The 140,820-nt window shown below is 39.2% G+C and overlaps 15 protein-coding genes, 6 long non-coding RNA genes and 1 pseudogene across 35 annotated transcripts; 8 read left to right on the forward strand and 14 right to left on the reverse strand.

The window, feature by feature from the left end:
- Window positions 1–4,028: 4,028 nt before the first annotated feature.
- On the reverse strand, window positions 4,029–17,106 carry LOC103441429 (UDP-glycosyltransferase 71A16-like). 3 transcript variants are annotated; one of them, XR_003776106.2, is made up of 6 exons: window positions 16,860–17,106; window positions 16,671–16,777; window positions 16,076–16,139; window positions 15,245–15,315; window positions 14,571–14,639; window positions 4,029–4,613 (listed from the first exon to the last, which is right to left on the reverse strand). XR_003776106.2 is itself a non-coding variant. In XM_029108135.2 (6 exons), exon 6 carries the CDS (start codon window positions 7,090–7,092, stop codon window positions 5,677–5,679), a length of 1,416 nt encoding a protein of 471 aa, XP_028963968.1. In that variant the 5' UTR covers window positions 7,093–7,199; window positions 14,571–14,639; window positions 15,245–15,315; window positions 16,076–16,139; window positions 16,671–16,777; window positions 16,860–17,106; the 3' UTR covers window positions 5,565–5,676. The 3 variants fall into 3 exon arrangements, 1 of the variants encoding a protein (XP_028963968.1); XM_029108135.2 differs by lacking the exon at window positions 4,029–4,613 and adding an exon at window positions 5,565–7,199; XR_003776107.2 differs by lacking the exon at window positions 4,029–4,613 and adding an exon at window positions 11,842–12,187.
- Window positions 17,107–20,347: 3,241 nt separating this feature from the next.
- On the reverse strand, window positions 20,348–21,763 carry LOC103441425 (UDP-glycosyltransferase 71A15). The gene is given in 1 exon segment (NM_001328974.1): window positions 20,348–21,763. A coding segment is annotated over 1 exon segment (1,416 nt).
- A 4,372-nt stretch (window positions 21,764–26,135) lies between these two features.
- Window positions 26,136–28,196, reverse strand: LOC103441426 (uncharacterized). 2 transcript variants are annotated; one of them, XR_003776108.2, is made up of 4 exons: window positions 27,911–28,196; window positions 27,546–27,682; window positions 26,942–27,038; window positions 26,136–26,384 (listed from the first exon to the last, which is right to left on the reverse strand). It is a non-coding gene; the product is annotated as an uncharacterized lncRNA (long non-coding RNA). The 2 variants fall into 2 exon arrangements; XR_011584086.1 differs by having other exon boundaries at window positions 27,546–27,668; window positions 27,911–28,151.
- Window positions 28,197–29,051: 855 nt separating this feature from the next.
- Window positions 29,052–30,900, reverse strand: LOC114826972 (uncharacterized). The gene is made up of 4 exons (XR_003776109.2): window positions 30,761–30,900; window positions 30,591–30,659; window positions 29,984–30,044; window positions 29,052–29,190 (listed from the first exon to the last, which is right to left on the reverse strand). It is a non-coding gene; the product is annotated as an uncharacterized lncRNA (long non-coding RNA).
- Window positions 30,901–33,921: 3,021 nt separating this feature from the next.
- LOC103456020 (pentatricopeptide repeat-containing protein At3g22150, chloroplastic) lies at window positions 33,922–36,666 on the reverse strand (the record flags this gene model as incomplete). The annotated part of the gene is given in 4 exon segments (XM_070804349.1): window positions 33,922–34,486; window positions 34,743–35,579; window positions 35,582–36,393; window positions 36,395–36,666. Coding segments are annotated over 4 exon segments (1,953 nt in total), but the record flags the coding sequence as incomplete, so codon positions are not given.
- A 648-nt stretch (window positions 36,667–37,314) lies between these two features.
- On the reverse strand, window positions 37,315–39,032 carry LOC114819107 (UDP-glycosyltransferase 71A15-like). The gene has a single exon (XM_029108136.2). The coding sequence runs from the start codon at window positions 38,840–38,842 to the stop codon at window positions 37,427–37,429; it is 1,416 nt and encodes a 471-aa protein (XP_028963969.2). The 5' UTR covers window positions 38,843–39,032; the 3' UTR covers window positions 37,315–37,426.
- A 1,228-nt stretch (window positions 39,033–40,260) lies between these two features.
- Window positions 40,261–42,150, reverse strand: LOC139198535 (uncharacterized). The gene is made up of 4 exons (XR_011584087.1): window positions 42,013–42,150; window positions 41,757–41,877; window positions 41,277–41,343; window positions 40,261–40,459 (listed from the first exon to the last, which is right to left on the reverse strand). It is a non-coding gene; the product is annotated as an uncharacterized lncRNA (long non-coding RNA).
- Window positions 42,151–44,679: 2,529 nt separating this feature from the next.
- Window positions 44,680–46,561, reverse strand: LOC103456022 (putative UDP-glucose flavonoid 3-O-glucosyltransferase 3). Its single transcript, XM_008395645.4, has one exon. The coding sequence runs from the start codon at window positions 46,360–46,362 to the stop codon at window positions 44,911–44,913; it is 1,452 nt and encodes a 483-aa protein (XP_008393867.2). The 5' UTR covers window positions 46,363–46,561; the 3' UTR covers window positions 44,680–44,910.
- Window positions 46,562–46,741: 180 nt separating this feature from the next.
- On the reverse strand, window positions 46,742–47,572 carry LOC139198536 (uncharacterized). Its single transcript, XR_011584088.1, has 2 exons — window positions 47,254–47,572; window positions 46,742–47,174 (listed from the first exon to the last, which is right to left on the reverse strand). It is a non-coding gene; the product is annotated as an uncharacterized lncRNA (long non-coding RNA).
- A 2,492-nt stretch (window positions 47,573–50,064) lies between these two features.
- On the reverse strand, window positions 50,065–56,706 carry LOC114826974 (UDP-glycosyltransferase 71A16-like). Its single transcript, XM_070827412.1, has 4 exons — window positions 53,923–56,706; window positions 53,522–53,705; window positions 52,140–52,295; window positions 50,065–51,751 (listed from the first exon to the last, which is right to left on the reverse strand). Exon 4 carries the CDS (start codon window positions 51,590–51,592, stop codon window positions 50,135–50,137), a length of 1,458 nt encoding a protein of 485 aa, XP_070683513.1. The 5' UTR covers window positions 51,593–51,751; window positions 52,140–52,295; window positions 53,522–53,705; window positions 53,923–56,706; the 3' UTR covers window positions 50,065–50,134.
- On the reverse strand, window positions 54,098–56,289 carry LOC114826973 (pentatricopeptide repeat-containing protein At3g22150, chloroplastic-like). Its single transcript, XM_070804350.1, has 4 exons — window positions 56,166–56,289; window positions 55,981–56,044; window positions 54,563–55,837; window positions 54,098–54,458 (listed from the first exon to the last, which is right to left on the reverse strand). The coding sequence occupies exons 1-4, from the start codon at window positions 56,287–56,289 to the stop codon at window positions 54,098–54,100; spliced, it is 1,824 nt and encodes a 607-aa protein (XP_070660451.1).
- Window positions 56,707–57,564: 858 nt separating the features above from the next.
- Window positions 57,565–59,297, reverse strand: LOC103456021 (UDP-glycosyltransferase 71A15-like). Its single transcript, XM_008395644.4, has one exon. It carries the CDS (start codon window positions 59,091–59,093, stop codon window positions 57,678–57,680), a length of 1,416 nt encoding a protein of 471 aa, XP_008393866.3. The 5' UTR covers window positions 59,094–59,297; the 3' UTR covers window positions 57,565–57,677.
- Window positions 59,298–64,917: 5,620 nt separating this feature from the next.
- LOC103431317 (putative UDP-glucose flavonoid 3-O-glucosyltransferase 3) lies at window positions 64,918–66,759 on the reverse strand. The gene has a single exon (XM_008369462.4). The coding sequence runs from the start codon at window positions 66,437–66,439 to the stop codon at window positions 64,988–64,990; it is 1,452 nt and encodes a 483-aa protein (XP_008367684.3). The 5' UTR covers window positions 66,440–66,759; the 3' UTR covers window positions 64,918–64,987.
- Window positions 66,760–68,339: 1,580 nt separating this feature from the next.
- On the reverse strand, window positions 68,340–83,638 carry LOC103424711 (UDP-glycosyltransferase 71A16-like). 4 transcript variants are annotated; one of them, XM_070827301.1, is made up of 5 exons: window positions 80,584–83,379; window positions 80,183–80,366; window positions 70,634–70,789; window positions 70,142–70,245; window positions 68,340–69,917 (listed from the first exon to the last, which is right to left on the reverse strand). In XM_070827301.1, the coding sequence occupies exons 4-5, from the start codon at window positions 70,193–70,195 to the stop codon at window positions 68,505–68,507; spliced, it is 1,467 nt and encodes a 488-aa protein (XP_070683402.1). In that variant the 5' UTR covers window positions 70,196–70,245; window positions 70,634–70,789; window positions 80,183–80,366; window positions 80,584–83,379; the 3' UTR covers window positions 68,340–68,504. The 4 variants fall into 4 exon arrangements, 2 of the variants coding, with proteins under 2 accessions (XP_070683402.1, XP_070683403.1); XM_070827302.1 differs by having other exon boundaries at window positions 80,183–80,295; window positions 80,584–83,285; XR_011584027.1 differs by lacking the exon at window positions 68,340–69,917 and having other exon boundaries at window positions 80,584–83,638.
- Window positions 83,639–87,176: 3,538 nt separating this feature from the next.
- Window positions 87,177–89,113, forward strand: LOC103428842 (UDP-glycosyltransferase 71K3-like). 2 transcript variants are annotated; one of them, XM_008366965.4, is made up of 2 exons: window positions 87,177–88,254; window positions 88,502–89,113. In XM_008366965.4, the coding sequence occupies exons 1-2, from the start codon at window positions 87,291–87,293 to the stop codon at window positions 89,002–89,004; spliced, it is 1,467 nt and encodes a 488-aa protein (XP_008365187.2). In that variant the 5' UTR covers window positions 87,177–87,290; the 3' UTR covers window positions 89,005–89,113. The 2 variants fall into 2 exon arrangements, with proteins under 2 accessions (XP_008365187.2, XP_008365188.2); XM_008366966.4 differs by having other exon boundaries at window positions 88,523–89,113.
- A 2,914-nt stretch (window positions 89,114–92,027) lies between these two features.
- On the forward strand, window positions 92,028–93,737 carry LOC108172671 (uncharacterized). Of its 3 annotated transcripts, none has more exons than XR_003775788.2 (4): window positions 92,028–92,168; window positions 92,597–93,183; window positions 93,294–93,325; window positions 93,454–93,737. It is a non-coding gene; the product is annotated as an uncharacterized lncRNA (long non-coding RNA). The 3 variants fall into 3 exon arrangements; XR_011571601.1 differs by having other exon boundaries at window positions 93,042–93,183; XR_011571602.1 differs by lacking the exon at window positions 93,294–93,325 and having other exon boundaries at window positions 92,030–92,168; window positions 93,042–93,183.
- Window positions 93,738–96,231: 2,494 nt separating this feature from the next.
- LOC139198501 (uncharacterized) lies at window positions 96,232–96,862 on the forward strand. Its single transcript, XR_011584029.1, has 3 exons — window positions 96,232–96,377; window positions 96,461–96,527; window positions 96,648–96,862. It is a non-coding gene; the product is annotated as an uncharacterized lncRNA (long non-coding RNA).
- Window positions 96,863–97,641: 779 nt separating this feature from the next.
- On the forward strand, window positions 97,642–99,238 carry LOC103441422 (WD repeat-containing protein LWD1-like). The gene has a single exon (XM_008380101.4). It carries the CDS (start codon window positions 97,642–97,644, stop codon window positions 98,704–98,706), a length of 1,065 nt encoding a protein of 354 aa, XP_008378323.1. The 3' UTR covers window positions 98,707–99,238.
- A 679-nt stretch (window positions 99,239–99,917) lies between these two features.
- LOC103441423 (7-deoxyloganetin glucosyltransferase-like) lies at window positions 99,918–101,718 on the forward strand. Its single transcript, XM_070827303.1, has 2 exons — window positions 99,918–100,449; window positions 100,703–101,718. Exons 1-2 carry the CDS (start codon window positions 99,918–99,920, stop codon window positions 101,635–101,637), a joined length of 1,467 nt encoding a protein of 488 aa, XP_070683404.1. The 3' UTR covers window positions 101,638–101,718.
- Window positions 101,719–102,232: 514 nt separating this feature from the next.
- Window positions 102,233–109,302, forward strand: LOC108173825 (uncharacterized). 6 transcript variants are annotated; one of them, XM_070827304.1, is made up of 8 exons: window positions 102,237–102,475; window positions 102,609–102,696; window positions 104,319–104,458; window positions 104,926–104,996; window positions 105,220–105,317; window positions 107,162–107,207; window positions 108,191–108,240; window positions 108,960–109,302. In XM_070827304.1, the coding sequence occupies exons 3-8, from the start codon at window positions 104,416–104,418 to the stop codon at window positions 108,988–108,990; spliced, it is 339 nt and encodes a 112-aa protein (XP_070683405.1). In that variant the 5' UTR covers window positions 102,237–102,475; window positions 102,609–102,696; window positions 104,319–104,415; the 3' UTR covers window positions 108,991–109,302. The 6 variants fall into 6 exon arrangements, 1 of the variants encoding a protein (XP_070683405.1); XR_011584031.1 differs by lacking the exon at window positions 104,319–104,458 and having other exon boundaries at window positions 102,234–102,475; XR_001790641.3 differs by lacking the exon at window positions 104,926–104,996 and having other exon boundaries at window positions 102,240–102,475.
- Window positions 109,303–110,975: 1,673 nt separating this feature from the next.
- LOC103441424 (7-deoxyloganetin glucosyltransferase-like) lies at window positions 110,976–112,859 on the forward strand. The gene is made up of 2 exons (XM_070827305.1): window positions 110,976–111,563; window positions 111,661–112,859. The coding sequence occupies exons 1-2, from the start codon at window positions 111,035–111,037 to the stop codon at window positions 112,593–112,595; spliced, it is 1,464 nt and encodes a 487-aa protein (XP_070683406.1). The 5' UTR covers window positions 110,976–111,034; the 3' UTR covers window positions 112,596–112,859.
- Window positions 112,860–116,000: 3,141 nt separating this feature from the next.
- On the forward strand, window positions 116,001–132,132 carry LOC103441453 (7-deoxyloganetin glucosyltransferase-like; annotated as a pseudogene).
- The last annotated feature ends 8,688 nt before the right edge of the window (window positions 132,133–140,820 follow it).

Below are 140,820 nucleotides of genomic sequence, written 5' to 3' on the forward strand. Positions count from 1 at the left end.
ATTATCCACCCAGTATCTCTTTTGGTGGACGATATTAAAACAATACCGATTTTACCTAAGCCTTCCGAGTTTTAATTCATTGAAATCTGATTGATGAGAAACAGTAATGGACCGGTTTCATCACCCTTAAATGATGTCTCCAAGGCTTGCCTCGCTGACTGGGCTTCTGCCGTGACAAGGTGGGACAAACTGGGCCCAGGCTAGCCTGCTCCAACAGCTACAATACCCCTGCTGCTATCAAGTTTGTCTTGTTGAACTTTGGGCCCAACTTGGCCTCCTCCACTCTGTGTCGTCCCTGCTGCAACCCGTGCTTGTTCTGAGGCATGTTTATTCCTTGCTTTTAATTCCTTTTTCCTTTCCCAGTACCATTCTGGGTAACCATGACTTTCAAAACAGGTTTCCTCAGTTGTCGGGTTCCATTACAGTGATTGCAATGGAGTTTATCTTTATCAATATCCTCCTCGATCGCCGAAATTTTCCCTGTTAGATACCTTAGCTTATCAAGCCTTGGGTTGGACACGGTGTGCACGGGACTCAATTCTGCCTTCTGTTATCCACCCATCGCAACAAGTCTCGTGGATAGGTTTGATTAAGTTTCTCATAGCTTTGATGTTTACAAAGGCTGCAATTCGATTTTGTTGTTTCTAACACAGACTAGAGCTCAAACTGTGAGAGAGTTTACTGGGAGTTTGTTGGCTGTCGAAGGCAGGCCTAAACTGGTCTTGATACTAAGTAGAATTTTTCAGGTCGACTGGCCGAGGGCCCACCCCCAACAACACCGATATTGTCCCCTCTTTACCACATGCACAATCCTCAGGTGTGGGGTTTTATCACAAAATGTCTCAATGTTAGTTAGAGTGAGGTAATTCCATATAAATGGGTTCTCTTCTTCCCTCCTGGCCAATGTGGGACAATTAAAGGTTCCAACACTCCCCCCACACGTGAGACCCCATTTATGGGTCACACGTGAAATAAGTCATGCGTGTGTACGCAAGTGGAATTCCTCTAATTATATCAAAGCCAGTTTCAACCTCTTTTCACTATACGAAGAATATTAAACTTTCTACAATCGGAAAAAAAATAGACAAAAAACAAACTCAAAGCCAATTGAATGACGAAAAACAAACTGATCAAAGCCAATTGACCATGACGAAAAACAAACTTGCTCCAATTCAAATGTGAGGTATCTTACTCATGTTAGAATGCCAATACCAAACTCAAAATCAATTGACAATGAAGAGTAAAATCACCACTCTTTTTTTATGTTCTACTGCCTCATTGCATTTTCAATGTACCATTTGCATATTTAGATAGGTGTTCAAAAACAAGTATTGAGTGCATGGTAATATTATACTAAGGGCTAGTTTGGCATTGCTGAAATTATTTTAAAAGTAGCTTTTTAAAAAAAAATAGGGCTAAAATTTGTGTTTGGTAAATGAAAAAAAAATTTGTCAAAATCATGGGGTTCAAAACAACTATACCCTTGCTTCTGAAAACAACGTGTTTTTTTTTTTTTTTCACAGCATAGCAACTACAAACTAGCCCTAAAAATATTAAACTTGCTCAAATAATAGACGAAAAACAAACTTGGAACTTACTGCATCCAGTCATAAAATGATCTTGAGCTTTGATGGATCAAAGTTAGATCTGGTCAATAAAACGCCCCCAATAATGAAGTGTAAGAGTAACCACCATCCAACACGACTCACAGTGTCACCCAATGCATTCGGAGATGGTCTAGTTAACGCATACTTCAAGGGATGTCACCCAATAGCGTAGGCTCAGTTATAACGGACAATTATTTTAAACACATGGAATGAAAAAAACCAAAAAAAATAAGAGTAGCATCATCGTCAATGATTCACTCATATGATCGTGATATCACATTTGCTCTAGTGCCTTCGCAACCTTAGATTTCTCACCATAGAACTCAATACTAACATCCATTGCCAAGCTCAAAGGCATTACTGTACTGGTTGGTTGGACCGAGTGAACAACGTGGACAGGATGAAGTGGAGAATGTATAGTCATGACCCAATTGGAATTGAGAGGACATGTTTACTATTCATTAATATTTGGGTAAGCATGAGTGAAATGAATGAGGATCGGATTCTTTTTGTGATTATTCTAGGGATCTTCAAATTATGTTCATTTATCATATATCGTGCAATCAAAAATTATTTTATTTAAAATTAAATATGAATAGTACATAATGAAAACTGATCGCACGATATACGATGAACAGACATAATTTGAGAACTCCTAGAATCCTCACAAAGAGGATCCTCATTCGAATGAATTAACGCTAGAAATTGAGATAAGCGAGAATTAGAGTCGTGAATTCTTATTAAATTGTTTGATGATTGCCATGAAACAAAAGAAAATAAGTGTATTTCCATCACAACTGTTTACGATTGTCAAAAATCAAAACCAAAACCATTTTGATTGCCAAAAGGCTCTTGGACAAATTTTCATTTTTGTTCAACTACTTCCGTCAAACTTGAATGTGAATAGCTTATCTGAACCTACTAATTATGCCATGCCTCATACTCGCCCGAAGCGACACAATACAAAACTTCAAACAAAACTAACTTATCCAAGACGGGAACCACCAATCAATTCGACTCCACGATGCCGACTACACCGATTCTAGAGATATTCATATCATCCACAAGAGGAGTGGCCACAGACCTGGCCAATTTATGGCTCAGGCACGGGTCGGCTGAGGAGAGCAAATGCCTGGGTCTAGAACGAACACTACCTATGCTGGCTTCTTCATTTGGACTTAGAGTGGAGGAGTATTTTATTAAAACGCAAATTCAGCTGAAAATCATCTTTATATATAATACTACGTAGATTGCATTTTAGTGCACTATGTTTGAATAACAGTGGGATCTATTTGTATTAGTGAGTTTTCTAATCTACTAATTCCTTGATAAATCATAGATTATTCTTGGCTACTCAAAGATGAGGAGGAAATCCTCCTACTTTGTGCTAATGATCGAACTGTTAAAGATGTAAATCATTATGTAAAGATCATCTTTACAAAAAAAAAAATTAAATTAAAACAAATGTTGTTAAGTCAATCAACAATTCAATTGCAGCAAGTAGATAAACGGTTCGTAATATTTTGATGACATAACAATCTCATACTTTTCTTTTTATTTTTTGTAAAATGTGAAATTTAATCTTTACACAATGACATATAATATGATTGATTCTGATCATAAACACAAAATTATATGAATTTCTAACAACACATTTTTAAAAGGATTTGGATTCTCTGCCCTCCCATTTCGGTACTCTCCCCGTGCCCTCCTGTTTTGTGTGGTCACAGTTAATCCATGCTAACATTTTATATTGTTTTTTATAAAAATAATAAGATAAAAAAAATAGTAATATAAAATATTAACGTGGCTTAACCGTGACCACACAAACAAGAGGGCACGGAAGAGCACAGAATTGAGAGGGCAGAGAATCCAAGTCCTTTTTAAGAAGATATCCTCTCATCGTTTCAGTAGTCCAGTATTATTTTAAGTCATATATATCATGTGCATGACCGGTGGTTGGCGGTGGGTTTTAATTCTTGGAAATTTTCAGATAGAGGTGATGATGTCATGTCTTTGCTGTCCTTTGCTAATTTTTTTGGTCAATCATCGTCTGACCCTTTTTTATAGATTCCGTGATCGTAATCTTTATCACATTGTATAGTAAAGAATTATTTTAAAATTTAAAATTTAAAATTAAATACAAATAATACCTAACGAAAACTGACCGTACAATATATGATGAACGGTCACGATCACGGGATCTCTAGGATCCTAGGGAAGGATCCGCCAGCTAGTACATGTAGGGTACGTTTGTTGTACAGGACTATCTCGGACTGGACTAGCTTCAGGGACTAAGCTGGATTGGCTTAGATTAGACTAATCTGGACTAACTTAGTGAAACGTTTGGTGCAGTCTCGGACTAAAAAGCATGATAACGAAAAACCATCACATTCATCACCCAAATGACCAACAAAGCAATTGAGAACAAAAATCATAAATTTTTTATTATATAAAATTATAAAATTTTCATTTAATAAATAATGATGTTAGGAGCTACACATGATATGGAGTCAGCGAATGAAGTACAATGTTGTGTATACAAAATGTATATATACGTTCTATATGATTTCTATTCGGCATACAAACTCAACTCAGGATCTTCTCCCTTCTTCCAGTAACTGGTGGAATGGTGCACTCGAGTCTGGACTCTCAATATCTGTTCTTCGCATATCAAATACGAAGAGAGCTTAACCTCGTGGCTGAAGATAAGGACACGCCAACATTCCTCTATGCACCCAACATGTGGAAATGCACTTGAGGTGCCCACCCATCCAGCTGGTTTAGGAGAGGTAAGGACTGCTAGTAACAAATTGAAGCTGTGACAATTCCTACAAGACCTCCGCCAAAGACGTCCTTCCAATGATTCAGTAATCATCACACGAGAGATTCCCACGACAGCAGCACATAGTGATGGAAGAAATACAATACAAAGCTTTGCATAATAGCCTCTGTGATCAAACACTTTGATCTTCCCAGACAAATACTATGCAAGAAAACCAAGAACTGCAAATAAAACTGAAGTATTTCAACACAAGGAATCAAACAACAACAATTTTCTGCATTTATTTACATAAGTGAGATTAAATGAACAATTGTAAAAAGCAATTGAAATAGAATCGAAGGGATATGAACGGGAAAGTACAATAGACCAAAACAAATAACTAAACCCAGTGCACCAGGATACTGCCATGGCAGCCATTGCAAAGTCATTGCAAAGTAGATACATAGACAAACAATTAATGAATTTGGCTCCAAGTTTTCGAATTTTATTTATTAATAATTTACCAAAAACAACACCCAAACTCCAAAGCTTTGCATCTGCATCCCAATTCTTTGTCCTTAATACTAGTTTTCTAATCAAAAGCCTTGCATCTACATCCAAAGCCTTGCATATACATCAAATTGTGGACGTGATAGGAATAGACAAGAGCACCACATGCTGAGGCACACAATTCTTTGTCCTTAATACTAATTTTCTAATCAAAATTTACACCATAATTATCATTTTACTTTCCTCATATAACACCTAATTACTGATATTAATATGAACAAATGTGCATCCCCGTGCACCAGGCTACTGCTATTGCAAAGTATTATAGTCATTGCAAAGTACAACAAACACCATGTACAACTGAAGAATGTAAATTTATCTGCTCAAATAAATTGATTGAGACACTTTTAAAGCGTCACAGTGATCGTTTCACAGTGTTAGCACATGTCTATTAGTAGTTGGCAATGCTCAACACTTTTTTCTTTGGTAATGAGGAGTTGGTCATCTCAGGCTTCCATTATTGGTAAAAACAAAGTCTACGTGAAAATGATGTCAAGGTGAATTTTTAGGCATGCATGTTATATGAGTTTTGGCAGTGTTAGGCGCACATACCAGCTGATCACAGATATTTGTTGACAAATATGTAAGCAAGTCAGATTTTCAAAGAACAAAAAAAGTCACCATTAGATCTTAAGATTTAATACGTAAATTATGTTAATAGAAAATTTACAATACAAACGTTGCAAATTACAATATGAAAAATAAACGAGTAAAATATAAAACCCACCCACTAAATTAAATTTGATTAATAAAACGTTCCAATGAAGAGTAAGAAGAGCCACCTTCCACCAAGGTTTTCTTGCTCTTTTCACTCATCTCCTTCACTCTTTTCCGTACATCACCGTCGCGCTCCATCGCTTGCCTTATCCCTCTTTCTATATCTTCTGCACTCACCAACACGTCACTGTCCTTCCTATAATCCAACTTAATCTCCACTGCCAATCCCAATTCCTTAACCAGTTGAAAGGCATTCAGGTTTTGCTCCGCGTACATTGGCCACGTGGCAATCGGCACCCCGTTCCATAAACTTTCCAACGTGGAATTCCACCCGCAATGTGATACAAACCCTCCGATCGCCGGATGGGCCAGGATGGCCGCTTGCGGGGCCCAACCTATCACCTTCCCAATCGGAGCTGTCCGATTAAGAAACCCTTCGGGCAAGACTGCGTTTAGATCCGCATAGTCGCTTGGCATAGCTATCTTGCCTTTAGGTGGGGGCCGGCGTAGGGACCACAAAAACCGCTGCCCGCTATGCTCCAGCGCACAAGCTATCTCTTTCACCTGGGCCTCACTGAAACTTCCCATGCTCCCAAAACATAGGAACACCACCGACAAAGAGGGCTGATCATCGAGCCACCTGAAGATATCCGAGCCCTTATTTTCATCACATCTTTTGAGGTTCAATAAGGGCCCCACTGGATACACGGGTGGGATTTTATCATCAAAATCAAGATAATGAAGAGCATGCAAATCCAGCTCCAAGAATGTATTTACCAAAATACCCTTGATTTGTCTACACCTGCTGGTATAGTTGAGGATTGATTCGGTGATCTCTTTGTCCGCAAACGTACCGGGCAAGACTGCGGCAGGGCAAGGGTTGATGAAACTCGGGACGGCCAACTCAGCGCTCGAGCGCGTAAACTCAGTTATATCTATGCCGCCCTCGTCGCGAAGCAATTGAAAATGGAACAAAAGTGCGAGCAGCGAAGCGTTGGAGGTGAAGAACGCGTAGGAGGGAACCATGAATTCGTCAGCCACGTCAACTAGGGTTGCGCATAAAAAGTCGAGCACGAAGCCGGCAAGCCGAGGCCTCGACATCGACTCAGACTGATCTGACTCAGAAAGTAAGTTGACAACGGCGTCTCTGATGTGAGTTTTGTGATTTTCGACGAGGATTCTGATCAAGGACCCGTGTTTGGGGATGGCTTCTTGTTTGTCCGGTTGGGCTTCGGGGAGGTTAACGAAGTTGATGCGGTGAGAGATTGAAGAGTCAGCGATGGTGAATGGTTGGTCGTAGGGAAGCTTCATGACGAGGACTGTGATAAACAGTTGGTCGTCCCGAGCAACGAGTTGCTCTGCAATCTCGATCGCTGATACGATGTGGCCGATAACCGGGCCGGGAACGACAACTAGTTGTGCTGGTCTCTTCATCTTTTCGGAAATGGCAATGAAAAGCTCAGCTGTTTTATTTAGAAAAAATGTTTCATATTATAGTAGAGTGGTGTGATGTCATGCCTTCGCTCACAGTTTCTGAATTACTGGACAAGTCAAGATCTTAATTAGTTTAATATTGGAATGACGGAAATCAAGCCAGAGGATAAAACAAAAGGTTATCAGATTTGATTTTGGTCGCACTACTAGTCGTAGGCCAGTGCAACTGTTTTGCCATTATTACAAGTCGGTCAAAGAGTAGGAATTGAAAAGATATATTATGGATTAGCACAACCAATAAAGTTTCACTATGATATTCACAAACATCATTTTACTTTTTTCATATTCTTTTAATTTTTTGTAATCGGATTGGATGAATTGAAAAAGATCAAATGATAGAAATTAACAAGAGATGTAGGAGAAGTAAAAAATGATGTGTGGATAACACACCCCTCACTTTTTTACTTGGTCTATGTTTTATATTGTCTTCAGTAGAAAGTTTTGTTGAGAGTTATATATTAGTTAAAGTGTAAATAGTAGTTCATTGTTTCACATTGGTGAAGTACATATGTAATACCAATTGTAACTCCTATATATACTCCACTTTGGAGATTAATGAATGTATAAGAAATTCCCAAATATTGTCATATATATTTTTGGTATTTACCATGTTTAGTTTAATATTAGTATTTACCATGTTTAGTTCAATATGGCATCAAAGCAGTTCGCTCTTGGTGACCTATGTGCTTTAATTTTGTGCCCACATTTTTCGTAATTTCCTTCGTAAAAAAAATTTTAAAAAAAAAAAAAACAAAGTGAATAGTGGCGCTACAGTACAGTGCGTGAACAGTTGTCTGCTTTGTGAACAGTGGTCCTCTACAGTGCCGTAAAACAGTGATTACTACAGTCGTGAATAGTGCTCTGCTACAGTGTCATAAACAGTGCTCTGCTATAGTATCTGGTAAATTGTTTTCATTCCGCTGCATATCTTTTGTGCCTTTATTGTTCGCGATTTTTGTTCAATAGCTCAATATAATCATAGTGTTATTATGCATCTTGGTGGAACAAATAAATGGATAATAGATACTGGGGACACTGATCATGTGCCTAGTGACCCTAGAGTGTTTGATGAGTTATGTGATTATGTTCGTGATTCGTATGTTACTAGTGCAAATGGAGCACATTTCCTTGTGAAGGGTGAAGGCACTATCTTTCTAACTCCTACCTTATCATTGGTCCGTGCTTTACTTGTTCTTGATCTTAAGTGCAATCTTTTGTCGGTAGGAAAACTTCTTGATACCTTATATTGTTCTGCTCACTTCTACCCTACGTATTGCTATTTTCAAGATATTCAAACTCAGAAGATAATTGATCATGGTAAAAGAATAGGGGGTTTGTACATCTTGACTATGGAGGATACTGTTGTTTCTGGTTTAAATAATCATCAAGTTTTAAGTGCTAAAGTGGATGACAGACATCAAATTTGGTTGTGGCATCGACAATTGGGACATCCATCATTCAGTTATATGAAACATCTATTTCCTTCTTTGTTTCGCACTTGTAGTGATTCAGAGTTCAAGTGTGAAACATGTGTTATGGCTAAGAGTCATCGTGCTTCATTTCCTGTAAGTGATTCTAAAGCTACTTTGCCATTTGATTTGATACATTCTGATGTATGGGGTCCAGCGAAAGTTACTTCTAATGGATTCCGTTAGTTTGTTACTTTTATTGATGATTGTACTAAGTTAACTTGGGTGTTCTTGATGAAGAATAAGAGTGATGTTCCGTTACTTCTTCAAGAATTTTGTACAATGGTGTCTACTCAGTTTCAGACCAAAGTTAAGGTCTTCAGGTCTGATAACGGGGGAGAATATGTGAATCACACTTTGGCATGTTTTTTTCGTGATCATGATATTATTCACCAGGCGACTACTCCGTTTACACCCCAACAAAATGGTGTGTCTGAATGAAAGAATAGTCAAATAATGGAAGTTGCTCGCTCATTGATGTTGGATAAATGTGTTCCTAATCATTTGTGGGATCATGCTGTTTTGGCTGCTGTGTATTTGATCAATCGTGTTCCAAGTAGGGTTCTTGATTTTCAGACACGGTTTGATGTGCTACAACAACATGTTTCTCTTGTTTCTGTATCAAATATTCATCCGAAAGTGTTTGGGTGTATTGCGTATGCGCATGTCTACTCTCATCAGCGGAGTAAACTTGATGCACGTGCTCTCATGTGTGTATTTATTGGGTATGCTAACAATCAGAAAGGCTATAAGTGTTATCATCATCCGACTTAAAAAACTTATATTACTATGGATGTCACCTTCCATGAGGAAGTTTCGTATTTTATGAAGCCCTCTTTCGACTCTCCACTTCAGGAGGAGATGGGGAGTGAAGTGCAGATTCGAAAAGATGATATGGATGATGTGTTACAGGCAGAGTTGGGAACATAACCTATTATGTTGCGTGATACTAATCAGTCGACTACAAATAGTGATCGGTCACCTATTATTCCCTGAACTATTTCTACTGACGATATATCAGATGTGCCCAGCGAGTTGCCTGTTAGTATGTCTGACGAATTACCTTCTAATGATCGGTTGCCTGCTGCTGATATGTCTAACGAGTTGCCTGATAATGGTTCGTCCAATGATGATTCTTCTAACAGTTTGGTACAAGATGGTGGCATACATGAGGTAAATTCTGACGATTCTTCTACTTATCAGTTGCCTCCACGAGCTAATCGTGGAAAACCTAAAGTACAATATGAGCCTGATATGCATGCCAAAGCCAAATATCCTATCAACAATTATGTGTCTACTCATCGTTTATCCAAACCATATGCATCTTACATATGTCAGCTATCTAGTGTATCAATTCCAACAAAATTGCAAGATGCCTTGTCTGACCCTAAGTGGGTTAATGCCATGCAAGTTGAGATGAAAGCTTTGGAAAAGAATTCTACCTGTGATTTGGTTCCTTTACCAAACGGAAAAAAAAAGCCGTTGGATGTAGATGGGTGTTTACTATTAAGCACAAAGCAGATGGTTTTATTGACCGGTATAAAGCTAGATTAGTTGCTAAGGGTTATACTCAAACCTATGGGGTGGACTATCAGGAGACATTTGCTCATGTTGCCAAACTTAATATTGTGCATGTTCTTCTGTCCTTAGCAGCAAACCAGGATTGGCCTCTGTTGCAACTTGATGTTAAGAATGTTTTCCTTCATGGTGATCTTAAGGAGGAAGTGTATATGGATCTCCCACCTGGTATTGGAACATCTCCTGGAAAAGGTGTTGTATGTAGGTTATGAAAGGCTTTGTATGGTTTGAAACAATCTCCTAGAGCGTAGTTTGGGAGGTTTACAAGTTCAATGAAGAAGTTTGGGTATATCCAGAGTCATTCAGATCATACTTTGTTTCTAAAGCGACAAAATGGTAAGCTAACTGCATTGATTATTTATGTTGATGACATGATAGTGACTGGTGATGATCAGAATGAGATACAACGTCTTCAAAAGTACCTAGCTATTGAGTTTGAGATGAAAGAATTGGATGAATTGAAGTATTTTCTTGGAATCGAGGTTGCACGATCCAAGCATGGTATTTTTCTGTCTCAACGGAAATATGTTCTTGATTTGTTAGCTGAAACAGGTATGTTAGATTGCAAACCTGTTGATACTCCGATTGAGCAGAATCATCGTCTGGGCTTATTTCCAGATCAAGTTCCTACTCATAAGGAACGGTATCAGAGGCTTGTGGGGAGATTAATTTATTTGTCTCAAACTCGCCCTGACATTGCTTATGCAGTTAGTGTGGTAAGTCAGTTTATGCACTCACCTAGTGAAGCTCATATGGATGCAGTAACCCGTATTTTGAGGTACTTAAAGATGGCTCCTAGCATAGGCCTGTTTTTCTCCAAGAATGGTCATTTAAATGTCGAAGGGTATACAGATGCAGAATGGGCAAGTACTATCACTGATCGGCGATCTACATCCTGATACTTTACGTTTGTGGGTGGTAATTTAGTTACTTGGAGAAGCAAGAAACAAAAAGTGGTGGCTAGGTCAAGTGCAGAAGCTGAGTTTCGTGGTATGTCGCATAGTGTATGTGAGTTGTTGTGGTTAAAAAAATTGTTGAGAGATCTTGGGTTTAACCCCAAAGGTGCTTTGAAACTTCATTGTGATAACAAGGCTGCTATTGAGATTGCTCATAATCCAGTGCAACATGATCGAACAAAACATGTGGAGATTGATCGACATTTCATTAAGGAAAAATTGGATGCTGAAATTATTATGTTTCCGTTTGTGAGATCTGAAGATCAACTTGCTGATGCTCTTACTAAGGCTGTGTCTAATAGTGTGTTTTCCAACTCGCTTGACAAGTTGGGCATGCGTGACATCTTTGCACCAACTTGAGGGGGAGTGTTGCGAGTTATATATTAGTTAGAGTGTAAATAGTAGTTTATTGTCCCACATTGGTGAAGTACATATGTAATATCAATTGTAACTCCTATATATACTCCACTTTGGAGATTAATGAATATATAAGAAATTCCCAAATATTGTCATATATATTTTTGGTATTTACCATGTTTAATTTAATATTAGTATTTATCATGTTTAGTTCAATAAGTTGAAGAACTGAAAATCGACATGATGCACACTAAGTCAAGATTTCAGTTACTAAGCACATCAATGTTGTGCTAGTTTAAATCGATACAGAATCCGACGTGTATTGTTCATTTGAAGATATTCGATAATATTTGAACGATAAGAGGGGAAGAGGAGGAGAATTTCACAAGTCCAAACTTCTGTACCCAAAACTATACGTAGCGTCTTTGTGCTCTATCTATTTGAGTGACAAGTGTTTTTTTACTTAAATTCATCCAACACCATTTAAAAAACAAAAACAAAAAACTAAATAGTAAAGAAGAATAAACACAAGATCCCCCTAATCCCACCCACCCCAACGCTACCTTGCCAGCAGACTCCCTCTCCTCCTCACCTGTCATTGTCGGCGAGCATGTCTGATAAGTTTCCCAAACCTTTATGATGACATTGATGACGCTTCTTACATAGAACCCAGAACTATTTCCGCCCCAATTGCAAAAACGCACAACCCAAAATTAGAAAAATTGACATAGTATTGAATTTTGAGAGGATTTTTAATGAATAAACCATGCCCTCTCTCTTTCTTGTCTCTCTCTAACCCACAACTATTTCCACTTGTTAATGTTCAAAATTGTAAGGTTAACAAATTTAAATAAATGATATTAGATGGACTGATGAGATGGGTTGAGATTAAATGGACTCAATGAAGTAAGTGGTTTATCCCTAAAAAAAATGGGCTACATCTACTGTGTTGCTCTCAATATGATGATTTCAATGCCATATAGTGCACAATTAATACATTCATTCTATTATCTCTTATTTGTCTAACCCCCATTATAGAGGTATTCACCCCTTTATATAAGCCTTGTCCCTTTGAGGCCTCTCAAACAGACATTTAAAGTACCAACCACTTATACTAGCATACTAACAGTTTTTCACATAATCGAACTGGCCTTTGTCGACGAAATGATGTATTGGCAATCGGATAACACACCTTTTAAAGACTAAATGGCCCACGCTTCTCGCTCGAACCTCGGTTGCTCTGGCTTGCCTTTGTGTCCCATCGTAGACCTCTGATGTTTTCTACACTTTGTTGAAAAGTCCAAGTAGCACTTAATTAAGTAATCTTATTCTTGGAGACTTGTGCTATAAGATGTCAGCATGCCCATGTGTTCTTCTCAGTCAGCAGCCTCTCTCTCGTCTTGGTCAGACTAAGCATGCGGGCTAGTTCTCTGAGGATTCCTTGGGCCTCGGGTTTCCTAGCATTTCCTTGTGCCTATGTGTTGCCCCTAAAAACTACCAAGCCTACGTGGTACACATGCCAAGTAATTAAAAAGCTAACTACGTCATTCGGTTGTGTAAGGTGTGCCAACTCAACGGTCGACCTTGGTCGGTGAGTAAAATAAGTTGATGTTGCATTAGGCGCACTGCTGACTTCTGATTCTCGCGACTGCGGCCGAGAAAGGAACACGTCTCGGCCTTCGGGTTCTAGAGCCTGAAGACAAGGCTACTAATTCTGCGAAGTTCAATATCAAATTCAACTCTCAGGGTGTCGAATGTAGTAACCTGGTAACACCTCACTTTACAAAAAAGGCTGATGAGATGACCTCTGCCAATAAGGACTCGAAAATTCTTTTTGACCAAGATTTGAATAGGTAACCAGTTGGTCTCGGAGCAGTGCTATTTATCCAAACTGAAGATGTTCACAGGTTGCCTTCACAATGATGTTTATCCAAACTGAATATGTGTTGACGAAAAAGGAAAATAAAAATCTCAAGGTTGTTGAGAGGTTTCGCATAGAGCAAAAGTTTGTGCAGGGCAGTTTATGTGTTGAATTGGAGAGGCCTTTTTAGTCGTCTGCCGCTCGGTATTAATAGAATCAAAACTCTTAGACGTGTTGTAGAATCCAACCAGTGAACATCCAACTATCTTTGATGATAAATCACAACCATCCTTTATCCCAATCTCAATTGCCGCAACATCAAGTAAAATCACAACTGGACAAAATGGCATATGCCATCTTTTATCCCATATTTCCACGTGCATGGGTTCATAAAATCAATAGCACCTTTATTGGCTAATTATCTAAGCAAGTTACCCCGTGCTGGATAAGTAACCCAATCTCCTCCACCTCATTAACCAACCAACGATGGTCATCAGATCATCTTTATCTAAACCAACTAACTTTGATCAAATTCCAATGATAATACGATCCCATATTTATCTCCATTGTATTTGTATAAATGCATGGAAGATAGTCTGCCATACTCTAACTCCATTCATGATAGTCATGCTATCTATCCATGAGATTGCAGCAGTATTAATTCACACGATATCGTATCAAATCACCACGACTTTATCACCTAGTTGTGCTCTAGATAATTCAATATATTATTACGAGATAATTATTATGATAAAATTCACAAAATTATTCCTTAACAATAACTAAAATTATTCTGACTCGGTCACCTAATGGCTTAGAACTTCGTTCACTCAATAGCCTCGATCGTTCAGGCCGATTGTGTAATTTTGGGTCCAAACACTATGTCCATGGGTGGGCCCAAAATTCCCCTAACTCCTTCGTCAAGGGGTTACTTGTTCACAAATACGTACCCTCTAGCAAATCTAATTTTCAACCAAAATAATATGACACACCCCAAACCCGATATCCCCACATACTAGGGTAAGCATGTGTTGGCCGACACCTGAGGGTGACGAAGCCATTTTTAACATGCATACCAATAAAATATGAAATTAAAACAAATTAAACCAAAGCAGAATCGTGTTCAAAGCATACAACTACTTAAGAATAATGTGAAAGAATTATAATAGAAGGTACGAATAAAGGAATGAGTCATACACTGAGAAAACTCGAAGATGCCTAAGCGAAAGTGCCTGATGCCGGGATCATGTGCCTCGATCCTAACTCCTGAAGGGCGCAAAAACAGAAAAGATGAGTGGACCATAATTTATATTAATACTAATAGTAAGAAAATTGTTTTATTTATGAACGTAATAACCTCCTGTTTTGAAAACACATATATAATACTACATATATATTTTATGGAAAAACCCTAGCATGCCATGTAGAACATTCGTAAAACATGTATGTAAAACCAGTGCTAAAAAATGGTAATCACGCCCGAAGGCAATTCTGTAAATCATCTGTAAATCTCGTCAGTGAAGTACTCAACTAGGGGTATCATAGTCACCCCAAGGCAGTACATGTCCATCACCCGAAGGTGAAGCTGAATAACATGTCCATCACCCGAAAGTGAAGCTATATAACCTGTCCATCATGACACGCCCCGACCCTGATATTCCCCGAATACCAGAATAGACACGTGCTGGCCGACACCCGAGGGTGACGAAAGCCATTAATTGATACAAAAGCTAAGAATAAGAAATAAATAAGGGTTATGAATTTAAAATACCAAGAATTTATAATTTAGGAACGTGCTCAGAGCATACAATTAAACCTAATCACTAAAAGGAATTAAGATAAAATTTAATGAATAAAGGAGTGAGTCCTACATTCGAGAGGATCCGAATATGCTGCTGCAGAAGTGTTTTGACGCCGGGATTAGGTGCCTTGATTCTAAGTCCTGAATGGGGGCGCAAAACAAAGGTGAGTGGACCAAGTTTATATATATATATAATAATAATAAAACAATTATCAAGATACTAACCCCCAAAGTTTATATAAATGAAAACTACTAGCATAATAAGTGATGAATTTAATAAAAATCCTAGCATGCCAAAGTATCTCAAAAAGCCATATCGCGGAAAATCAAAACAGTAAACGTCTCGTAAATCGTCTCGTAAACGCGGTGTGCTGCTAGAAAGATCACTGAATAAATATAACTCCCGGCCCAATGCCTGCACCTCAGTCTCTGTGCCCGTAGCCAGAGATAACTCCCTCCCGGCCCAATGCCTGTCTCCGTGTCCCTCAGCCTTTCGCTAGGGATTATTTCTCCCGGCCTACATGCCAACACCAGATCCTCGCCCCAGGCGGCATAGTGTCCACTAGGTACGCACAAATAGTTACGTCTCTCTTAAATAACCACTTCATAGCATAGGTTACCGAATATCGTCTACGCTATAAAGAGGGGTTCAAAAACATGTTCTAGCATCCTATCGTCATCTGTCAGATAGTCTACCAGTTCATGATTTTTATAGAAAATACGATATATAAAAATATAGCTCAAAATAGGCTAACAATTAATTCCTCACCAAAACACGAGACGATAATCAATATATTAAAACAACAGGCTCCACATAAATCAGATCATAAATTCGTAGGCATGCTAATCAATTATGCAATTAAACTATGAAATCATGTAATTTTAGAAGGGGTCCACTCACAAATATTCCTTAGCAGAAGAGTCGCGCGAATAAGGATTTAGAATTTCTCCACTAGCAATTTTACCTAAGAACAAGAATGTATAATTAATAAAATGATTTTTCTAAAAGATTGGTTTTGAATTAATTTAAATAAGGGATTTGGGATTGGATGGGTTTAGGGTTTTTAATGGGTTTTGGGAACCTAGGGCTCTAGAATTAAAAGGGGATGGAAAGGGGTTTGGGCATTAAGCCCAAACATATAAACTTAGCCACACACGCACACGGGCACAAGGCCCTCAGGCCTCACTACAGAAAACAGGGCTTTAAGCCCTTGATTAAAAACCGGCCCAAGGCCAAAACAAAAGCTAGGGCCCGAGCCCTTTGGGCTTTAAAAAATTTAAATAATTAAAAATAAAAATGGAATGGGTTAGGGTACTGGGCTAAGGCAAAACGGGCTGGAGGCCCATGGGAAAGGAAATGGGAAAGGCCGGTTGGCCTGTGGCTTGCCGAGAGAGAAGGCCGGAGCTGCTACAGCTCCGGTCACCTGAAAACTGGAGCTTCAAGCTCCGATCTAGGTACGAACGTGAAGCACAAGGAGAGAGGAAGAGATTTATACCTTCCAAATGTCGTAACTCGGTCGGAGGTGACCGGGAAAGTCCTCGGGGTGCACGGGTTCACCGGAAAAGTGGGTGTGCTCACCCACGACCGTTCCGAAGCAAAAACCTACGTAAAAAGGTAAGGTTCAAGCTTCTAAATCACAACCAAACCAAGAACTAGGTACGAGAGTAAGAGATTTGAGACCTACCCGACGGAAAAATGGGGAAAACTCGCCGGAGCTTTGCTCCGTGCCGTTGAGCCGCAGTGCAGGGATCCCTGGTTCGTTGCGAGCCTCTCTTCGATGGTGACTCGGTCCTAGTGAGTCCAGGGGAAGAGAGAGATGCGAGAGGTTGAGGGAGAGAGGTACGGGATAGCTGAGAGGGAGAGAGCTAAGGGAGAGTTACGGGGGAGAGAGACGAAGAAGGAAGAGAGAGACCGGGGGAAAACAAAAAAAATTATAAGGTGGGCCCTACGGGCTCACCAATTAAGACCTTAAAACAATTTTTAAATAAAATGGGGTTGGGGTGTTTCACATCACCCGAAGGTAAAGCTATATAAAATAGCATACATCCACACTGACACTAGCCGTGGCTAGTGAAGTTATCCAACACTGTTTATGGCAGTGAAAATGGAGGTATATAATATATCATATCTCACTCCTCCATTATCTGTGTCCTATGGCCAAAGACATATATACACGTGGTGTGCAAATGTACCGTATGATAACCCACTAGGTTAGTACCAAAAACATATCTTAAAATCTCATATCAAAACCAGAGCTCATCAAAACTCAAAGCGTCATCTCATGAATCCATAATATAAATCATGATCAAAAGCCACATAATTTGTATATGTAAATCCATAATTCATCACCTTTAGTGAAATGTAGGTTTGATAAATAATAACCTTCGTAAAAATAATTCAAATAATTCAAATAATTCTTAATTTCTCTTAAACCATAAATATAGAAATCTATAAAGGCATAATATAAATCCATAATATAAATCACATTCAAATCGTGAAATAGATCGTGCATGCTAGGCTAATATTTATAAAACATATAGTTTAAGAAGGGGTCCACTCACAAATTTTATTGCCTGAGAACCGCTCGAACTAGTGAGGATGACGTCGTTTCCTGCCAACGCGCATAAACACAATTAGGGACCTTTTAGTAAAACTATACCTAAACGATAGAATTTGGGAATGGACGGTGGATTTGGATTCAGCACGTCGGAAAACCTAAGGAGGGACCTCTGGTTTTTCCCCCACGTGCTGCCGCACGTGGCAGCCGGCCACCCCGACTCGTCGGAAAATCGAACAACTCCAAAAATTTTCAAATTTTACAAGAATGAAGATCTCAATGAGAAGAATAACTTTTGTACCTGGGCCGAGTCCAATTCGGCCAAGAAACACCCCCAATCACCCTCGAATCGTCGGAAACCCTAAAATAGGTGAACCCCGATTCGTCGAATTCGTAGCTCCACCGCCCCCAAACTTGTTTGGGCTTTGATCCAGACCTCGAAGGGAGTTGAACAAGGGTAGTGGTCGATGGCGGTGCTTGCAAAAACGATAGATTTTTGCCGATCTTCCCATGGTGCCGCCGGTGGTACCCTCACGAAACCAAGGTTAAAAATAATTAGATTTAGGGTGGAACTTGAAGAAGAAGGTCGTGGAGTTGGTTCTAGGTGGTTAAGTGAAGTGATTTGCTGAAAAAACAAACGAAAAACCGTCGGATTCCATAGTTACCGTTCGGGTCGAGTTGAAAAATGAGAAACGGGTCGTGGATCCTGTGGTTCTCATCTCCCTCATTTCCCCTTCCTTCTTTCTTCTCCCATTGGTCATCATCCATCCCCTCTACCCTGGATTGGTCCTCATCCCCTTCTTTCACTCATATTTCTTTCCATCTCAACCGTATTTCTCCCTCATTTCTCTTCTTTCTTTTCCATCACAGCCACACATGTGGCATCAGATTGGTGTTCCAACAAAATTTGGAGCCTTCCAAATATATCGTCAAATGACCATTTTGCCCTCAACTTTGTTCGTTCATAACTTATTCGTTATAACTCCAAAATACGTTCGTGTTCGTAGCGACAAATACTACGAGTATACACCAAGAAAATGGATCTTACGTGACATGATAAGGCGGTCAACAAAAGTTAACGTATTAGCCTCGAATGGCATTTTCGTAAATTTCGTAAATTTTCATAAATTTACATTTTAAAATGAAGGTTTCCACTTTCCAAGAGGTCAAAGGCAGTAATAGGACCGGACTCCACCTTGGATTATGTGAGAAACATGGGGTGGTGGGTTACATAGAGTAATTAATTGGTTTTCAACCACCCACCGCTGAGTTGTCTATTTTTTATTTACTTATCTACTTAAAATAATGTTTTATGAGGATATATAAATAATGTTTTGTTGTCTTCTATTTTAAATTACCATATTATCTACTTAAAATACTCACATATATATGTATGTTCTTCTTTTAAAAAAAAACATAATACTCAATAATTATATATTAAATTTAATTAACCTACTTTAAAAGAATGATAAATTACCATATTATCTACTTATCCCCTTAATTAACCTTAATAATTATATATTAAATTTAATTATCCTATCTACATTACTATATTTCCTTATTTTCCTCCTATTTTGCATTTTATATGGTTTTAAATTGTCAACTTATTGTACATGTGTCATCCGACAATACTCCTCACTATGGTTATATGACAGACATGCTTAATTTGTTTATAAAATTTGGACTTGTTGGATACTCTTTTTGCATTTTATCATTCTTTTATTATCTTATCCATGGATTTCATACAAGTATAATTTTTTGTAAGTATCAATATGCACTTATTTACAAGATATACAAGAAATTTACTTAAATCCTCCTAGGCCGCCTAGGCGCTAGGCGCCAACCCGCCGTTCGACTAGCGCCTAATGTTTTTTAGAACCTTGGTAAAAGAGTAACAGAGACCAAAAAAAACCACACATAAAATGAATGCAGAGGATTTAATCACATACGTAGACAAAGAGTGGGGCTAGCTGTGACTATTTGTTTTGGTAGTGTATAGTGTGTATAGCAGCTGATGAAATAGACAGCTCATATTAGTGAACTTAAGTCCCTCATGATTCCTTGAATATCACGCAACTGCGAACACAAGACTTATCTGCATTTATTGAGGTCAGAAATGGGGAAGTGTATATATATTCTCCCGCATAGGATCGATGGATTACAAGTTTACAAAAAACACCATGTAGAGCACAAGAATGTAAATTTATCTGCCCAAAATAAATTGATCGAGTGTTAAAACACGTCTATTAAGTTATTAGTTGGCAATGCTCACAGTTTGTAATGAAGAGTTGGTCATCTGGAGCTTCCATTATCAGTTAAAAAAAACTCTATGTTGAAAATGATGATCCAAATTAATTTTTAGGCATGCATTAGGCACACATGCCAGCTGAATTGATCAGTACAGGGCCATTTTCTGAAAATCTCGACATCAAGGTTACTTGTTCACACATACGTAAGGAAGTAAGATTTTTAGAGAAGAAAAAATGTTACCACAAGATTTTGAGATTTGATATGTTGAACTACGTATTACAACGAAAAACTTATAATACAAACGTTGCAAATTACGTAACGTAAAAATAAGCGAGGAGAATATAAAAGCCCCCCCCCCAACCCAATTAAATTTTATCAATAAAACGCCCTAATGAAGAGTAAGAAGAACCACCATCCACCAAGGCTTTCTTGCTCTTTTCACTCATCTCCTTCACTCTTTTCCTTACATCACTGTCAAGCTCCATCACTCGCCTTATCCCTCTTTCTATGTCTTCTGCGCTCACCACCACGTCGCTGTCCCTCCGATAATCCATCTTAATCTCCACTGCCAATCCCAACTCCACCACCAATTGAAAGGCATTCAGGTTTTGCTCCGCGTACAATGGCCATGCGGCAATCGGCACGCCATTCCATAAACTTTCCAACGTAGAATTCCACCCGCAATGTGATACAAACCCTCCGGTTGCCGGATGGCCTAGGATGGCCGCTTGCGGGGCCCAACCAATCACCTTCCCAACCGTAGCCGTCCGATCAAGAAACCCTTCGGGCAAGACTGTCTTTAGATCCTCGTAGTCGCTTGGCATAGCTCTCTTGCCTTGAGGTGGGGGCCGGCGAAGGGACCACAAAAACCGATGTCCGCTGTGCTCTAGCGCGCACGCTATCCCTTTCACCTGGGCCTCACCGAAACTTCCCATGCTTCCAAAACACAGGAACACGACCGAGAAAGGAGGCTGATCATCAAGCCACCTCAAGATATCCGAGGCCTTATCTTCATCACTACTTTTGAGGTTCAATAAGGGTCCCACTGGATACACGGGTGGGATTTTATCACCAGAATCAAGATAATGAAGAGCATGCGATTCTAGCTCCATGAATGTATTTACCAAAATGCCCTTGGTTTGTTTATACTTGCTGACGTGGTTGAGGGTTGATTTGGTGCTCTCCATGTCCAGAAGCGAACCAGGCAAGACTGCGGCAGGGTAAGGGTTGATGAAACTCGGGACGGCCAACTCAGCGGTTGAGCTCGTCAACTCAGTTATATCTATGCCCCCCTCGTCACGAAGCGATTGAAAATGGGACATAAGTGCAAGAGCCGAAGCGTTGGAGGTGAAGAACAGGTAGGAGGGAACCTTAAATTCGTTGGCCACGTCAATTAGGCTTGCGGAAAACATGTCGAGCACGAACCCGGCAAGCCGAGGCTTCGACGTCGACTCAGACTGATCTGACTCGGGGAGTACGTTGATAACGGCGTCTCTGACGTGAGATTTGTGATTTTCGACGAACATTCTGAAGAAGGACCCGGGATTGGGGACAATGTCTTGTTTGTCCGGTTGGGCTTCGGGGAGGTTGACGAAGTTGATGCGGTGAGAGATTGAAGAATCAGTGTTGGTGAATGGTTGGGCGTAGGGAAGCTTCATGACGAGGACTGTGATAAACAGTTGGTCGTCCCGAGCAGCGAGTTGCTTTGCCATCTCGACCGTTGATACGATGTGGCCGATGCCTGGGGCGGGAACGAACACTAGTTGTGCTGGTCTCTTCATCTTTTGAGAAATGGCAATGAAAATCTGAGCTGTTTTATTTAGAAAAACTCTTTCATTTTTATACGGTGATACGGTGTGATGTCATGCCTTCGCTCATAGTTTCTGAATTTCAAGTCAAGATCTTAATTACTTTCAGTACTGGAAGGACTTGGGCATCAAGCTTGTCTGCTTGAGGATAAAACTAAAGGTTATCAAATTTGATTTGTCAACTACTGGTGTAACATGTGTGACACGATTGTTTCGGAAATATAAAACAAAAGGATATTTTAAAATACATTTAACCAACTGCTGAAATCAAATAGAATCAAATTTAATGGTAAAAAAAAAATCTCACGGTCCAAATTTAAATTTAACAGCTAAAATAATTTAAAAAATAGGCATTTTGATTCAAGTCCAAAATATTCAGCTATTTTCAAATCTAGTCCAGTTTTATTTAATTTGTTATTATACCTGTTTTGCCCCTTAGAGTAAAAATAAAAATAGATTTAAATTTCTTAAATTTTAAATTTTAAATGCCTTTATCTACCCACTTTCTAATTGAAACATTTTAAAAATTCATATACAACAAATATGATAAGTTTATTAAAAATTAAAAATTTGGAGAGGTAAGAAACCTGTGAAATCAATATAATTAATCTATAATATAGGTATATTATAAAGAAGAAAAACATGTGAGGTAGATTATGAACAAAAACCTATGATATAGGTCTACAAAAGTATTGTCTACCTCAATATATACCTATTATATAGGAAGACATATACTTTATACCTAGAAAGCAGATATACTCTACAAACTATGAGCAAAAACCTATGGTAAAAGTTGATAAACATTTAATTTGAGATAAGTTATAAAAAATATAAAAAAACATGTGATATATATTGTGAAATCCCGTTTCTGGATATCATTGTTATAATCCACATATTCGTATTATTGAGACTTTATATTATTTTACAAGAAATTATATTAATTTATTTGAATTTAGATTTTAAATTAAACTAGTTACGAAGTTGAAGTTTGGAAATTAATTATCTAAAATTCGTAGACCTTTCTAGGTCACAATTTATATTTTTGGATAGATCTCGAAACCACGAACGCATAGGCGAAAGCCGTTTGCGAGTCCGGATTATAATGGTAAAGTTGCGGACATCTAAAGTTGTGTTTCTAGACTATAGATTTTAATTTTCTTTAAAACTCCCCGTGGAAATGGTGACCAAGGAAAAAAAGGGAGGACCAACCCAATTCATGGGGGAGTTTAAGGGAATCAATCAGGAAAAAGAAAAGAAAAAAAAAAAGAGGGGAGTTGCGGGAGAGACGGGAAAAAAAAAAGGGGGGAGAGACCAACTGGAGGAGGGGAGAGGAAAGGGAAGAAAATGAGTGACCAATGGGGGAAGCAGAAGGAGGGAAAGGAAAGAGGGGAGGAAACACACAACCCGGACCCCCTTCCCCTTGACCCGACTTTCCTCGACCTGACCCGCACTACAACAAATTCAGACGGGTTTCCCGTCCATTTTTCCGGCGATTGACAACCTTCCACCCCTACCAAACAACTCCCCAGCCCTCCCTCTTCCATTTCCACCCGAAATTAGAAGGAATTTGGTTTTGTTTTGGTGGAAAACAACGCGACGAGATTTATGGGTGTTGGCGGCAATTCCACCGTTTTTGTAGATATCGCCGATGACCACCACCCTTGTCCAACTCCTCTTGAGGCCTGGATAAAAGCCCAAACCAGTTTGGGGGCGGCGGAGCTACGATTTTGACAAATTGGAGAACACCCAATTCTAGGGCTCCGACGGGTTTATGGCAATTGGAGGCTTTTTCCGGCCAAAATGGACTTGGCCACAAGTATAAAACTTGCTTTACTCATTGAGAGCTTCATTTCTGTAAAATTTGGTAATTTTTAAAAATAGTTGAATTTTTCCGACAAGTCGGGGCTGCGGGTGTAGTGGCGGCCTGGCCAATGGGTCGAAGACGTCCTTTTAAGTTCAAATAAATGCCTTGGTTTCATAATTAATATTTGTATGACGTAATTTGATTGTTTGGACTTAGTTCATTACGATACCTTACTTGGTCAAAATATAAATCAACGATCCGACCATTGGATCGTCACCAAACCTTAATGCGTGATAGAACATAATATTTGTGCATCATAGAAACTTACGGATCGGGAATCCGACGTATGAATCTTCCCTAATTGGATTTCTAAGTTGGTAAAATAAATTGTTGACCGCCACTTAATTCTAGTAATTGGTGGAGATCCGATCGTCGGATCGCGATGGGAATTTAGTATGTTGTTCTAGAAGCATAATGTGGACTTTGGGAAGTTATGGATCAGAAATCCGATGTGTGGATCTTTAGGATCAAATTACGTAGAGTTGTGGACCCTATCGTTGACCAAGAGTTGATTTGTGGTCAACACGTCTCGAAACGTTTTAAATAACAAAATTAGTACTTCGGAACTAATTCAAGTCTAGTGGGCCTATATTGGTGAGATAGTGACTTGAATGCATGAGATATAATTATTATCTTAATTTCTTATATTAGTATCATTTGTGAATATGAATTGGTCTTATAAATATGATTTCTATTGAAATGTGAACTTTATATATTTAGCCATAGACCTATGCTAATTAAATATGTTTTGGCTTGTGTATTGATGATGTTTGTGGTATCTATGTGTTTAATTAACTTTTTAATAATGGGAATGACAATTATGGGATCTAAATATTGTTTGATAATTAATTGGGTATGATTGCCAAATGAATACCTATTCGAACTTGGCATTATTACCTAGCATGAGATGGAGATGAAATTCAGGAAATGAGTTAGGTACTTTATTAGATTTTTAGTAGAAATAGTAATTGAGGGAATTCCCTGTGTTGTGCTCCATATGACTAGATGATGGTTGATATGTGGAATCGATAGCATGTATGTGTATAACTATGTATAACTTTTATGCTTGTATGATAAGATAGTTAGTGGTCATGAGAAGTTGATAGTGCAAGTGATTCCGTTGAGTGATGGTTCGGAATCATATCCTTGTTTGGATTCCGTTGAGTGGTCCAAAGTCGCATCACTTTACTTGTTGGTTTCTTAGATTTGATATCAGCTACAGAGATGTAAGCTTGGCTTAACTGTGTCACTCTAGCCTTAGTTTTAGTATATTTGTGAGCAATGGTTTTGAGAATCTTGTGGATTGAATTAGAAAAGCTGTTGAACGTTTGGGTGACTCCTTCAAGATTTTCTATGATTTCTTAAAGTATGAATTTAGAAGATATGGTTATAGTTGTTATTATTCTGGTCAAATTAGTTAATTAGTATGGATAGAGAATTGTATTGTGCTTCGTCGGTTCTTTGATATGATATATGTTGTGAATTGCGGTATCATGTTGCGACATAATGACTTATATAGAAGATGGAAGGGAAATCATGATTTTCAGGTGGGTTTGTTATGTAACCCTGAGTCTAGTAATTTCATGGTTGTCAAGTTATATTGATTGATTGAGAAATGTTATGCCTTTCGGCTTAAACGGACTGTGTTATATGTCAATTGTAGTGCACGATGAACTACGAATGGCTTGATCCCTAGGTAGGGTACGTAGGCAGTCTAACGAGAAGCTTACATGCAGCCATAAAGTGCACAAATTTTACTACGCAATTCGAGGCATGTGCTTGCTATATATCTCGGAGACGAGTATGTTAGATATATGGTTATTTGATGACGTCACGTGTCAATCATGGACGTACGTCAGGATCGGGACGTGACATATATAGTTAGATAAAATACTATTAATCTATAATACTATTAATATATGTACAGGGTAGATTGATAAAATAAAAAATTCAAGTAGATAAACACCAACGAAACCAAATGTGGTATCTGGATGACTTTCCCACATCATACCTTGCATATGAGCCACAATGTTTAGTTCACTTTGGTACCGTTTGGTACGCAGACGGGACAGGACAAGACGGAATGAAACAAAGGTTCCATGTTATGTTTGGTACGCGCAGGATGGAACGAGAAGATTGTTCCGTTCTGCGTTTGGTACTCGTTGGACGGAACGGAACCAAAAGATTAAATGACTAACTTACCCTTGTTCCATATGTTGTTTGGTACAATGTTTATGCGTGGGACGGGACGGGACAATTTTATTTTATTTTATTTTTGAACTTGTTCATATTTGAACACATATATGCTCATCTATGATACATTTTTTACACTAGCACATGGCTAAAGATATATTATGCCATGACCACCGGTCTGCAAGCATCTCTGGTCCTCGCTGACATTGCGAATTCAAAAATAAGCAAAGAATAAACATTGTATAACTGGAGCAGACATTCGGTAGGGATTCAGATAAACTTGATCCATATTAAAGACGTCTTAGTTGCATTCAAATTATTTGCCCAATAGCAGAACAGTTTTACACGTTCTCCTTAATCTAAATATATAAGCACATAACAAATTTAAACAGTAGGGCATTGACAAAGATCGACTCCATGCTGTGGAACTTAAATCCACTAGGATAAATCATGAACAAAATTAACACGACCATAGGTCAAACAATACATCAGTCGTGCAGTGTTCCCAGTATATCCTCATCTCGATATAGATGGTACCTAAAACAGCAAAAAATAAATAAAAAATAATGAGCATCTAATCGGACAAAGGAAGTGAATGTCGAAAGAAATAATACAGAAGTAAATGTTCTCAAAACTGCATCTATTTCTCAATCCTGACTAGTTTCACAAGTTCTTGTAACATACGTAACATAGTATGCATTCTCAAATGTTGTTCAGTGTCACACACAGAAATCCAAAAACACATGCTAACTAAAGCACACCTCTGCTTTACTGCAAAGATGCCTACTTGAGTCAATTCGCCAAATTGTAATCCTAGTAATAATACACATACAATGGATAAAAGCACACCTGTTTACAGAGAGCGATAAAAATAAGACACATACATACAAACCCCATGGACAGTCATTCGTGTAAGAGAAACAAGTAACATTTCACTATGTATTGTATCCATATGTTGGTTTATCTGAATGTCGCAAATTTGCAAGATCCATGTGTTGTATCTCACTGGACAAAATAGATAACATTTCACTATGTATTATCCAAGTACTACAAGGTGACAAAATAGAAGCTGAGAATCACTTGAATGAACTTACTAATGTGATCAGTTGTCCTTTCTTCTTGTCTGTCTGCCTTTGAGCTTTTATTCAGTTGATAAGATTCTTCAACAAAGTAGAGGGTATGCACCAAAACCTAACAAAGTTAGACCTTAATTATTAGATACATACGAACAAGCATCAACTGTATACTCAACCTATAAAAGAAAGGGCAATCGAAATAAAGAAAACACTAGAGCAGAAAATTCCACCTTCCACAATTGCTAAATTAATGTATGAGTAATTACAGCAATATTGGCTTCTAATCAATGTGACATAAACCTCAAAACTAGCTAGAAGACTGAATCGCATTCATAATTCCACCAATATACGACATTCAGATCAACCAGCACATGGATATGGCATAAATTTACTTGACCAAAACCCTACAGAATGAGATTACTTTACACTGGTGAGGGTAGCATCTGGAAGTGAAAATGATAACCAAACTGTTGCAAATCTGCAAGAGCACATATTTTCTATTTCTACAGAAAATTTATCAACATTATTAGTTCTTTTCACCATTTAATTTCCATAACTTTCGTGCTACTAAACACAAAATAAACATGACAGAAAAAACATACAGATTAAGAAGCAAACTTACTCGAATTGATAGGCATAATCGACGAGGTCGATGTTGGGAATAACAACAGGGCCTCTCGAAGGACATGCACGAAACGATTTTCTCAGAGGAAGACGATTGTTCTCTGCAGGATCAAACATTCTCCTAAAACAATATGACTGATTTGTGGATCAAATTAAAACCCAGAAATCCCAGAAATAAATCAGAATGCAGAAATCCCAGAAGTAAATCAAAACCCATAATCGATTAAACCCAGAAATCGATAAAAACCAGAAAACGTTCAAAACCCACTAATAATTTCACAAATCTTCAAAACAAAATCGAAGAAAATGAAGAAGAGGAAGTGGAAGAGGAAGCCCTGAGAGCTACAAAAAAACAGATTGAACCTGGAACGGAGATGCAGATCTGAAGATGCTACACGGAAGAGGATGAGGAGGAAGGTTCGCAGAGCTGCTACACGGAAGAGTTGCGAAGGGGAAATGCAGAGCTGCTACACGGAAGAGGATGAGGAGAAAGGTTGCGAAGGGGAGATGCAAGGGTGAAGAGGCTACACGGAAGAAGATGAGGAGTAAGGTTACGAAGGGGAGATGCAGAGGTGAAGAGGGTCAGCGGCTGAGAAGAAGAAAAGATAGTTTTTAGGGTTTGTTGTATGATTTTGATGATGTAAATTTTGAAAAAGACAAGGAGCATTTTTGTCTTAAAATGTTAAAATTTTCTGTCCCGCGGACGTGGAACAACTCGTTCAGAGGGGAGGTGGAACATAAAATCATTCAAAACTTGTCCTGTGAAACAGCCCGTTTCACTCGTTTTAGGTGCACCAAACGTGGAACGGAACGCATCGTCCCGTTCCGTTCCGTCCCGTCCCACGTACCAAACGCGACCTTTAAGCATGATTAAAACGGACACGAGAATTAAATGCAAAAAGTGTCATGCATCATTCAAAACAACACCCAAGTAGAAGAATCATCATCCTGTTGTTGTAGAGCAACAAGTACCATGATAGTATGTTTGAGTTTCTCTCAGAAAAGTTGTAGCGCAACCACCTTCAACTCATGGTGGAGCAACAATGCAGTCTTCCATGTTGCAACAACTTTAGCATAAAGGGGGAGGATACTCCACCTGATGCCCAACAGCAGACGCAATAGACATCCCCTTCTCATCCCTCATATATAATCACCCCAAAATCACCCAACCAATAATTCTTACGAGAAAGTTTAAGTTATTAACAGATTAGTTCAAATCCTATAATTAAGGAATATGTTCAATTACTAATCCTAAAACTAAAGGATTAGGTGCATTTACATATTTATAATAATTTATAATCTTAGGGGTATATTGGTGTGAAAAAAGTAAATATGTTGATGTGAAATCCTAGTCATCAAACCTATTTCACATGACACGCTCCGACCCTGATATTCCCCGAATACCAGGATAGACACATGTTGGCCGACACCCGAGGGTGACGAAAGCCATTAATTGATACAAAAGCTAAGAATAAGAAATAAATTAAAAATTTAGGAACGTGCTCAGAACATACAACTAACTAAAGTTCTAAAAGAATTAATATAAAATTTAATAAATAACGGATGTGGTCCTACACCGAGAGGACTCGAATATGCCAAAGTGAAGACGTTGACGTCGTGATCGTATGCCTCGATTCTAAATCCTGAAAGGGGGCGCAAAACAAGGGTGAGTGGACCAAGTTCATATATATATATATATATATATATATATATATATAATCCGAAAACAGTTATGAACATACTAACCCCCAAGTTTATATATAATGAAAACTACTAGCATAATAAGTGATGGATTTAAATAAAAATCCTAGCATGCCAAAAGTATCTCAAAAATCATATTACGGAATAACATCGCGGAAATCAAAACAGTAAACATCTCATAGATCATCTCGTAAGCCCGGTGTGCTGCTAGAAAAATCACTGAATAAATATAACTCCCGGCCCAATGCCTGTTTTGTGGTCTCTGCGCCCGTAGCCAGAGATTACCAACTCCCAGCCCAATGCCTGCTTCGTGTCCCTCAGCCCGTAGCTAGGGATTATTTCTCCCGGCCTATCTGCCAACACTAGATCCTCGCCCCAGGCGGCATAGTGTCTACTAGGTACGCACAAATAGTTACGCCTCTCATAAATAACCATTTCATAGCATAAAGTCATCCATCGTCTATACTATAAAGAGAGGTTTCTAAAACATGTCCTAGCATCCTATCGTCATCCATCGGATAGTCTACCAGTTCATGGTTTTTATAGAAAATACGATATATTAAAATATAGCTCAATATAGGCCAACAATTTATTCCTCACCAAAAACACGAGACGAAAATCAACATATTCAATAAACATGCTTAACATAAAATCAGAACATAAACTCGTAAGGCATGCTATTCATTTATGCAATTGAACTATAAAATCATGTAATTTTAGAAGGGGTCCACTCACAGTACTTCGCCGTCGAAAAGTCACGCAACTAGCAAAGACAGAAATGCCACTATAATTGCCCCTAAGCACATAAAGAGTCTAATAAATAAAACTATATAATAGCAATTGAATTTGGGAAAACGGACATTGGAAACGGATTCAGAACATCGAATTACCATATAAGAAGGGTCCTGGTTAAAAAAAAGACTCGAAGGCCTTAAGCCTAAGGATTTTGGGTTTCTAGATAAAAAGGATTGGGTTAAAAAAGGTTAGGACCTATTAAGTTTTGGGTTTGGATATGTTAGGTACAAAAGGGGTGGTTTGGGCTTAAGCCCAAATCCACACACACACGGCACACAACATACACACACACACACACATACTACACAAACACACACACACACACACACTCACAGCCCAAAGGCCTCACAACCAAAAGGGTTGGGCTCGGCAGGGAAGGCCCAAAGGCCTTGGGTTTCGTGGGTCGCCGGACCCAATGGGAGAGAAAGCCAGAAATCGGCCTGAAACTGCACAACCTTTAAACGGCCATAACTTTGTCACAACTCAACGAAATCAAGTGAAACAAGAACGAAAGTTGTAGTTATCGAAGAGATGAAGAGAATGGTACCTCGCACGACGTCTAACTCGCCGTGGTTTGGCCGGAAAACGCCTCGAAAGCTGTCGGACTCGCCGGAAACTGGGTAAGATTCAAATGAGTATAACTTCTTCAATACTCAACGAAATTGGGTGAAACAAAAATGAAAGTTGTAGTACTCAGGGAGATGAAGAGATTGATACCTTAAATGCCGGCCAACTCACCGCGGTTTGGCAGGAAATGGCCTCGAAAGGGACAGTGCTCGCCGGAGGCTCCTGGGATTTCGTCGTCCTTTCTACAACGAGAGAGAAAACTGCAGAGGTTTTGATGGTGACGTCCTCAGCAGATGGTGTGGTTGAGTGTTGCTTAGGGAAAAGGAGTTGCAGGATTTCGTCGTCCTTTCTACAACGAGAGAGAGAAAACCTGCAGAGGTTTTGATGGTGATGTCCTCAGCAGATGGCGTGGCTGAGTGTTGCTCGGGGAAAAGGAGTTGCAGCGAGGGAGAGAGATGAGGTTCGAGAGAGAGACACGGGAGAGTTGGAGAAGAGAAGAGAGAGAGAGACCAGGGGAAAACAAAAAAAATCATAAGGTGGGCCCCACGTGGCTCACCATTTAAGAACTAAAACTATTTTTAAAATATAAAAGGGGGTTGGGGTGTTTCATCACATAAATGACTATTTTTAATTCTGGCTCACAAAATAGGATCTATATCAATTTTCCCCTAAAAAAAATTATTTAACTCAAAATTCACCAAAAAAATAATCTATAAATACCTATGTATTTGTTCCAATATCCATATAAAACTCAATTTTCTCCTACAATTCTTCCAATTTATCTTTCTACCATTTCTTTCCATTTCCAAATTGTTCAACATGGCAAGAGAGCATATTAGAGGTTGTAATTGGACCTATGAGGAAGTTGAAGGCTTGCTTTGTGGAAAGATTTAGTGATTTTTGAACATTTATTAGAATTTAAATATTTTTAGATCAAAATGTTCATATAATTAATTTACGATAGTCTACATAATTTTTTGGGTAAAGTACAAAAAACTACCTCAACTATTGGTATCACGACACTTTCATACCTCATCTTTAGAATTTAGTCCAATGTTATACCTTCCGTTACTTGGCCGTTTACTTTTCAGTTAAATGCTGACGTTACTTGATCCGGAACCCACTTTTTATTAAAAAATTAATAAAATATTATTAAAAACTAAAAAAATCATTTAATAATTTTTAAATATTAAAATAATAAAGAAAAGTTTAAAAAAAAATTAAAAATCTTCTGTTCGTGCCCTTTCCCCTACCATTTTCTCTCTCTTCTCCCCCATCTTCATCTTCTTCCCCCTTCCAGCTCCCTTCCTGCAACCCAGAAAAAAAAAAGTTAAAAAAAAAAAATCCCAAGTTCGTCCCCTTCCCCAGTTCCCCCCTCTTTCTTCTCCCCCATCTTTATCTTCTTCCCTCTTCCTGTGACCCAGAAAAAAGAAGGTAAAAAAAATAAAAATAAAACAAATTTGTCTTCCCCCTCACCCACCCTCAGTTTGTTCCCCCCCCCCCCCCCGGAAGAAGAAGAAAGAGAGAGAGGGGAAAAAAACAAAAAAAAAAGGAAACCCAGTTGAAGGGTTTGTCCGTCCTTCCCCCCCTCCCCCCTTTCGTCCCTTCCCCCTTCATCTTCTTCCCCTACCTGCTTAATCTTCAACAAAAAAAAATAAAAACCCATCAACCCCGAAACCCCATTCCTGAAACCCCCCCCCCCACCCAGATCCCTCCCACACCTGCAACCCAAATCCACCACCCCTCCAATCTGCAAAAGAAGAAGAAGAAGAAGGAAAGAAAAAATAAATAAAAATGCCAGTTCGTCTGTCCATCCCCCTCACCCTACCCAACTTGCAGAAGAAGAAGAAGAAGAAGAAGAAGAGAGAAGAAGGAAAAAAAAAAAAAAAAAGGAAACCCAAAACCTAGTTCGTTCGTTCCTCCCCCCACCCCCACCCCCATCGCACCCAACTTGCAGAAGAAGAAGAAGAAGAAGAGAGAGAAGAAGAAAAAAATAAAGGAAACCCAAAACCCAGTTTGTCTGCCCCCCAACCCAAAACCCAGTTCGTCCGCCCCCCCCCCCCCAACCCACCCAACTTGCAGAAGAAGAAGAGAGAAAAGAAAAGAAAAAAAATAGGTAGGGGAAGAAGATGGGTTTTCAAATTTGGGCCGGGGGGGTTTGACGGGATCTGGGGGGTGTGATGGGATTTGGGCGGGGGGGGTTCAGGTATGGGGTTTCGAGGGGGTTGATGGGTTTTCAAATTTTATTTTATTTTTTTTTTTTTGTTCAAGATTAAGCAGGTAGGGGAAGAAGATGAATGGGGAGAAGAGAGAGAGGGGGGAATGGACGAAAGGGTTTTTTTTTATAATTTTTTTTTACTTTTTTTATTATTTTAATATTTAAAAAATATTAAATTTTTTTTTTAGTTTTTAATAATATTTTATTATTTTTTTTAATAAAAAGTGGGTTTCGGATCAAACCATGTCAGCATTTAACTAAGAAATTCACGCCAAGCTAACGGAATGTATAACATTGACACAAATTCGTAAGATGAGGTATGACATTGTCAATTTTAAAAGATGAGGTATGAAAGTGTCGTGACACCAATAGTTGAGGTAGTTTTTTGTACTTTACCCTAATTTTTTTTTTAAATTTAATTTAAAAAAAAAATTAGCCTAAGTTCATTATTTAATAATCTCGGGCTAAAATTTTAGGCCAGAAGGGTATGAGCAGAAAAACTTAAACAAAAATGCTCCCAAAACAAAAAAATTCAAAAACAACCCAAAATAATGCTGGGGTACTTTCATCATTTTAATAGTATTTTTTTAAATAATAATTCTTTTTGTACAATTTTTTTTTAAATTAATATCTCACAATAGGTTAGCAATAATATAATTCAATCAGTTGTTCATTAAATATTATTTTCTCTATTTTTAAACACTTTCAAAACATCTTAAAAGGTGTGTAATACCGGTTAAAAAAAAAGTCTTTCACACGCACATAATAATGTGATTAAATTAGTTGTTAAATGATTTTTTTTAACAAACAATATTATATATACTAAGGGGGAGGAGGTGGGCTTAGCCTCACAATGAACTAGCAATAATGTGATTTAATCAGTTGTTTATCAAATATTATTTTCTCTATTCTTAATGTAAATTCAATAGAATGTAGATGGAAATTGAAATGCCGAATTTATTATGTGAATTTAACTGCTTTGATTGGTTTGTGAGGGATTTTTTCTAGCATGATCTAAGATTATTCATTTAATTCAAATATTTGATTTTCCTTTTGTCAATTCACGCATATTATTACGTTTACAATTTGTCAATTCACGCATATAAATATGTTTACAATGTGAAGAAGGCAGTTATAATAGCCTTCACGGGAAGACACAACACAAAACATTAAGATTTTCAAGAGTTCTAAGTAGATCAACCAATATAATACGACAATACGAGTCACCCACGAGTAAGCCAAATGGAAGAAAATAAACTACTCGTGCAGGATATTCCATGAAACGGTGTGATATCCACACACCCTTTTTTACTTCTCCCACACCTTTTTGGTTTTCGACCGTTGGATCGGATAAATTGAATAAGATCAACGGACAGAAATTAACAAGGGGTGTGTGAGAAGTAAAAAGGGGTGTGTGGATAGCACATCCCTTCCATGAAATCAAAGTATCATTTAACTAAGTATGGCCATGCGCAACACTATAATATACAGAAATCATGCTTTTTTAAGTGACCCGAATATATGTATGAGGCGTCTTTGAGATGGCAGCTTATTAACTTGCTATGGCTCAACCGCTAGTGTCCAAAGTTCACTACCAAAGACCATGTGGACAGATTTAAGCGCCATCTAAAAAGAATATAACTTAGACAACTGCTGACCTGCACCAAAAGCTAAATTAGCAAGAAAGTAAATTCCAGCTGCAGATACAAACATCACGATACATCACATAAACCTAAGATGAAGCTAAACTCAATAAAAAGACATGCCCACTGACTTGCCAGAAACCAGCCAGTTTAGTTTTAGGAGAATTCACACTTTTAATCCAGTCCTTAACTATGTATTTTTAAGAATCCTGAGAAAATGCATATCATAGACGATTAAAGTTGGATTGACAATCACAAACGATAAACTTACATGAAGGGCAGTTTTCCATGGATAGATAGTTCTTGTTATGATCCTGCAAAGGAGATGCGAAACAGTTCAAAAAACCGCTAATATCAATCCAACTACATCCAGTCTCCTTCCTCAAACCCTTTTCCCTCATTTGTTTCCTCACAGTATCCACGTTTTCCCACTTGCCTTCCTCGGCATACATATTTGAGAGCAAAACATGGTAGCCCGTTTTGCCATTTGCTGCCTCTAGTTCAAGCAATTTCCCAGCAACAATCTTTCCCAATTCAAAATGTTTATGAATTCTGCACGCCCCAAGAAGTGAGCCCCAAATTTCCATCGCATCACCCTCTTCGCCCAACCCTTTGACAAACTCGTAGGCTTCAACCACTCTCCCAACCCTCCCTAACATGTCAGCTATATAGCAATAGTGTGCCGTTAGTGGTTTAATATTGTATTCCCCTTTCATTGAATCGTATATCGAAAGACCTTCGTTAACCAAACCAGCATAACTGCAGGCAGACAAGACCGCAACAAAGATTATGGCATCAGGTGCAGTGCCAGATTTCTGCATTGAGTGAAACAAAGAGAGAGCTCTCTCACCCATTCCATTCTGACCGTAGCCCAGCATCATTGTGGTATATGTGACAGTGTTCTTCTCATGGGATCCAGCGAAAACATTTTCAGCATAAGTGACTGCACCACATTTGGAATACATGTCAATTAGAGCAGATCCCACGAAGACGTTTTGGTCAAGGTAGTGGCGGATAGAGAACCCATGGATTTGCTTAACCATATCTATGTTTCCCACAGGATTACAAGCTGGTAGAACTGATGCTAAGGTCACATCATTTGGTATTATTGCTCAAGCATCTGCCTAAAGACAAAGAAAGCTTCTTCAGAAATCATAGTATTCCATGAAACAACATCCCTCTCAGGCATCTTATGAAAAATTTTGAATGACATGTCAACAGAATTGCACCTTGAATACATTACGATAGTCGCATTGAGTAAAATAACGGGCATCAATCTCAAATGCTTGATGATAAAAGCATGCAGCTGTCCAGCTAATTCCAACTGTTGCATCTGTGAACATGCAGTTAAAACTGATAGGAAGGTCACCTCAGCAAGAATAGCCAGTTCTGAGTTTACAGCTTGAAAGAAGAGGTCGATCGCTTCAATAGGACTGTTATTTTGAACATATGCACCGATCGTAGTGTTCCAAATCTCTGTATTTCTCTCCGAACAATGGTCAAAAGTCTTCCTAGCATATTCAAGGCAACCAAACTCGGCATACATAAATATTGCCGAGCTCACAACAAACAAGTCAGTCACATATTCCCCACCCAACCTAAGAAGCTTACCGTATAAAACACTCGCGTTCTTATAGTCTCCCATAGCGGAAAGTGCAGGGAAAACATTGACAAAACTGACAGCACTCGGTCTTATTCTCATTCCCATCATCATCCTAAACTGCTTCACTGCTTCTGCATATCTTTCCGTCTTAACATACCACGAAACCAGCGTATTCCAAGCAACCACATTCCTCTTGCGCATTGTATCAAACACTCTACGCACTAAATCATACTGTGAATAATCAAAGTCATAATAACAAGCAGAGTACATATTCAAAAGCAAATTACACACAATCCTACTGGGTTCGGATGACACCGAAGAACATGGCAATGCAGGGCTTACCCATCTTGAAATTGCGCGTGTCGGTGCAGGCTTTGAGGGTAGAAGAGTAAGTGTAAGGGTCGGCCTTGGTGCCGGGAGAGGCAGATTTCATCTGGGAGTAGAACAAGAGGGCTTCATTGGCCATGTTGTTGCAGATGAATCCAATGATGATGGTGTTCCAGAGCACGGTGGAGGGGCGAGGCAAAGTATCGAACAGTTGGCGGGCAAGGTGAGGAGGAGGGATTCCTCCTGAAAATGTTTTGCGGACGATTCATAAAATTTCGTGCTAATGATCGAAACCATTAATGATATAAATCATTATGGAAAGATCATCTTTATAAAAAAAAATTAAAGTAATGGTTATTAAGTCAAATAACTGCAACAAATAGATAAAACAGCTCATAATACTATTAACAATTCTTACTATATATTTTTACACATTTTGATGACATAACGATTTCAAGTGGTGATCTTTACGCAACGACATATAATATGAACAATTCTAACGATAAACACAAAATTTTGAGAGTCCGTTACAACACATTTTTAGGAAGATATCCTTCTCATCGTTTCAGTTGTAAAGTATTATTCTAAGCATGTATATCAATTGCATGGCTTGTGGGATGGGGGTGGTGTTTTAATTCTTGGATTTTTTTTCATGTGGAGGTGATGATGTCATGCCTTTGCTGTCATTTGCTAATTTTTTTTCATGTGGTCTACTAATACGTTAGTGGTTGGCAATGCTCACAGCATGTAATGAAGAGTTGGTCATCTGAAGCTTTCATTATTATTAGTAAAAAAACCTCTATATTGAAAATGATGTCAAAATCAGTTTTTAGGCATGCATTAGGTGCACATACCAGCTGAATTGATCAGTACAAGTTAGATTTTCAAAGAAGAGAAAATGTCACCACAAGACTTTAAGATTCGATACGTTGAACTATGTATTAACGGAAAACTTACAATACAAACGTTGCAAATTACATGACGTAAAAATAAACGAGGAGAATATAAAAGCCCCCCCAACCCAATTAAATTTGATCAATAAAACGCCCTAATGAAGAGTACGAAGAACCACCATCCACCAAGGCTTTCTTGCTCTTTTCACTCATCTCCTTCACTCTTTTCCTTACATCACTGTCAAGCTCCATCACTTGCCTTATCCCTCTTTCTATGTCTTCTGCACTCACCACCACGTCGCTGTCCTTCCTATAATCCATCTTAATCTCCACTGCCAATCCCAACTCCACCACCAACTGAAAGGCATTCAGGTTTTGCTCCGCGTACATTGGCCATGCGGCAATCGGCACGCCATTCCATAAACTTTCCAACGTAGAATTCCACCCGCAATGTGATACAAACCCTCCGGTTGCCGGATGGCCTAGGATTGCCGCTTGCGGGGCCCAACCAATCACCTTCCCAACCGTAGCCGTCCGATCAAGAAACCCTTCGGGCAAGACTGCCTTTAGATCCTCGTAGTCTCTTGGCATAGCTCTCTGGCCATTAGGTGGGGGCCGGCGTAGGGACCACAAAAACCGATGTCCGCTGTGCTCTAGCGCGCACGCTATCTCTTTCACCTGGGCCTCACCGAAACTTCCCATGCTTCCAAAACACAGGAACACCACCGAGAAAGGAGGCTGATCATCAAGCCACCTCAAGATATCCGAGCCCTTATCTTCATCACTACTTTTGAGATTCAATAAGGGTCCCACTGGATACACGGGTGGGATTTTATCACCAGAATCAAGATAATGAAGAGCATGCGATTCTAGCTCCATGAACGTATTTACCAAAATACCCTTGGTTTGTTTCAACATGCTGGCGGAGTTGAGGATTGATTTGGTGCCCTCCTTGTCCAGAAACGAACCAGGCAAGACGGCGGCAGGGTAAGGGTTGATGAAACTCGGGACGGCCAACTCAGCGGTTGAGCTCGTCAACTCAGTTATATCTATTCCCCCCTCGTCACGAAGCGATTGAAAATGGAAAAAAAGTGCGAGAGTCGAAGCGTTGGAGGTGAAGAACAGGTAGGAGGGAACCTTAAATTCGTTGGCCACGTCCATTAGGCTTACGCAAAATATGTCGAGCACGAACCCGGCAAGCCGAGGCTTCGACGTCGACTCAGACTGATCTGACTCTGGGAGTAAGTTGATAACGGCGTCTCTGACGTGAGATTTGTGATTTTCGACGAGCATTCTGAAGAAGGACCCGGGATTGGGGACAGTGTCTTGTTTGTCCGGTTGGGCTTCGGGGAGGTTGACGAAGTTGATGCGGTGAGAGATTGAAGAATCAGTGTTGGTGAATGGTTGGGCGTGGGGAAGCTTCATGACGAGGACTGTGATAAACAGTTGGTCGTCCCGAGCAACGAGTTGCTTTGCCATCTCGACCGTTGATACGATGTGGCCAATGATTGGGGCGGGAACGAACACTAGATGTGCTGGTCTCTTCATCTTTTGAGAAATGGCAATGAAAAGCTGAGCTGTTTTATTTAGAAAAACTCTTTCATTTTATAGTAGAATGGTATGATGTCATGCCTTCGCTCATAGTTTCTGGATTCCCTACACGTCAAGATCTTAATTAATTTTCATACTGGAAAGACTTGGACATCAATAGCAAGAAGATAAAACAAAAGGTTGTCAAATTTTATTTTGGTTCCTCCACTAGCCGTAGTCTATGGATAAGTACCACCAATTAAGTTTCACTTTTTATTTTGGTACTTACGTTTCATATTGCCTTGAGTAGAATGTTGAAGAATTGAAAACCGACATGGTTCACACGCGGTCAAGATTTCAGTTACCATTACTAAGCACACCATGTTCTATACAGTGGTTATCTTTTCTTCTTCTTTTCTCAAAAGCAACGAAATATTCATCGTCGAATTAGAATCTTGTTCACAATTAGAATGCTGGGGTTGGGGTTTGTTCACAATTGGAGCAGTAGTATAGGTCCCGGAATGGAGATACCCTTACCTTTATCATTCTTCTTTTGACCCTCATTCTTGTCCTCATCATCCTCACTGTCAGGAAGATTATCAGAGTCCTCCATCCTAACCAAAATCTCGAAATACTCATGATAATCAGCGCAGGGAAGTGCATTGGCAAAGGTACGCCACTTCTTCTTAGATCCCAACTTGAAACGTCGAAGCATCTCTCCCTGATTACCAGCTATATCAGGGTCATAACGAGACAAATCAGTAAACCTTCTATAATATTCATGTGCCGACATATTTCTCTGTTTCAACCTGGTGAATTCCTGTTTCTTACGATCAATATACTCAGGAGGGACGAATCTCTTCATAAAATTCTCTTTGAACACTTTCCAGTCGGCTGCCGTCTCAGGTGACATGTACCTAGTCTGATTCATCCACCATGCTGCTGGTTCATGACCCAAAAACCAAGTGGTGGTCTCCACCCACCTATTAGCAGGGAGATTCCCCTGACTCTGCATCACCTGGAAAGTCTTCTCAATATGATCTAGCCGTTTCTCTGCCCCCTCATGACTTTCATTACCCATAAACCGATCTAACTTCAAGTTGTACATGGTCTCCAGAGGTGTCCTCGGAGGAGGGGGAGGACGAATCACATTCTGTAAAGCCTGGGCCATCGCTTCCCCTAGCTGAGTAATATCCGGGAAATTAGGTTCAGAAGTACGGCGGGACTCCCTACGCTCCCTACGAGGCGGCATGATTCTGACAGAAAACATCAAAAGATCGTTAAGACATTAACAAATTTACAGGACTGCAACCTAAGCTCTGATACCAAACTGACACACCCCGATCCGGAGGATCCAGGTGTGCTGGCCGTCACGTGGGCGTGACGTAACCATCGGCGCGACACGGAAGCAAAATAACAATATAACTCAGCAGAAATTCAAACCAAACTCAAACATAACCACCTACGAACATAACCGGACGAGTTATCAGGTAAACACATAAGTTCAGAGCATAGGTTAACTGCAGTCAAGTAGGTCTAAAATAAAATACATCACCCTCAGGTGAGTCCTACATGTCGAAGGTCTGTCAGAAAGCCGGAAAAGACCTCGAGAGCCACCAACCGCTAATTTAGAACCTGGAGGGGCGCAAAACAAAATGAGTGGGTCAGTAAAACCAAAGATTTTCCAAAACATTTCAATTAAAACATTTCTAACCCCTCACCGTAAAACCTGTATACATTCTCCAGAAAAAGTAGATATATATAAAACCATATGAAGTCTCAAAACTTAAATCCCAAATCTTTAACATTTTTCAAGGAAACATGCCATGCAATAAATCAAAATATAAATCAGGTGAAATAAGGAATCAATCGGAGACCCTGCAGTTGGTCCTATACGATTAATTCAACAGCTCAATATCCCACTAAGCCGGAGCCACCACAGTGACCTGTACGGCCCTACTCTGCACATCACTCGGAACTACGTGAGGTAGTCTATACGATGAAAGGTGTAAAAATACGCTCTAGTGCTTCTCTCATCATATCATCAGCGCGCATATCTAAGGTCACCCACCAGTCAGAACCCCTCTAATGGTCTGTGCGACTGGCATGTCGGAACCCTCACATGGTCTGTACGACATCCACCTACTTGGATCCAAGGCGAGCGTGCGGTGTGGTGAATAAAATAAGCACTAACACCTAGGGTGCAGGTTATGAGCTTGAAACATCTTATCAACAATCAATTAAATGAATAATGAACTCACCTGACTTACCTGTGCCTCCACAGCACCATGCAACATGTATGCATCATATATCAATCATATAACTCATATGAAATTCACATTTTCCAAATAATTCTATGCATGGCATTTTCAAAACATAATTTCGTATAAATTCATCTTCTGGGAAAAATTAATAGTATAACGGTAATACGAAAACAAAACTGCCCACTCACTGATAAGTCGACGGGTCGTAACCCCCGTGGCGTCCCTGGATGCGGTCGTCCTCGGGATACGTCTCACCTATATGCGAAATAAATATAAAAACGTTAATTTTAAACACATCACCAATATTTCGAAATAATTTCTCATACGATGCTCAATTTGGGTATATGAATATACCACATCGACCTACTCGACGTCACGAGCGTCGAGAAATTTTTAGAAACTGATTTGGACTCCCCACGCGCCCTCACGCGCCGGCTAGAGCTCGGCTCTACGCGCAGGCCACGCGCAGCCACGCGCGGCACGTGTCATCGTCTTCCCCAGGGTTCGCCGGACTGGTTTTTCCGGCGACCCAATTCCGGCCAAACTTTAAACCTCTTGTTCTCCTTCGTTTTTCACCCATTTTCTTCGTATTTTATACCAAATTGAAGCCCTAAGAGTGTACTATCACGTTGGACTAGTTTTAGGGTCTAAAAATCAAGAAATCTCACCGAGCAAAATCCAAGAATTCGGCCAACTTTGAAACCCACGATCCCGACGTCCAAATCCTTCAAACGAACGTCCCCGAGCTTCCTTAGGACCTCACTAAGCTTGCTATAAGCTTGAATTCCCCTGAAACACAACATTTTACGTTCGCATGAACAGTACCCAAAAATGGAGGTTTCGGATTCCACGTGAAATCGAAGGTCTCACTTCCTAAAACTAGCACCAATGAACTCAGGACGTCAAAAGGATGAAGATACATACCTTATTTGCCTCGATCCGTCAAGTTTTGAAGGGTTTTGGTGGTGGTCCGTACGTGGAGGGTGAGGGAAAGAGAGAGATCGTGAGGGAGAGAGACAGAGAGTGCTACGGGAGGGAGAGAAGACAGGGAGTGCGTGTGTGTGTGATTGTGTGGTCCAACACAATCCTCACCATCCATCCAAATCCCTAACCAAAAAAATTCCAATTCCAATAGTTTAATCCCAAAACTTACAAAATTAATTCAGATAATGTCACACACACACGTACCCAAATGGCCGTCAAGGGTAATTACGTCAATTCACGCCCCCGATATAGAAATCCCGGGACGGGCTGTGACAAAAGTCTTTATCATTAATATATTAATGAATTACATGTAAGTTACATAATTTTTATAATAAAAATTAGTAATTGATTTAGAGTTTTAATACTCACACCCTTATTAAAATCCTAATTAATTTTCAATTCAAACATTTTCAAAATATAAAAAATAAAATTAGAATAAGTTTGTACCCATTACATTTTTACATAAAAAAAAATTGATATGTACCAATTTGTTATATGAAAAATGTACCCTTTTTTTTAATACACAATATGTACTAATTTGTTATATGAAAAATGTACCTTTTTTTAATACACAATGTACCCATTTTTTTATATAAAATTCATTCAATATTTTCTCTAATCCATTTTAAAACTTATATGGGTACATTCTATTTCGTTGATTTGAAAATGTATTATGTCAAGTTTAATAGAAGAAATTTAATAATGTTATTAAGCCTAATATATTCTTCTTTTTTTGTCTTTTTGAAAAATGTACCCATGTTTTGGTACAATAATTTTTTGGTTAGTATTTTTTATGAACGTATTCATGTATATATATATATATATATGGATACACACAATATATTGGAGAGTATAATTTATTTTTAATATTTTTAATCCCATAGATTATGGGTTTTATTTTAAATCTCATTAATATAAATAACTACAAATTTTATTTTTAAGTTAAAAATATAATAACTTATATAGAAATACATTATTACATTACTGTCAGGGACTTCGATAAAAAACTAAAAATCACAAAGGTTTCAATCAAAGAACATTGATAGTTAGGGACCGTATCCAAAGTGTCTATTTAAAATATGTAGACCTTTTAGGGTCACCCTTAATGTTTTTTAATAGAGTTCGATTCCACGGGTGCATAGGCAAAAATGGTTTGTGAAGTGGACCATAACTAAGAAATTACAAGCAACATAAGTCGGGTTCAAATAGTAATTTTAGACTTGCTATAAATAGCAAGTCAAAATATGTGGAAAAGGAAGTGGACAGTTGACCCGGACGTGACCCGTTTACCCTAGAGCGAACCGACTTCAAACCCGTTTCCTGCAGCCTTTTTCGACGCCTACTCGAGAGTTTTTCCAGCGAATCGAAGCCACCCACCACTAGAAAACAACTCAGCGTCACCCCAACTTTCATTTCCACCCGAATGAACGTCGTCGTCTTCCCTGAGCTCAAGACGGCAATCTCGCCGTTCCTGCACTTTCTGACACCATCCACCACCACCACCTGACTCACCTCGACCCTAGAAACAAAACCCTAACTTTCATTTGGGCGTTGGTGCAGCGAGCTTCCCACCAAACGAGGCTTTTCACGGCAATTTCACTGTTCTCAATCCAGTTTCAGGCCCCCGACACGGGTATAATATTGGGAAATACTTGGAAATCAAGCCACATAATTAAAAAGGTATCAAATTTGATTTTGGTTCCACTAGTATTCGTAGTCCACTATGCAATTGCTTTGCCATTATGTATAAGTAGGTCAAAGAGTAGGAATTGAAAACATATATCTATGGATTAGCACTACCAATTAAGTTTCACTTTTTTTATTTTGGTACTCAGCACTTACCATATGTTTCATATTGTCTTGAGTAGAAAGTTGAACAATTGAAAACCGACCCGATGCACGCACATTCAGTCAAGATTTCAATTACTTAGCACACCAATGTTGTTCTAGTTTAATCAACATAAAATCTGACATGTATTGTTCATTTGAGGATATCCGATCATGTTTGGACGATAGGATGGGGAGGGGAGGAGGAGTCTGGCATGTGTTGTTCTTACCATAGGAGGCCTCTGTGTATTAGGAGTGAATTTACTTAATATAAGTTGTAAATTATGATCTATCAAGTTTACTCTAAGATTACATCCTTTAAAACCATCTTTAGTGGACCATAAGTGCAACCAATTCGACATTGATAACCTTTTCGTTTTGTAAAGCAATGAAAGATTCATCATCGAATCGGAATCTTGTTCACAATGAAATGTTGGGGTCAGGGTTTGTTCACAATTGAAACGGTAATAAGGTCATGTCGGGTCAAGGGAAACCCGCAGTGATACCAACACAGCAGAGTCAAGTAAGCGGCCAACTACTAATTACAAATAAAACTTTCTCAACTTAATTACATGCACAGTCCAACATATGTTGAATTCTATCCAAAAAAATTATGATGCAAAAAGTGAAGTCATTCAATACACGTAATTTAACTGCTTTGATTGGCTAGCAATAATATGATTCAATCAGTTGTTCATTAAATATTATTTTCTCTATTCTAAATGTAAATTCAACTGCTTTGATTGGTTTGTGAGGGTTTTTTTCTAGCAAGATCTAAGATTATTTATTTACTTCAAATATTTGACTTTCCGTTTGTCAATTCACGCATATAAATACGTTTACAATATGTAAATCACTCGAAATACGCCGTGATTCAAAAAATATCTTCTGCACGCTCGTGAGCGTGTGCATGAAGGCTAGTAAAAATAAAAGACAACATATTTTCCAAGAAAAATTTAACCCTTTGAATTTTCAAATTTCTCCTTGAGAATGATCATAATCTTTGACAAATCATAGGGAAATTTGATCAAGAAAACGTCCCAATGAATTGTAAGAGGAGCCACCAACCATCAGGGCTTTCTTGCTCTTCTCACTCATGTCCTTCACCCTCTTCCTCACATCACTATCCTTCTCCATCAACTCCTTTATCCCTCGCTCTAGTTCATGTGCCTTCACAACATTTGGGTACTCACCGTACAAGTCCCTCCTATACTCCATATTAACTTCCACCGCCAATCCTAATTCCCTCACCAACTCAAATGCATTTAGTTGTTGCTCCGCGTACACCGGCCAAGCTGCGACCGGCACGCCAAACCATAGGCTCTCCAACGTGGAATTCCACCCGCAATGGGACACGAACCCTCCGACGGCCGGGTGGGCTAGGATCGCCACTTGCGGAGCCCAACCTATGACCTTCCCAATCCCAGCTGTCCGATCGAGGAATCCTTCAGGTAGGACTGCCTTAGGATCCGAATAGTCACTAGGGGAAGCGATAATCCCCTTTGGTGGGGGCTGGCGCAGCGACCACAAGAAGCGATGCCCGCTCTGCTCCAGCCCCGATGCTATCTCCCTCACCTGGTCCTCACCAAAGCTTCCCATGCTCCCAAAGCACAGGAACACCACAGATGAATCGGGCTGCTCATCTAGCCACTCCAATATATCCGACTTCTGCTGAGCCTGCTTCGAACCCACCTCGGTTTCACTGATCTTTAGGTTCAGAATAGGTCCCACAGGGTACACAGGTGGGGTCTTACCATCAGAAAGTGAATCAAGGGCGTGTGATTCCAACTCAACGAACGTATTTATCAGAATACCCTTGAGTTCTCTAAACCTGTTGGCATAGCCAAGGAAAGCTTTCGCACCATCCTTGTCCAAAAGGACGCTTGGCAAAACTCCAGCCGGAACCGAGTCGACAAAAGTTGGCAGTGTCAACTCAGCATCCGAGCCCTTGAACTCGCTTACGTGCTTGCCATACACGTCGCGAATCGTTTGGATATTAAGTACCAGCCCGAGAAACCCGGCCGGCGAAGTGAAGAACATGTACGTAGGAACTCCGAAATCATTGGCCACGTCGACCATTGTCGTGCAAACCATGTCGATGACAAACCCGGCAACCCGAGTCGACTCGGACTCTGACTCGGCGAGTTTGGAGACAGCATCTTTGACGTAGGGTTTGTGGCTCTCGACGAATTTGCTGCGGAAGGCGTTGGGACTTTTGCGCGTGTCGATGTCGGAGGCGGCCTGTGGGAGGGTGATGAAGTTGACACGTGACAACACGGGAGAGGATTCGAGGGAGGATATGTAGGCCTCTGTACCCTTGGATTCGAAGGGGAGCTTCATGATGAGGACTGTGATGAAGAGTTTCTCGTCTCGAGAGACAAGGAGCTTTGCCATCTCCACGGCGGAGATGAGGTGGCCGGTGCCGGCATAGGGGATGAAGACGAGTTTCATTGGTTGCTTCATTTGGAAATTTATTAGGAGTTTGATAGCTTTGGAGGAAATGAAAATTTAATTAGCTGATTGATGTACAAGCTTCTTTTCTTTTAGATGTGTGTCTGTGTATGTATATACTATATATATACACAGATAAATATATACTCACTCTCACACACACACACACATTATGGATGTAAATGATGGAGGTGATGATCTCATGCCTTTGCTGGCATTGGTTAAATTGTTTAGTTAATTCGCAGGATATTTATAACAAAGACTTGGAAACCAAGAAAAGGACCTTTGGGGTTCAGAGAAAGTTTCATGCATGCCTCTTGGCCACAAATTACGGAAGAGAAATTGGAGTAGTGATCACGGGAATAGATAAGTTGTGTGAATATTCGAGAAAAAATATTCATAAAATAATACGATAAATTCTGTAAATGTTGGATAGAACCAAGGAACAAAATGCCGCCGATATTATCGGTTTTTCACAATACCAATATTTTAATAGGTATCCAACGGGTTTTCGTCAAAATATCGCGATATTATTGATAATATCGATAATATCGCGATATTTCCGAAACTATCGCGATATTTTGGAACTGTGCTACTCGGAGAAGAACTGGAGAAGAACGCCGGAGCTTCTACAGCTTCGGCCGACTGTAAAAGAGCACCCTAGACACCGATCTAGGTATCAAAATGAAATAGAAGACGAGATGAATGTTTTTATAAATTCTGTTTGCCGTGAAACAGTCGGAGGTGTTTAGAAAGTTCGTCGACACCCACGACCTCGCCGGAGATGGGTGTGCCTATTCCCGAGCCAATTTCGTCCCAAAAACCTTGCAAAAACACAATTTTGAACTTAAATTTCACATATAAGCTTCAACTAGAACAGAAAGAGGCAAACCCGAAGCTTACCTAACCGGAGAAATTCAAGAACCTCGCCGAAGTTCCTACGTTCGCCGAGTTGCAGAGACGAGAAGGAGAGGGAGAAAGACAAGGTTGCTAATGATGATGGGTGTCTTCCTGAAGCAGGTGCGATGGTGTGCGTGTGTGTATGTGGGTCTCGGACCCTCGGTGCAGAGACAAAAGAGAGAGACAGTGCCGACGAGGGAGGAGCAGAAGGCGATGTGGGAGAAGGATCGAGAGACCTTGGGTCTTTGTGCATGTGTGTGGGAGAAGGATCGAGAGACCTTGGGTCTCTGTGCATGTGTGTAGGAAATCTGTGTGTGTGTGTGGGAGAATGGAGAAGGGAGATCAGAGAAGAGAGAAGGATGGAGAGAGAGAGACTGTGTGCATGTGTTGTGTTGTGTTGTGTGCGTGTGTTGTGTTATGTGCGTGTGTGGTGGCGTGTCGGTGTGTGTGTGTGGTTGGGTCATCTGACTCACACTCACCTGACAACTTTTACAATCACTTTTTACAATTTCAGACCATGGACAAAAATAATAGTGCTTTCATAATGAAACCGTGTGCCATTGTGAGTTTGTGATATTCTTTCACATTCAAAACCGTGTGCCACTGTGAGTCTGTGATATTCTTTCACATTCTCAGAGGTGGAGTATCAGAGCCATTCAGAGCATTTTCGTTTCTTCTTCTTCCCTTACCCCTTTCAAAGTCATTCCAGATCCATTCCAGAGCTTGAACACAAAGGTTCCATATTTAAAGTAAGTTTACAAACTTATATTTATATTATTGTAATTTATACAACAACAAAAAAATTTGTATGGACTCGTATGTTAATTTTTTTAAGTAATTAAGTAATGTTGTATAATTATTCCCTAGGATAATTTTAATATGTTTAATGTTATTTATTATTTTATTAATATTAGGTTTGATTATCAAATTGGATTATTATTCATTAATATTAGGTTTTTTAGTTATCAAATTGGATTATTATTCATTAAATTGGATTATTATCAATCTTCAAATGATTTTGCTTATGGACAAGGTCAACCAATCTCGGATCCATATGGGTGACATGTTAACAATTACATGCAAAACTATTTTGGGGATTTATCATTTGATAACTACTATTCACAATACACTCACTCTACACATAGAGATGATGAAGATAGTGAAAAATTTGAACCTCATAGGAACTCTATGTGGTACTAAGTCACTCATGTATCTTACCATGCAATGTATAAAGTATAAAATATTGTACTAATTAATTATATATAAATGATTATGGTGTGTTTAAACTTCTTTCATTAATTACTACATATTTTCTACACTCACAATGTTTGCCAGCTCGCTATATAATCAACTTGATAATGTTAAATTCATCATGCAATGCATTTCCTTCCAATTTTTTTTGATAAACTAATAGATAATTGACTAAATAAACATCCTGCAAAGTTTCAATAAAAATTTCCAAGTTTTTCTTACAATTTCCGTGGTTTCCATATTATTTTTATCGATATCGATATTATCCCGATATTTCCATCGATATTTCTGTGTTTTCGGACTACCGATATTTCCGATATCATCGATATTTAATACCTTGGATAGAACGGGAGAGTTCTTTGTTTTGAAATCCAACTACATAATATATATTTTAAGACTATCCAAATTAAAAATAAAAACTCAAAAATAAATCGGATAGAACGGGAGAGTTCTTTGTTTTGAAATCCAACTACATAATATATATTTTAAGACTATCCAAATTAAAAATAAAAACTCAAAAATAAATCGACGACTTGTAGTAGGACTTATATAATAGAGGTGTACCCTAATAATTACTTTTATTTATTTTTTTATGAACCAACGTTATTATCTACATTAAAGGGGAGAGAGAGTGGGCTTAAAGTTCACAATAGACTATCAATATTATAGTTCAAATTTATCTTTAGCAAGAATCGAATCTAAAAACTATCACTTATAAATAAAAAAGAATATCACTAAACCGTAGTACGAAGTGATTAATAATCATTTTTTAATAGTTACAGAAAACATAATATTTCTAACATTACTCGTCAATCAAACGGACTTAAGTTGAATTCATTTTTAGGCAACTTTTTTCTTTTTAATATGCTTTATTTCTCCATCCTCACTTCCACGAGCTTATTCTTCTTCGTTCAATATTTTTCTTATATACATTTCCAATATTTTAAATGGAATTAATAAAGAAAGACGCAATGACCTGAGCTGTAAAAGAACAAATTTGCTTTTTGACCTGGGGGAGTCGTAGCCGACAAGAATACTGCAGTCTGAAGAAAAAGACAGATTCCGAAAGCTGACCCGGCATGCACCTTCCACCTCGTAATCTATTTCTTTGTCTTCTTTCTTTATTTAAATTATTACGATTTAATCACGTCAATATTTAATATTATTTTTTTATAAATATAATAAGATAAAAAATAATATTACGTCAATATTTAATATTATTTTTTTTATAAATATAATAAAACAAAAAATAATATGTGTGAGAAGAAGAAGAAAAAAGATAAGAATAGAAGGAAAGAGAATCCTACTATGTAATAATTATATAGACATATTGAGGAAACAACGGACGTGCATATTTATGACTCCCTTGCCACGTGGTATCTTACTATGTTAGTGATTTCCGCACTACCTGTTTTTTAAATTTACACTCTTTCGTTTGGATTTTTCTTTTATTTCCTACAGAAGGAGGTCTGAAAGAGGTGTGGAAATTGCTCCCGATAATGTGCACGTCGATTAAAATGGAAATTAAAAACTGCTCATTGGACTTTGCATACTAAGAAATCATTGGACCAAGAAATCATTGGACTTTTGATTTGTTATTATGCTACCAAGATAATTAAGCTGCACTAATTAGTCACAGGAAGATCTGATCAATGAAACGGTCCAATGATGAGTGTGAGGAACCACCATCCATCAACGCTCTCCTGCTCTTCTCACTCATCTCCTTCACCTTCTTCCTCTGCTCACTCTCAACCTCCATCACCTCCCTTATCCCTCTCTCTATCTCCTCCGCCCTCACCACCACCTCCCCTTCCCTCCTGTAATCCATCTTAATCTCCACCGCCAGTCCCAACTCCCTCACCAGCTCAAACGCATTCAACTGCTGCTCCACGTACATTGGCCAAGCCGCAACTGGCACCCCGTACCAGAGACTCTCTAGGGTTGAATTCCACCCGCAATGGGACACGAACCCACCCACCGATGGATGGCCCAAGACCGCAACTTGCGGGGCCCATCCTATGACCTTCCCTGTCCCGGCCGTGCGGTCGAGGAACCCTTGGGGCAGGACTCCGCTGGGATCAGCATAATCACTGGCGAATGGAAGCTCCCCCTTTGGCGGGGGCTGGCGTAGGGACCACAAGAATCGGAGGCCGCTGTGCTCAAGCGCGGCGGCTATCTCCTTCACTTGGTCCCCACCAAAGCATCCCATGCTCCCAAAGCACAGGAACACCACCGACAAAGGAGGTTGATCATCAAGCCACTCCAAAATTTCCTTCTTTTTGGCCAGCTCCGAGCCTTCAGGGTCACTCTTCAAGTTCAGTATGGGCCCTACAGGGTACAGCGACGGGGTTTTGCAGTCGGTAAGAGCTCCGCGGCCGTGGGATTCTAGCTCCATGAAGGTGTTTACCAAAATCCCCTTGGTTTCTCTGAACCTTCTGGCATGGTTGATGAACTCTGTGGCGCTATCCTTGTCCAGATACATGCCAGGCAAGACTCTAGCAGGCATTGGGTTGACAAGACACGGCAAAACCAAATCAGGATCCGATTCCTTCAGCTCAGTGCAGTCCTTGTTCTGCTCGTCATGAAGGGTTTGGAGGTGGAGCACAAGCCCGAGAAAGCCTGCGCCGGACGTGAAGAAGACGTAGGTAGGAACCCCAAACTCATTGGCCACGTCTATCATGGTGGTGCAGAACATGTCGATGACAAACCCGACTAGACTGGGCTTGCAATCAGACTGAAGGGCCTCACTAGTGAGCTTCGCGACTGCATCTCTGACGTGTTGTTTGTGATTTTCAACGAATAGCTTCAGGAAGAGGCTGGTCTTAATACCCTTCGTCTCTACGGCTTCCTCCGGGAGGTTGATGAACCTGATACGTTCGGCGTCGTCAGCACCCTTGAGCTTCAACTTGGACTCCAAGGGCAGCTTCATGGTGAGCACTGTGATGAAAAGCCGGTCGTCTCGAACAACTAAGAGCTTTGCGATCTCGAACGAGGACGCAAGATGGCCAATACCTATGGCAGGAATGAACACTAGCTCTCTCTCTCTCTCTCTATATATATATATTACACGTAAGTATGTATGTGTATACATATCGAAGCATGCACATGGATTGTGGTGTTTTATATAACAAATATAAACCACTCACAATTCTTGGAGCTTTCCCTTGGCCCAACCACGAAAGGACGTACAAAGCTTTCATGTTATCTTTTTAGTAACGACAGTGCTGGTGACCTTTTGAGGTGATAAATCCTGCATTGCCACACACATAACGATGTTTATATGTATATGGTGTACGTAATGAAATCGGTTTCTTCCGTAAGGGAAAAAGGAGAAGCACCAAAGTATATTTAAGTAGAAAGTTGGAAAGGAAAATCTCCATACGGCTCAACAAAGTTAAAATAAGCAAAAGCATTTTTTTAAGTCTTGGCAGCAACGAAAACTTAGTAGAAGATACTACAATCCGATTATTGTATATAAATGAACCTTTTGTCTGACAAGAATATGGATCGTAATAAAAAGTTAAAAAGAAAGATAGGATCATAAAATAATCATGAAAATTAGAGCTTTTACGTGTTGTATCAGGGAACCCAACGAGATTCGGAAAAGAAAGTGGAACAGAATAAACAGAGAAGAATACCTAGTGAAAGGACTTCCTCCCATTTCTGCACAGAGGAAAATGTCCGTCTGCAGCTACAGCACTAGAACTTCCCTTCAATGGGCAGGGCACAACGGAGCTGTCTGTTTTAGTTTTTGATGGAGATTTCCGCGGCCAGATGCGGTTTCCTCATGTGCCCTGTAACATGACCAAATTACAGATTTTCTTTCACAGAATTATAACCAATTTAACCTTCAAAAGAACGAAAAGTTTAATATTTTCCTCATTCATGACTGTGTGTGACTCAGTAACGTGAGAGCGTATATACGTAGTTCACTTTAACAATATACATATCAGGAAAGTATAAGACTGCAAGGTAACATATGATATACTGGCCTTATGACTCTCTATCTTATCCACTGCAGAGAACACATTACTGAACTACATAGCAAACATTTATGATGGCCTTGATGGGAAATATATCCCATGCTGCAAATTCACATTTATATACTTACTACCAGTTTAGCAAGCATCCTTCCTAAATTATTATTGCCCAACCAATTCTAAAAATTATTATTGCCTGCTTCACAACTTCCATATAGAATCCAGATGGCATATTCCATATTTGGGTTGTTGTACAAAAGCGACAGATATGAGATCAATACATAAGCAAGGCAAAGTTTGATAAATACTGAAATCCAAATAACCCAAAGATTTATACTATAGTTGAGAATAAGCCTACGTTTAGTTTGGAGACGGCAAGGAAATTCCAGTAATAAGAAAGGGGATTACAAAAGTGTTTTACATCTCACAAACCCAAATCCCACATGCACCCAAGCTTACATAATGTGGACCCAAAAGTAAAGGAACTATGTCCTACATCATTACATATTCATCAGTGTTTTGCCTCTGCCAATACAAAGCTTCCATACACTGATGAACAACACAAGTTACTTTGGGTGTAGTACCAATAAGTAGACTCTTATTCAACCACTTCTTAGCTGCTCTCGGTGCACAATTAAATGCATATAAACTAGTGTGTTAGAGAAGTCAAATAAAACAAAATCAGTGTACCTTAGGAAGTCATATTGAATGGGCAGATAGTAGATACCAGCCTTACAAACATAGGTGACGTGAGTGATTTAAAGCTAAGTAACAAATTCAACCATAGCCAATTAGTCAGCAAAGCCACATAAATATTGCTTATAATAGCCTTCATGGGGAGACACAGCACAAAACATTAAGATTTTCAAGAGTTCTAAGTAGATCAACCAATATAATACGACAATACGAGTCACCCACGAGTAAGCCAAATGGAAGAAAATAAACTACTCGTGCAGGGTATTCCATGAAGATCAAAGTATCATTAACTAAGCATGGCCATGCGCAACACTATATACAGAAATCATGCTTTTTTAACTGACCTGAATATATGTATGAGGCGTCTTTGAGATGGCAGCTTATTAACTTGCTATGGCTCAACCGCTAGTGTCCAAAGTTCACTCTCAAAGACCATGGGGACAGATTTAAGCGCCATCTAAAAAGAATATAACTTAGACAACTGCTGACCCGCACCAAAAGCTAAATTAGCAAGAAAGTAGATTCCAGCTGCAGATACAAACATCACGATACATCACATAAACCTAAGATGAAGCTAAACTCAATAAAAAGACATGCCCACTGACTTGCCAGAAACCAGCCAGTCTAGTTTTAGGAAAATTCCCCCTTTTAATCCAGTCCTTAACTATGTATTTTTAGGAATCTTGAGAAAATGCATATCTTAGACGATTAAAGTTGGATCGACAATCACAAACGATAAACTTACATGAAGGGCAGTTTTCCATGGATAGATAGTTCTTGTTATGATCCTGCAAAGGAGTTGCGGATGCTGCAATGCGAGCATCGAATGGTGGATAATTTGCATGCAGACTTGTCAAAATAGTTTACCACATTGAATGACACCACAAGCTGGGAAAAGATCTTCTTTCAAGAATTCTTCATCAGTCATAAGGTTCCAAGATTGCATCTAAGGAAGAATTGAGAGAAGGCCTATAACCAGTATCTTTCATCTTCACAGTCAATTCCTCCAATATATCATATATCTCATCACCCTGAGGATGGTTTTGGTTCCTAGATACGAAACAGTTCAAAAAACCGCTAATATCAATCCAACTACATCCAGTCTCCTTCCTCAAACCTTTTTCCCTCATTTGTTTCCTCACATTATCCACGTTTTCCCACTTGCCTTCCTCGGCATACATATTTGAGAGTAAAACATGGTAGCCCCTTTTGCCATTTGCTGCCTCTAGTTCAAGCAATTTCCCAGCAACAATCTTTCCCAATTCAAAATGTTTATGAATTCTGCACGCCCCAAGAAGTGAGCCCCAAATTTCCATCGCATCACCCTCTTCGCCCAACCCTTTGACAAACTCGTAGGCTCAACCATTCTCCCAACCCTCCCTAACATGTCTGCTATACAGCAATAGTGTGCCGTTAGTGGTTTAATATTGTATTCCCTTTTCATTGAATCATATATCAAAAGACCTTCGTTAACCAAACCAGCATAACTGCAGGCAGACAAGACTGCAACTAAGGTTATGGCATCAGGTGCAATGCCAGATTTCTGCATTGAGTGAAACAAAGAGAGAGCTCTCTCACCCATTCCATGCTGACCGTAGCCCAGTATCATTGTGGTATATGTGACAGAGTTCTTCTCATGGGATCCAGCGAAAACATTTTCAGCATAAGTGACTGCACCACATTTGGAATACATGTCAATTAGAGCAGATCCCACGAAGACGTTTTGGGCAAGGTAGTGGCGGATAGAGAACCCATGGAGTTGCTTACCCATATCTATGTTTCCCACTATATTACAAGCTGGGAGAACCGATGCTAAGGTCACAGCATTTGGGATTAGATTTTGCTCAAGCATCTGCCTAAAGACAAAGAAAGCTTCTTCAGATAGCCCATTCTGTGTGTACCCAGCAATCATAGAATTCCAAGTAGCCTGATCTCTATCACGGCTGTAGTCTTTTTTGAAAACCCGTTCTGCGATCCTTACTGAGCCAGATTTAGCATACATATCGATGAGATAACTGTCCATCCCCTCAAATTGTATGTCATGCCTAATAAGATAAGCATGAGTCTGCTTTCCAATATCTGGATTTCTAAGATTTGATGAAGCCGAAAGTAGAGCAGTTACAGTTACCGAATCAATCATGAACCTTTGCTTTTGCATCTCATAAACAAGCATCAAAGCTTCATCATCTAAACCATTTTGCACGAATGCAGAAATCATCGTATTCCATGAAACAACATCCCTCTCAGGCATCTTATGAAAAATTTTGAATGACATGTCAACAGAATTGCACCTTGAATACATTACGATAGTCGCATTGAGTAAAATAACGGGCATCAATCTCAAATGCTTGATGATAAAAGCATGCAGCTGTCCGGCTAATTCCAACTGTTGCATCTGTGAACATGCAGTTAAAACTGATAGGAAAGTCACCTCATCAAGAATAGCCACTTCTGAGTTTACAGCTTGAAAGAAGAGGTCGATCGCTTCAATAGGACTGTTGTTTTGAACATATGCACCGATCATAGTGTTCCAAATCTCTGTATTTCTCTCCGAACAATGGTCAAAAATCTTCCTAGCATATTCAAGGCAACCAAGCTCGGCATACATAAATATTGCCGAGCTCACAACAAACAAGTCAGTCACGTATTCCCCACCCAACCTAAGAAGCATACTGTATAGTCTCCCATAGCGGAAAGTGCAGGGAAAACATTGACAAAACTGACAGCACTCGGTGTTATTCTCATTCCCATCATCATCCTAAACTGCTTCACTGCTTCTGCATATCTTTCCGTCTTAACATACCACGAAACCAGCGTATTCCAAGCAACCACATTCCTCTTGCGCATTGTATCAAACACTCTACGCACTAAATCATACTGTGAATAATCAAAGTCATAATAACAAGCAGAGTACATATTCAAAAGCAAATTGCACACAATCCTACTGGGTTCGGATGACACCGAAGAACATGGCAATGCAGGGCTTACCCATCTTGAAATTGCGCGTGTCGGTGCAGGCTTTGAGGGTAGAAGAGTAAGTGTAAGGGTCGGCCTTGGTGCCGGGAGAGGCGGATTTCATCTGGGAGTAGAACAAGAGGGCTTCATTGGCCATGTTGTTGCAGATGAATCCAATGATGATGGTGTTCCAGAGCACGGTGGAGGGGCGAGGCAAAGTATCGAACAGTTGGCGGGCAAGGTGAGGAGGAGGGATTCCTCCTCAAAATGTTTTGCGGACGATTCATAAAATTTCGTGCTAATGATCGAAACCATTAATGATATAAATCATTATGGAAAGATCATCTTTATAAAAAAAATTAAAGTAATGGTTGTTAAGTCAAATAACTGCAACAAATAGATAAAACAGCTCATAATACTATTAACAATTCTTACTATATATTTTTACACATTTTGATGATATAACGATTTCAAGTGGTGATCTTTACGTAACGACATATAATATGAACAATTCTAACGACAAACACAAAATTTTGAGAGTCCGTTACAACACATTTTTAGGAGGATATCCTTCTCATCGTTTCAGTTGTAAAGTATTATTCTAAGCATATATATCAATTGCATGGCCTGTGGGATGGGGGTGGTGTTTTAATTCTTGGATTTTTTTTCATGTGGAGGTGATGATGTCATGCCTTTGCTGTCATTTGCTAATTTCTAAAACCCTAGCTAGTACATGATGTTGTCTGCAGTTAAGATTCCGGAGTTTATAACCAATACCAATGAAGAAGAAAAGTCACCATAATTTATTACAAGTCGTAAGTAGAAGACTATATAGAGACCACAAAAAAACCACACATAAGATGAACGCAGAGGATTTAATCACATGCGTAGAGAAAGAGTGGGGCTAGCTGTGACTATTTGTTTTGGTAGTGTATAGTGTGTAATGGCTAATGAAATAGACAGCTCGTATCGGTGAACTTAGGTCCCTTGTGATTGAATATCACACAACTACGAACACAAGACTTATCTGTATATATATGAGGTCCAGAAATGGGGAAGTGTATATATATTCTCGCGCATAGGATCGATGGATTACAAGTTTACAACAAACGCCACATAGAGCAGAAGAATGTAGATTTATCTGCCCAAAATAAATTGATTGAGTGTTAGTACATGTCTATGAATAAGTTAGTGGTTGGCAATGCTCACAGCATGTAATGAAGAGTTGGTCATCTGGAGCTTTCATTATTATTAGTAAAAACTCTATATTGAAAATGATGTCAAAATAAATTTTTAGGCATGCATTAGGTGCACATACCAGCTGAATTGATTAGTACAGGGCCATTTTCTAAAAATCTCGACATCAAGATTACTTGTTCACACATTCGTAAGCAAGCTAGATTTTCAAAGAAGAGAAAATGTCACCACAAGATTTTAAGATCCGATACGTTGAACTATTGTATTAACGAAGAACTTACAATACAAACGTTGCAAATTACGTACGGTAAAAATAAGCGAGGATAATATAAAAGCCCCCCAACCCAATTAAATTTGATCAATAAAACGCCCTAATGAAGAGTAAGAAGAACCACCATCCACCAAGGCTTTCTTGCTCTTTTCACTCATTTCCTTCACTCTTTTCCTTACATCACTGTCAAGCTCCATCACTTGCCTTATCCCTCTTTCTATGTCTTCTGCGCTCACCACCACGTCGTTGTCCCTCCGATAATCCATCTTAATCTCCACTGCCAATCCCAACTCCACCACCAATTGAAAGGCATTCAGGTTTTGCTCCGCGTACATTGGCCATGCGGCAATCGGCACGCCATTCCATAAACTTTCCAACGTAGAATTCCACCCGCAATGTGATACAAACCCTCCGGTTGCCGGATGGCCTAGGATGGCCGCTTGCGGGGCCCAACCAATCACCTTCCCAACCGTAGCAGTCCGATCAAGAAACCCTTCGGGCAAGACTGTCTTTAGATCCTCGTAGTCGCTTGGCATAGCTCTCTTGCCTTTAGGTGGGGGCCGGCGAAGGGACCACAAAAACCGATGTCCGCTGTGCTCTAGCGCGCACGCTATCTCTTTCACCTGGGCCTCACCGAAACTTCCCATGCTTCCAAAACACAGGAACACCACCGAGAAAGGAGGCTGATCATCAAGCCACCTCAAGACATCCGAGACCTTATCTTCATCACTACTTTTGAGGTTCAATAAGGGTCCCACCGGATACACGGGTGGGATTTTATCACCAGAATCAAGATAATGAAGAGCATGCGATTCTAGCTCCATGAATGTATTAACCAAAATACCCTTGGTTTGTTTAAACCTGTTGATGGAGTTGAGGATTGTTTTGGTGCTCTCCTTGTCCAGAAACGAACCAGGCAAGACAGAGGCAGGGTAAGGGTTGGTGAAACTCGGGACGGCCAATTCAGCGGTTGAGCTCGTCAACTCAGTTATATCTATTCCCCCCTCGTCACAAAGCGATTGAAAATGGAACTTAAGTGCGAGAGTCGAAGCGTTGGAGGTGAAGAACAGGTAGGAGGGAACCTTAAATTCGTTGGCCACGTCCATTAGGCTTGCGCAAAACATGTCGAGCACGAACCCGGCAAGCCGAGGGTTCGACGTCGACTCAGACTGATCTGACTCGAGGAGTAAGTTGATAACGGCGTCTCTGACGTGAGATGTGTGATTTTCGACGAGCATTCTTAAGAAGGACCCGGGATTGGGGACAGTGTCTTGTTTGTCCGGTTGGGCTTCGGGGAGGTTGACGAAGTTGATACGGTGAGAGATTGAAGAATCAGTGTTGGTGAATGGTTGGGCGTGGGGAAGCTTCATGACGAGGACTGTGATAAACAGTTGGTCGTCCCGAGCAACGAGTTGCTTTGCCATCTCGACCGTTGATACGATGTGGCCAATGATTGGGGCGGGAACGAACACTAGTTGTGCTGGTCTCTTCATCTTTTGAGAAATGGCAATGAAAAGCTGAGCTGTTTTATTTAGAAAAACTCTTTCATTTTATAGTAGAATGGTATGATGTCATGCCTTCGCTCATAGTTTCTGGATTCCCTACACGTCAAGATCTTAATTAATTTTCATACTGGAAAGACTTGGACATCAATAGCAAGAAGATAAAACAAAAGGTTGTCAAATTTTATTTTGGTTCCTCCACTAGCCGTAGTCCATGGATAAGTACCACCAATTAAGTTTCACTTTGTATTTTGGTACTTACGTTTCATATTGCCTTGAGTAGAATGTTGAAGAATTGAAAACCGACATGGTTCACACGCGGTCAAGATTTCAGTTACTATTACTAAGCACACCATGTTCTATACAGTGGTTATCTTTTCTTCTTCTTTTCTCAAAAGCAACGAAAGATTCATCATCGAATTAGAATCTTGTTCACAATTAGAATGCTGGGGGTTGGGTTTTGTTCACAATTGGAGCAGTAGTATAGTCCGATATCAAGACGTCAGAGCGGGGTAAGCAGCCATTATACTAATCACAAAACGAAACTTTCTCAACTTAGTTACATGCACAATCAGCCATGTGTTAAATTTCATCACAAAATATTTTGTTGCAAGAAATGAAGTCATTCAATACACGTAATTTAATATGTAGAGTTTCTGATGTGGAATTACATTCTTCAACAAGATTTCATTCATGGGAAGCCAATCAAATCAGCCCAATTGTGAGTGTAAAATAATAGGCACGAGTAAACCATGTCTAGTGTTGAAACTCACAATTGTAACCCAAAAAGCAAATAATAGTTCATTAATGAAAGAAGTAAACTGTGAAATTGGCAAATCATTTTCATTAGTTGTTAAGTAACGGTTCACGTAAAAGAATTCGTTAACTAAATCTGCAAAGCAGACTAATTACGTGGAAGAGTTGACGAAGTCATTAACTAAACAAGAAGTCATTTTGCAATCCATCTTTCACGCTTGTACCATCTCAATTAGAAAAGTGGTTGGGATTTGTCAAACTACTGGTGTAAGATGCAGCGTGACATAATTGTTTCAGAATTATATGAACCGACCAAATGTATATGGCAACACAGTATTTTAATGCGCGTAGTAGACTAATAGTGACATGTAAACAACACAAATAACAAATTTTCCTAGAAAATTTTCTTAAACTTTTTGAATTTTCAAAGTTCTCCTTAAGAATGATCAATAATCTTTACAAATCAAAGGGGAAATTTGATCAACAAAACGTCCGAAAGAATTGTAAGAGGAACAATCAACCATCAAGGCTTTCTTGCTCCTCACCATGTCCTTCAACCTCTTCCTCACGTCACTATCCTTCTCCATCATCTCCTTTATCCTACGCTCCTGTTCATGTGCCTTAACATTCGGACTCTCACCGTAAAAGTCCTTCCTGTACTAGATATTAATTTCCTCGGCCAATCCCAATTCCCTGTCCAACTCAAATGCATTGTTAGAGCATCTCCAAAGGAGATATCAAAATGTCCACTTAAGTTATAACAGTAAAAAAAGACCAAGTGGTCTCCAATCGAAATGTCAAAACCTACATGACGATGACATAGATTGGCAGCAAGAGAGTTATTGTCAAATTTAACAGGAGCTTCAAAATTAATTATTAATGCTTTTAATTAATTTGTTATTGATTTAATCATCATTCCAATTAATGTTGTTGTTGACCCCTCTGTTCTTTTTAATCCCGCCTGATTAATATATAAGGGAAACGGTACCATTTTGCAATTAATGTCGCAATTAAGTTTTTATTAATTTAATCGTTTATTTTATAATATAATAAAATAATAATTTAATTTGACTTATTGGGTGGACAATAAAAACTTTAAAAGATGTCAAAATGCCATATGGGCTGTCAAATTTTAATTTTATGTTCAAAATTTGACATCTCCTTTAAAGATGCTCTTAGCCTCTTACAATGGCCACATCGCGACCGGCACGCCAAACCATAGGCTTTCCAACTTGGAGTGTGAAATCTGATTCCCAGATGTCACTAATTAATCTTAGGTATACACAAAATTACTTTATTTTCGTTAATTTTAGAGTTTTAGTTACTTAGTTATAAATTTTGAATTTTCGTAAATAGTTATTTAAAATAGGAAAAATTAGTGTCCAGTCCCTAGTTTCTAATATTCATTGATTAAGACTTTATTAGTTTTTAGATTTTGATTAAAGTCTTTATCATTAATATATTAATGAATTACATGTAAGTTACATAATTTTTATAATAAAAATTAGTAATTGATTTAGAGTTTTAATACTCACACCCTTATTAAAATCCTAATTAATTTTCAATTCAAACATTTTCAAAATATAAAAAATAAAATTAGAATAAGTTTGTACCCATTACATTTTTACATTAAAAAAAAATTGATATGTACCAATTTGTTATATGAAAAATGTACCCTTTTTTTTAATACACAATATGTACTAATTTGTTATATGAAAAGTGTACCCTTTTTTTAATACACAATGTACCCATTTTTTTATATAAAATTCATTCAATATTTTCTCTAATCCATTTTAAAACTTATATGGGTACATTCTATTTCGTTGATTTGAAAATGTATTATGTCAAGTTTAATAGAAGAAATTTAATAATGTTATTAAGCCTAATATCTTCTTCTTTTTTTGTCTTTTTGAAAAATGTACCCATGTTTTGGTACAATAATTTTTTGGTTAGTATTTTTTATGAACGTACTCATGTATAATATATATATATATATATATATATATATGGATACACACAATATATTGGAGAGTATAATTTATTTTTAATATTTTTAATCCCATAGATTATGGGTTTTATTTTAAATCTCATTAATATAAATAACTACAAATTTTATTTTTAAGTTAAAAATATAATATTAATAACTTATATAGAAATACATTATTACATTACTGTCAAGGACTTCGATCAAAAACTAAAAATCACAAAGGTTTCAATCAAAGAACATTGATAGTTAGGGACCGCATCCAAAATGTCCATTTAAAATATATAGACCTTTTAGGGTCATCCTTAATGTTTTTTAATAGAGTTCGATTCCACGGGTGCATAGGCAAAAATTGTTTGTGAAGTGGACCATAACTAAGAAATTACAAGCAACATAAGTCGGGTTCAAATAGTAATTTTAGACAAATAGTAATTTTAGACTTGCTATAAATAGCAAGTCAAAATATGTGGAAAAGGAAGTGGACAGCTGACCCGGACGTGACCCGTTTACCCTGGCGCGAACCGACTTCAAACCCGTTTCCTGCAGCCTTTTTCGACGCCTATTCGAGAGTTTTTTCTAGCGAATCGAAGCCACCCACCACTAGAAAACAACTAAGCGTCACCCCAACTTTCATTTCGACCCGAATGAACGTCGTCGTCTTCCCTGAGCTCAAGACGGCGATCTCGCCGTTCCTGCACGTTCTGACACCATCCACCACCACCACCTGACTCACCTCGACCCCAGAAACAAAACCCTAACTTTCATTTGGGCGTTAGTGCAGCGAGCTTCCCACCAAACGAGGCTTTTCACGGCAATTTCACTGTTCTCAATCCAGTTTCAGGCCCCGACACGGGTATAATATTGGGAAATACTTGGAAATCAAGCCAGATAATTAAAAAGGTATCAAATTTGATTTTGGTTCCACTAGTATTCGTAGTCCACTATGCAATTGCTTTGCCATTATGTATAAAGTAGGTCAAAGAGTAGGAATTGAAAACATATATCTATGGATTAGCACTACCAACTAAGTTTCACTTTTTTTATTTTGGTACTCAGCACTTACCATATGTTTCATATTGTCTTGAGTAGAAAGTTGAACAATTGAAAACCGACCCGATGCACGCACATTCAGTCAAGATTTCAATTACTTAGCACACCAATGTTGTTCTAGTTTAATCAACATAAAATCTGACATGTATTGTTCATTTGAGGATATCCGATCATGTTTGGACGATAGGATGGGGAGGGGAGGAGGAGTCTGGCATGTGTTGTTCTTACCATAGGAGGCCTCTGTGTATTAAGAGTGAATTTACTTAATATGAGTTGTAAATTATGATCTATCAAGTTTTTACTCTAAGATTACATCATTTAAAACCATCTTTAGTGGACCATAAGTGCAACCAATTCGACATTGATAAACTTTTCGTTTTGTAAAGCAATGAAAGATTCATCATCGAATCAGAATCTTGTTCACAATGAAATGTTGCGGTCAAGGTTTGTTCACAATTGAAACGGCAATAAGGTCATGTCGGGTCAAGGGAAACCCGCAATGTTACCAATACATCAAAGTCAGGCAAGCGGCCAACTACTAATTACAAATAAAACTTTCTCAACTTAATTACATGCATGGTCCAACATATGTTGAATTCTATCCAAAAAAATTATGATGCAAAAAGTGAAGTCATTCAATACACGTAATTTAATACATAGAGTTTCCAATATGGAATGATTATTCAACAAGATTTCATTCACAGAAAGCCAATAAAATTGAAAGTTTTAACGACCCTCTTGATATTATTCACTTTTAACGAAAAACCACATTAACTAGGTCTAGCTTTGAAACCTCGGCAAATCAATTTAATTAATTGGAAGAATTTGAAGAAGTCATTAACCACACAAGAAGTAATTTTGCAATATTTTCAGGCTTGTACCATTTCAATTAGAAAAGTGGTTATGATTTGTCAACTGCTGGTGTAACATGTGTGACACGATTGTTTCGAAAATATACGAACCGACCGAATGTATATGACAATATGTTCAAGGGCGTCAGAGATATTGAAGCAATAATAATGAAAAAGGATTGTCTGCCCTTTCACTTCTGATGCTCTTTCATGCCTTCCTGTTTTGTGTGATCACGGTTAAACCACGTCAACATTTTATATTGTTTTTTTTATAGAGATAATAAAACAAAAATAAATAGTAATATAAAATGTTAACGTGGCTTAACCGTAACCACACAAACAGGAGGGCACGGGAGGGCACCGAAAGTGGGAGGGCAGACAATCCTTGTCCAATAAAGAGTACATGTAACAATACAAAAAATATCTTAATGCGCATAATACAATAGCAAAATGTAAAAAATCTTTATATATCTTTATATATAAAGCCAACAACTTTTTTTGGAATCACAAGTTTCACAAAAAAAAATTTAGACAAAAATGCTACGAAAACAAAAAAAAAAATCAAAAGCAACCCAAAATAATGCAGGAGTATTTTCATCATTTTAATAGTATTTTTTTAAATAATTAATTCTTTTTGTACAACTTTTTTTTTTAAAAAAAATTAGTACCTCACAATAGGTTAGCAATAATAATTCAATCAATTGTTCATTAAATATTGTTTTCTCTATTTTTAAACACGTTCAAAACATCTTAAGATGCGTGTAATGCTTGTTATAAAAAAAGCATTTCGCACGCGCATAATAATGTGATGAAATTAGTTGTCAAATGATTTTTTTTTCTTGAACAAACGATATTATCTTCATTAAAGGGGAAGGGGTGGGCTTAGCCTCACAATGAGCTAGTAATAATGTGATTCAATCAGTTGTTTATTAAATATTATTTTCTCTATTCTAAATGTAAATTCAATTGTTTTGATTGGTCTGTGAGGGGTTTTTTTCTACCAAGATCTAAGATTATTCATTTATTTCAAATATTTGACTTTCCGTTTGTCAATTCACGCATATAAATACGTTTACAATGTGTAAATCACGCGAAATACGCCGTGATTCAAAAAATATCTTCTGCACGCTCGTGACAGTGTGCATGAAGGCTAGTAAAAATAAATGACAACATATTTTCCAAGAAAAATTTAACCCTTTGAATTTCCAAATTTCTCCTTGAGAATGATCATAATCTTTGACAAATCATAGGGAAATTTGATCAAGAAAACGTCCCAATGAATTGTAAGAGGAGCCACCAACCATCAGGGCTTTCTTGCTCTTCTCACTCATGTCCTTCACCCTCTTCCTCACATCACTATCCTTCTCCATCAACTCCTTTATCCCTCGCTCTAGTTCATGTGCCTTCACAACATTTGGGTACTCACCGTACAAGTCCCTCCTATACTCCATATTAACTTCCACGGCCAATCCTAATTCCCTCACCAACTCAAATGCATTTAGTTGTTGCTCCGCGTACACCGGCCAAGCGGCGACCGGCACGCCAAACCATAGGCTCTCCAACGTGGAATTCCACCCGCAATGGGACACGAACCCTCCGACGGCCGGGTGGGCTAGGATCGCCGTTTGCGGAGCCCAACCTATGACCTTCCCAATCCCAGCTGTCCGTTCGAGGAATCCTTCAGGTAGGACTGCCTTAGGATCCGAATAGTCACTAGGGGAAGCGATAATCCCCTTTGGTGGGGGCTGGCGCAGCGACCACAAGAAGCGATGCCCGCTCTGCTCCAGCCCCGATGCTATCTCCCTCACCTGGTCCTCACCAAAGCTTCCCATGCTCCCAAAGCACAGGAACACCACAGATGAATCGGGCTGGTCATCTAGCCACTCCAATATATCCGACTTCTGCTGAGCCTGCTTCGAACCCACTTCGGTTTCACTGCTCTTTAGGTTCAGAATAGGTCCCACAGGGTACACAGGTGGGGTCTTACCATCAGAAAGTGAATCAAGGGCGTGTGATTCCAACTCAACGAACGTATTTATCAGAATACCCTTGAGTTCTCTAAACCTGTTGGCATAGCCAAGGAAAGCTTTCGCACCATCCTTGTCCAAAAGGACGCTTGGCAAAACTCCAGCCGGAACCGAGTCGACAAAAGTTGGCAGTGTCAACTCAGCATCCGAGCCCTTGAACTCGCTTACGTGCTTGCCATACACGTCGCGAATCGTTTGGATATTAAGTACCAGCCCGAGAAACCCGGCCGGCGAAGTGAAGAACATGTACGTAGGAACTCCGAAATCATTGGCCACGTCGATCATTGTCGTGCAAAACATGTCGATGACAAACCCGGCAACCCGAGTCGACTCGGACTCTGACTCGGCGAGTTTGGAGACAGCATCTTTGACGTAGGGTTTGTGGCTCTCGATGAATTGGCTGCGGAAGGCGTTGGGACTTTTGCGCGTGTCGATGTCGGAGGCGGCCTGTGGGAGGGTGATGAAGTTGACACGTGACAACACGGGAGAGGATTGGAGGGAGGATATGTAGGCCTCTGTACCCTTGGATTCGAAGGGGAGCTTCATGATGAGGACTGTGATGAAGAGTTTCTCGTCTCGAGAGACAAGGAGCTTTGCCATCTCCACAGCGGAGATGAGGTGGCCGGTGCCGGCAGAGGGGATGAAGACGAGTTTCGTTGGTTGCTTCATTTGGAAATTTATTAGGAGTTTGATAGCTTTGGAGGAAATGAAAATTTAATTAGCTGATTGATGTACAAGCTTCTTTTCTTTAGATGTGTGTCTGTGTATGTCATATACTATATATATATACACACAGATAAATATATACTCACACACACACATTATAGATGTAAATGATGGAGGTGATGATCTCATGCCTTTGCTGGCATTGGTTAAATTGTTTAGTTAATTCGCAGGATATTTATAACAAAGACTTGAAAACCAAGAAAAGGACCTTTGGGGGTCAGAGAAAGTTTCATCATGCATGCCTCTTGGCCACAAATTTAGGCAGTCATAATACGAAGAGAAATTGGAGTAGTGATCACGGGAATAGATAAGTTGTGTGAATACTCGAGAAAAATTATTAATAAAATAATACGATAAATTCTGTAAATGTTGGATAGAACGGGAGAGTTCTTTCGTTTTGAAATCCAACTACATAATATATATTTTAAGACTATCCAAATTATAAATAAAAACTCGAAAATAAATCGACGACCTGTAGTAGGACTTATATAATAGAGGTGTACCCTAATAATTACTTTTTTTTTATTTTTTTATGAACCAACGTTATTATCTACATTAAAGGGGAGAAAGAATGGGCTTAAAGTTCACAATAGACTATCAATATTATAGTTCAAATTTATCTTCAGCGATAATCGTATATAAAAACTATCACTTATAAATAAAGAATAATATCATTAAATCGTAGTACGAAGTGACTAATAATCATTTTTTTAATAGTTACATAAAACATAATGTTTCTAACATTACTCGTCAATCAAACGGACTTAAGTTGAATTCAATTTTAGGCAACTTTTTTCTTTTTAATATGCTTTATTTCTCCACCCTCACTTCCACGAGCTTATTCTTCTTCGTTCAATATTTTTCTTATATACATTTCCAATATTTTAAATGGAATTAATAAAGAAAGACACAATCACCTGAGCTGTGAAAGAACAAATTTGCTTTTTGACCTGGGGGAGTCGTAGCCGACAAGAATACTGCAGGCTGCGGCTGAAGAAAAAGACAGATTCCGAAAGCTGACCTCGCATGCACCTTTCACCTCATAATCTATATTCCTTTTCCTCTACAGGAGGATTACGATTTAATTATGTTAACATTTAATATTGATTTTTTTATAAATATAATAAAATAAAAAATAATATGTAAGAGGAGAAGACAAAAAAGATGAGAATAGGAGAAGAGAAAATTCAATATTGATTTTTTTATAATTATAATAAGACAAAAAATAATATATAAAAGGAGAAGAGGAAAAAGATGACTCTTTTGTAGTTATAACTTATATACACATCAGCAGGTTTGAGGAAACAACGGAGCATGCATATTTATGACTCCCTTGCCACGTGGTATCTTACTATGTTAGTGATTTCCGCACTCTGATTTTTAAACTTACACTCTTTCGTTTAGATTTTTCTTTTATTTCCTACAGAAGGAGGTCTGAAAGGGGTGTGGAAATTGCTCCCGATAATGTGCACGTCGATTGACATGGAAATTAAAAACTGCTCATCATGTATGCGTGACTAAAACAATAGAAGTACATATAAGTTGAGAGTTCCGATGTTTGATTAGCTTCGTTTTTGTTCTTTGTATTAGCCACATGGAAAAATATCAAGAGAATTATCTTAAACATAAAGACTTTGTAATCTCTTTGACATCTCGTATTTTTTACATAATACCCCATAATGTTATGAAAATTAACTTAAACTGTGAGGTACGTAGCAAGTTCCTAAAAGATCCTATTTTTTAGAGAGTTTCCTTGACATTTCTCTTGATCATATGTGTAACATGAAAGTACAAAGATGAAAGATGATGAATTGGAGATTAGCAAAAGCCAATCGCTATCAAATTAATAAAAAAGGGGAACTTTATTAGAAGTGTGACTGGTGAGTCTTTTTTTACACCTTCAAGCAACAAAAGATCCATAGAGGCTCATACGTACATTGCAACTAAGAAATCATTGGACTTTTGATTTGTTATTATGCTAACAAGATAATTAAGCTGCACTAATTAATCACAGGAAGATCTGATCAATGAGACGGCCCAATGATGAGTGTGAGGAACCACCATCCATCAACGCTCTCCTGCTCTTCTCACTCATCCCCTGCACCTTCTTCCTCTGCTCACTCTCAACCTCCATCACCTCCCTTATCCCTCTCTCTATCTCCTCCGCCCTCACCACCACCTCCCCTTCCCTCCTGTAATCCATCTTAATCTCCACCGCCAGTACCAACTCCCTCACCAGCTCAAAAGCATTCAAATGCTGCTCCGCGTACATTGGCCAAGCCGCAACTGGCACCCCGTACCAGAGACTCTCTAGGGTTGAATTCCACCCGCAATGGGACACGAACCCACCCACCGATGGATGGCCCAAGACCGCAACTTGCGGGGCCCATCCTATGACCTTCCCTGTCCCGGCCGTGCGGTCGAGGAACCCTTGGGGCAGGACTCCGCTGGGATCAGCATAATCACTGGCGAATGGAAGCTCCCCCTTTGGCGGGGGCTGGCGTAGGGACCACAAGAATCGGAGGCCGCAGTGCTCAAGCGCGGCGGCTATCTCCTTCACTTGGTCCCCACCAAAGCATCCCATGCTCCCAAAGCACAGGAACACCACCGACAAAGGAGGTTGATCATCAAGCCACTCCAAAATTTCCTTCTTTTTGGCCAGCTCCGAGCCTTCAGGGTCACTCTTCAAGTTCAGTATGGGCCCTACAGGGTACAGCGGCGGGGTTTTGCAGTCGGTAAGAGCTCCGAGGCCGTGGGATTCTAGCTCCATGAAGGTGTTTACCAAAATCCCCTTGGTTTCTCTGAACCTTCTGGCATGGTTGATGAACTCTGTGGCGCTATCCTTGTCCAGATACATGCCAGGCAAGACTCTAGCAGGCATTGGGTTGACAAGACATGGCAAAACCAAATCAGGATCCGATTCCTTCAGCTCAGTGCAGTCCTTGTTCTGCTCGTCATGAAGGGTTTGGAGGTGGAGCACAAGCCCGAGAAAGCCTGCGCCGGACGTGAAGAAGACGTAGGTAGGAACCCCAAACTCATTGGCCACGTCTATCATGGTGGTGCAGAACATGTCGATGACAAACCCGACTAGCCTGGGCTTGCAATCAGACTGAAGGGCCTCACTAGTGAGCTTCGCGACTGCATCTCTGACGTGTTGTTTGTGATTTTCAACGAATAGCTTCAGGAAGAGGCTGGTCTTAATACCCTTCGTCTCTACGGCTTCCTCCGGGAGGTTGATGAATCTGATACGTTCGGCGTCGTCAGCACCCTTGAGCTTCAAGTTGTACTCCAAGGGCAGCTTCATGGTGAGTACTGTGATGAAAAGCCGGTCGTCTCGAGCAACTAAGAGCTTTGCGATCTCGAACGAGGACGCAAGATGGCCAATACCTATCGCAGGAATGAACACTAGCTCTGCAGCTTGCTTCATTTTGGAGACGAAAAATAAGTGAGATGGAGATAACTACAGATTATCGGTGCTAAGTTTAAGTGTTCACTGGTGAATGATGAGATAGGATCAAAACTCTCTCTCTCTCTCTCTCTCTCTCTATATATATATATATATATTACACTAAGTATGTATGTGTATACATATCGAAGCATGCACATGGATTGTGGTGTTTTATATAACAAATATAAACCACTCACAATTCTTGGAGCTTTCCCTTGGCCCAACCACGAAAGGACGTACAAAGCTTTCATGTTATCTTTTTAGTAACGACAGTGCTAATGACCTTTTGAGGTGATAAATCCTGCATTGCCACACACATAACGATGTTTATATGTATATGGTGTACGTAAGGAAATCGGTTTCTTCCGTAAGGGAAAAAGGAGAAGCACCAAAGTATATTTAAGTAGAAAGTTGGAAAAGAAAATCTCCATACGGCTCAACAAAGTTAAAATAAGCAAAAGCATTTTTTTAAGTCTTGGCAGCAACGAAAACTTAGTAGAAGATACTACAATCCGATTATTGTATATAAATGAACCTTTTGTCTGACAAGAATATGGATCGTAATAAAAAGTTAAAAAGAAAGATAGGATCATAAAATAATCATGAAAATTAGAGCTTTTACGTGTTGTATCAGAGAACCCAACGAGATTCGGAAAAGAAAGTGGAACAGAATAAACAGAGAAGAATACCTAGTGAAAGGACTTCCTCCCATTTCTGCACAGAGGAAAATGTCCGTCTGCAGCTACACCACTAGAACTTCCCTTCAATGGGCAGGGCACAACGGAGCTGTCTGTTTTAGTTTTTGATGGAGATTTCCGCGGCCAGATGCGGTTTCCTCATGTGCCCTGTAACATGACCAAATTACAGATTTTCTTTCACAGAATTATAACCAATTTAACCTTCAAAAGAACGAAAAGTTTAATATTTTCCTCATTCATGACTGTATGTGACTCAGTAACGTGAGAGCGTATATACGTAGTTCACTTTAACAATATACATATCAGGAAAGTATAAGACTGCAAGGTAACATATGATATACTGGCCTTATGACTCTCTATCTTATCCACTGCAGAGAACACATTACTGAACTCCATAGCAAACATATGATGGCCTTGATGGGAAATATATCCCATGCTGCCAATTCACATTTATATACTTACTACCAGTTTAGCAAGCATCCTTCCTAAATTATTATTGCCCAACCAATTCTAAAAATTATTATTGCCTGCTTCACAACTTCCATATAGAATCCAGATGGCATATTCCATATTTGGGTTGTTGTACGAAAGCGACAGATATGAGATCAATACATAAGCAAGGCAAAGTTTGATAAATACTGAAATCCAAATAACCCAAGGATTTATACTGTAGTTGAGAATAAACCTACGTTTAGTTTGGAGACGGCAAGGAAATTCCAGTAATAAGAAAGGGGATTACAAAAGTGTTTTACATCTCACAAACCCAAATCCCACATGCACCCAAGCTTACATAATGTGGAACCAAAAGTAAAGGAACTATGTCCTACATCATTACATATTCATCAGTGTTTCGCCTCTGCCAATACAAAGCTTCCATACACTGATGAACAACACAAGTTACTTTGGGTGTAGTACCAAGAAATAGACTCTTATTCAACCACTTCTTAGCGGCTCTCGGTGCACAATTAAATGCATATAAACAAGTGTGTTAGAGAAGTCAACAACAACAACAACAACAACAACAACAACAAAGCCTTTTCCCACTAAGTGGGGTCGGCTATATGAATCCTAGAACGCCATTGCGCTCGGTTTTGTGTCATGTCCTCCGTTAGATCCAAGTACTCTAAGCCTTTTCTTAGAGTCTCTTCCAAAGTTTTCCTAGGTCTTCCTCTACCCCTTCGGCCCTGAACCTCTGTCCCGTAGTCACATCTTCGAACCGGAGCGTCAGTCGGCCTTCTTTGCACATGTCCAAATCACCGGAACCGATTTTCTCTCATCTTTCCTTCAATTTCGGCTACTCCTACTTTACCTCGGATATCCTCATTCTCAATCTTATCCTTTCTCGTGTGCCCACACATCCCACGAAGCATCCTCATCTCTGCTACACCCATTTTGTGTACGTGTTGATGTTTCACCGCCCAACATTCTGTGCCATACAACATCGCTGGCCTTATTGCCGTCTTATAAAATTTTCCCTTGAGCTTCAGTGGCCTACGACGGTCACACAACAATGCTGGATGCACTCTTACACTTCATCCATCCAGCTCGTATTCTATGGTTGAGATCTCCATCTAATTCTCCGTTCTCTTGTAAGATAGATCCTAGGTAGCGAAAACGGTCGCTTTTTGTGATCTTCGCTAAATTGCTCCGGTCATTAGTGTGGATAAGTATATAAATGGATAGAGATAGGAAAGCAAACACAAGATGTACGTGGTTCACCCAGATTGGCTACGTCCACGGAATAGAAGAGTTCTCATTAATTGTGAAGGGTTTACACAAGTACATAGGTTCAAGCTCTCCTTTAGTGAGTACAAGTGAATGATTTAGTACAAATGACATTAGAGTACAAATGACATTAGGAAATATTGTGGGAGAATGATCTCGTAATCACGAAACTTCTAAGTATCGGAGTGTGGTATCATCTTGACTTGCCTTATCTGTCTCATAGGTAGATGTGGCAACTTCTCTGGAAGTACTCTTCCTCCATCCAGGGGTGGTATCTTTAACTGGTGGAGATGCACAAGGTAATGTATCAATTTCACTTGAAGCTTACTTGTAGTTTCAGGCTTGGTCAAGCGCGATACAAACCATGTAGTAGGAGTCCCCCAAGTCGCCGAGCTAGGGGATTTGCTGAAAGAGGTGACAGACAAGGTAAGCAATCAGAGCTCCGGCTGATTGTTCACCTTCTCCCCATCTTGCAGCAGCATGAAGGATAAAGAGAAGAAAAATGAGAAGAGATGATATGGGATACTTTTGCTTTTGAAGAAGTAACTTTCCACAGGCTTATTCTTGAACTGAGCTGGAGGGTTTTCTGGTTTCCTCCAGAGTATAAGGCCGACTGAAGAATTTGAGGGTCAAAACAAGTCCATCAAATCTAGAGTACGTTCGACCCTGCTGATATGGGATACTTTTGCTTTTGACAGAGTAATGGATGGATCGGCACGTGTGCTGTTACGCTTGTCTCCACATGCTTCCTTGTATCCTTCGCACTTGCCCTATCTGTTCCTCAAGCAGATGCGGTATCTTCCCTGGCAACATAAGATGTTGAAGATGAGTACTCGAGAGCAATGCCAGGTAAGTAATCAGATAAGGGGTTCCAGGCTGTCAGTTCCTGGCTGGGAGCTTGATTTCCAGTGCTGACTGATTGCTCTCTTTCTCCTTGTCTTGCAGGTAAAAACAAGGCCAAAGGAAAAGACAGGGAAAAAGCATGATATGGGATACTCTTGCTTTTAACCCTGATGATATGAGATATTCTTGCTCTAGTATAGCTTGTTTGCAAAGGTATTATCGGGGGGAAAGAAAGCTGAATATTTCGAAAGGCTTCGTTGGGAGTGCCCTCTCAGATACGAGGAAGGGTTGAGCATTTTTGCAGGTCTGCCTGTCCGTTGGGGATGGAGGTCGACATATATAGGAGTCTCCCTAACAACAAGTAGTAATGCTATTCCTTTACCCTGCTTGGTCATAGCACGGTAGTGGGAGCTGCCAGCTTCACATGTTTTAACTCTGTCAGAGCACTTTGAAAAAGTGGTATGTGTTATCTGGCTCTCGAGATTCGGAGAACGATGCTTCTTCGATTTTTGAGAAAGCAATCATGGTGGGGGTCTGGCTCTCGAGATTCGGGGAGCAGTGTCTCTTCGATTTTTGAGAAAGTAATCATGTTGGGAGTCTGGCTCTCGAGATTCGGAAGGCGGTGCCTCTTCGATTTTGGAGTAAGCAATCTTGTTGGGAGTGTTTTCTCGGATGTGAGTAAATGTTGGGCATGTTTGCTAGTCTACCTTGCCACGAAGCACGGAGGTTGACACACAGGGACTTTCCAATTATCCAGCAGTGGTACTGTTCCTTTACCCTTGTGGGTAATAATATGGTAGCTAGACCTTCAAAATTTATGTGTCTAAACTTTGTTAGTGCTGTTTCTTTGCTATTCTTTTACCTTTCTTGGTCAGAGCGATGTAGTGGGAGCTGCAAGCTTCACGTGCTCAACTTTGGCAGAGACTTTGACAAAGTTATCTGTGGTACCCATGAGCTATTGTTGCGTGTGGGAAGTGGGTGATTGAACAGTAAGATTCATGTGCTTTCTACTTCACCAGAAGTCTTCGACAGAATGCCCATAATTTCCGCAAAGCTAAGTGTGCGTGTGACAGGTGCTGACAAGGCTAGAAAAGAAGGTGCCTCTTCGATTTCTGAGATCGGCCCTCGTGGTCTCTGAGCAGCCCAGCTTTTGAGAAAGCGAGCGCCTCTTCGATTGATTCGGATAACGATGCCTCTTCGATTTTTGAGAAAGCGATCATGCTGGGGGTCTGGCTCTCGAGATTCGGGGAGCAGTGTCTCTTCGATTTTTGAGAAAGTAATCATGTTGGGAGTCTGGCTCTCGAGATTCGGAGGGCGGTGCCTCTTCGATTTTGGAGCAAGCAATCTTGTTGGGAGTTTTCTCGAATGTGAGTAAAGGTTGGGCATGTTTGCTAATCTACCTTGCCACGAAGCACAGAGGTTGACACACAGGGACTTTCCAATTATCCAGCAATGGTACTGTTCCTTTACCCTCTCTTCGATTTTTGAGAAAGTAGTTATGTTGGGAGTCTGGCTCTCGAGATTCGGAGGACGGTGCCTCTTCGATTTTGGAGCAAGCAATCTTATTGGGAGTGTTTTCTCGAATGTGAGTAAAGGTTGGGCATGTTTGCTAGTCTACCTTGCCACGAGGCACAGAGGTTGACACACAGGGACTTTCCAATTATCCAACAGTGGTACTGTTCCTTTACCCTTGTGGGTAATAATATGGTAGCTAGACCTTCAAAATTTATGGGTCTAAACTTTGTTAGTGCTGTTTCTTTGCTATTCTTTTACCCTTCTTGGTCAGAGCGATGTAGTGGGAGCTGCAAGCTTCACGTGCTCAACTTTGGCAGAGAACTTTGGCAAAGTTATCTGTGGTACCCATGAGCTATTGCTGCGTGTGGGAAGTGGGTGATTGGACAGTAAGATTCATGTGTTTTCTACTTCCCCAGAAGTCTTCGACAGAATACCCATAATTTCCGTAAAGCTGAGTGTGCGTGTGACAGGTGCTGACAAGGCTGGAAAAGTAGGTGCCTCTTCGATTTCTGAGATCGGCCCTCGTGGTCTCTGAGGAGCCCAGCTTTTGAGGAAGGGAGCGCCTCTTCGATTTCTGAGATCGGCTTTCGTGGTCTTTGAGCAGCCCAACTTTTGAGAAAGCAAACACCTCTTCGATTTATGAGATCAACCCTCGTGGTCTCTAAGCAGCCCAGCTTTTGAGAAAGCAAACGCCTCTTCGATTTCTGAGCAAGCGCCTCTTCGATGTCTGAAGCTCCGTTGAGTGCAGCTTTTTATAGGGGCTGGCATTAAGTTCCAAAGCACACTTGAATCTCCACCAGTAGAAGCTCCATTCTTGCACTTCTAAGATCTTGATTTGTCCGACCTCTTCTCTCTTCAATACCTTTGAAAATGTCTGGCCCCTCCGACCGTCGTTTTGACTTGAACCTTGTTGAAGAGGCAGCCCCGCCTTCTCCAGACAACATATGGCGCCCATCCTTCGTCTCCCCTACTGGTCCTCTTACCGTTGGGGATTCCGTGATGAAGAATGATATGACCGCTGCGGTGGTGGCCAGGAACCTTCTCACTCCCAAAGATAACAGACTACTTTCCAAACGGTCTGATGAGTTAGCTGTTAAGGATTCACTGGCTCTCAGTGTTCAGTGTGCAGGTTCTGTGTCTAATATGGCCCAACGCCTATTTGCTCGAACCCGCCAAGTTGAATCATTGGCGGCTGAAGTGATGAGTCTCAAACAGGAGATTAGAGGGCTCAAGCATGAGAATAAACAGTTGCACCGGCTCGCACATGACTATGCTACAAACATGAAGAGGAAACTTGACCAGATGAAGGAAACTGATGGTCAGGTTTTACTTGATCATCAGAGATTTGTGGGTTTGTTCCAAAGGCATTTATTGCCTTCGTCTTCTGGGGCTGTACCGCGTAATGAAGCTCCAAATGATCAACCTCTGATGCCTCCTCCTTCTAGGGTTCTGTCCAGTACTGAGGCTCCGAATGATCCCCCTCCGATGCCTTCTCTTTCTGGGGCTCTACTGACTGCTGAGACTTCTCCTAAGCAACCTTTGTGAAGGCTCCATCTTGTTTGTTTATTTTGACTCATGTATATGTATATATTTGTAGCTTATCGGGGATATCAATAAATAAGTTTTCCTTCATTTCAACGTATTGTGTTAAATACACCAAAGCCTTCTTCGCTAAGTTCTTTGAATTTTCTTTTGTTGAAGCTTGTATGTTGAAGCTTTCTGAGTGGAGCATGTAGGTTGGGGTAGTGTTCCCTTAATTTTTCGAGTGAGGAAAACTTCTCGGTTGGAGACTTGGAAAATCCAAGTCACTGAGTGGGATCGGCTATATGAATCTTAGAACGCCATTGTGCTCGGTCCTGTGTCATGTCCTTCGTTAGATCCAAGTACTCTAAGTCTTTTCTTAGAGTCTCTTCCAAAGTTTTCCTAGGTCTTCCTCTACCCCTTCGGCCCTGAACCTCTGTCCCATAGTCGCATCTTCTAATCGGAGCGTCAGTAGGCCTTCTTTGCACATGTCCAAACCACCGTAACCGATTTTCTCTCATCTTTCCTTCAATTTCGGCTACTCCTACTTTACCCCGGATATCCTCATTCCTAATCTTATCCTTTCTCGTGTGCCCACACATCCAACGAAGCATCCTCATCTCCGCTACACCCATTTTGTGTACGTGTTGATGCTTCACCGCCCAACATTCTGTGCCATATAGCATCGCCGGCCTTATTGCCGTCCTATAAAATTTTCCCTTGAGCTTCAGTGGCATACGGCGATCACACAACACGCCAGCTGCACTCTTCCACTTCATCCATCCAGCTTGTATTCTATGGTTGAGATCTCCATCTAATTCTCCGTTCTTTTGCAAGATAGATCCTAGGTAACGAAAACGGTCGCTCTTTGGTATTTCTTGATCTCCGATCCTCACCCCTAACTCGTTTTGGCCTCCATCTGCACTGAACTTGCACTCCATATATTCTGTCTTTGATCGGCTTAGGCGAAGACCTTTAGATTCCAACACTTCTCTCCAAAGGTTAAGCTTTGCATTTACCCCTTCCTGAGTTTCATCTATCAACACTATATCGTCTGCGAAAAGCATACACCAAGGAATATCATCTTGAATATGTCCTGTTAACTCATCCATTACCAACGCAAAAAGGTAAGGACTTAAGGATGAGCCTTGATGTAATCCTACAGTTATGGGAAAGCTTTCGGTTTGTCCTTCATGAGTTCTTACGGCAGTCTTTGCTCCTTCATACATATCCTTTATAGCTTGGATATATGCTACTCGTACTCCTTTCTTCTCTAAGATCCTCCAAAGAATGTCTCTTGGGACCCTATCATACGCTTTTTCCAAATCTATAAAGACCATGTGTAAATCCTTTTTCCCATCTCTATATCTTTCCATCAATCTTCGTAAGAGATAGATTGCCTCCATGGTTGAGCGCCCTGGCATGAACCCGAATTGGTTGTCCGAAACCCGTGTCTCTTGCCTCAATCTATGCTCAATGCTCTCTCCCAGAGCTTCATTGTATGACTCATTAACTTAATACCCCTATAGTTCATGCAATTTTGTACGTCGCCCTTATTCTTGTAGATAGGCACCAAAGTGCTCGTTCGCCACTCATTTGGCATCTTCTTCGTTTTCAAAATCCTATTGAAAAGGTCAGTGAGCCATGTTATACCTGTCTCTCCCAAAACTTTCCACACTTCGATTGGTATATCGTCTGGGCCTATTGCTTTTCTATGCTTCATCTTCTTCAAAGCTACCACCACTTCTTCCTTCCGGATTCGACGATAAAAAGAGTAGTTTCTACACTCTTCTGAGTTACTCAACTCCCCTAAAGAAGCACTCCTTTCATGTCCTTCATTGAAAAGATTATGAAAATAACCTCTCCATCTGTCTTTAACCGCGTTCTCTGTAGCAAGAACCTTTCCATCCTCATCCTTGATGCACCTCACTTGGTTTAGGTCCCTTGTCTTCTTTTCCCTTGCTCTAGCTAGTTTATAGATATCCAACTCTCCTTCTTTGGTATCTAGTCGTTTATACATATCGTCGTAAGCCGCTAACTTAGCTTCTCTGACCGCTTTCTTCGCCTCTTGCTTCGCTTTTCTATACCTTTCACCATTTTCATCGGTCCTCTCCTTGTATAAGGCTTTACAACATTCCTTCTTAGCCTTCACCTTTGTTTGTACCTCCTCATTCCACCACCAAGATTCCTTTTGGTGTGGGGCAAAGCCCTTGGACTCTCCTAATACCTCTTTTGCTACTTTTCGGATACAACTAGCCATGGAATCCCACATTTGGCTAGCTTCCCCCTCTCTATCCCACACACATTGGGTGATTACCTTCTCTTTGAAAATGGCTTGTTTTTCTTCTTTTAGATTCCACCATCTAGTCCTTGGGCACTTCCAAGTCTTGTTCTTTTGTCTCCCTCTTTTGATATGTACATCCATCACCAACAAGCGATGTTGATTAGCCACGCTCTCTCCTGGTATAACTTTGCAATCCTTACAAGTTATACGATCCCCTTTCCTCATTAGAAGAAAATCTATTTGTGTTTTTGACGACCCACTCTTGTAGGTGATCACATGTTCTTCTCTCTTCTTAAAGAAGGTGTTGGCTAAGAAGAGATCATATGCCATTGCAAAATCCAAGATAGCTTCCCCATCCTCGTTTCTCTCTCCAAAACCATGGCCACCATGAAAACCTCCATAGTTGCCTGTCTCCCTGCCCACGTGTCCATTTAGATCTCCTCCTATAAATAACTTCTCCGTCTGAGCAATTCCTTGCACCAAGTCTCCAAGGTCTTCCCAAAATTTCTCCTTCGAACTCGTATCCAACCCTACTTGAGGTGCGTACGCACTAATCACATTGATAAGTTCTTGTCCTATTACAATCTTGATTGCCATGATTCTATCTCCTACCCTCTTGACATCTACAACATCTTGTGTCAAGGTCTTGTCCACGATGATGCCAACACCGTTTCTCGTTTTATTTGTGCCCGAATACCAAAGTTTAAACCCTGAGTTTTCTAGATCCTTTGCCTTACTACCAACCCACTTAGTTTCTTGTAGGCACATAATATTTATCCTTCTCCTCACCATAACTTCCACTACTTCCATAGATTTTCCCGTTAAGGTTCCTATATTCCACGTTCCTAAACGCATTTTGCTCTCTTGAACTCTACCCTTCTGTCCTAGCTTCTTCACCCTCCCCCGTCTAATAGGATCAAAGTACTTCTTTTGTGTGTCCCGTGTAAAGTTGATAGGAGCATATGCTCCCAAACAACTTTGAGTGGAGTCGTTCGAAAAGAAGTTTCTACGGCCCCCTTGCTCATTTAACACTGCATCCGGGTGCCGATGGAGATACAGCGACCCTTGCTCACTTATCACTGTGCTCGGGCCACACAGCGCGCCACTTACGGGTGACGCCCTAGCTTTAGCGCGATTTTGTTCTGGATTCATTTTCATAAGGATTCGACGTGATCATGGAGTGCCGGCTGTCGACTACCTGACGCCCTCCCCCTCCTCCTTTATCCGGGCTTGGGACCGGCAATGTAAAATTACATAGGCGGAGATGTGTTAGAGAAGTCAAATAAAAGAAAATCAGTGTACCTTAGGAAGTCATATTGAATGGGCAGATAGTAGATACCAGCCTTACAAACATAGGTGACGTGAGTGATCTAAAGCTAAGTAACAAATTCAACCATAGCCAATTAGTCAGCAAAGCCACATAAATATTGCTTATAATAGCCTTCATGGGGAGACACAGCACAAAACATTAAGATTTTCAAGAGTTCTAAGTGGATCAACCATTATAATACGACAATACGAGTCACCCACGAGTAAGCCAAATGGAAGAAAATAAACTACTCGTGCAGGGTATTCCATGAAGATCAAAGTATCATTAACTAAGCATGGCCATGCGCAACACTATATACAGAAATCATGCTTTTTTAACTGACCTGAATATATGTATGAGGCGTCTTTGAGATGGCAGCTTATTAACTTGCTATGGCTCAACCGCTAGTGTCCAAAGTTCACTCTCAAAGACCATGGGGACAGATTTAAGCGCCATCTAAAAAGAATATAACTTAGACAACTGCTGACCCGCACCAAAAGCTAAATTAGCAAGAAAGTAGATTCCAGCTGCAGATACAAACATCACGATACATCACATAAACCTAAGATGAAGCTAAACTCAATAAAAAGACATGCCCACTGACTTGCCAGAAACCAGCCAGTCTAGTTTTAGGAAAATTCACCCTTTTAATCCAGTCCTTAACTATGTATTTTTAGGAATCTTGAGAAAATGCATATCATAGACGATTAAAGTTGGATCGACAATCACAAACGATAAACTTACATGAAGGGCAGTTTTCCATGGATAGATAGTTCTTGTTATGATCCTGCAAAGGAGTTGTGGATGCTGCAATGCGAGCATCGAATGGTGGATAATTTGCATGCAGACTTGTCAAAATAGTTTACCACATTGAATGACACCACAAGCTGGGAAAAGATCTTTTTTCAAGAATTCTTCATCAGTCATAAGGTTCCAAGATTGCATCTAAGGAAGAATTGAGAGAAGGCCTATAACCAGTATCTTTCATCTTCACAGTCAATTCCTCCAATATATCATATATCTCATCACCCTGAGGATGGTTTTGGTCCCTAGATGTGAAACAGTTCAAAAAACCGCTAATATCAATCCAACTACATCCAGTCTCCTTCCTCAAACCCTTTTCCCTCATTTGTTTCCTCACATTATCCACGTTTTCCCACTTGCCTTCCTCGGCATACATATTTGAGAGTAAAACATGGTAGCCCGTTTTGCCATTTGCTGCCTCTAGTTCAAGCAATTTCCCAGCAACAATCTTTCCCAATTCAAAATGTTTATGAATTCTGCACGCCCCAAGAAGTGAGCCCCAAATTTCCATCGCATCACCCTCTTCGCCCAACCCTTTGACAAACTCGTAGGCTTCAACCATTCTCCCAACCCTCCCTAACATGTCTGCTATACAGCAATAGTGTGCCGTTAGTGGTTCAATATTGTATTCCCTTTTCATTGAATCATATATCGAAAGACCTTCGTTAACCAAACCAGCATAACTGCAGGCAGACAAGACTGCAACAAAGGTTATGGCATCCGGTGCAATGCCAGATTTCTGCATTGAGTGAAACAAAGAGAGAGCTCTCTCACCCATTCCATGCTGACCGTAGCCCAGTATCATTGTGGTATATGTGACAGAGTTCTTCTCATGGGATCCAGCGAAAACATTTTCAGCATAAGTGACTGCACCACATTTGGAATACATGTCAATTAGAGCAGATCCCACGAAGACGTTTTGGTCAAGGTAGTGGCGGATAGAGAACCCATGGAGTTGCTTACCCATATCTATGTTTCCCACTATATTACAAGCTGGGAGAACCGATGCTAAGGTCACAGCATTTGGGATTAGATTTTGCTCAAGCATCTGCCTAAAGACAAAGAAAGCTTCTTCAGATAGCCCATTCTGTGTGTACCCAGCAATCATAGAATTCCAAGTAGCCTGATCTCTATCACGGCTGTAGTCTTTTTTGAAAACCCGTTCTGCGATCCTTACTGAGCCAGATTTAGCATACATATCGATGAGATAACTGTCCATCCCCTCAAATTGTATGTCATGCCTAATAAGATAAGCATGAGTCTGCTTTCCAATATCTGGATTTCTAAGATTTGATGAAGCCGAAAGTAGAGCAGTTACAGTTACCGAATCAATCATGAACCTTTGCTTTTGCATCTCATAAACAAGCATCAAAGCTTCATCATCTAAACCATTTTGCACGAATGCAGAAATCATCGTATTCCATGAAACAACATCCCTCTCAGGCATCTTATGAAAAATTTTGAATGACATGTCAACAGAATTGCACCTTGAATACATTACGATAGTCGCATTGAGTAAAATAACGGGCATCAATCTCAAATGCTTGATGATAAAAGCATGCAGCTGTCCGGCTAATTCCAACTGTTGCATCTGTGAACATGCAGTTAAAACTGATAGGAAAGTCACCTCATCAAGAATAGCCACTTCTGAGTTTACAGCTTGAAAGAAGAGGTCGATCGCTTCAATAGGACGGTTGTTTTGAACATATGCACCGATCATAGTGTTCCAAATCTCTGTATTTCTCTCCGAACAATGGTAAAAAATCTTCCTAGCATATTCAAGGCAACCAAGCTCGGCATACATAAATATTGCCGAGCTCACAACAAACAAGTCAGTCACGTATTCCCCACCCAACCTAAGAAGCATACCGTGTAGAACATTCGCGTTCTTATAGTCTCCCATAGCGGAAAGCGCAGGGAAAACATTGACAAAACTGACAGCACTCGGTGTTATTCTCATTCCCATCATCATCCTAAACTGCTTCACTGCTTCTGCATATCTTTCGGTTTTAACATACCAAGAAACCAGCGTATTCCAAGCAACCACATTCCTCTTGCGCATCGTATCAAACACCCTACGCACTAAATCGTACTGTGAATAATGAAAGTCATTATAACAAGCAGAGTACATATTCAAAAGCGAATTGCACACAATCCTACTGGGATTCGGAAGACACCGAATAACATGGCAATGCAGGGCTTTACCCATCTTGAAATTGCGCGTGTCCGCGCAGGCTTTGAGGGTAGAAGAGTAAGTGTAAGGGTCGGCCTTGGTGCCGGGAGAGGCGGATTTCATCTGGGAGTAGAACAAGAGGGCTTCATTGGGCATGTTGTTGCAGATGAATCCAATGATGATGGTGTTCCAGAGCACGGTGGAGGGGCGAGGCAAAGTGTCGAACAGTTGGCGGGCAAGGTGGGGTTGGCCTTCCTGGCAGAGTTTGCTGAGGCGGGAGCGGATGGTGGGGGTTTTGAGCTTTGGGAGGAGGAGGATTGGGGAGGAGAGGTGGTCCGGGGCGGTGGGTGTGGTGGTTTGAGCGGTGGGGGAGGGTGTGGAGAGAGGAAGAGGAAGAGCAGAGGAGGCCATGGCTATGGTGTGTGTGAGTTGCTCTGTTATTTTCCCTCCTAAATTGTGGATTGGGATTATCCTTTTTTTGGTTGGTTGGTAGTCTGCTAGGCTTCCGTTTCCATGAACTTTTAACTTTCATTTTCCAACCTCTTTGCCCTCTTCACCAAAGTAAAAAAAAGTGCACGATATGTACCGGATGAATAAATGTGCCTTTAAAAATTAAATATCTATATAGTATAAATGAGTATCAAAATTATTTTAAATTTTAACTTACATGCGTTTGCTAAAATATGGGTATCACATCAGAATTATTCTAACATGAGACAATTAAATATGAACAATTTATCTTCTTCAACTAAAGTCAATCAAATATAATTTTCCTCTTCAACTAAAATCAAATCACTTGCCAAAGGTTACCAAAGGCAAAAGGTATTGATCTTAATCATAATATTAAAAATATGTTTTAACTTCAAACAAAATACCCCTAATCAAGTTTAGTACATGTTTGAACTTTTTTTTAACCAAATAGGGACTGATTAGATGAGATTAACTCTTTGATCGTCAACAATAAAGAAATGACCGTTGCACCTGAACCCCTCCCCATGTCCCCCTCTACTAGTTTTTATTAATAAAAATGAAGAAAAAGAGAACAAACAAGGACTAGGCAAATACCCGCAAAAGAAATATATGTGTAGAATAAAACCCACTTGACGAAGAGGCCATAAGCAATTATTCCAATCAACCAACAATTTACCAACAATAGTTAGAGCCTTAGATAAGAAGTGAAGAACCATAGTGGGATCTGTTTCTATCCAAAGGTGCTTCTATTCACGAACCCAAAAACTACTCGAACCACCTCAATAAGCTAAAATTTCTGCAACAATTGGACTCACAAAACTTGTAGTAAAAGAACCAAGAACCTAACCTTCACTTGTACGGAAGACCCTCCAAAACCAGCTCGTCCATTGTTACAAGAACCATCAATATTTACTTCAACGCAGCCTGCGGAAGCTGCTAGTAAACTGAAACAAAGAAGGTGTCATAGCCAAAAGTGGAGAAACGCCTTGCAAAGACATAATAGTTAAGGAAGTAGAGATCGATCGCTGACTAGAAAAAGCATACCAAACTAATTCGCGAAAACGATTAGTGAACAAACGTTTCGTAAACACCAAGGTTACCTCAAGCTCTTCAAACTAGAATTCTAGACTGATTTTGAAAGCTAAACAAGCTTATGGCAGTATTTGGCAAGAAAAGGAAAGAGATCCTCTTTGGATCTCTTCCATTAAGATCACCGAATCAAGTGATCCAGTCCTTGAAATTTGATTCAACAACTAAACCTAAAAACAGGGGCTTTTAAGAGTTATAATACTTTAGCCGTTGAATCAAATTTTAAGAGTCTGGATCACTTGATCCGGTGGTTTTGATGGAAGAGATCCGAAGATGATATCTTTCCGCAAGAAAAAACCTAAAAGTGTATGCTTCATAATAGTATTTGTTGATGCACAAAATCAGTGAGGACTTTGGTACAACAGAAAGTGTTAAATTTGTGACCTTCGCTAGATTGCTCTGGTCACTAGTGTGGATAAGTATGCAAATGGATAGGGACAAGGAAGCAAACACAAGATATACGTGGTTCATCCAGATTTGCTACGTCCACGGAGTAGAGGAGTTCTCATTAATTGTGAAGGGTTTACACAAGTACATAGGTTCAAGTTCTCCTTTAGTGAGTACTAGTGAATGATTTAGTACAAATGACATTAGGAAATATTGTGAGAGAATGATCTCTATTTATAGAAGAGAGTTTCTAGTTTCATTCTGACATTGACACGTGTCGTGTTGTGATTGGCTTTTGATGTTGACATGTGTCGCGCTATGATTGGCTTTTGATGTCGACACGTGTCGCGCTGTGATTAGCCTCCTGGTTGGAGGGAAACTCTTCTGGATCGTTGACGGTATAATGTTGACCAGTGCTCAGTAGTTTCGGGATTGGTCAAGTTTAGTACAAACAGTATTTGTTTTTGTTAGTTTATGGAAAATTTGTTGAAATATCTCACATTGACCGTATCTCTGTAAAAGAAGAGTTTAAATATCCCAACCCTACTTTAACTAACACTGAGGCATTTTGTGATAAAACTACACACCTAATGGATTGTGTAGGTGGTAATTACCAAGTTGAGAACAATATCGATGTTATTAGAAGTAGACATTTGGCCTGTCTCTCTAATAATTCTATATGGTATCAGAGCCAAAGAGCGGACCCATAATGTACTGCCACATGATGGGTGGGTCCCCTTGGCCTTGTGCAATGATGGTGGGTACCTTGGCCTCATGTGTAGGGTGAGTCCATGTAGTTGTCGATATGTCGATCTCCCACATGTGACCCGCTAAATATGAAGCACTTGGATTATTATTATTATTATTATTATTTTGCTTCTAGTTCTTTCTTGTCCTCTTTGATCACTTTGAACTTGTTGGAAAAAATACATTTCACAATTGCATCACATGGTTTTTTCATTGTTCTCATATATTTCAAGAAGAGAATGCGGTTGCTGACAAGTTAGCAATTTAGGCCTCCTCTCGCCTATACTTGTTTAGCATGTGACTCCACCTCTAGAGACTTTTCCTTTTCTGCATTGGAATTTTTTGAGTATGCCGGCCTACAAATTTGTCTCCCCTTCTTAGTGGATGATTTTCTTTTCTTTTTTCCTAATCTTTTTGGTTTTTTTTTTTTGCAAGCTCTTACCTTGTAGTTTTTATTTAAAAGAGTTTAGGCCTTTTGTTCCCCCTATTTGTATTTTTTTTCCCTCCAAAGCGTAAAGTTATATCCCTCTAATTAGGTGAATATTTTTTTTTTGTATCAATAAAATTCTCTTGTACTTGAGGTTTTCTTTAAAAAGAAAAAAAAAAGTTTTAATGAAAAGTCTGCGGTACTATTTACTTTAACGAAAAAACTACATTTTTGCACTAAAAAGTCAAACCTAGTACTATTTATTTTACCCTTTTTTTTGTCGATATCGTTAAAACTCAAAATTTTCAAATCCTTTCCATTAGTTTTCCTAAAATAAAAAAGAGAGAGAGAGAACATGAGAATCAGGCGAATTTCAATGAGAATCATCTTCCTTACAAGAACAAGGGGAAAAGCAAATCACATCATCCTTTTGTGGTGGCCTGCGTACGGACCACAGCCTGGCCAATTCCTCCTGTAGTCCAATTGGTATTTCATGATAATGTGGTCCAACCGAAGATGAAGTGAAACAACTTGTAGTACATGATGCATGAAGTGACGTAAGCAAATGGAGACACTCATTTATGATATGCCATCTATCAAGAATAATTTACATGTTATTAATACACTGACATGTAATATCTTGAGTTAATAAAATAAAAATACGTAGACAAAAAGCTTCAACATATATATTATTGACACGAGATACTAGCATAGCAATATAATTATGCTACGTAACTCCTTCTCGGTCTATACCATCCAAGTCCTTGAAGTCTGTAGTAGCTAAAAAAAAAAATAGAAGTTGATCCCGGTCTTCACTGCATGCCTCATATCTATCATTGGGTATATTTGTCCCGCTTCGAGGGAAAAAAAAAATCTTGCATATACTTATAAGTAATTGAGTTACTCTTTATTATTGACAATTGATTTTATGATGAAATCTCAACTTTCTTCGTAGTATGAAAGCAAGTTGTCCCATGTTAAAGCCCAGTGACCACACATCCATATCTCTCGACTTGTGTTGTCTACGAGTTAGACCTGAAAATTCTCCACACGTGAGAGATGTGTTGAGAGTTAACCCTCTCAATCCCATATTAGGGAAATAATGGACCTTGCATATGCTTATAAATAATTAACCTACTTCTTATATTGCTAATTGATTTTATGGTAAAATCCCAACTCTCTTCAATTTGTCATTCTCTTTCTAAATATTTACATTTTTTTCTCTTCATATGTAAATTGTCCATACCATAAAATAGACGTTCCTTCGTCCTTCGTCCACACACCACCCCTTCCAAAATTTATATTTAGAAGCGATTAAATTTTTTTGTATCACCTCAGTTGATCATACGCACAATGAACAGATCAGAGCTGGTGTTTGTTCCGACACCGACGGTTGGTCATCTTGTATCAACCATAGAGTTTTCGAAACGATTACTCGACTGTTGTGACAAATTCTCTGTCACAATCCTTGTCATGGAATCAGCATTTGAATCCTCAACTACTTTGATCTCAAACCCTAGCACTACTCAATCACTTGCAGCCTCCCATGCCCACATAAAAATCGTAGACCTTCCCAGTGTGCACCGCCCACTCGAGATTCTTCAACAATCTGTGGAGAAATACCTCACCGTTTTCATAGAGAACTACAAGTGTCACGTAAGAGACGCAATAGCCAACCATGTTCTGCCCAACTCCTCCGTTTCTGGTTTGGTTGTTGATATGTTCTGCACCTCCATGATTGACGTAGCCTATGAGCTCAAGGTTCCATCTTATCTGTTTTTCACTTCCGGGGCTGGTTTTCTAGGGCTTCTTCTCCACCTTCCCGGACGCTATGACCGACTTGGCATGGTGTTCAAACCATCGGACCCTGAGTCGGTCGTGCCGAGTTATGCCAACCCAGTTCCTGCAAATGTTCTTCCTTCGTTTGCTTACGAGGACACCGGGTACAGTTGCTTTGCAAACCACGCTAGGAGGTTCAAGGAAACCAAGGGTATAATCGTCAACACGTTTTTTGAGCTGGAGTCCCATGCGGTTAGCTCACTTTTGGATTGTGAGACTGAGATCCCTCCTGTTTACACGGTGGGACCCCTTATTGGTGAGCATCATGTGAAACCGTCGGATCGGGCCAAATTTGGAAAGATCATGACGTGGCTTGATGATCAGCCTCCGAAATCAGTGGTGTTCCTCTGCTTTGGGAGCTCTGGAAGTTTTGATGAGGCCCAACTGAGAGAGATTGCAGTTGGATTAGAAAAGAGTGGTAAGAAATTCTTGTGGTCCGTAAGGAAAGCCCCACCTAAGGGCCAGCTTGTAACGCCAGGTTAGTTTACAATTTATTATCGAAAAATAATTTTCGCTTTTGACCTTTTATGTATCTTTATTTATTTTTTGAATTAATACTTGAATCAAAATAAAATCAAGAAATATATGTAGGAATGTACAAAAAGTAACAAGAATTTGTCGAACATTACTTCTCTTACTCACGCAACTAATTTAGTCATTATTTTTCACTTTGTTAGTCAATTTGGTCTCTCCCCTCCATGTTTAAATTTTTATGAACATTCTAGGCTTAGAAAATGTAATGACAGGTGAGTACTCAAATTATGAGAAGTTTTTGCCTCAAGGATTCTTGGAGAGGACCAAAGATGTTGGTATTTTGTGTGGTTGGGCCCCACAAGTGGAGGTCCTGGCCCACAAAGCGACCGGAGGGTTCGTGTCGCACTGTGGATGGAACTCCATATCAGAGAGCTTGTGGCATGGTGTGCCTATTGTGACTTGGCCTCTGTATGCAGAGCAGCAGATTAATGCCTTTCAGATGGTGAAGGATTTGGGGTTGGCCGTGGAGCTGAGATTGGACTACAGAACAGACGGTGGTAATCATTTTGTGGTGGCAGATGAGATTGAGAAGGCTGTGAGGTGTGTGATGGACGGTGATGGTGCGGTGAGGAAGAGGGTTGAGGAGATGAGTGAAGTGTGTAGGAAGGCTGTTGGCGATGGTGGATCTTCCTCTACTTCGTTTCAACATTTGATTAAGGTTATGTTGGCACGCCTTGACAATAAGGAGGAATGATCCTAGCATACGTAAAAGCAATGGATTTTGTGTGCTCAATAACAAGTCTAGTGCAAGTGTTTATTAATGTATGGTTGGCATACAGTCTTATCGATAAGTGATTTTCGCATTTTGTTTTCTTTATGCACTCCTTTATTTCTTTTTTCTAGCATTTGGAATAAATCAAGAGGTAGAAACAAGACAAATGCCGTTGTCTCACGTGTGAAACCCTATGGCTACACGTGCTCGACATCTCCTGATTTGTACTTTTCACGTTCTAAGCTTAAAAATGCACCACACGTCAAGGGGCGTGTTGAGCTTTAATCCTACATCAGAAAAAAAAGAAACCTTGTATATGCTTATAAATAATTGAGCTACTCTCTCATATTGCCAATTGATTTTGTAGTGAAACCTCAATATTTTTCAATTTGTCATTCTGTTTCAAAATACTTATTTTTTTCATCTTCATAAATTGTCTATACCACATAAAATTTATATCTAGACTCAATTAAAATTATTTGTACAATCTCAACTGACTATATGCACAATGAACCGATCAGAGCTGGTGCTTGTTCCGACACCGGCGGTTGGTCATCTTGTATCAACCATAGAGTTTTCGAAACGATCACTCGACTGTTGTGACAATTTCTCCGTGCAATCCTTTCCATGAAACCACCATCTGAATCCTCCGCTACTTTGGACTCGAACCCTAGCACTGCTCGATCACTTGCAGCCTCCCACGCCCACATAAAAATCATAGACCTTCCCAGTGTGAACCGCCCGTTCGAGATTCTTCAACAATCTGTGGAGAAATACGTCACAGTTTACATAGAGAACCACAAGTGCCACGTCAGAGACGCCATAGTTGACCATGTTCTACCCAACTCCTCTATTTCTGGTTTGGTTGTTGCGCTTTTACTTGTGCTGAAAAAATTTGGATAATGGGACGGTTACCTGAGCTCCGAGTGCCTCTTTTTAAGCCCATATTGTTACACGCTGTGCTAATTTAAATTGATGGTTTGATTATTATTTAAGTTTTGATAAACGTACTCATTTTTTATTGATAACACGTTATTTATTTTACAAATTTAGTCTCTTAGAACCACTACCTAGATTAAAATTGAGGAACACAGATCCTCTCCGGTTTTGTGCAATCGTAGCTCGGGGATCAATGGATCCAGGCCATTGAAATTTGATTTAACGGCTACAAATAGGGGCTCCTCTAAAAGTTATAATAATGATAGCCGTTGGATCAAAATTCAATGGTCATGATCCATTGCTCCTTGGGCTCCGGTTGCACAGATCCAAAGAGGATCTGTGTTCAAAATTGAGGACAATGATCAGCTAACAAATTGTCAAAATTCTCATCTGGGTTATATGTAAAAAATTTGCCCATATGAAAATGGGCATTGTTGGAGGATAATAGATAGGGGTGGGCATAAAAACCGACAAATCGGAAAATCGAATCGAATCGTGACAAATAGATTGTAAAAAACTGTGTTGACAAAAAAAGTCAAAATCGGAACAAAAACTAAACCAAACCGTTTTAAACGGTTCCGGTTCCGGTTTGAAAATATTAAGAACCGAAGAAACCGGACTGAACCGCTTTTAATATAAATTATTGTTTTATTATTACTTTTATATAAATAAGATATTTTTCTAAGAAGACCATGTGCATAAGCCTAATGTTTTTCTTCACTTCTCTCCCCCTCCTTTGTTGTTTTATCACTTTTATCTCCCTACATTAATTTTCTCCATTCTTTTCCAGTATATTATGCATTATGTACATTTTAGTTTTAGTTTAAGATCTACACTTTGGTCTTGATACGAGCTTTTTTATCTTTTGATTTATATTTATATGCACACTTTCTATCCTCCGGTCACAAATCTTGTAGATCTAGTAGTGGAAACTCGAATTTACTTGCATTTGTGGTTGAAATATGTGTTTGGTATTAGAAGTAGAAAATTAGAAAAAACATATATATAATTTTGGTTAGAACTGTAAATCGGCATGAACCAAACCGAAATCGTCATAGACTGAACCGTATGATTTTTGTAATAAATTTAAGCGGAACAAAACCAAACCGTTGAAATTTTTCGATTTCGGTTTCATTTTGAGGGTGGAACTGGGCCTAACCGGACCGTGCCCACCCCTAATAATAGGAAAACGGTGCTTATGTGAGGTTTCTTGTTTTTTAGTTTTAATTTTTTTTAAAGAAAAATTGTGAATTAAAAAATGGTACAACTTTTTTTCGGTATTTTGTCCATTACTGCACTAAACGCTTTGTTCTGCTTAGGGCCAGTTTGTAATTGTTGTGCTTTTTTAATAAACTGCTTTTGCTGTACTTTAAGAATAATCAGTTACAAAATAAGGCAGCTGAGCGCTTGATAAATTATATTTTACAAAGTGTTGTGAGTATGAGAAACAGTGTTTAGAAAGATAAATAATGTCATTTTTAAGAATATATGAGCGTATTACATGAATTAAAAATCTTTTAAAAGCTCAACTCTGCTTTTTATTAAGGTAATGCTAGGAAAACAAATTTTGTAAACTAAATGATGTATCACCAATAGGAATGAGCACGTTTATCAACACTAAGTAATAAGCCAATCATTTACTTCATGTCCTTTAGTTTCCAAAATTTTGGTTATAAATTTAGTCTACCTAACATTATCCTTTTATTAACGAAAAGCTCCCGGTACTGTTCATTTTAACGAAAAACCACATTTTTACACTAAAAAGTCAATCCTGGTACTATTCACTTTACCCTTTATTTTGTCCTTATCATTAAAACTCAAAGTTTTCAAACCATTTTCATTAGTTTTCCTTTTATTAAATAAGCTTTTAAAAGCAATCTATTGACGATTTTTAAAGGAATACTAAATTTACAAACTAAATGATGTGTTACTAATAGGAATAAACACGTTTATCAACGTTTAAGTATCATCAACTTCCATGTCTTTTAGTTTCTAAAATTTTGTCTACAAATTTAGTCTCTCTAACATTATTCATTTTTTATTGCTTAACTTTAAAGTAAAACAGTTTTTGTGAAGAAGAAAAAAAAGAAAATACTAAACAGGCTTTAGTCCAAGTCAAGATCAAGACAGTCTGAATCTCTTAAAGCTAGTATATTCCAAGATAGTCAAGCAAAGGAATTGGGGGAACGGAGCTCAGACTATCAGAGGTATAGATTCACATTCCTAATTTTTTATTTATTTATTAATTTCAACTGGATCTGAGAAATTCTAAATCATGGATCTATGAATGGTGTGTGTTGAGTCTCTGATCATCTCTATTTTTTGTTCATCAAATGATCTATGTAGTGTCTCTATGTATCTGTGCATCCATGTATGAATATGATCTTTGCAAGCTCATTATTGTCCAGGAAAACTACCTAAATTATCGATTCCTTGCTTTCTACGTACAATGTTATCAGATTCTATTTTCTAATTTTCTGATTTTAGGGTGGAGGGAGTGCTAATATAGTAATTTTCAGGTATTTTGGGTCTTTGAGGGATTTTTTTGGGTAACTTTGTGATTTGCAGTTGATTTTAGGAATTGATTTGTTTGGTTTGAATGCACTGACATAAGTTATTGTTTCTGTTAATGTAGATGACGGAAATCGACCCGAGTTCAAACTGAAATGATATGATTATTTTGGTCATGTTGAGAACTCAGAACCCTTTCTTAATCTTTCCTGTTTTTGGAATTGAGAAATTGGGTTAATTTTATGATGGTTCACTGAGAATTTGTTAATCCTTTTAATGCATATGAGATATGGTTTCTGCTTTCTAAGATCTATTTCTGGTCTTTAGAAATTGCTTGATTTGGTATTGTCAAATGGAATATGAATTTCCGTGTTGACTATGTCAGTATGTTGTTGTAGTTGTCTAATTGGATACGATATAAGTTGAGGTGTTGACATGAAATCGGACACAGGTGGTTTTCCTCGATTTTGTGGGATAAAGTTATAGTTTGATTTAGGCTATAAATGATAACCAAATTAAGTTCAATGAGTTGTTACAATCGGAGGCTGATGGCATTTTGAACTATTTAGATACAACTGAAGTGGAGAAAGATAGCTCAATGGCTTCCTATGGTGCAATGTACTTCAGAATCCTTTAGTTCAGAAGCCAGCAGAATCAAATGACGATCTTGGGCTAAGAAAGAAATCATTATCTGATATTGGGAACCTACTGGTATGCTTCATTATCCTTTTTGAACCCTGCTTTATTTTTCTTAAAGAACTAAAATGTTTTATAGTGAGTACTTTGTTCTCCGCTCTAACAATTTTCTTACCCTTATATAGGATTGTTTGCGTTTCAGAAGTGTGTTTTAAAGGTACTTATGACTCCTAATTGCCATTTTGCATTCAAAATATACTCTATTGTTTGCTGCGGTTTACCCCTTGGAGCATTTCATTACTTTTCTCCTTACTCTCTCACTGAAATTTTTTAAACCCTATATAGGTGAATGCAGACGCTGCAAAACCCGGCTCAAAGAATTGTAGATGCTGAAGACAAAAAAGAAGCAGAGGATGCATTGCAAGCAGAAGGTTAAGATAAATTTTTCGTTATGAAAGAGAACATTGTCTTCATTTGCCTATGCTTATTACTACAAATTTAATTTATATGCTTGAAACTTACGTTGTCATATCATAGTTCAATACGAATATATTTGTGTTATTGGATAAGCATCGGCCAACTGGAAGGCTATTGACGTTTCTTATAAAGAAATCAGAGTCATCTTCTCATTTTCGATGTTGAAGATTTGGTTGCATTTTAATATTTATAGGCCAAGACGAAAGAAAAAGATTAGGCTAATTGTTTATGAGCCCCTAATATCTATAGTGACCTTTTGGAAATTATATGATATTTCAGATGTCCTAAAGGTTAATGTGCCAAGTCATTATGTTGGCACGATTCTGTTTTAGTATTTGTTGGATTAGAATGTACTCATTGTTTTAAGTGAGTATTATTTTTGACTCCTGATAAATATTTAGATTGATAAATCAAAGGGCAGGGAGGGAGAGGCGGATAAGCTCTTGGTTTTGGGTGTTTTAACATGTTGATGTTGTGTGTTTTACTGTTTTATTAGATTTGGTGCTTCATATACAGATAATGTATTAATGATTCAGATTTCCGATTTGAAATTTTCATCATTATTCCATTGATTTAGTAATAAATTTATGCCTTAATTTAGCATTTTCATCATGATGAGTATTGGGGACATAGTAGGAGAGGTGGTTGATTCTATAGGGAAAGGGACCAAATCCCTTCCACCAAGTCCAACAATCCAAACCCTTGAAATTTAACTAACGTAACTGAAATGCCACCGTGACGTCACAACCTAGGGGCTAGACTAGGCAATTTTGGCCTGGGGACTAACTGGGCTCTCCCATAGCCCAATGACTTGGAAGAGATGGAGGAGATTTTGGTGTGGAGAAGGTATTTAATCCACTATCGTCAGGAGATAGTATCATGTTGGAATTGCTCAAATGAAAGGTACAAAATATGGTTAGGTCAGGCAATTTCTCATATGACGCATTAACGCAACACAAAATAACATAAAATTAACAGATTTCATGTTATTCCGTTAACGAGTTGTGTTGTTACTGGTCATCTGTTAAGAACTAGTTAACGAGTCGTGCCGCTATCAAGTCACCCATTAAAATAAACAAGTATGATATGGAAACAACCTAGTTGTCAGGTCTAGATGTTAGGCATGACAATTTTTGCATGACTTGTTAACCTGACATGAAATGACAAAAAAATACTAGATTCCAAGTAAACCCGTTAACAAGTCGGGTTGTTATCATGTCACCTGTTAAATTCATATAATGAATTTGATGTGACATAATTTGTTACAATAGTGGATATGACACAAAAAAGACGACATGAGAAGGCAAATTTAGTTAGACTTTCTAGTCAAAATGGTTTCTGAGATTGACGTAACTTTCATTTTGGTCTTAAGATTTGAAATCGATAGAAGTTGTCTATAGGGGTGGGTTCAAAAAACCAAAAACCGAAAACCAAACCGGACCGAGGCAAAAAAAAAACCGAACCGAAAAAAAACCGAATCGAAACTATCAAACCGAACCGAATCTGGTCAGTTCGGTTTCGGTTTTTGAGGTTCGGAAACCGAACCGAACCGATATATATATTTAATTATTTTTTTCAATATTATAAATAGTTTAGTCATACAATCATAACAAAACAAAACCTGTTGCCAAGTTGGTTTTAGGGAAAATTTTCAAGTTGCAGCGCAAGGGTTCGAACCCTCATGCCTCCAACATTTCAGAAAAGTTTTTTAATTTTTTTGAGAAATCAACAAAACCCTTTAAGTTAACCCTAGCCACTAGCAGCCACACCTTTTATTCATTCCCCTCTTCTCTCTCTCGTTCCCTTCCCTGCCTCCAGTGTAACCCTAACCCAGTAACCTTCTCGCGCAGCCGAGCCTCCTCTCTGTCTTTCTCAAACTCTCTGTCTCTCTTGGTCTTGAATCCCAGGCGACCCGCGACGGCGCGACCTTTCTCACTCTCAATCTCTCACACCTCGCCCTTGCCGTGAGCTTCTTCTTGCCGTTTCGAGCCCCAAAAATCAAACGCCACGGCAAACAGGCGCTGAAAAATGGATGGGGGGAGTTCCGGCGCTGCTTCCGACGCTGCAATCGAAACCCTATGAACTAGATGATGGTGCTTCAGCGACCTCGAACAAGTGAAGGCGATGATCCTGATCCACTCCGCCTTGTCCGATGACACGCGTACTGTGGTGGATTCGGTGGAGTTGGAGCTCACCAACATGGACCTCAAATCCATCTCCTCGGCCCCAAAGTCCTCCAGGTATTGACTCCTCACAAGTTTTTCTTTCTGTATGTTTACATATTCTTTTTTCTGTGTGTGTCGAACTGGTGGTTAAACATGAGATTCTTTATAAAGTACATACTTATATCTAGTGGTTGGACTATGTGGTATTCAATTTTGTTCTGGATTCTCGAGGAAGGTAGACCTGTTTAGTAGCATACTGCTTTTATGTGACATATAGCTAAGATTTGTGCTGAAGCAATGTTGGTGAATCAGAAAAAGCTTTTGCAGTATGGTGCTAAATTTTTACTTTTACAGACAGTAATGATGATTTGATAAGGAAATTTTAGCACTTGCAAAGGAACATAGTGATAGTATAAGCATGAGCAACTCTTGTTGAAGTTTTCTGGTTTAAGAGACCAAGAAACGCTTTTAAATTCTGAAATCCTAGTCATTAACATTATGTAAATTAGTTAAAGTTTTCGTATTGAATTTGAATGCCATTTCCCTACTTGCCCCTGTTTTGGGATCAGAACTCACTTGTTCCAGGCTTGTACCGGTGATAGTCACTGGCACTGCATCAAAAGACAGGTATAGATTAGAAGCTATTAAGTTAAACTACGCTTTTTGTTTGATTTAGTTTGCACGGTAGGGCTGAGAATTTCTTCTTGTAGTGTACCAAACATCAAGTTCAATGTGGCTAAGGTGTTGCAGTCGATTATTCCGATAGTTGATCAGTCGGTAAGTAATAGAGATCTTTTCATTTGATAGTCCTTACGCAAAGGAGCATAATTTTCAAAATACAATACTGAAATCGAGTTAAAGCACTGAAAGCACTTATGCGTAACACGCTTTGCACAGGTGGTGGAGAAAACTATTCGTCCTTGTTTGCTTGAGCTTAGTGAGGACTCACACCTCAGTACAACATAAACCTGATGTTTATGCCCAAACAAATATCTATGACGAGCATCAGCGGTCACAATGGGCATGATGTGTGTGTGTTGTGTTGTGTTGAATAACCGAAAAAGGATGACTCTGAAGTGACTTTGAATGTAAACTTTCATATTTTAAATTTTTTTTTTAAATTTTTGGAGGAAGAAAAAAAAAAAAAACCAAAAAAAAAAACCGAACCGAAAAAAAACCGAAAAAATTTGAACCGAACCGAACCGAACCAAAATTTCGGTTTGGTTTCGGTTTTGGGAAAAAACCGAACCGTTGAGAACCGAACCCAGCCCTAGTTGTCTATGAATAAGAATAAAATGACAAAAATACCTTCAATTTTAGTCAAATTGTTTTGGCCCATTATTATTAAATTGATAATATTTTCGTCACGTTAATCCTTATTTAATAGAATTACGAAATGATCAAAATAGTTGATCGTGGATAAAGTTTGGGACCCCTTCTATTGATTAGGCCAAACAAATGAATTGATGCATGTTAATTTATAATTCCAAGTTCATTTCCTCGTCAAGCTGCAACTTGCTACCTGCAGGAGGTGTTCACTTACTTATTTGTAGTGGACGTGGATTGTCTGCCCTCCCAATTTCATACCCTTCTTATCTCTTTTTATTTCTGTGATCACGGTTAAATCACGTTAATATTTTATATTCTCATTATTTTTTATTTTATTATTTTTATAAAAAAATTAATATAAAATAACGTGATTTAACCGTGATAAAAAATAAAAAGAAATGAGAAGGGGATGAGATGGGGAGTGTAGGCAATCCTTTAGAGTTGCTTCATTTCATCGGGGATTGGATATAATTTAATTTTGGTGTTTCGAGGCAGCGGGGGCGGTGGATTGGTAATCGTAGTAAGTTGGAAAATAGTGCTATTGGGGGATAGAGAAACAAGGATGGGAGCGAGTAGAAATAGCGACCCGAATCAGGACGGGTCAGATGAGCAGCAGAAACGATCGGAGATCTACACCTACGATGCGCCGTGGCACATCTACGCCATGAACTGGAGCGTCCGTCGGGACAAGAAGTACCGGCTGGCCATCGCCAGCCTCCTCGAGCAGTACCCAAACCGAGTGGAGATCGTGCAGCTTGACGACTCAAACGGGGAGATCCGGTCGGACCCCAACCTGTCCTTCGAGCACCCGTACGCGCCAACCAAGACCGTCTTCATCCCGGACAAGGAGTGCCAGAAGCCAGACCTGCTGGCCACCTCCAGCGATTTCCTCCGCGTGTGGCGCATCTCGGGGGATGAGGACGACTCGGACTCATCCTCGCCTGTGGAGCTCAAGTCCCTCCTCAACGGCAACAAGAACTCCGAGTTCTGCGGGCCCATCACCTCCTTCGATTGGAACGAGGCGGAACCCAAGCGCATCGGCACCTCCTCCATCGACACCACGTGCACCATCTGGGACATCGAGCGCGAGGCCGTGGACACCCAGCTCATCGCCCACGACAAGGAGGTGTACGACATCGCTTGGGGCGGCGTCGGTGTATTCGCCTCCGTCTCGGCGGACGGTTCCGTGAGAGTGTTTGACCTGCGCGACAAGGAGCACTCCACCATCATTTACGAGAGCTCGGAGCCGGACACCCCCTTGGTCCGCCTGGGATGGAACAGGCAGGACCCCAGGTACATGGCCACCATCATCATGGACAGCGCCAAGGTGGTGATCCTCGACATCCGCTTCCCGACCCTCCCCGTGGTCGAGTTGCAGAGGCACCAGTCCAGCGTCAACGCCGTTGCCTGGGCCCCACACAGCTCTTGCCACATCTGCACGGCCGGTGATGACTCCCAGGCCCTCATCTGGGACCTCTCCTCCATGGGCCAGCCAGTGGAGGGCAGCCTTGATCCCATTCTGGCCTACACGGCTGGGGCCGAAATCGAGCAGCTGCAGTGGTCCTCTTCCCAGCCTGATTGGGTTGCAATTGCCTTCTCTACCAAGCTTCAGATACTGAGGGTATGATCAAGTATGGCCACTGACCAGGCATTTCACCAAGTCCTCCAGACTCCAGTTTGTGGCCAAATGCCATCGCTCAGCTGCTCTTTAGTCAGTCCTCCTTCCTAGTTCGCAGTTCCTAGTCGTAGTCGTAATTAAGATAATACTACCTCACTCTGTTACTTTATTGACAATTGATGTCAACATTAGCTGATATGCTCCTTGCCTCGGATATTTCTTACGAAAATGCGTCTTTGTCGATGATAGTCCTAGATTTCTGCCGATGAAATTGTATCTGATTTCTCTCTGTTTCTCCTTGCGATTTTCATACGAGAGGAGATTGTCACCTACCTGACCATCACAGTCTGCTCCTTAGCTTAAAATTCTGTCGCATGCACCTCTGCCGTTTAGCTGATTTGACCAAACAGTATGATTTAGTGAGTTATGCAAGCATGACATGACAATTTGTTAGTGAGTTTGTTTCCTCATTACTAGTCAAGGTATTGGAGTCTCATCCTGTATTTGCTAATGAAACAATACAAGCATTTTATGCTAGAAAGCCGGAAAAGCTCCAACACTAACAGCTTGTGATTGCTGATGCATTCTCATCTTGCACTTTTAAAGCGTTTGCGCTTCTGTTAGAGGAGGTGTTGGCGACTTGTGTATTTTTAGGAATTACAAGGGCAGTGATTTCAACACTCTTTTACTTTCCGCACACCCTTGTTTATCTAATGGCTACAAAATAAAGAGAAGACAATAGCAGCGAAGGCAATGGATCGAAATAGAGAGGATCTGGCGTGAGTAGAGAGAGAAGAGAGAGGAGATGAGAACAAGGAAATCTGCCAAACAATTCGTGAGGCAACCTTAAGCCACCACCAGATGGCGAGTCATGACAATAGCAACAAAGATGAGAAAGATGAGAAAAGATGAGAAAGAGAGGAGGAGAGAGGGAAGACAGTCTTAATCACTGAAGCTAGTCCATTACGAGAAAGTTCAGTGCAACAAGCACACCGTTAAGTTTCTATTTTGGCTGCGCTGTATGCCTCTGTCATGAAACAAAAGACAACTAGTCAATTACCTTGTCGCCCAAGATTAATTTTTGCGTAACCTGCAAGTCTTAAAGGAGCACGCATTCAATTTGACTTACAGTTGTGTATACTTTTCAGAACAGCACTACTCTGTATATATTATATATATTTGTGTTGAGTGCAAGCACAAACGTATAAGCACAATCTAAGATGGATTCCAAGGCAGCAGCTAACAATAAACTTCATGCTGTTTGTATTCCAGCTCCAGCTCAAAGCCATATAAAGGCAATGCTTAAATTTTCAAAGCTACTCCACCATAGAGGTTTTCATATAACCTTTGTCAACACAGAGTTCAACCACAACCGCTTTCTTAAATCTCTTGGACCCAATTCCCTCGATGGCTTGCCTGATTTTCGATTTGAAACCATTCCAGACGGCCTTCCACCAGACTCCAACCAAGATGCCACCCAAGACACCTCTTTAGCATCCGATGCCATCAGCAAAAACCTTTTGCCTCCGTTTCGAGACCTCCTCATAAAACTCAACGACGCGGCGATTTCGATCAATAATGTTAGTCCTCCAGTGACTTGCATTTTCTCAGATGGTTTCATGCCATTTACAATCACAGCTGCTGACGAAATTGGACTCCCTTTGGTACTCTTCTTTCCTATTTCTGCAGGCAGCTTCATGGGCTATAAACAATACCCTACTTTGGTGGAAAAGGGTATTGCACCACTCAAAGGTAGCGAAACAAATCATTTGAATAAGCTAATTGCATAATTTTATTGATCATTTATTTTTTAACAAAAAATTAAAATAGTGTATTGCACCATATTAGCTCCTCGGAGTAGGTGTAGAACGCAAAACATACGGTCCTACACACTCGGGGAGAGTCCACGCCCATCAATCGTCCTATTGTTTAATCTCTTGTTTCTAAACGTATGATATTTAATTTCATTTAATTACTCTTACTTGAGTGTTAATTATATATGTAGATGAGAGCTGTTTGACAAATGGCTTCTTGGACAAGGTAATAGATTGGATTCCAGGAATGAAGGATATTCGTTTAAGGGATCTACCGACAAATTTTCGAACTACAAATCCAAACGACAGCGTGTTCAACCTCAGTTTGGAATCAGTGGAAAGAGTTGATAAAGCTTCAGCAGTAGTTGTTCATACTTTTGAAGCATTGGAGCCAGATGTTTTGAATGCTCTCTCCTCAATGCTTCCACTTGTTTATGCCATTGGCCCTCTCCAGTTGCTTCTCAATCACTTACCAAAAGATCCCTTGAACGATATGGGATATAGCCTGTGGAGAGAAGAAACAGAGTGCCTTGAATGGCTAAACTCAAAGCCACCAAATTCAGTTGTTTATGTGAATTTTGGCAGCATAGCAGTCATGACACCAGAACATCTTGTAGAGTTTGCATGGGGACTTGCAAATAGCAAGCTTCCATTCTTTTGGGTAATCAGGCCTGATTTGGTTGTCGGTGAATCGGCGATTTTGTCACCTGAATTTGTAGCTGAAACCAAGGAGAGGGGTTTGATAGCAAGTTGGTGCCCACAAGAGCAAGTCCTTAGCCACCCTTCAGTTGGAGGCTTTTTAACACACAGCGGTTGGAATTCGGTTATTGAAAGTTTGTGTGCAGGAGTTCCTATGCTTTGTTGGCCTTTCTTTGCTGACCAACAAACTAACACTTGGTGTGCTTGCAATGAATGGGATATTGGGATGGAGATTAGTAATGATGTCAAAAGAGTAGAAGTACAGGAGCTTGTTAGAGAGTTAATGGAGGGAGAAAAGGGTAAGAAAATGAAAATTAAGGTCATGCAGTGGAAGAAACTTGCAGAAGAATCCACCAGTCCAAATGGTTCCTCATCCACAAACCTAGACAATTTAGTCAATAATGTACTATTAAGAAACTCTTTTTAGTAGAGTGATAGCGCTAATGAGTTAAATAATAACTTTTGTTGGTTGTCTACTTGTCTTAATTACTAGAAATATGAACTTGCATGCCTACTGTGTCATAAATTAGCATATGAGAATCTATTCCTGTGTTTGGATAAGAAAATTTAAGATTATTAAGAAATTTCAAAATGATGGAAATAGAAACGACAGAATTTTAATTTTTCAAATTTGTGAAATTTGTTGTTCGGTTAATCTAAAAAAACAATGAAATTTAAGTATGAAATTTTTTATTTTTAAACTTTCACTCTTAGAAATTTGGAAATAACACCTATTTACATGAAATTTAAACTTGGAAATTGGAGCCAGGGCCAATTTGTAATGCTAGGTCAGACAATTTATTTTCGAATAATGATTATCACACATCTTTTTATGTTGAGTAATGCTAGGGAGACTAAATTTGCAGATTAAATGATGTGTTACTAATAAAAATGTGCATGTTTATTAAAGGTTAAGTAATAATCCAATCATCATCTTCCATATCATTTAGTTTACAAAATTTTATCTACAAATTTAGTTTCCTAGCATTACCTTTTTGTCTACAAAATTAATCTTTATACAAATTTTGTCTACAAAAGGAGAAAATGAGAAGGAAAATTTGAATGAGAATCTTCTTTCTTCCTTACAAGAACAAGGGGCAAAGCAAATCACATCCTTTGTGGTGGCCTGCGTATGCTGCTTAATCCCTCTACGAAAAAATGAGAAGGAAAATTTGAACGAGAATCTTTTTTCTTCCTTACGAAAATTTTGTCTACAAATTTAATCTCTCTACAAATTCTATTCATGGTTGAGGTGTCTTTTCAGGGTAAATGGTTTATATTGAAGGCTATTGATACTGCAATTTAATTCTATTCAATAAAACTTTTGTCTCTTATTTTGTTAATTTGGGGACAAGCTGTTTAATTTTGAACTAATTTTGTGTGAGGTTGACTGGGTAGGAGTTCGTATGCTGAAATCTTGCGTTGGAGCTTTTGGGTTCCTAAGAAAGCTAAGGAAGAGATCTCCAACATCACTCAGGATCTCTCTGTATGGAATTCTACCACCTGCTAATTTCCACACACCCTCTCTGTCTTTTTGTTGCATGCATTGTTCTTGATCTTGATCATATTGTTTTCTTTTGTGGGAATTAATCCTGCTGCTTAATAGGGAAGACCCACCCCATTTGATCACTTTCCCAATTTAATAATTTTTCTTAAAAGTAGAAAGCTAACATGTTATATATGTACATGGTACTTAATTAGGTTTCGTTTTAGGATTGATTTTGTGGGTTTAGGATCTTGGTTGGTTAATGTCCTGCTTGGTCACTGAGAATTTTCAATTTTTCCAAAGCTTTGAATTGGAAAAGAAAATTCTTCTGATGTTTAATTGAAATGGGTATTTCAAAGATTGCATATTTTTTGGAATTTTCGGGCTTGGAAGCTCAAGAGGCTATGCCACTGGTATTTCAAATGGTAATTTTGAATTTTTTGCAAGTGATGGAGTAATTTCTTATGGATTTATTGGGTTTGGATACAATTGTTTTGGAAATTGACATACTTTTTTGTCTGTCATTAGTCAATGAATCCCTTCGATTTGAAAAGGTGTACTCTTGCTATTTTTTTCAATCGGATCTTGAACTTCTTCTGCTCAATTTGCAGCTTAATTATTTTCATTTGATTTTTATAATTTTTTTGTATTTTATTTGAGTTTAATTTGTTGAGATATGTTGAATTCGGTTGCTTGAGTAATTAGGGATTTGGTTGTTTGAGTGTCCTTAAGAGTAGCAGATCGAATCGATTTCTGGAGCGCTATATATGTCCCGCACACTGTCACTGTGCTTATTTGTGTGTCGGTGACCTTAATTTTGGTGGTGTTTGATATCCAACAGAAAAAGATGAAATTGGAATCTATGTTTGTCTAATTTTGAAGTTGTGCTGAAATCCAGAGTTTTATTTGACTGTCTATATATTTGATTCGAGTACGGATTCTGCCATGGTTTTGCATTCAGTGTGTATCCCATCTGGAAAAAAGGAGAGATGTGAGATTTTTGAAACTGTTTTCATTTAGGTAAACTTAGGGGTGGTTTGGGAGTGAGGTGCTTAAAAAAAAAGCACCAATGAAAAAAAGTTGTGAGGGTTTTAGGTGTTTGGTAAACTGAAAAAAAAGGGCTTATTTTGGAAGCTGTTGTGAGAATAAGCTGAAATCAAAGGAAAAAGCTGAAGCTGCTATTTGCAGCTTTGGAAAACTGGTTTTTTTTCAAAGCACACGGAGCTACAGTGCTCCTTTAATGAAAAGACCCACTATCAAACTGCTTTTTTTCCTTCCAAAAGCACTTTTACAAAAAAGTTTACCAAACACTCTGCTGATTTATTTCACAGCCGCTTATTCTCACAGCACAACCACTTATTCTCACAACAGCATTTTTTCAAAGCACATCAATAGCAAACCAGCCCTTAGTTTTCATTTTTTGTGGTGTCTATAGGGAGATTGGTTTTCTATCAATTTTTTATTGAGATGTTTTTTTGGCAATCTGTAGTTTCGGATTCGTTTATGTTTCGTGCTTCTGTGTAATTGAACTAGGGTTTATTAAACTCAATCACTTCCTTTTATGCTCCTGCTTTGTTACGGTACAACTCATGACGGTTTGTTTCTTTGATTGTAAATTTCAGAAGAGCAACTTTTTATGGGATCGGTTGCTGTGACTGTTTCTAAGATGCTGTGAATATTTGGTTTCTGGAATATGATTAATTTTCTTCTTCTTCTTCCATGCTTGCTTTCTATGATGGACAATGTCCCCTTTTTTTCTTAGGTAAACAGCCTTTTCACTATCTTGCATGCTTCGGCAACAAAGATTATTAAAACTGCATGTCTATTATAGAGAGAGAGATAGATGTAGGGAGAAGTTGGAATTGGAGAGAGAGAGAGGGTGAGGGAGGGATGAGGTTGCTTTCCAAAGATTTGTTTGGAATTGTTTCTCCAGTTCTTTGTATTTGTTTGGGATTGTTTCTTTTTTACTGAATTATTTTGGTTTCTGCCGCTAAAATCTGATTTCTGCTATTAATTGCTGCCGAAATGTGACTTTTGTTATTAATTTTTAACCTTTCATGTTTATGCTGCTTTTGGATTCCATTTGAATCAAATAATGTAGTTAATCTTGATATGAATTCTCTTTGCAACAAGATTAGGGACTTTAGTTTAAATTATCACTAATTTGTTCTTGATTTGGCATTGAATCTTGGTTAATTTGGACTGCCGGTGGTTACTTCTGATATAAAGGAGAAGCTGCAAGAGCTTATGATCTTGCTGCACTTAAGTACGACTGTTCTTTAACTCATATAAACTTTCCGGTAGGGTTCAAACTGTTAAGAGTTTTATGATTTTGTAAAAGCTTTTAGTAGCAGAAGCTTGGTCTATTTGCAGTTGCATTATTACACTATACAAAGCTAGCAACAGCTTAGCCCCATTCACAAATACATATTTACTTCGTCCTTGGCGTCTACGCTTATTGCTGTCACTTCTCCTTTTTGACGAAATTACGGTCTGCCCTCAGTCTCCAACTTTCTTTTGCAGTTACACTCCTGTGCTCTCGCAGAGGGAAGCTCATGGCTCACACTATCGCTTGGGCCAATCTCGGCCTCACTCACCCGTCTGACATCGACGCCCCAAAGGTATATTTCTCTCATCGCTTTCGGAATCCAGTATATATGTGTGTGCATATTCGCCAATGGAAATTTGTAATTTTGATTGTTGTCTGGTGTTGGTTTTGTGAAAAATGGTTTGTGGTGTGTGGGTTTGTGATTGCGTAGAGGTATTGATTGTTGTATTTGTTAGTTTTGTGATGTAGTTTGATGGATTTGTATCGGTAAAGATCCGATCTTTATATGTAGGGTGATTATATTTTTTTATTGTTTGATTGACTTTATGAGATAAGACCAATAAGTGATTGATTTTTGTTAATGAGGTTTTTATTTTTATTATTTATATAAATATATGTGTGTATATAGATGTGTGTGTGTGTATATAGATTTATACATAGAAGGAAGATGGATGGATAGGTGTATGCTTAGTAGGAGAAAATTAAAACCACATCAAACAACTCACATTTAAAGCTCTTTTTTTTTTCTCTTTTGACAAATCTCTCTTTGTTAGATTGCTAGGGGGTTGCACCGTGTGAGGGCCATTTATGTTTTATTATAGGCGTATCTATAGTTTTGGGAACTGGAGAAAAAATGTGGAACAAATCATTTGCACAGCAGAGGCCAACTTGATTATTTCTCGAATTTATAGTGCACAAAAATGGTTTAGTTTATATGTGGAGGGGATGAGAGAAGGCAGATATGCAAATGCTGTATCAGATATGATTCCTTTTTACATATTTCTGTGCTCACATTTGTAGTTTTAAGATTGTTGTGGGTGTTTCGTAACATTGAAGGATTCCCTGTTCCAAGAATTGTTATTCCATTCGATTTTGTGAGTCGAATCGTGAAATATAGCGATGAACTCTCTTTTTTTCTTGGTCAAAATTTAAGTTTATATTGTCCTAATCAATTGTTTCGAGTGTATATCTAAATGTGGCTGGTGAACTCGAACTGAGTCTGATATGTCAATCGCTTAAAGTGAAATGCTTTGTAGGTTTGATTTGATTTCCAAGAGATTCAATCATTGTCTTAGGCATCCTAATTCCTAAGAAATCTATTGTGCTAAGTTCTTTTTAGTAGGAAATTATGGTTGCTGATTTTAGCAATGGATTGAGTCTTTCTATTTGCTATGATTATATCTCTAAACAAGCATGACTTTAAATTAGGTGCAAATGAAAAATTTTGTTTACAAGAGAAAATGGATAGGTGTATGGTAATTAATCTTTGTTTTTCTTCCACTACATTATTTGATTTTTTGGTTGTTAAATCAAATCCGTTTGATGCACTACGCTACCAGCAGAAACGCAACGTTCATGAACTATTTTCTTTCAATTGCTCCTTAAACATAAGAGGCCATACTAGCATAAGCTGTTTGGCACGAGATTATTTAAAACTTATGTAATCGACTCATTTTTTGTGTCATTTCATGTTGGTTAGGTGAAGTTTATTTGGACTGTTATGAACCTATAATTCTGTTATCCGAACTGCAGTATATAAACTTGGTTATTTACTGCTCACGCCATTGAAGCACAAAAGTTGTTCCTGCACTAAGTTCTTTATATCGAAATTGAACAAATTTAATTTTCCTTTATATCCAAATGCATTGAAGTAATTTTGAGTTGTATGACATGATTGTTCAATTATGGCCTTGGCCGAGGCCCCTTGCAGTTTACTGACCATTTCACCTAGGCCTTAAGCTTTCATATTCTTCGTTAGACCAAATTAGTTGTGTTGGATTCAAAATATTTCTAAAATCTCTATTTTTTTTTTTTTTGGTGTGGCTTCGGTCATTTAACTAAAATTTCATTAGATTTGGTCTTCGAATTTTAAAGTCTTTGAGTTGCTAATGGATTTAATTTGTTTCCAAATTTCAGAAATTTGGATCATTGGAGCAAGAAGTTGGTTCCTTGCCATTTTGAGGTATATATATACACCCTCATTTTTATTCAAAGCCTAATTAGTTATTTACATTTTTTAATTTATCTTTGTGAAGCTTTCATGCTTGGATTTTAAATATATAATTCAATTTTGTTCGTTTTAGCTTAGAATGGAACTAGGCTTCTTTCTATTTTGTGCGCGTGTCTATATCTGTCCATTTATGTAAAACTTGAGATAACTAAGCATGTATTTGTACCAAACCCCATTCCAATTGAATGGTTGGTGTATTTGTTCCAAACGACATTTGAATTGGATGATTGGTTTATTTGTTCTAAACCCCATTAGAATTGTATTTGTATTTCTGCCTTTTATGGATGATTGGTGTAGCTACTATGATTGTCAGATTGTGTATGTTGGTTATTGCTTAACTGAGCAAATAAAATTAGCAAAAAAGTAGATGCTATGTCAGTGTATGCCAATGGGGAGTGTAGCTATGAAATATATGATTACATTGATCAAGGATGATGAGTATAACAGAGTCCTAACTGAGCAATATATGTTAGTGACTCAGTGTAGATGCTATGCTTTGAATTTAGTGAGTTTTTTTGTTGAATTTCTCTTGCTTCATTTTATTTTTTAGATGTACAAGAGTAGAAACCTTCCGTACAGAAGCTTCACATCCTCTCTTAACAATTTGTGTGTCTTTCTGTCGAAATTATTCATGTCTTCTTGTATTACGGTTTCAAAAAGGATTTCAATATTATTCATGTCTTCCTGTATTACGGTTTCAAAAAGGATTTTATTCAGCGTTGGTTTCGATATGATAGTATCCTGTTAACCACTATCCTGTTAACTATCCTATGGAACAAAGTTCACAATTTCTTATATTTAGACTCAAATGCCAATAGATTATGAGTGGTTTTTAATCTTTGAAGATCTGGCATCTGGTTTGTAGATTTCTCTTATGCCGGGTTTTACCTTTCTTATGTTGTTTTTTTTTAAATTAATTTTTTTGGAATTTTCAGAATTTTGGGTCATTGGAGGCAGAAATTGGTTGCTTGCTTGACACGATGAGGTATATAATTATACACCCAATTGACTTTGATCTTTATGTTTTTAATAATTGCGAAAGAGTAGTGTTAATAATTGAGAAATCTGTGTTAAACATGTTTACATGACAAATTCATCTTAGAGATTTGTTTGGCTTTGAAATTCCATCAAAAGCTATGGTTTTTGTGCGACTGATTTTGTGAGGGAGATAAGGCACGACCTTCTAATTTGGTTTTTTCTTCCTCATTTTTGAAATTCCTTCAAAATCTTGCAATTTGCCTTTCTAAATTAGCTTAAGAGCTTACATAAAATTGAAAATTTCGTTAATTTGATCATTGAGATTGGTTCTGAAATTCCAATTTGTTTGAGCAATGACAAATTGGGATTGGTTTTTAAATTTCCCCATTCAAAAATACATAGCAATTTTAGCTACCATTTGTTAAGCAAATACATGGCTAATAATTAACGTCTGTTTACTCTCAAAAAACCTTTCCCAAATCCTCAAATACATAGCTAATTCAATTAAACGCACATTTGATTGCTGCAATCAATGCCAGATAATCTTGAGAGTAAGCATTGTTCAATTTTAATTGCCAATCACAGCTGAAATTATCTTATTTATTACCACTATTGATTTGGATCTGTAATACACAATGTTTAGATCATTTGGCTTCTAGCTACTTTAGTTTTTCAGCATTGAATTGTAGGATTAAGGTTTTTGATTGAGTTCTTATTTAATTTCAGATTGGAATGGGTACAATCTGAGCACTCCTAAAACTGAAAAGTTCTCCAAAGATTGCGAGAATGGTTGTGTCAGATATGGTTTATTGTCCATGCAAGGATGGCGTACCACAACGGAGGATGCTATGAGTGCATTAAACTTTTCTCTTCCTATTTGAAGTTGTTTTCAGAACATAAATTCTTTTATGTCCATTCTCAGAAGTTTCTACTGTTGTATCATTTTCCGTCTTTATTTTGCATGCTATAGTTAGGATTCAACTGAATATGATTTTACTTGACATGTTCAAATCCTCATAATCATGTTCTTGAATTTTACTATATGTATCGTGTTCTTTGCATTTCATTATCTGAACTCTGTTATTTGAATTTGGTTACCTGAATCGTGCCTAAAATTTGATATGGCCAGTGGCCTTGTATGGCTGGCTGGTGTAATTTGGGAGGTTTTTAGTCAATGGGAGACAGAGGACAAAGGTGTGGGGCAATGAAGTCAAGTGGGATTAGGAATTTAGGATAGAATTTTTGCGAATTTATGGGATTAGAAGTCTTCCTTTATTTTTGTCTTGGTGTGATCAATTGTAACAAAGAATTTTCATTAAATTGAGGCAGTGGACCTACTAATTTTCAACCGTTGTTCATCTACAGTCTTCTCCATTCTCTTGGACCAAGCATGAAATCCCAAGCACTCTATCACCACAAAGCTGAAAAGCAATCCAACAAACTCTTTTTCTAGAAGCACTTAACAAAACCTTTATATGGGTTAATTGTTGTTTCAATTATACCAGATTGAAAACGAGCATGGAACCATTGGTCAAGCATACGGGCTGTTGCTTCTTTTTCTCAGGGAAACAGAGCATTTTTTGCAACCACATATTTTGTAATCAGCTTGATTGACTGTATATAAAAGTTAAGTTGCTTATCTTACCTACATCATTCACTCATCTATCCTTTTTGTTCGTTCATGACTATATTGATTTTTTTTCTTCAGGTTAAATGTGTCTTATTCATATAGTTAAAGCTCGTGCATTCAAGTCTCGCAGCAACACGCTGGCATATTACTAGTAATACACCTATTTTATGGGTACCGTATGTATTTTGATAATTCAAGAGAGAGCAATCAAATTATTACATGTTACCCTGAATGTGCAAAATGGGATCGATCCAGTAAATGTTATGCATAGATGTTTAGCCAGCCACCATCTTCAATTTTTGCCTAGATATTAGGTTTTTTTTTTTTAGTTTTTTTTTAAATTTTTTTTTAAAGGTTGAACTTAATGTTACATTATTTTACGATCTATAATTACAAAGAAATAAGGTCATGGTGTCACCGTTGTCAAATTATTATATGATTTTACGATATAGATCATTTCTCCTGTCATGATTTTACGAACTATAATTAATTAGTCAAAGATACAAGATCGCATCCAATTTTTATAGAAATTTAGCTAACAACTCCAGCACTATCGACAGGAATAGAAGAACTAGTGCATATAACCAAAGAAAATTGAGATGGTGAAGTGACGGGGGCCGCCTTTGATTTTAATGGTAAGTGGCCAATAAGATTATTTTACGGCATCTTCCCTATAGATTTCTGTATCCTTACGTTACCGTAAAGCATTTCTCATACTCTATTAAATAAGGGGGAAAGCCTTGCAGTCGTGATCAAATAGCTGTCTTTCTGTCTTGCTCGATTGATTTTTTCGTTGAACGGGTATTTGTTGGCGGCCAAATCTACCATTATGTCAATCCGTAAAATGACCTTGCCTATTTTCTTGGAAATCTCTCTAAATTTACTTAACCGGTCTGCACAGGAAGGAGAGATTTTTTAGTGTGATCGGCACACGAAGTGGTACACCACGTATCATTATATAAATGATAGGATTTGTGTGTCAGAAAGCTAATAACTTAGAAAATAAAATTTTCCACTACTTATATAAAAACATGTGGTGTACCACCCGGGTTCGCGTCTCAATTAAAAATTTCTCCCAGGAAGCCAGAACAGTAGATGTTGAAAAGTAGCTCAGTAGCACTATAAATGTCTGCGTTTGAGCAAGCACTGCAATTGCAAACGTATAATCTAAATGGGTGCCACAGCAGTAGCTACTAAGCCTCATGCTGTTTGCATTCCACTTCCGGCTCAAGGCCATATCAAGGCAATGCTTAAATTTGCAAAGCTCCTCCACCATAGAGGCTTTCATGTTACCTTCGTCAACTCCAAGTACAACCACAGGCGCTTTCTAAAATCCTCGGGCCCCAGCTCCCTTGATGGCTTGCCTGATTTCCAATTCAAAGCCATCCCAGACGGCCTTCCAGATTCAGATGCAGATACCACCCAAGATGTCCCATTGCTTTGTGATTCAATCAGAAAACAAAATTTCTTGGCTCCCTTCCGTGAACTACTCATGAAACTCAACGGTGATGCCATATCAACATCCACTAATCCTCCAGTAACTTGCATAGTTTCAGATGGTTTCATGTCGCCGTTCACAATCACAGCCGCTGAAGAGATTGAAGTCCCTATGGTGCTGTTCTACACTATTGCTGCATGCAGCTTTATGGGCTGTATACAATTTCGCGCTTTGGTTGAAAAGGGACTTGCACCACTCAAAGGTGACATAAATACAACTTTTCAAACAATTGCTTAATTTGTCTTTTAACTCTTATTTGCTTATTTCTAAGCATGTAAATGATTTTTTTCGTGTTGTAGATGATATCTGTTTGACAAATGGCTATTTGGAAAAGGTTATAGATTGGATTCCAGGAATGAAAGATATCCGTTTAAAGGAGCTCCCAACCTTTATTCGGACTTCAGATCCTGACGACATCATGTTTAACTTCATAATGGAATCAACCGATAAAGCTCATAAAGCTTCTGCAGTTGTTCTTCATAGTTTTGATGCCTTAGAGCCAGATGTTTTGGAGGCTCTCTCATCTATGCTTCCACTTGTTTATCCAGTTGGCCCTCTTCAATTACATCTCAATCAAATACCAGAACACCCCTTGAATATTGGATATAGTCTATGGAAAGAAGAAACAGAGTGCCTCGACTGGCTAAACACAAAGGCGCCAAATTCAGTTGTGTATGTGAATTTTGGCAGTATAACAGTTACGACACCTGAACATCTTGTCGAGTTTGGCTGGGGACTTGCAAACAGCAAGGTTCCCTTCTTTTGGGTAATTAGACCTGATTTGGTTATTGGCCAATCAGCGCTTTTGCCGCCCGAGTTTTTGGCTGAAACAAAAGAAAGAAGTCTCATTGCGAGTTGGTGCCCACAAGAGCAAGTCTTGAACCACCCATCAGTGGGAGGATTTTTAACACACAACGGTTGGAATTCAACCATGGAGAGCCTCACTGCAGGAGTGCCTATGCTCTGTTGGCCATTCTTTGGCGACCAGCAGATGGACTGCCGCTATAGTTGCAATGAATGGGGCATTGGCATGGAGATTAGTAATGATGTGAAGAGGGATGAGGTAGAGAAGCTTGTCAAAGAGTTAATGGAGGGAGAGAAGGGTAAGAAAATGAAAAATAAGGTCATGATGTGGAAGAAGCTTGCAGAAGAAGCTACTGAACCACATGGTTCTTCATCCAAAAACTTAAACATGTTAGTGAATCAAGTGCTACAGAGGAGGATGGGGGCCTAGTTGCAGTGGCACTAGAGCCAAGAAAACTCCCACCTCACTCAAGTTCGATTCTCACCACCCCCAAATTTAACGAGTGACAAAAAAAAAATCAAGTGCTACAGAGAAAAATCTAGACCGTCATCCGTAAGAATATTTCTAGTCATGTATTTCTTCCTTTAGCTCTAGCGATGTTTTGTTATTGTTATTTATTGCCTCAAATAATAATTGGCTATAGCTATATAAATAGTAGGGTGGTGCTATCCATGCAACCATTTTTACTTCTCACACGTTCTTTGTTAAGTTTTATCTTTTGATTTTTTTAATTCATTCGATTCAATGACTAAATGCACAACATTAAAAAGAAGGAAAACACAAACAGGGTTAAAGGAAATTATAGAAAATAAATTCCTACTTTGAATATCTAAAGTGTGCAATAATCGAACATCTAAAATATGCTCTTTTGACATATTTGAGGGACCTATTACTCTTTCACATATCCTATTTCTTTATTCTTTTTCTTTTCTCACTCTTGATGAACATGGTGCTCATGGCAACTCATGGTTTGTCTCCTTCAATTTTGTAAGGTCATAATTATATATTGTAATGGTTAAAACCTCATGACGATTATGTGAAAAAAAGTAATTTGATGGGGTTATTTCAAGAGGTTTGTAATTACCTCTAAAGGTAAAATTTTAATTTTAATTTTTTTTATATGATAAATTTTCGAATGAAATTTTAACAGATGGAGTTTTGTGAAATCAATTTTAAACCCAAGGGGTGCAACTGTACTTTCAAAAGTCTCAAAGAATTTTTATCAAAATATAAAAAACCTAAATATGAGTGGTGTAATTTGAGTGTAAGTGAGAGTATGAAACTGCACTAACAAATTAGCTTATCTATATCTCATATCTGTATGAACTAAAGCCCGCCTAACATGACTCGAAATGTATCATCATTTGACATAAAAGCTAAGAAATAGGTTATGACCTTATTGTTAGGGTGATATTTTATATATATTTGATAACTCTTTTACCTATAACTTAGTCATGATTTTATAGTAAATTGGTGAGTTTGATGTGTTTTTGTGCGATTTTTGTAGAGAACATAATTCGTGAATAAAGCAGGGAATTGGAAGCTTAAATTAGAGAAACTCAAAGAATTATCGAATGAGATGTGACTGATGGGCTGGAGCAAAGAATGGAACAATACATCATATAGGAAATTGGATCATTAAAGCAAGCCCAATAAAATTAGGCGGTGCAAGCATGCGGTGATGTGTTTTCCCAAAAAGAATTGGGTTTGAGAGTCCAAAACGGCATGGGATTAGGCAAAAAGAAAGAAAAGGCATAGAAAGAAAAGGAGGTTTTGTTTTTAGCAGCCGCAAAAGGAGGGGAGGAGGACGAGACTCCAGCTTTCCAGTGGGGGTACGCTTGGGAGAAGGTGGCAGTTTTGGGGTTTATCGCATACGGTTCCAGAATTAGGGTTTTGGGTTTCTTTATGTCATCGAATTCATCCATGTTTGTCATTAGTTTAATCATGAACTAAGTCCTTTTGCTAGGATTAGGGTGTACTCTTATCATGAATATCTAATTCTTATTATTTCATATTGATCTCGGTTGTTTTCCATGTTGAGTAATTGTTATTGTGCTTTATCGTTATCAAATAACTGGCCATTATTTGTGTGAAGAACTAAATTGGGACTGACAGGTTGAGTTTAGTAGATTGCTTCTCATAACGATTACCATGAATTACATAATTGAGTAGACATACTGGTTATGATTTGTGTAGTATTGTGAAATTATCCATTTAGCGTAAAGGGATTCGATTCTCTACTTTTGTGGCTAGACATAGCATGGGTAGATAGTTAGAAACACAGTTAGTATATTCTGAAAGGAAATATTGACGAATCAAGGGATAATTGCTAGCAACATGGGAATAAGTTGAGTTTAATATGAATAACGGGATTAGATGGGATTGAGAATGAGGAACCTGATGTCCTAGTGCTTCAATATATTAATTTTTCATAATTCATTCACTTTTACTTCGTGTTTGTTCAATTGATATTTTCAATTTCATTTGATTTTTTGCATATTCGAATTTGTCATCGTTATCCATCTTTTATTTAAGTTAATAAAACTAGCTACGGCCATTGTTTGAAGTCAATCTCAATAGTAAATTTAGGTTAATCTCAATAGTAAATTTAGGTTAATCCGATCCTTGTTTGAACGACACTCTACTTATCACTATATTACTTGGACGATATTGTACACTTGCAATTATCAACAACAAGTTTTTGGCGCCGCTGCCTCGGATCGAATTTAATTCTATTTTACTTTTGTGATTTTGTTTAGTTTATTTAAATTTTATTTTCGTTTTTTTATCATCATTTGACAAAAAAGCTAAGGGGTGCAAATGTACTTTCAAAAGTCTCAAAGAATTTTTATCAAAATATAAAAAACCTAAATATGAGTGGTGTAATTTGAGTGTAAGTGAGAGTATGAAACTGCACTAACAAATTAGCTTATCTATATCTCAAATCTGTATGAACTAAAGCCCGCCTAACATGACTCGAAATGTATCATCATTTGACATAAAAGCTAAGAAATAGGTTATGACCTTATCTTATCAAATAAAAAACCTAATTGATGGGTACGGTACCATATGTATTTTGATAATTCAAGAGAGAGGAATCAAATTATGACATGTTACCCTGAAGGTGCAAAATGGGATCGATCCAGTAAATGTTATGCATATATATAAGAATATTATTAATGATAATAAAAACTTTTGCGGGTGTTCTTATTGTTGGTCATAACAACTACCAAATACACATACATGAGATATACAAGCAGACTGAAAAAAATAAAACAGAAAAGAGAGAGAAGTAAGACAGGACATTGTCTCAATAAAACTAGCTACGGCCATTGCATTAGGGACTAAAATAACAACATTATAGAGAGGATTGGCTTGGGTATGATTATTCACTATATTGAAGGCATTTAAAACGAAGAAATGGATGACAAATTCCTTATTTTGTCCAAATTGAAGGCTACTCATGCAAAAAAGGTATGCCTACAAATCTCCCAAAACAAAGGATTAAAAGAGACAACTATTTTCATGAGTAACCTACAAATCCTGGAAAACTTTCCTTAATTTATATTAATTATAATGATCAATCATATTTAACTTGACAAGCAAGAAATAACAGACAGGGAGGGAAAGGTCCGTATTTCAACTTTTGCTCCTTCATCTCCTAGGTTCAATGTGCCTAACAGCTACGCCTCTTTTTTTGACCTCCTATACTTCAGGAAATCACAAGACATGTAGAAAAGTAGCTCAGTAGAAAAGTAGCTGAGGAGAAAAGTAGCTCAGTAGCACTATATAAACAGTCTGCATTTGTGCAAGCAATGCAAGGCAAACACAAGACCTCAAATGGATCCCACAGCAGTAGCGACTAAGCCTCATGCTGTTTGCATTCCGGCTCCAGCTCAAGGCCATATCAAGGCAATGCTTAAATTTGCAAAGCTCCTCCACCATAGAGGTTTTCATATTACCTTTGTCAACACTGAGTACAACCACAAGCGCTTTCTAAAATCTATGGGCCCCAATTCCCTTGATGGCTCACCTGATTTCCAGTTTGCAGCCATCCCAGACGGCCTTCCAGATTCAGATGAAGATGCCACCCAAGATGTCCCATTGCTTTGTGATTCAATCAGAAAACAAAAATTATTGGCTCCCTTTCGTGAACTACTAATGAATCTCAACAGTGATGCCATATCAACATCCATTAATCCTCCAGTAACTTGCATAGTTTCAGATGGTTTGATGTCCCCGTTCACAATCACAGCCGCTGAAGAGATTGAAGTCCCTATAGTGCTGTTCTACACTATTGCGGCATGCAGCTTCATGGGAGTTATACAATTTCGTGTTTTGATCGAAAAAGGCCTGGCCCCACTCAAACGTAAAATATATTATATATACACAACTACAGAAGCTTTAATTAATTTATGGCTCGTTCTTAATTCCTTGTTACTAAACATGCAAATGAAATTCTCCGTTTTATTATTATTATTTTTTGGGTAGGGCAGAGCTCTTTGACAAATGGATATCCGGAAAAGGTTATAGATTTATTGAAACCGGTTTGTATGGATGGGTTGTATGTATGAGTTGTCATCGTCACTATAACTTGTCATTCACCAGTCACTTTCCATAGCTTGTCATTCACCTTACATCAACCTTTCTCCATAGCTTGTCATTCACCAATCACTTTCCATAGCTTGTCATTCATCTTACATCAACCTTTCTTAGGGCTGGTTTGGTATTGCTGTGCTTTGAAAAAAAGCTGCTGTGAGAATAAGCGGCTGTGCTGTGAGAATAAGCGGCTGTGAAATAAATCAGCAGAGTGTTTGGTAAACTTTTTTGTAAAAGTGCTTTTGGAAAAAAAAGCAGTCTAATAGTAGGTATTTTCATTAAAGAAGCTCTGTAGCTCCGTGTGCTTTGAAAAAAAACCAGTTTTCCAAAGCTGCAAATAGCAGCTTCAGCTTTTTCCTTTGATTTCAGCTTATTCTCACAGCAGCTTCCAAAATAAGCCCTTTTTTTCAGTTTACCAAACACCTAAAACCCTCACAGCTTTTTTTCATGGGTGCTTTTTTTTTAAGCACCTCACTCCCAAACTAGGTCTTAGTTGCTCGTAAAAGCTTCTTTACTTGTAATTTGGTTTTTGCTTTTCCACTTGTTAGAGCAGATTTTAGGGATTGCGTTTGTGTAGTTATCCTACAATCTATTGTAGCTTTCTTTTGGCTCTCTATAAGAGTTGCCTTCACTTTCTTGTAATCTTCATAATGAAATATACAACAAATATTGAAACCAAAGCTCAACATGGTATCAGAGCAGGAACCATAGGGTCCTGACTCTGTTCACTTTTTTTACTTCTTCATTTGCTCATCATCGATAGAGATGGCAAAAGAAAATGTGTCTAGTGCCGACAGTGCCTCATCCTCCTCCCCAAACTTAACCCAAGGGGTTGAGAACAATCCAAATCAATGACTCTGCTCGGTACTATTGAACGAGTTCAACTACCTTCCTTGGTCAAGAGCTGTGTCACTTGCTCTAGGAGGAAGATCGAAGCTAGGGTTTATCAATGGAAGCTCTGAGCCCCCAGAATCCACTTCACCAACTTACGATGCATGGCATGCTACTGATCAGTTGGTCATGTCCTGGTTACTTAACTCCATGGAGCCAAAATTGTTTGAGCTTTTCAGCTACTCAGAGTCTTCCTTTCTCCTATGGGAGTCTGTCAAAAACATGTATGGCAGCCAAAACAACTCAGTTCGCATCTTTCAACTGAAGAAGAATGTGGCTAGTTTAAAGCAAGGTGATCACTCATTTGTTCAACACCTTGGAAGTATGAAATCCAAGTGGAATGAACTCGATATGTATCGTCCACACATGACTGATTCCGCTGTGCTACTGAAGAAGGCTGATGAAGACAAGGTGTTTCAACTCTTAGCAAGCTTGGGAACGGAGTATGAAGACTTGCGTAGTCACTTGTTAATGACTCAAGAGCTGCCCTCTTTTACCAGTGTGTGTCATGCAATCCAGAGACAGGAAACTCGACGAAGAGTGATGAACGTTAAGCCCAAATCCAACTCTGAAGCTAGGGTTTTCACGACAAATCACAAAGCAACTGGTGATAGGGTGCTTGGCAAGAAAGCAGACTGGAAATGTTCTTATTGCAACATGAAGGGACATTTGAGAGAAAAATGTTGGATTCTTCTGTAAACACGAAATTTTCCTGAAACAAACGCGACAAGAACACGTGTACAAAATAATATTTTGTATTAATGATTTAGGGGTTACAATCTCTCTCAAATTTGATCTTCTGATTCGATCTTCGTAAGGTGTTGATTTGTGGATTGTGTGCTGATCCAAAGGCCATCGAGGCTTGATCTCGGATGAATGGTTTGAAGTTTCTTCAAGGGGGCCTTTTGGGCTTGATCTTGAAGGTTGATGGATGAACGGATTTTCAAGGGCTTTTGGGCTTGATCTTGAAGAACTGTTGATGAACGGATCTTCAAGGGGCCTTTGAGGCTTGATCTTGATGAACAGTTGATGGATGAACGGATCTTCAAGGGCTTTTGGGCTTAATCTTGAAGAACTGTTGATGAACGGATCTTCAAGGGGCCTTTGAGGCTTGATCTTGATGAACAGTTGATGAACGATGAACGCTTTCTTCAAGGGCCGTCGGGGTTTGATCTTGTATTGGTGGAAGTTCCTTTAAAGGGCCGTTGGGGCTTGATCTTTAAGGTTGGGTTGACGAAGAACGAAGAGAGCTTTCTTGATCCTTCGGGATATACTTGGGAGCTTTGGAGTTTCAAAGCTTCAAGGTTTTGGTGTGAGGTGAATTGGTTAGAATTGGTTCGTTTTCTTTTGAATGCCTTGGCTTCCTATTTATAGAATTCCAAAACTTGATTTTTGGGTTTAAATAATCAGATGAAATAAATCATTTCTGCCAAGCGTTGACACGTGTCATGTTTGATGACTTTTCTGATGATTCTCGATTTTTTGTTGAGTCACGTGCTATGTGTAAAATTTATGTGACACGTGAACGTTGAAATTCTAATTATTGATCAACATTTATTTCACCAAAATTTCAATGTCTACAAATGCCCCCATTTCAAGGCGCGCCGTATACATGTGCTTGTCACATGTAGGAGATGCGTTTTGAAGTCCCTTAATGTAGATGTCGATCCAAGGGCCATTGAGGCTTGATCTTGAATTGGGCTGGAGATTTCTTCAAGGGCCGTTGAGGCTTGATCTTGAATTGAGCTTGAGATTTCTTCAAGGGCCGTTGTTGCTTGATCATGAATTGGGCTGAAAATTTCTTCAAGGGCCGTCGAGGCTTGATCTTGAAGGTTGAAATTGGACCACAAGGAGCTTCATGTGGTAGATGATCTTTGGCTTTGGTAGTGGATGAATTGGCACGTATTTGTTTTTTGCGCTTTGTTGACTTTCCACAGCTTTGATCTTGAACTGGGATGGTCTTGAATTGGGCTGGAGATTTCTTCAATGGTCGTTGAGGCTTAATCTTGAATTGGGCTTGAGATTTCTTCAAGAGCCGTTGATGCTTGATCTTGAATTGGGCTGAAAATTTCTTCAAGGGCCGTCGAGGCTTGATCTTGAAGGTTGAAATTGGACCACAAGGAGCTTCATGTGGTAGATGATCTTTGACTTTGGTAATGGATGAATTGGCACGTATTTGTTTTTTGCGCTTTGTTGACTTTCCACAGCTTTGATCTTGAACTGGGTTGGAGGATTTTCTGGATTCCTCAAATTGTTGACTTTCCTCAGCTTATTCTTGAACTGGATTTGATTCAAGGGTGGTGGACGCTTGATCTTGAATCAGACTTGTGATTTCCTCAAGGGCCGTCGAGGCTTGATCTTGAATTTGGCTGGAAGCTTCTTCAAGGGCCGTTGAGGCTTGATTCTTGAAGGTTGACTCAAACACATGGCAAGCAGACACGAGGTGAAGGTGACGGCTTGTTGCTTTGTTCAATCTTTCTAATTCACACCTGAGCAGTTTGGTCAACGGTATGATCTTCAAGATTGATGGGCTTTTTTTCCAGTTGGTGACTTGATCTTTAAGGATTTGATTCAAGGGTGGTGAATTGGCACGTGCAGCCCACAACGCCTAGCGAGTCGACCCAAGAATTTGAGGGTTAAAACGAGTCCTCCACCCAGAGTGATTGCAACCCTGATGATATGAGATATTTTTTATTTTGAAGAAGTAGCGGATGAATCGGAACGTGCTTTGTTGTGTTTATCTCCACATGCTTCAATGTATCATTTTCCCTTGCCTTATCTATTATTCTGGCAGAATGTGGCATCTTCTCGAGTTCCTCAGCTCAGACTCCTTCTGCTGAGTTGTCTCCACATACTGCAAGGTATCATTTTCACTTGCCTTATCTGTTCTCCAGGCAGATGTGGCAGCTTCTTTAGAAGTACAGCAGCAGTGGAAGACGAGTACTCGAGCAATACCATGTAAGCAACCAAGCAAAGGTTCCAGGTAGTCGATTCCTTACCCGAGTTTGAGTGGAGGTTCTGACATACTGCTTTCTTTATCCTTGTCTTTGTAGGTAAGAACAAGGACAAAGGAAAGGACAGGGAGAAAATATGATATGAGATACTCTTGCTTTCTACCCTGGTGATATGAGATACTTTAGCTTTGGTGTCATTTGTTTGCAGAGGTACCCCAAGGAATAAGGAACATTGAGTAACTCGAGAGACTTCGTTGGGAAGGCATTCTCAGAGATGAAGAAAGGTTATGTATGTCTACCTTGCTATAGAGGGTGAATGTCGACATTTATATGAATTAATAACCAGTACTATTCTTTCATTATTGTCGGCAACCGTTGGATGATTAAATAGTAAACTTCACGTGCTTTCTACTTCACTAGAAATCTTCGACAAATTGCCTGTGATTTACGCAAAGCTGAGTGTGCATGTGACAGATGCTGACACATCTGAAAAAGCAGATGCCTCTTCGATATCTGAAATCGACGCTTCGACAAACTGCATGTGATTTCTGCAAAGCCGAGTGTGCATGTGACAGATGCTGACACGTCTGGAAAAGCAGATGCCTTTCTGATTTCTGAGCTTGCCTCTTCGAGTTCTGAGCTCCGTCGAGTGCAGAGGTTGCATGTGACAAGTGTGGACAAATTTGGAAAAGAAGATTGGCCCGTGGTTTCTGAGCAAGCCCAGCTTTTGATAAAGCTAGCACCTCTTCGATTTCTGAGTTCACCTTTTCAATCTCTGAAATCCCGTCGAGTGCTGATTTTTATAGAGGTATGCAGGACGTTTCAAAACACACTTGAATTTCTGCCTGTAGAAACTCCCTTCTTGCACTTCTACGATCTTGACTTGTCCGACCTCTTCTTTCTTTCAACACCTTTGAAAATGTCTGGCCCATCCGACCGTCGTTTTGACTTGAAACTTGGTGAAGAGGTAGTCCCACCTTCTCCAGACAACATATGGCACCCATCCTTCATATCCCCTACTGGTCCTCTTACCGTTGGGGATTCAGTGATGAAGAATGATATGACCGCTGCGGTGGTAGCTTGGAACCTTGTCACTCCCAAAGATAACAGACTGTTTTCCAAACGGTTTGATGAGTTGGCTGTTAAAGATTCTCTGGCTCTCAGTGTGCAGTGTGCAGGTTCTGTGTCTAATATGGCCCAACACCTATTTGCTCGAACCCGTCAAGTTGAATCATTGGCGGCCGAAGTGATGAGTCTCAAACAAGAGATTAGAGGCTCAAATATGAGAATAAACAGTTGCACAAGCTCGCACATAACTATGCTACAAACATGAAGATGAAGATTGGCCAGATGCAGGAATCTGATGGTCAGATTTTACTTGATCATCAGAGGTTTTTGGGTTTGTTCCAAAAACAGTTGCCTTCATCTTCTGAGGCTTTAAACAGTCAACCTCCGGTGCCTCTTCTTCCTGGAGCTCTGCCGAGTGGTGAGGCTTCACACGAGTAACTTTCGTGAATGCTCCCTCCTGTTTGCTTTTTTGTTTTTTTACCGATGTAAAAATGTACATTTCTGTAAATTTTCAGAGAAATCAATAAATGAGGCTTTTTTTCATTCAATATATATATATATATATATATTTCACATGGTGCTGATCCACCATTCATTTATATATATATATATATATATATTTTTTTTTCTTTTCTTGCACATGGTGCCAGATGCACCATCATTCATTTTTTTTTTCTCTTTGCTTTTGGTGATGCTGATCCACCACTTTGCTCCACTATCCCATTTTTTAATATATTTTTTTTTGTATAAATTTTGATGATGGGCTGGGGAATTTGTAGGGAAGGATGAAGACGGATGGAGAGCTGAAGTCAAGCTTTGTGGTAGTGCAAAGCGTCGAGCTTCGCGACCGGCTAGTCTTTTGACAGCGGTCTCTGAAGTTCTTCGCTTACTTTGATCATGGCGGCTAGAGTGACAAGCTTGAGGTAGTGCAAAGCGTCGAGCTTCGCTATCGGCTAGTCGTTTGATGGTGGTCACTGAAGTTCTTCACCGACTTTGATCATGGTAGTGACTTTGCTGTGAGTCTTGGTGCTTTGAGCTTGTTAGTGCGTCACTTTTTACTGTGCGGCATTGTGCAAAAGATTGCAGCGGGATTTTGTTGTGTAGTGGTTTTTTTTTTTTTGCTGTGCTCTGCCGCCGTGCTTTTACCTGCTGCTGCATTGCATCTTCCTTATCCTCCCGATTCCTCGACGTCGACCTTGCCGTGTCTTCTCTCTCACTGATGTCGTGGTGATCGGCTTTGAATGCAAAGATAATCACAATACAATGGAGAGGATGATCCGAGATGTTGTTATGCCATACAGAGGAGAAGACGAGATGGCGCTGTGCCATGCAGAGGAGAAGATGAAGCTGCTGCAGTCCCGCAACTCCCTCGCTTTATTCACTCTTTGCCAGCGGGTTCACGCACACAACGTATGTGTCGCAGTCGCCGCCGCATGGTGATCAAGCTGAGATTTACCAACAGAAGTGGATGGGCATAGAGAGCTTCCATGGAGAGCAGGAGGAGGTAACGGAGGAGATGGTGACTTGGGCTGAGGAGCTGCAGGTGTAGTAGCTGGAGGATAACGGGATCCGTGCCGTGGACAATGGGGGGACTTGAAGTAGATGTTGAAGATGTTGAGCATGTAAACGGCGAGGAGAACACGCCAAGCATTACCAGCCATTTCTCCTTCTTCTTCAACCATGTTCATCGTCTTCTCTGCATGCTTGCTTTGGTGTTGCAGTAGCCTTTATCACTTCTCTGCCAGTCAAAGGATCCAACACGAATTGCTCGTACTCCATCGATATTGAGGCAACGCGTGCACAATCAGTCGCAACTCGGACCATGTCAATGTCAGATTTGGGGACTTTGAGAGTGATTTGATCATAGTGAAGCATCTGACCAACCCTAAGCCATTGTAGGCTGAGCAGGGAAAGAAGAGATTTTCCAAGTTTTCTTTGTGGGTCTAGGCGAATAATCCAGGAGGGAGAGAGCATGGATGGATGAGGTTACCGCTGCGGTCATAAAGTCCGGGAGAACAGGCGTGAAGCTGAAGGACTTGCATGTTTGGACGCAGGCACGCTCGAAGGTGTGGGAGGGGACAATGAGTCTTGGTTGCTCTCAAATGAGGAGGAGGCAGAATGCGCCGAAGGTGGAAGTCCTGCAGATTTTTTATCAGATGAAAATAGTGGGATGATGAAGACAGTGCGGGAGAGATCAGAAACATCGAGAGAGTTGAAGAGGGAAAGAGAGTGACATGGCTAGGGAGTTGTGCGGCGAAGGGACTGGGCCTGGACGTTGGACTTGACGCAGGCTTGGGCTTGGTGTTGCTTTGGAGTCCATGGCACTTTTTGCCTTCTTTTGTTGTTGCTCGAACTCGATTGCGGCCCGCGAGATGTAGATATATATATGTACACAAACTGTAATTTATTTATTTATATTATTATTTTTTTATTTTTTTACAAAGCAAATTTTGTTGTCTTTGTAATAAAATTGAAAACCTTTAATAAAATCCTTATTTTTTTTTTGATGTGACTGAACTCGAAGTTGAATGTTCGAGCTACCTACGTACCCTTCCAAAGAAGAGATCAAGTCAAAACGTAGTTCAAATACATTTTTTATTTTTTTGGTGTGCTCTTGCGGGCAAGGAGCGTTTTGGTGCCGTTGCAGTTTCAACTCGTGCAGGCAAGGAGCTTTTGGTTGTCACCTTTTAAGCTCATGCAAACAAGGAGCATTGGTGTCGCCTTTTGTGTTCGTGCGGACCAAGAGCGTTGGTGTTGCCTTTTATGCTCGTGCAGATTAGGAGCGTTGTGCCATGCAATTTAGGCTCTTGTAGACAATGAGCTTTGTGTCTTGCAGTTTAGGTTTTGTAGACAAGGAGCTTTGTTGCCATGTGCAGTTTAGGCTCATGCAGGCGAAAAACTTTGTTGCCATGTGCAGTTTAGGCTCATGCATGCAAGGAGCTTTGGTTCGTGCAGTTTAGGCTCGTGCGAATAAGGAGCATTTGGTGGATTTGTCAAGCAATTTTGAAGAGGCGTTCCTCGCAATCTTCATAACAAGGAGTCTTGACCGAATGATTGAAGAAGTCTTTAGGGAAGAAATCGCGCATTATGATGGGGACGGACGATCTTTGTGTCGAAGTTTCATCATCCTCAACACTTTCATGTAGCTTTGAAGGTTGACAAGAGCTGTTTTGCCCCCTTTCAGATTGGCGAACTTCTGGATGCAACGTAGGTTTCATGTGCAATTTCTTTGGAGCGACATGAGTCCATCCTTCAACTTTGCTTGACTTGGAGCATGCCCCCAGCGGTTGAGGTGAAAACTTTGAGTCGGAAGAGCCAGAAGTGATGGTGGTATAATTTGACTTCACCACATCGTCAAGATCTAGCTCAATGATTCCTTTTTGAGCCAGCTTCATGATGAGATCTTTTAGTACGAAGCACTTTTCCGTTGGATGACTTATGAAACGGTGGAATTTACAGTACCTTAGACTGTCAGTACGATTCATCTCTTCCGGCCGTCTGCACTCAGGTAAGTTGATCACCTTTTTGTCAAGCAAGTCTTTTAACATGGCAACCACATCAGAGTCGGGAAATGGATAAGTCTTCTCCTCAAGCTCTTTCAAAGTACGTCTACGCATTTCTTGATCACGAAAAGCTTCGGATTGAATCGCCTTGCCTCGTGTAGAGATTTTGACAGGAGCTGTGTTGACCGTCATTGCTTTCTTAGTGGATTTCCACGCAGCCTTCTCCACCTTTGTCCCAAGAACTTTGTCGTTCTTGTAGTCGACGATCGGTTCTTTCTTTCCATGATGGGCGATACTCAACTCTATGTCATGGGCGCGGGTGGCTAATTCCTCAAAGGTCCGTGGTTTGATGCCTTGAAGGATGTAGTGTAATCCCCACTGCATGCCTTGAACACACATCTCGATCGAGGAGGTCTTCGAAAGTCTGTCTTTGCAGTCAAGACTTAGAGTGCGCCATCGGTTGATGTAGTCCACGAATGGCTCATCTTTCCATTGCTTCGTACTTGTCAACTCCAACATGCTTACAGTGCAGCGGGTGCTGTAGAAGCGGTTAAGGAATTCTCTTTCCAATTGCTCCTAGTTGTTGATGGACTCAGGCTCTAGGTCCGTGTACCACTCAAAGACGTTTCCTTTCAGTGAGCGCACAAACTGCTTGGCGAGGTAGTCTCCCTCTGTCCCCGCGTTGTTGCAAGTTTCGACAAAATGTGCAACGTGCTGCTTTAGGTTTCCTTTTCCATCAAACTGCATGAACTTTGGTGGTTGATATCCCCTCGGCATCTTCAGGGCATCAATCTTTTTTGAATAAGGCTTCAAGTACAACCCGGAGGTATTTGAGCTCCTTTCGTACTGTGCCTTGAAGGTGCTGGCGATCATCTCTTGCAACTGCTTGATGGAGAGAGATCCCATGAGCGCCGCTGCTTGGTCTGGCTCCGGCTTCACATTGATTTTCTCCACCGGAGGCTCATCTTCTTCGCCAACTCCTCTCTTTAGTGGATCATCCTCTGGGTTGGGGTTCTCGTCGTCCTGTTGCTACAGTCGGCTAATGAGTGCAGCGATTTGCAAGTTTTCTTCTTCCACAATCCGTGTTAGCCTTGCGATCGCTTCATTCATTTGAGCCAGTTGTCCTTCAATAGAGGTAACGCCGATGGTCATGACTTGTGCAACAAATAGACGTGACTTTCCTTTAGACATCCAGGATGCTGACGAAGAACGTCGTTGGCTGCTTTGAGATGTCATCTTGTGTGCCTCAGCAGCATGCTTCGGTGCCCCCAGCGAGGTCAGGTTGATGACAGACTCGCACCTTTGATGCTCCCCTTGCTCCTTTAGCAGCACCAACTTTGAAGTGGCATGTTGAGAAACGATTGTGGCGCCAATGGATTGTCCGTTCGTGGCAGAAGTGTTCAGAATCCTTCCCTCAGTGGTTGTGAGAACGGCTTGTCCCTTGCTTGATGCCATTGACTTTGAGGTGTGTTTGGATTCCTTGAACGGAGAAATAGATGAGAGGTAGAGATTGTCCCACTGGGCGTGCCAAATTTGTAAACACGAAATTTTCCTGAAACAAACGAGACAAGAACACGTGTACAAAATAATATTTTGTATTAATGATTTAGGGGTTACAATCTCTCTTAAATTTGATCCTCTGATTCGATCTCCGTAAGGTGTTGATATGTGGATTGTGATACTGATCCAAGGGCCGTCGAGGCTTGATCTCGGATGAATGGTTTGAAGTTTCTTCAAGGGGGCCTTTTGGGCTTGATCTTGAAGGTTAATGGATGAACGGATCTTCAATGGCTTTTGGGCTTGATCTTGAAGAACTGTTGATGAACGGATCTTCAAGGGGCCTTTGAGGCTTGATCTTGATGAACAGTTGATGGATGGATCTTCAAGGGTTTTGGGCTTGATCTTGAAGAACTGTTGATGAACGGATTTTCAAGGGGCCTTTGAGGCTTGATCTTGATGAACAGTTGATGAACGATGAACGCTTTCTTCAAGGGTCGTCGGGGCTTGATCTTGAATTGGTGAAAGTTCCTTCAAAGGGCCGTTGGGGCTTGATCTTGAAGGTTGGGTTGAAGAAGAACAAATAGAGCTTTCTTGATCCTTCGGGATTTACTTGGGAGCTTTAGAGTTTCAAAGCTTCAAGGTTTTGGTGTGAGGTGAATTGGTTATGAATTGGTTCGTTTTCTTTTGAATGCCTTGGTTCCTATTTATAGAATTCCAAAACTTAATTTTTGGGTTTAAATAATCAGATGAAATAAATCATTTCTGCCAAGCATTGACACGTGTCATGTTTGATGACTTTTCTGATGATTCTCGATTTTTTGTTGAGTCACATGCTATGTGTAAAATTTATGTGACACGTAAACGTTGAAATTCTAATTATTGATCAACATTTATTTCATCGAAATTTCGATGTCTACATCTTCATCCGGAGTTAAAGCCTAAGTTTGATAGGGAAGGTAGGATGATCAAAGATGGGAGGGGTGGAGTCACTCCAAAAGCATTTCATTCAGCTTGTTCCTCAACTGATGGGATGGCTAATTTCTCAACAAATCCAGTGTCATTGATCAACGAGTTTGCTGTTTTTCTTCAAAAGAAGCAAGGAAGCACTGAACCTGATGAAATGACACCTGAAACCCTACTGCAATGCTAGGGAAATTTGCTGGATTCTTGGCTGACTCGGAGAACACATCGAAAGGCAATATTCCAGGTATTATCAGTGCCATTTCCACTACTCTTAATGAAAATGTTACACATGATTTTTGGATTATTGACTTTGGTGCCACTGATCATATAACTAATAAACCCTCTAGTCTCCACGATTTTCAAAGAACTATTGATCCAATTCATGTAGGGAAATGGGAAAGGGGAACCTATTCTAGGGAAAGGAAAGATTAGATTGCTAAGCGAGCATACTAATTCCACTACTCTCTATGTACCTTCTTTTCCTTTTTAGCTCTTGTCAATAGGAAAAATCACAAAAACCTTAGACTGTCTTGCCATATTTTCCCCTTACAATGTTGTGTTTCAGGACCGAGTTACTCAGAAGAAGATTGGTGAAGGGTTATTCTTGAATGGACTCTACTATCTCTCAAAGGAGTCCAATTTTGTCAAAAAGCTTAGTGTCAACTTAAGTCAAGTTCTGGAACACCAACACTGGCATCAACACCTTGCCCATCCCTCAGAACATGTGATGACCAAGTTGTTTCCCTTTTTTTGTAAAAACACACTGGAGTGTGAAACTAGTCAAATGTCAAAAGCCACTAGACTTCCTTTTGTTTCCTCTAATTCTAGAACTAGTAAACTTTTTGAGCTTGTTCACTCTGATATTTGGGGTCTTTCTCGTGTAGAATCCTTTAATGGGTATAGATATTATGTTACATTTATTGATGACTATTCTAGAGTAACCTGGTTGTATCTTTTAAAACTTAAAAGTGATTTGTTTGATGCTTTTAAGGACTTTCACAACCTAATCACCAATCAATTTTCATCTAAGTTATATGTTAAGATCAGATAATGGTACTGAGTACACTTCCAATAACATGAGTAATTACTTGAGCAATCATGGCATTTTGCATCAAACTAGCTGTGTTGGTACACCATAAGAAAATAGTGTGGCAGAGAGAAAGAATCCAGACTTATTGGAGAAGACTCGATCACTTATGATCCAAATGAATGTTCCTATGAAATTTTGGTCTCAAGCCCTACTCACTGCCACGTACATCATTAATCGACTGCCAACTCGGGTGTTGAATACTAAATCTCTTTTTGAAGTCATGAAGGGCAGACCTATAAACTTGTCTGACCTCAGGACCTTTGGTTGTACTTTTTATGTGCACATTCAAGCTCTCCATCGTGACAAACTCGACCCTCGAGCTGCCAAATGTGTGTTTATGGGATACGCCAGTTCTCAAAAGGGTTACAAAGTGTACAACCCTAACACGGGGAAACTGACAGTCTCTAGAGATGTGCGATTTGATGAATATTCACCTTATTTCCACAAAGGGTTGAAGGCTAATGCTAATATGGAATATCTTATGGACCTATTTCCACTACCTATTCCAGCAGAAATTCATGAAGTCACTCATGCTCATATCAAATTCTCAACTCACCGAGAGTGTAATTGATGCAATGCAAGCTCATCTGGACCATCAGAAGCTCAACCAAATCAGCAAGCTATAAGTGCACCAAGAAGAAATCCTACACGAGATAGACATACATCAGTGAGGTTACAAGAGTATGTTACTTACACTACAAGGCATCATATCTCTACAGCCATTTCTTATCACAGATTCTCATATTCTCATACTTCTTTCCTTAACAAATTGTCCCACACTTTCGAACCAAGGAATTTTCATGAAGCCACATGCATGCCTGAGTGGCAAGATACTATGACTAAAGAGCTTCAAGCTCTGAATGATAACCAGACATGGAGTGTGGTGGATCTTCCAAATGGCAAGAAGGTCGTGGGAAGTAGGTGGATATATAAGACCAAATTCAACTCCAATGGAAACATTGAAAGACACAATGCACAGTTAGTAGCTTAAGGCTTTACTCAAACCTATGGCATTGACTATAAGGAGACATTTTCTCATGTTGCCACAATGAACACAATGAGGGTATTGTTGTCTGTGGCAGTCAATAATGCATGGCCCTTATTCCAAATGGATATGAATAATGTATTTCTTCATGGGGATCTTGAAGAAGAAGTGTACATGAAGTTGCCTCTTAATCATGCAAGAGAAAATGAACCCAACAAGGTCTGCAGACTTCACAAAGCTATATATGGTCTAAAACAGTCCCCTCGAGCTTGGTATTCGAAGCTTAGTTCAGTCCTTGAAGCTGCAGGGTTCAAAAAGAGTCATGCTGACTCTTCTTTGTTTGTTCAAAGTAGTATTGCTAGCAAATTAATTGTGCTTATATATGTTGACAACCTAATTATTACAGGTGACAATATAAGTGAAATCAAGACGCTTTTACTTCACCAAAAATTTTCCATTAAAGACTTGGAGCCCTTGAAATACTTTCTTGGAATTGAGGTGGCTACCTCTTCAAAGGGATTGTTCTTAAATAAAAGAAAGTATGTTCTCGATCTTCTAGATGAAGCTAACATGATGAAATGTAAACCAGCTCGGACACCCCTAGCTAGCAAACTTCAGTGGCATGAAAAAGGTGAACCTCTCTTGAACCCTAGTGTTTATCAGCGAATGGTTAGGAAACTTATTTATCTCACCATTACTAGGCCTGATATCTCATATTCAGTTAGCCTAGCCAGTCAGTTCATGCACTCTCATACTCTAGTTCACTTGGAAATCGTCAAGAGAATACTTTGATATCTCAAGGGCTCAGTAGGAAGGGGGATAATTATGAAGAATAATGGATCAAATCACATCTTGGCCTACACAGATGCTGACTGGGCTGGAAATGCCCTTGAACGAAAATCTACAACAGGTTTTTGCACATTTGTTGGAGGGAACCTTGTCACTTGGACGAGCAAGAAACAAACTGTTGTTGCTCGATCTAGTGCCGAAGTTGAGTATAGGGTTATGGCAGCAACAGCCTGTGAACTCATATGGTTGAAAGGTCTTCTTTCCAAGCTCGAATTCACAAGCATGACACTTATGTCCTTGTATTGCGATAACTAAGCTGCCATGCACATTGCCTCTAATCCAGTATTCCAAGAAAGGACCACACATATTGAAGTTGACTACCATTATATTTGTGCTCAAGTTCAATCCAAAGTGATAGACACTGTGTTCACACGCAGCCATGATCAACTTGCTGATTTATTCACAAAAGCACTTGACTCTACTAAGTTTCAGCGTTTGTTATGCAAGCTTGGATCAATCAATCCCCTTGATCCAGCTTGAGAGGGTGTATTGAAACCGGTTTGTATGGATGGGTTGTATGTATGAGTTGTCATCTCACTATAGCTTGTCATTCACCAGTCACTTTCCATAGCTTGTTATTCACCTTACATCAACCTTTCTCCATAACTTGTTATTCACCAATCACTTTCCATAGCTTGTCATTCATCTTACATCAACCTTTCTTAGTTGCTCGTAAAAGCTTGTTTACTTGTAATTTGGTTTTTGCTTTTCCACTTGTTAGGACAGATTTTATGGATTGTGTTTGTGTAGTTATCCTACAATCTATTGTAGCTTTCTTTTGGCTCTCTATAAGAGTTGCCTTCACTCTCTTGTAATCTTCATAATGAAATATACAACAAACATTAAAACCAAAACTCAACAAGATTGGATTCCAGGAATGAAAGATATCCGTTTAAAGGAGCTCCCAACCTTTATTCGGACTTCAGATCCTGATGATATCATGTTTAACTTCATGATGGAGGTAACTGATAGAGTTCATGAAGCTTTTGCAATTGTTCTTCATACTTTTGATGCCTTAGAGCCAGATGTATTGGAAGCTCTCTCATCTATGCTTCCACTTGTTTATCCAATTGGCCATCTTGAATTACATCTGAATCAAATACCAGATCACCCATTGAATATTGGATACAATCTGTGGAAAGAAGAAACAAAATGCCTCGACTAGCTAAACACTGAGGCACCAAATTCAGTTATGTATGTGAATTTTGGCAGTATAACAGTTATGACATCTGAACATCTTGTCGAGTTTGGCTAGGGACTTGCAAACAACAATGTTCCCTTCTTTTGGGTAATTAGACATGATTTAGTTACTGGCCAATCAACACTTTTGCCGCTGAGGTTTGTGGATGAAACAAAAGAAAGAAGTCTCATTGTGAGTTGGTGCCCATAAGAGCAAGTCCTTAACCACCTATCAGTGGCAGTATTTTTAACACACAGATGTTGGAATTCAACCGTTGAGAACCTCATTGCTGGAGTGTCTATGCTCTGTTGGCCATTCTTCGACGACCAGCAGATGGACTGCTTGATAGATCCATCGATCAACCTTAACCCAAAGAGGCCATGAGAGGATTCAAAGAGAGAGAATGACAAAAGAACTTGGATATTATTTCATACTGTTTTATGTTTCTTACAAACCCAGCTATATAGCAACTTTCCCAACTACTTTTACCTAATTACAGCTGTACTAATAACTTTATTATAAGTATTACAGCTTCATCACTCAGATGATGACATCTGGCACAATCACAATTGCTTTATAAGCATTACTAGCTAGTAGAAATCCCATCAGAATCCTAACATTACTCCCTCCTTTGAAATCAGCCTTGTCCTCAAGGCTTAAAGTTAGGAAACTTCGACTGTAGAGTATCTAAGCTTTCCCAAGATGCATCTGCAGCATGGTGATTTTTCCAATGCACCAACACTTCTGTGATTGAAGTTGTTCCTGTGTTAACCACTATGCGGTCTAAAATAGCTTCCGGTACAGGTTCATCGGCCATTAAGCCAGCATCTTGAACTGTTGGTAAAGGAATAGTAATAGTGATTGCAATTCCTAGCTTCTTGTTTAGACATGAAACATGAAAAACTGGGTGGATCTTGGAATGACTTGGGAGTTTCAACCGATACACCACAGGCTCAACTCGATTAAGAATCTCAAAGGGACCATAGAATCTAGGATGCAGCTTATGAAAGGGATGCAAGGCTAGTGACTTCTAATGGTAAGGAACCAATCTGAGATAGACAAAGTCACCAATTGAAAAATGATCTCTCAGTTCGATGTTTGTTTGCTTGAGTTGTCATTCGTTCCTGAGCAGCTGCTAAGTTGGTCTTTAATAGAGATAAATTCAAGTCCTGTCTTTCAAGCACTGATCCACCATATAAATTTTTGTTGTACCAAGTTCATAGAGTGGAACATGTGGTGGTGGCTATCCATACACTATTTTATAAGGTGTCATTTTAGCTGCAGAATGGTATGAGGTGTTATATCTCAATTCTGCCCAAGGGAGCCATGTTAACCATTGCTTAGGTTGCAAGCTACAGAAACACCTCAAATATGTTTCCAGACATTTATTTAGAACTTCAGTTTGTCCATCAGTTTGAGGATGGAAGCTTAAACTGAGACTGAGCTTGGATCCTTGAAGTTTAAAAAATTCCTTCCAAAATGAGCTAATGAATATTGGGTCTCTATCAAATACAATGGAAGTAGGCATTCCATGCAATTTAAACACCTGATCAATAAAGACTTATGCCACTGCATGTGCAGTATATGGATGGGATAAGGGTAAAAAAAGTGCAACTTTTGAGAATCTGTCAACAATGACAAATATAATTGATTTACCCTTGCAAAAAGGGAGTCCAGTGATAAAGTCCATAGCTATATCAAACCAAATTCTTTGAGGGATTGGTAGTGGATTAAAAAGTCCAGCAGGTGCTAGTGTCTCATACTTATTCTTCTAAAAAGCATCACATCTATCAATCAATTCTTTAATATTGTTTTTCATACCCTCCCAATAGAAGGATCTGGATATCCTTTTATAGGTCTTGAGGAACCCTTCATGGCCTGTAGATGGAGCACAATAGTGTTCTTCAAATATTCTTGTCCTTCATGGACTTGTAGGACTAACAACAATCCTATTCTTATACTTCAAAAATCCATTATCAAGTTGGTACTTAAGCAAATTTAATGGAGTCAAATATGAGGTTTTGTGTAAAACAGCTTGAGACTTCTGTAAAATCTAGTCATCTTTTTTGACATGCCTCCGTAAATCATCGAGCCAAGACATATAAGGATATGATAAGGCGAGTAAATCATTGTCAAAGTTTGTGCAGTTTAGTGTGACTAAAGCAATATTGCTTTGATCAGTACCCACAACCATGCTTGAAGCCATAGCAATTTCATATTTCATTACTTGGACCAATAGTTGAATTATCCTGAGAATTGAACATTCTAGATAATGCATCAGCTACTTTATTGTCACTACCCTTTCTATACTGGATTTCATAATCAAATCCTAGTAACTTGGAAACCCACTTTTGTTGGAAAGGAGAATTAGCTCGGTTTTGGAGAAAATATTTGAGGTTGTGATGGTCTATATTTATAATGAAATGGTTTCCCAGTAAATAGGACTACCACTTTTTAATTGCATGAACCATAGCTAACATTTCTCTTTCATATGCAGATAGTGCTTGATTCTTTGGTCCTAAAAGTTGACTGGTAAATGCAATAGGCCCGCCTCCTTTTTACCAAACTATCCCTATCCCAGTGCCTGAAGCATCACTTTCAATAACAAATGGTGTTGAAAAATCCGGTAGTGCTAAGACCTGAAGAGACAACATTGCGTTTTTCAGTTCTTGAAATGCATCAGTGGCTGCAAAACTCCATTTAAACCCATCATTTTTAGTGAGTTGAGTTAGAGGTCCACTGATTCTTCCAAATTGAGGAATAAACTTCCTATAATAACCAGTTGAGCCTAGAAAACCCCGTAAAGCTTTCACATATGTAGGTGTTTGGACCCAAAATTACATTATCGGCCCATGCAATCAAGGTCGTTGAGTAAGCATAGCTTTCAACCGTCGGATCGAAAAGTGAATATCGTTTTGTTATTATTGAAGGATAATATTATGATTTTTATCATAATTATCTTTTAATGATAATTAAGATGAGATATGTATCTCCAAGCTGGAAACACGGTAGCACAATTCAAGTTGATTTTGGATGTTTGGCGTGTGAATGTGTGGGTGGGATTAGTTTTGTTGACTAACAGATTCAAGTGGTATGTTGCAAATTGATTATTATCCATTTAAAGTATGGTGATAATTAGTAAACAAATGAATTTGGAGTTCACTTAGACGGCAGAAGGTTATTATGCATGCATGCATAAAATTATAAAGTGATGGTGGATTAAAAAGCACCCCCGAATATCCTTGGCCAGATGCCAAGAATCTAGTCGGACAAATTGCATCAGATTGGAACTCGTGGGCTTTGAAAGGATGGGATCCAATTTGAACTCTTTGATAATGCATGATTGCACCTGGTCAAATTTCGTGGAAAGATGAGTGGCTCGTTGTGATGCTTCGGTTTGAAATGCATGGCTAAAAGATAAACTTGCATGCTAATTATTTGCATGCCTTGGTTCCAGCATGCGGAGATCATCAAATACTTGGATAATGATGGACAAAATAAAGAGAAAATGAGATAATGATAGAGATTTTAAATTGGTTGGATAATTCCATGATAACTCCATGCATTTGGTTGAGTTTGATCCACGCCAAAAATCTCGTGCAATATTCAAGGATCAAGTCAGCACATCCCTATAAATACAGAGGCAGTGGCAACGAGAAGACCCTTTCCATCTCAACACACAAATTGCCATGCGCAAACCTCTCAAACACCTTGAGATTTTCTTTTTTCGCCGACACACCTTCAGTTTGGATAAACAGCACTGTGAAGGCAACCGGCGAACACCTTTAGTTTGGATAAACAGCACTGTTGCTGTAGAATCAGATGATTGCGAAGAACCTTCAGTTTGGATAAACAGCACTGCGACGAAGCCGACTAGATATCCATTCAAGTCTCGGTCGATAAGGATTTTCAAATCCTTATTGGCAGAGGTCATCTCATTAGCTTTCTCGGCGAAGTGAGGTGTTACCAGGTTACTATATTCGACACCATGAGAGCCAAAATTGATATTGAACTTTGCAGAACTAGCAGCCTTGTCTTCAGGCTTTAAAACCCGAAGGCCGAGACGTGTTCATTCCTCGACCGCAGTCACGAGATTCAGAAGTCAACAGCGCGCCCAACTCAACATCAACAAATTTACTCCCTGGTCGAGCTCGACCTTCGAGTTGGCATGCCCCGCACACAACTGAAGGACATAGTTAGCTCATTAGTTACTCGACATGCGCGCCACGTAGGCTTGGTAGTTTTTAGGGTCAACAGTAGGTAAATGCCAATCTACAATGGCTTGCAATTTGGAAGGGTCAACAACTACAGCATTATGAGAGACAATATAGCCTAGATATTCAATTTGTTGTTTCCCAAAAGCACATTTAGACAGTTTCACAAACAAGTGGTGAAGTTGGAGTATACTGAGGGCAATGCTTACATGCTATAGGTGCAATTCCCAAGAAGCATTATTTATCAGAATATCATCAAAGAAAACTAAGATGAATTTCCTTAAGTAAGGCCTAAATATCTCATTCATTAAGCTTTGGAAAGATGTGGGGGCATTTGTTAAGCCAAAAGGCATAATGAGGAATTCATAATGTCCCTCATGAGTTCTGAAAACAGTCTTGTCAATATCTGTGGGGTGCATACAAATTTGATGATAACCGGACCTAAAATCCAGTTTAGAAAAATATTTTGCACCAAAGAGCTCATCCAATAACTCATCAATTAATGGTATAGGGTACTTGTCTTTGATTGTGAGGAGATTAAGTGCCCTATAATCCATGCGCATCCTCTAAGTACCCTCATTTTTCTTCACCAAGAGCATTGGAGAAGAGAATGGACTATGGCTTGGTCTGATGAAACCTGATTCTAGTAACTCCTTGACACATTTCTCTATTTCAGTTTTCTGGAATGGACCATACTTGAAAGGTCGAGCACTAGGTGGTTTGCATCCTTCCAACAAGGGTATTTTGTGATCATGTGGTCTGGATGGTGGTAGCCCAGATGGGCTTTGAAAAATAGGTTGATATTTTGCTAACAAAACTTGCAAATCATTATCTTGGTTAGAATTCAACTTAGAATGAGTGGATGGAACTGTGTTGTCTGCACCAACTTGCAAAACAAATAAGGCAGCTCCTAGGTAATGTTCATGGGTGAGTAACTTGGCCATTTGTAAGGAAGAAATGGATTGAGGTTCTTGGGGTTGAGGGCTTGATATGGAAAAAGTAGTGGTACCAACTACAAACTGCATAATCATCTTATCAAAATCCCATAGTACTGGTCCTAATGTTCTCAACCATTATATGCCCAAAACAATCTCACAAACACCCAAAGGGAGAGCATAGAAATCAAGCACAGTTGCATAATTTTGTATTCAAATGGAAACTTGAGCTAAACATCCAGTGCTAGTGAAGGATCCCCCATTTGCAATCTTCACAATAAATGGGTGTGTGGTATCTAGATGACCCTTTAATTGTTTGACTAATGAGATATCAATGAAATTATGTGAACTACCTAAATCTACCAAGAAAATAACAGGACAATTGAGTACTAACCCACTGATTTTCATTGTTCAGATGGACTTTAGACTATGCATTCCATATACTGCACAAGCGGTTACCTCAGGCTTTTCATTGTCATTAGAGTGATGCCCGATAATGTCTCCATTTTCGTACACATCTATGAGGAGCACACACATGCTCTCTTGAAAAAATTTCATCATAGTTAAAACACAACATATTCTTCCTTCGAAATTCAACTTCTGCTGCTGTTAAGCGCTTGAAATTCCCATTTCTTGAACAATTCTTAGTCTTTGGCGTGTTGGTGATATCAAATAATTGTGTTGGACTAAATTGAGATGCAAATGAAGTGTTTCTTGAAAAGATCGAATGTTTGGCATCCACTTGTTGGGAGTAAGCAATGGCTTCATGAACATCAAATGGTCACAAGAGCTTGACATCATGGTGAATTTCCAGTTTCAAACCCTCGATGAAGTAGCTTTTTAAGAGTCTAGAGGTCATTTCCACCGTGCGATTTGCCAACCTCCTGAATTCCATAATATAGTCTTTGAGTAATCCAAATTGGCGAAGTTTCATTAAATTTTCAATGCAGTCCATAAGGTCAGATGAACCTATCTTTGTAAAATCTTCCCATTTGGGATAGTTCTTGACGCAGTTCACCCATTGAAACCATTGAAGGGCTTCATTTTCCATATGAAATGAAGTCATACGAACTTTCTTGTCTGCTGGGATATCAAAGTAATCAAATTAATGCTCCGTTTTGTAAATCCATCCAAAAGGATAGTCCTATTCCTGGAAGCGAGGAAAATCCAATTTTACCAGAGGTGGTATTGGTTGAAATCCTAAATCATGACGGTTGAGATTCTGGGTTCTTGAATCATCACGCAGAATGGGGTCAGAGTAAGTTGCATCTGATGAATCTCCTGGGCAACCCATTTCATATTTGTCTAGAAAATCGCGATGACCTTCTCAATTCGAGCATCTGAAGAATCTTGATGCCCTTCCATGGCATCGAACCTTTGGAGCAGTGTATTGAGAATGTTGTTTATCATAGCAAGATGATTCTGCAATTCCATAGCTCTCTTTGTTGATGCACGAGTCATACGACATCAAAGAAGGGATGGAGAAATCAGTACTGACTTGATACCAATGATAGATCCCTTGATCAACCTTAACCTAGAGAGGCCATGAGAGGACTCGAAGAGAGAGAATGACAAAAGAACTTGGATATTATTTCATAAACTGTTTCCTGTTTCTTACAAACCCAACTATAAAGCAACTTTCCCAACTACTTTTACCTAATTACAGCTGTACTAATAACTTTATTACAAGTATTACAGTTTCATCACTTAGATGATGACATCTGGCACAAACACAATTGCTTTATAACCACTATTAGCTACTAGAAATCCCCTCAAAATCCTAACGCTGCCTCTATAGTTGCAATGAATGGGGCATTGGCATGGAAATTAGTAATGATGTGAAGAGGGATGAAGTAGAGAGGCTTGTCAGAGAGTTAATGGATGGGGAAAAGGGTAAGAAGATGAAATATAAGGTCATGGTGTGGAAGAAGCTTGCAAAAGAAGCTACTGGTCCACATGGTTCTTCATCCAAAAACTTAGACATGCTAGTTAATCAAGTGCTACTAAGAAAAACTAGACGTCATCCGTAAGAATATTTCTAGTCATGTATTCTTTTGACCCTGTCAATGCTTTGTCATTGTTGTTCATTGCCTTAATTAATAATAGACTCTAGCTATATTAAACATGTAATATTGCAGTACCATACAATAATTTTTCAACGTAATTCTTCTATCTTCTCATCAGTCATTAAATTATACATGCATTATTAGGCATTAAACATGTATAATTTTAGACATAAGTATTCATAAGTATTCATTAGTTGACATATGAGATTTAATTAGGGGCATTAGTGAAAAGAGAAGAAAGAAATTTTAGACAAAATTAATACATAGATTTGATTGTAAGATAAATTCACATGGCATCCATTGAGTGGAAAAGACAAATAGGGGAAGGCAAGTGAAGAATGTAGCCAGCATTCCTCTTAGAGGAAATCAAATCATATTTTGATTCCTCGTCTCCCTTACCTTAATTTGTTTGAATGCTAAGAACATTTTCAATGGAGATGTCAAATCCTAGGTGGAATGTCATTGTGCATATTTGACATCAAAAATCTCTCTAACCAAAGTGTTATTTGCTGACTGGAGTTGAGGCTTTGTGATTTGTAATCAAATATGACATCAATGTCAAATTTATTTTTAATTTATTTTAATCGTGGGTCTCTTATTCCACTAACATTTGAACCAATAAAAATTTTGAAATTTTTTAATAATTACAAGCATTTAAAATTCTATTTAAATAATAAAATAATATTTGACAATTCTATTAGAGAAATACAAAATTTGACATAAGACTTCAAATTGTCATAGCAGTCATCAATTGTAATTTGACTCTTATAATTTGACATTTCCTTTGAAGATAGTGTAATCTTCTTTCCTTGAAAATTTCCTTAATCTCCTATTTTGGCTGCCTTCGATGCTTATCTACAGTTCTGCTAATTAAGCTTCTTCACCTCGATCAGCAAGCACCCTAGATGGCTCGATCCAAAGAAACGTATTATTTGGAGAGATTAGAACTGGACTAGGGATGGGCAATGGTTATGGCGGACGGGTAACCGCGGTTATTTACCCATAATCGTTTACCCATTTGGTAATTGCCTAAACGGTTATACTCATACCCATAACCGTTTATAAACAGTTAACCATACCCATAACCGCATACCCATTTAACCGTAACCGTTTAATACCCGTTTACCCATTTATCCTTTTTAACCCGTTTTTTTTTACCATTACGCCTTTTTCACCCGTCTACATGTTTTTTAACAACTTGAAAATTAAAAAAAAATTGTCATAATTTTTTTTTACAATTAAACACCGTTATAGGTACATTCATCATACATTTCCATATTTTAATTTTTTAAGTCCTTATACCATTCCAATAATTGAAATAATAGTTTACGGACGATATTTTTAACTGTTACCAATGAAGGTAAATATAATATTTGCTAAGTATTATTGGGTTACAAAAATTGTTTATAAGACATTTATGTCAAAGCATTTCTGTCAATTTCACGGTTACCCGCAAGAAATTTAAATTAATTTGGCCAATTCTTTGATAATGAGAATCATCATTCCTGTAGCAGTGTTATTGAGAGAATGACCAATGAATTCCTTGCTAATTTATTGGGTGCTAAGTATTATTGGATCGAGAACATGGTTTGTGTTAGTTTTACATATATAAAATAAATGGATAAACGGTTACCTGTTTATAACCGCGGTTAATACCCATAACCGCTTATTTAAATTTCGGGAGTAAACGGTTATACCCATAACCGTTTATTTATCTAAACGGTTACCCATAACCGTAACCGTTTAATTTAAATGAGCGGGTAACCGGTTACCCATAATCAATGGGTATTAAGTGGATGACCTGGCTATTTAATGAGGACAAGTCTCTTTTTACTCCCTTTACTTGTCATCTGATAC

This window comes from Malus domestica, chromosome 09 (genome assembly GCF_042453785.1).
Source record: "Malus domestica chromosome 09, GDT2T_hap1".
NCBI lineage: Eukaryota > Viridiplantae > Streptophyta > Magnoliopsida > Rosales > Rosaceae > Malus > Malus domestica.

What these genes read in the sequence shown, in the direction of transcription:
- LOC103441429 (XM_029108135.2), bottom strand. Translation starts at nt 7,092, where the DNA reads ATGAAGAGACCAGCACAACTAGTTGTCGTTCCCGGCCCGGTTATCGGC.
- LOC114819107 (XM_029108136.2), bottom strand. Translation starts at nt 38,842, where the DNA reads ATGAAGAGACCAGCACATCTAGTGTTCGTTCCCGCCCCAATCATTGGC.
- LOC103456022 (XM_008395645.4), bottom strand. Translation starts at nt 46,362, where the DNA reads ATGAAGCAACCAATGAAACTCGTCTTCATCCCCTATGCCGGCACCGGC.
- LOC114826974 (XM_070827412.1), bottom strand. Translation starts at nt 51,592, where the DNA reads ATGTATACACATACATACTTACGTGTAATATATATATATAGAGAGAGA.
- LOC114826973 (XM_070804350.1), bottom strand. Translation starts at nt 56,289, where the DNA reads ATGGCCAATGAAGCCCTCTTGTTCTACTCCCAGATGAAATCCGCCTCT. An exon ending in CACGCGCAATTTCAAGATGG is followed by an intron (nt 56,045 to 56,165) that starts GTAAGCCCTGCA and finishes AGTATGATTTAG; the next exon opens with TGCGTAGAGTGTTTGATACA. An exon ending in TGGAATACGCTGGTTTCGTG is followed by an intron (nt 55,838 to 55,980) that starts GTATGTTAAGAC and finishes TATGCTTCTTAG; the next exon opens with GTTGGGTGGGGAATACGTGA.
- LOC103456021 (XM_008395644.4), bottom strand. Translation starts at nt 59,093, where the DNA reads ATGAAGAGACCAGCACAACTAGTGTTCGTTCCCGCCCCAATCATTGGC.
- LOC103431317 (XM_008369462.4), bottom strand. Translation starts at nt 66,439, where the DNA reads ATGAAGCAACCAACGAAACTCGTCTTCATCCCCTCTGCCGGCACCGGC.
- LOC103424711 (XM_070827301.1), bottom strand. Translation starts at nt 70,195, where the DNA reads ATGAAAGCTTTGTACGTCCTTTCGTGGTTGGGCCAAGGGAAAGCTCCA. An exon ending in AAGGGAAAGCTCCAAGAATT is followed by an intron (nt 69,918 to 70,141) that starts GTGAGTGGTTTA and finishes TCCAAAATGAAG; the next exon opens with CAAGCTGCAGAGCTAGTGTT.
- LOC103428842 (XM_008366965.4), top strand. Translation starts at nt 87,291, where the DNA reads ATGAACAGATCAGAGCTGGTGTTTGTTCCGACACCGACGGTTGGTCAT. An exon ending in GGGCCAGCTTGTAACGCCAG is followed by an intron (nt 88,255 to 88,501) that starts GTTAGTTTACAA and finishes TGAACATTCTAG; the next exon opens with GCTTAGAAAATGTAATGACA.
- LOC103441422 (XM_008380101.4), top strand. Translation starts at nt 97,642, where the DNA reads ATGGGAGCGAGTAGAAATAGCGACCCGAATCAGGACGGGTCAGATGAG.
- LOC103441423 (XM_070827303.1), top strand. Translation starts at nt 99,918, where the DNA reads ATGGATTCCAAGGCAGCAGCTAACAATAAACTTCATGCTGTTTGTATT. An exon ending in GGGTATTGCACCACTCAAAG is followed by an intron (nt 100,450 to 100,702) that starts GTAGCGAAACAA and finishes TTATATATGTAG; the next exon opens with ATGAGAGCTGTTTGACAAAT.
- LOC108173825 (XM_070827304.1), top strand. Translation starts at nt 104,416, where the DNA reads ATGCTTGCTTTCTATGATGGACAATGTCCCCTTTTTTTCTTAG. An exon ending in CTGACATCGACGCCCCAAAG is followed by an intron (nt 105,318 to 107,161) that starts GTATATTTCTCT and finishes TCCAAATTTCAG; the next exon opens with AAATTTGGATCATTGGAGCA. An exon ending in TGGTTCCTTGCCATTTTGAG is followed by an intron (nt 107,208 to 108,190) that starts GTATATATATAC and finishes TGGAATTTTCAG; the next exon opens with AATTTTGGGTCATTGGAGGC.
- LOC103441424 (XM_070827305.1), top strand. Translation starts at nt 111,035, where the DNA reads ATGGGTGCCACAGCAGTAGCTACTAAGCCTCATGCTGTTTGCATTCCA. An exon ending in GGGACTTGCACCACTCAAAG is followed by an intron (nt 111,564 to 111,660) that starts GTGACATAAATA and finishes TTCGTGTTGTAG; the next exon opens with ATGATATCTGTTTGACAAAT.